Source organism: Limanda limanda, chromosome 12 (genome assembly GCF_963576545.1).
Source record: "Limanda limanda chromosome 12, fLimLim1.1, whole genome shotgun sequence".
In the NCBI taxonomy this organism is placed as follows: Eukaryota; Metazoa; Chordata; class Actinopteri; order Pleuronectiformes; family Pleuronectidae; genus Limanda; species Limanda limanda.
Window position 1 is genome coordinate 17039254 of NC_083647.1, and position 139525 is coordinate 17178778.

The following is a 139525-nucleotide window of genomic DNA, read 5'->3' on the forward strand; positions in this document are numbered from 1 at the left end:
GATCAGTCAAACTGTTCCCTCACTAATCATCACGCAAATCCTGATTTGGTGATAAATCCAAACTTAGATGGTTGTCTACCATTTTCCCCACGGTTAAATTTCTATTACTTTGACCTTTAGCTACAAACATCACCAGTATGTTCATCTGTGCCTTGAGATATAAAAACAAAAGCAGATTCTTCTAACAAGTATAAACTTACACCATGTTCCTCCACTCGCTGAGCAGTGAAATGGCATGTAGAACTGATCCTATATATTTTTGTACATTCAGACTGATTGTGACACGGAACATTGAAAAAGACGACTGAGGTCAACGCAGCGTTCCCCCTGGAAGCCATTCTTTTTTCTAGCCCGACTTTTAAAGTCCCATTCGTAGGAACATAAACCGCAACGGCCCCAAAAAGCTCCGTCCTCTGGATCTGTCCGCCGGCTGCCATGTGGCCTCTTCCTCTGGCTTCATGATGGAGCAGCACCAGACCAGACAGACTGTTCAGAGCTCTCGGTGCTCGTGCCAAGACGTGATGATCATATAGTCCTTCTGTGCTCTCTCTGTTATTGTTTCGACTTCCACTCTTCTCATTTACCACGAGGAATTGCCAGCTCTTCCCCCCACGGTCTCTCTTCCAATTTTCCTTTTACTACATCCAGAGACTCCAAATCTGCCCCTTCCTCTCCTCCTCCTCTGTTCCTCTGCATCTTCTTTGGAATCTCATTTTCCCTGAACAGCAGTGGTATGTGCCATTTGGTTCACGGGGGGGGTTAGGGTACTGTTTTATCGAAGGCCAGCAGCCTGTCGCCGGATAGTGATGGGCAGCTCCCTGGGTAGCTGAAAGGTCAGAGGTCAGGGCTGCCTCTAATCCCGTCTTGGCTCGGGGCGTCTGAAGACAGGAGGGAGGAAGAGGACGCTGCTCGGGGGGGGATCTGCACTTCAGGGAGAATTCAGACGGCCGAGGGGATCGCATGTCCGGCTCGGCCAGAGATCCACGTGGTGGCCGGTCGGTGTGTGTTGTTATTAATGTGTCCGCCAGCGCTCCTGTTCAAAGCCCGACATGTGACCGCGTGTGTGTCGTAAGCTGCACATGTGTTTGTTAGTCTCTTTTTAGATTTATCTCCGTGGCTGACATCACCGGGGGTTAGTGTTACTGTACACGGCAGCTGGGGAACGCAACTTCTCACACCGACGCCTCCCCCCCCCCGATAAATCACTCTTCACCGTGCGGACGCAACAGTTACATCCATCCCAGTCACAACTGAACCGGGCAGCCTCCATCTGTGTCTCTGTAACTTCATTCTTCTACCTCTCTTGTCTTTCTTTCTCCCTCCTCCAACTGGAGAGCACTGGAATCAGGGGGTTGTGGGTGACTTGTTGGGGGGCTTCAAAGAAAGTGCGGCTTTTTAAAAAGGGCAAAGCTGAAACTCTATCCTCTGCTACGCGCGACGCCTTTCCTCCTCAAAAGGCCCGAAAAAACATGAACGCCACTGCAAACCCGTCCGACCGATCTGTCTGTTGAAACCAAGCTGGGCGCCTCTGGAATCCACCCCCCCAGTCGCTGGTGGCGGCTTCCAGCGGCGAGAGCCCGTGTTGACGTGGTGGAATCCGCTCACTGGTCCTCTGGGACTCGAGTGAAGACTTTACAGGTCTCGAGACATGTGAGGCTTTTGCGGCGCTGTAGAGAAGCAGCCGGGTGCTGTGTCAGAGTCCCTCTGTCGTCAGTTTCAAAAACAATTTCGTTGAATCAGAGAATCAGAAGTAGTAGCAGAGTATTTCGGACACGGCTGCGGAGGATGTGGTTGAGAGGAGGTGGTGAGGCAGCGGAGAGGAAGGAGGCCGCTCTCTCCTCGCCGGCTGAAATACCAGAGACAGATTTTACAGAAACCCTCTAAAGCTCCGCTGGTGTTTGTATAAACATCCGTTATTTACAAGTCATTGTTTTTTCCCTTTTCGTAAAGTAGACTAGAATGTACTCAGTGGAGATCGGAGTGGCTCGGCAGAAATGGCTCCCGGGCAGCGGAACAGGCCCGTTTCCCTCACAGGCCTCCATTGTGAAGCCGGGGTCATGGTGGCGTTGGGTGGCGTAGGCTGTAATCTGCACTTAACCAGCACTTAACTTTAAGACCTCAAACGACTAATGCCCCCTTTAGTCCCCCTTTTGTCAAAAAGCTTCCTCCTCTGTGTCCCGGGATTTAAAATCTGTTTTCAGGAGCCGGGCGTACCGGGCAGGTATGTGTGTTTGCACCAGCCAGATTACAAGAGGATTTAAAGAATCATCTCACGGCTTAAAGAAAAAGGAAATTGGCGGTCAATCGATTATGGAATCATACTTGTTGAGCTATGGCCTGCATCTCCGCCTTCTAACGTAGTGCCAAAATCATTCCACAGTATTCCCAGTTTACAGTGAGAGACGGTGCCAGCGTGTTTCTAAAATACTGAAATAAAAGGGGAAATATCCAATTTGAGGGTTTATTTTGTTGTTATTTTCTGCTTATGTATGTTTTAATTTCTTTGTTAAACAAAAGATGTCTTATTTTGGAAGCTATATCGGATAGATTTTATTTAAGGAAAATCTCGTACTTTTGTAAAGTGGGCCTTATTATTGAATTATATTAAGTATTTGTCCATCTTGATTTTAAGAATGGTATTTTCTTTTGTTGTTGTCTTCCTCGTTGTTATTACACTCCTGGAGAGTTCTTCTTCTTTTTCTTCTTCTTCCTGCATTTTGTGTTTTTGTTGTTTTAATGTTTCTCACGACGAGACGCCACAGGATGAGACCATTTAAAAGAAGGGAGGGAGGGGGGAGAGAGAGGGAGAGAAGCCAGGGTTGTGTCATTGCCATTGTAGAGAGAAGCTTTGTGTGTTTTATCAGAGCCGAACAGGTCCGCAGTGCTGAGTGCTTCACCATGTGTGTGTGTTTTTCTTTTTCTTTTTATAATCGGGGGCCCATTCATTGGTCCGGCCTCTTCACTGCTCTGTTCTCCCTCGCTCATAAATTCAGGGTTCGTACATGGTCTGTGCTGTATGTTTGTACGTGCTGCCAAAGAAAGACACACAATGCAGGCCCCACACACAAACACACACATGTAGATATACAAACACACATAAATAATCGAATAGGAGTAATCTAATAGGACAAGACGACGTGTATAACTGGATCTCTCACACACACATGCACAGACAGAGGAACTTGAGGCCTGTACAATCAACAGTTTTTAATGTGTATAAATGTCCGTTCAGGAGAAGGAGGCCGACAGTCCGAGGTGTCAAACACACACGTGGGTCACATATGATTTGTTAATGCTTCTCTCAGCGTGTCGGCGACGCCAGATGGACGGTGTTGTTGTCGGGGAGGCTGTTCTTTTCTTCATCTTTTTTTTTTTGTTCTCCTGTTTTTAGACTTAATACATTGTGCATGTTTTAACCTTACTGTGGCTGGCGCACTCTGCATGTAGGTCTCTCCAAGCTGCCAACTGTACAGCAGACCATATGTATTCCAATAAAAATAAAAAACCAACCTGTTTGTAAAACGCCTCTGTGTCGGAACCTGTGTCGGTGAAGCTGTGTCTTTTTATACATTTTGCCGAACAAGCTCAGCAAGTTTTTTATTTTGAGGTGGGGTGTGTGTGTGTGTGTGTGTGTGTGTGTGTGTGTGTGTGTGTGTGTGTGTGTGTGTGTGTGTGTGTGTGTGTGTGTGTGTGTGTGTGTGTGTGTGTGTGTGTGTGTGTGTGTGTGTGTGTGTGTGTGTGTGTGTGTGTGTGTGTGTGTGTGTGTGTGTGTGTGTGTGTGTGTGTGTGTGATGAAGAGAGAGAAATGGAACAACAGCTGACGGTATGCGAAATAAGCAGGCAGACAAATGAGGCAAATTGTTCAGGTACAAAGAGGAAAACCACAAGCTGCTGTGGAATGCAGAGTCAGCACACGCAGCTTTCCCCTTAAACGGTTTCACCTCGCTGCTCCTCACCTAGTGAGCGACAGAACTTCTGCTCCTGCACAAACCAGTCGGATAAACCTCACGTGAAAATAACCAGACGAGTTCCTTTCTCGTCAGTCAGTTCGTCTCAGGTGAGACGTTTCCTCACGAGTCTGAACGTGTTGAACCGAGCGGAGGGGTTTTGATTTCTAGATGCAGACTAAGGGCAAAAGATTGAAATGCTTAGGTAGTGAGTTAAGGAGTCTTGGTCCTGCATTGCATTCAGGCTATTTTTCCACACTAATTACACTTATCAACTATTTTATAGACAATTCTTTGTAAAAACAATAAAGGCTTTTAGAAAACTATAAATAAATAAAAGGAGAGTTGGATTCCTGATGTAACATTAACCCTGAAATGTTCTACCAATAAGGTTAAAACATTGGTTGGACCAAAATGAAACATTCTACTTAATTAAAAGTAGAAATCAACAGACAAACCTGTTCTCAAGTGAAAGTAGAAGTACCACAATGACTTTTCTACTAGAGTGAAAGTACTTACTGTGCTGTACATGTGGCTTCACACGGGAATAACCCAGACTCGCATTAATAAAGAAAACTGCAGATGATGCTGAAAACACAGGAGGTGTGGTCTAATGCTACCTTTCCACCATGATTGGATAATTGAACCAGTTCCCCTCACATTATTACTTAAAAAATATACATATAAATAATATGAACATGTGACGCAATGCATTGTAAAAAATGTATTGGAGTAGGAAGTAGATATTTACTGAAGGAAAATTGAAAAATACCCAAAGATAAATGTACCGAAGTAATATATACAGAAAGGTGAAAAATATACAGCAATGAAATATATGATACAATTTTTCTTGTTACTTTGTTCATCTCAGTTCAGCCATTTTTATATAGTATAAAGTGATTTGAACCTCATGAAGATGTATGTCATTGGTCAACATGGCTGTGACTCATCAGTCAATCAATCAAACTATTTAACTGTGAAGCACTGTTCAAACAATTCAAATGCAATTTAAGAAATGCATTAAAAATATTTCATTAGTAGACAAGAAAATATAATAAGTCCAGGCTCAAATTTTAGTCAAAAAGAATATAATAAGATAAATATTAATGTTAGAAAATACATTCCAATACTTAAGCCACACAATTATAAAACATAATCAACCAAAAAGCTGGACTTAATAGGCGGGTTTCTAATTTTCCTTCCCAGCTCCTCTCAGATCCTCAGTGACTCGGAGCAGCGTCACTGAATGTTTTGCTTCTGAGGGTCTGAGGAGTGATCTCATGGTCCCATGGTCCCATCGTCCATGAACCACAAGAGAGGACTGGCCTCTTGCTGGAGACGTTCTTTACGGCTTAACATCGTCCCCCTGCTCCTGCTGTGTTTAATCTGCCTTGAGTTCACATGCAGGAAGCTGCTGCCCTGACACACTGGTGCCTGTGTGGACCCTGGCACCCGTGAGCCGCGGTGCTGCTGCTGCCTGACCTGAATATGTGCTGTGAAGTCAACCAGAGAAATGAGTCAGCAGCACTGCAGCAGGAGGATGGAGGAGTGAGAGGGAGGAGGAGGAGGAGGAGGAGGAGGAGGTTTCACTGCCTACGACAGGTGAACACTGAGTGATATGTTGAATGTGTGAGAGCAGCCGGAGGGTTCCTGTGGTCAGAGATACGTGCAGAGGAGGAACCTGCTCAGTGACCTGGTTTTTATTCATTAAGAGAATCGATTCACGTCAAAAGAATGTGTTAACTGTTTGTTTGTGGTCATGATTACACAAAAACAACTGAATGTGCCAGGGAGCTTGGTGGGAGGATGCGTACGTGTCAAAGGAGAACTGAAATATTGCCTCAGATCCGAAACAGGTTTTATTTTCACTTTCTATAATATTGTGAGACAATCTCCCCATTTTCCCAAGGAATAATTCATGGATCTGGCAAATTTACAGAACTGAAATCTCTGTGTGTGTTAAATCTCAGCTCGATTCGCTTGTGGGGCGACTGCTGGGCCTGGGCGGAGGTACGTGCTCCACTGAGTCTAGTTCTAAAGTGATGTATAATTTCTGGATTCACAGTGCATCTGATTAGGATGGATTGTTTACCTAAATACCCATCTCAGCGCGTGGGAGCTGTTTGTACCTGCGGACCTGTGCACATTCCACCCCACACCTCTGAATCCCATGAGATGTGCTGGGGCACGCCGCCGCCTCCTCACTTCAGATCCCTCCCTCTCCCACGGCCTGCGTCTGTGGAGTCATCAGTGGATGTGAGCTGGAGGCTTCTCTGAACGGAAGAAACAACAAAACAACAAAAAGACGAACCTAGATTGATCTGTGTGTCGGTGCGCGCGGCGACCGTCACCGCAACAATATACTGTCCTGTTGACACGTGTTATATGTATAAATGTTGTCTGTGTGTGTTACGTGTCTGTGGTCTGTGTCTGTATACAATCTGTTGTATGATTAGTAGGCTATGCCTTCATGGGACAGTTGTGTGTAAATATGTTGCCGGTTATGTTACCAGCCATATGGAGTTTTAGTGTTTAAGCTGATTAAAGCTATGAAGCTGGCCTTACCTGGGACACCCCTGTGTTTAATGGTATATTGGAATGTTCCAATTGTAAGGGGCGTGGTTAGTCCCATTTAAGCTGGGCTGTTCATTGAGTCGGGGAGGCCGGACATGGGAAAACGTGAGTCTAGGAGAGCTGCTGTTATAGGGACGTAAGTCTGAGAGCTCTCCATTTTAAGTGTTAGCTTAAACACCAATTGTTATTGTAATTATTTCTTTTGGCCACTGTGCCTATTTTATTTTCTTATTTCGAAGTGTTTGTTTGTCGCTCTTTTGTTTTATTTTATATTTACTTTCATAATTCTGATTGTCGGCCTTACTTTGTGGGAAGAATAAATTCCCCTCTTCTACCTGAATCTCCAAGTACTCCTGAGAGTTATTTACACCGAGCTCAGCCGCTCATATACATACCTACCTTTAACAATCTGTCCAAAAATCCAAGAGGATTCTCCCTACCCTGTCTAGTGCCCCTGAGCAAGGCACCTTACTCCCCCAACATCTGCTCCCCGGGCGCCGTACATGGCTGCCCACTGCTCTGTGTGTCCTGCACCAGATGGGTTAAAAGCAGAGGTTAAATTTCCCTCCTTGCATGAGTGTTCCTGTGCATGTCTGTGCATGTGTTTGGGACAAATAAATGTATCTTAATGAAAAACAACCTCCCCAGTAAACAGCTACACACACTGCACTGAGCCGATGGTTTACCAGGGAGGTGAAAATACCCCGAGTACTGCTGCCGTCCAAAACCCCGGCTCAAATTACTGTTGTTACATCAAACATCTCCTCTGGTCACGATAATAATAACCGCAGCTCCGGGGGAAAACAGGGGCCTGTGACGCTGGAGAGTGGATGGAAACAGAGGGGCACGGAGCCCTGGAACACAACCCATAGCTCATGGTTGACCATTTTAATCCCCCCGCCCGGCCCCCCTCCATCATTCATCGGATCCCCCACTATGAAGGAGCCGCTGCCAGGGACCCTCGTTTACCGCCCCCCCCCCCCTCTTACGCAGTACCACAGACACTGGGAGGCAGCCAGACCTGAAATCAAGGAGGGTCAGTGGAGGGTCAGAGCAGCAGCCATGTTGGTTTTGTACACAAGTTTAACTCAAATTACCGTCCTGCGGTTGTGTGCTTGTGCCCAGCTCTGCTGTTTCAGTCTTCATAAGTTTGTTCCAGACTCATGAAGTCCCTGTGACCTTTGTCCTCTGACATGTATTCCACCTTTAAGTCCAAGTGACACCTGGTTAGATTTGAAGAAATTCACCAAAAGGCCAACTTGAGATTTGTCCAAGAGGCTAAAACACATTTTCTGAGGCCACAGAGGACCTTTTAGGATTTTGGCTTCTAGAAAAGTTGCATTAAATAAACCTTATGTACTTGAAAATTCGTCCCCAAACAAACACGCAGATCTCAAGTAGAAATTTCTCTCTTCTTTTAATAACAAAAACAGTTGACAATATAAAAAGTTTGATGACAACCATAATAAATTCTACGGCAAAAAAAGAAAAACAAAAGTAACATTCACAAATAGTCTTTTAAACATAATTCATATTTTAGCTTTCAATACAAACTATTTCTTCTCTACTCTGCAACCTAATTGACAGAAATCAAATGTACGAGCTAGGGTTCATGGCAAAAGACCACCAAGACAAGGCCCCTGGAAATAATGTGTTTTGCTTAGGTTTTCAGAGGATGGACCCAGTGCCACTGAACTGGTCATTTATAACTTGTACAATATCTGGGTTTAAGTTGTAGTAAAATACTTTCCAGACATTCTTTAACGTTCGGACAGGGAACGTTAAAGTACATAAATACTCACTCCAACGTGGGATCACAAATACTCTATGAGGACCGAAAGTAATGCCATGCTTCACTTGTACGACTGAGTTTCAGATGGATTATTACATCAGAGTGTAATAAAAACTGAGATTTATTCACAGCCCAGTCTTTGTAGTGGGACACATCTGTCTCTGTTAGTTACATGTAGGTCAACTGAACGTATATCACCAGTCTGAGGAATTGAAATGGTCCAGTGAAAGAATCTCATTTCCGCGTTATACATACAAGCTGAAAATTTACTGTGAGGAGTGTTGTTATTTCAGTCAGAAGGCAAAGAGGGCAAAGTTGTTTCCTCGACTTTCATGATCTTTCACATCCGACAGTTTATGGGTAAACCTTAATCTTTTTTTTCTTTTTTTTTAACAAACAGTCCCGAGGCGGCAGGATCCATTTCAGACGCTGGGGGTGGGCTGAGCCTGCGGAGGGTTGCTGGCGATGGCCGGAGTGGCCTGTCGGGGGAGCGTGTACATGGCACCGAGGAACTGGTCTGCGATGCGTCCGGCCTCCCGCAGCCCGCTGAGCAGGGCGCCGTGAACCGTGGCCGGGTAATTCCTGATGGTGTGCTCGCCGGCGAAGAACAGGCGGGGGACGGGCTGAGGAGGGGGAAAAGAAAAACCACACTGAGAGGGATGTTGGATTGTCTCAACGTAATAAAAAAGGGGAAAATGGGGGCCTGGAGAGAACCAGAGACGGGAGGGGGTGGGGGGGGTGGGGGGTTGTGGTAACGAGCTGCCAGAAGTCATCAGTCAACACATAAATATGACTTGTTCACATTAATCAGCGTGCCAAGATGAAAAGAGCCAAGAAAACAACTGCAAAAAACTGAAATGCTCTGGTTTGGTTTGGTGGAGTATTGTGGGCGAGCTGGGAAGCCTCCTCTTCCTCATTCTCACACACAAACACTGTCGTTCTCACCCAAACACAAACGTGATGCTCCGACCAGCACCGGCACCGGCTCTCTCTGTTTGTTTACCTGTGAGGCTCCGGGTATGGCCGGCCCCGGCGTGATGGGCTGTGCCATCAGGTCGTAGTCGTTCCCCGAGGAACCTGCCGCCACGTACGAGTAGGAGCCTCGGGCCCAGGGGTCGGCACGCCAACGGGTGACCACAGTCTCCTTCGGCTGCCATGGCAACAAACAAACAACACATACTTGTTAGGGGGTTTCCATGATGGTATCGAGAAGAACCTGTAAACAGCTGGATGGCGACGGGTTTCAAATCTGGCCTTCATGCATATGATTTTATCCAATTTGAAACCATAAGCAAATGATTTATAATGACGCGTGGTTTGGACGCGGCTACACGAGCGAGGGGCTTTCACATGTGCTCGCTGTCAAACTGTGCGGGTGACGGGGGTCTCGCTTCAGGAACGAGGCGGAAACATTCCACTTTAAGTACTGGAAAAACCAGAGGAGAACGCAAACGGCGGAGATTCAGCCCTATGTCTCTGTAAACAACAAACAAAATGAAGCTGCGCTGGATCAGAGCTGCCCGACGTTTGGACAGAAAATAAACAGTTTGGTGGAAGAAGTGAAAGATAAATGGACGATAATGTTCTAGATGGACAAACATGTTCCATATAAGCGAGCCACAGACAGACAGAGAGAGATTTCTAGAGTTTACAGACGGATCTACAGACCTGTGGCACGGCGCTGCTTCCAAAGATTCCCTTGAGAATGGCCAGGCAGCGGCCGACGATGACATCATCACTGATGTTCTCCATGATGCCGGCGGCCTCGCCAGCCATCAGAGCGAGTAGGATCGGGGCTGCCGGGGGGAAATGTAACACGTTTCAGACAGATAAATAAAGTGTACACATGGATAGAAATACTTTTCAAGAGGGTGCTGCACAATTGTGCTTCCATTGAGAATCGCGGATAATCCAAATCAAACAGTGGGATCTGAAATCACCTTTGTACAGGTTCCAGAAGAGGAAGAGTTCGCCCCGACTTGCTGTGGTGGAGCCGACGTGACCGAACAGGTTGACGCTCGGGTCCCAGAACACGCGGTCAAAACACAACACCACCTGAAGGAGGGGGGGGGGCACAAAAAACAGAACCGTCACACAACAATCAAACTGTTTATTTGAGGCAAGAACTCACATACTCACTGCAACACTAGTTTTGCTGTGGGAATGGTAGAGCTCCCCCTGCTGGTAATAAAGTTTGCTAGCAGCTCAGATTGCATAATCATGCGGTGCTGTCTGTGCTGCAGCAGAATTAGGAGATAAACTGCTCTGCTGCAGATGATGCTCGGCCACAGAGGGAGAGAGAGCGACACAGAATGAGCAGTGATCGGATTACCGACACGCTGGCAAAAAGCATCGGCCGCTTGCACGCGACAGCCTCAAACTCTAATTCTTCATCTGAGCGAAGACCGAAGATGGAATCAAGAGGGGGAATCCTTGTCCTCCAAACTGTACGCCATCAACTGTTCACTTTATCAAAGAAGATTTCAACACACAAGTGGAGGGAGGGAACGAGTTGAATACAGAAAGTGCCGATTTGGAAAAGCCCAAAAGAAACGTACACCTGCAAGTAAAGGGACTGAACAGATCGGGAATGCTGAGCTCATTGTGTTTTGGCTGCAGGAGCCTCTCTGGAAGCTGAAGGTCAGGTTGCCAGCGTAAGGACACTGCAGCAGAAACAACAGCAGGAGGAGTCTCTCAGGAAAACACACTGTGACGACCCACTGCAGGATTTACAACCCGATTCACTTCTTTCCGATGCTGACTGGACAGGGGAGCAATGCTCTCCTGTAGTGACTGAGGGTTTATGAGTCAAATCTCCACTGTTAACACTAAACGCACGAACATGTGTGTGTGTTCCAGTAGTTTGCTGAGGAGGGGATGAAGGAGGCGTGTTCGAATAAAGCCTTAAGCATAGGGTTGCAAAGGGGCAGAAAGTTTCCGGTAAATTTCTGGAAACTTTCCGGAAACTTTCCATGGGAAGTTAAGCTCTGGAATTTTGAAAAAAAAAACTAGGCAAATTAAAGGCTGAGCAATAAAAAAATCATTCAAAACTCTATTTTAAAGATGTATGGAATGCAGCACACGCTGCACGTTGAATTTCAACCCTCCACTGTGCATTCTTCCATCACATGCACAGATAATTCCCAGCATCCTTCACTCTACAGCAGGGCTATTGAGGCCTGCTGTAGTGTGCAGGACTAGTCAGGTAAGTTTCGATGATATTACTGGGGAAAATATATTAGCATGCTGATTGAGGATTGTTCATCTGTTCATCTAGCCTATTTCCATTCATTTATCCATCAATTGTAAAATATTTTTACAGAAGATTCAAATTGTTTGGCTAACTATTTATATCTCTGGCATTGCGTCAGTGTGTTTTTACAAACTTTTTTCTCATCTAATTGTAAAGAACAATGCCACGTGCACTATCTCATGTGTGGAGACATTTCACCCCATCCAATGTAGAAGGAAAGGCTGTGTACATTTGCAGATACTGTGCAAAGACCTATGTTTATATTTATGTCTGTATATGACAAGGTAAATACAGTTAGTATAAATTACCCACAACATTTCCAGTTTATTCCCGTTAATTTCCATGGAAAGTTTCCAACTTTGAATATTCCCGGAATTTTGCAACCCTACTTAAGCACCATAGTGGCACTAACCTTGTTGAGGTTGCCGAAGCCCATCCTCTGAATGGCAGATGTTTTCCACTCGGGCAGCGGGGGGACAAACTGCACGGCTGGGGGCTGCTGCTTCAACACCCCGAGGGGCAGGGTGCACAGGACAGCGTCGCACTTGTAGATGAAGGTCTGGGTCGTGGAGCGGGTGTTGACTGCTATCACCTCGCAGCCTGGAGGTCCAACAGATGAACAACATGTCAAACACACACTGCATATTTCGAGTATGAAATCTGTCAAATAAAAACACGCAATCCCAGTTGTGAACACATACCAGATGCTGTGTACCGGACCTGCCGCACTGCTGTGTTCAGTTTGATGTCCAGGCCTTCGGCCAGCGCCACGGGGACACACGAGTAGCCGTTCCTCACCGTCAGGTGGCTGCCGGTGAACTCAAAGTCATCGTCCTGTGGATCAATGAGAAATATATCATTTGATTGAATATTTATTTAAGCCTCGGAAGACACATTGAGGGATAAGACCCTCATTTACAATGGTGCCGAGGGTACAATAAAAAAGTTGATACATTAAAAGTGAATACATTGAATAAATAGGAATGAAATAAATATGCATATATATATATACACAGTAATACAAGGTATAAAACAATTCGTCAATAAAATACTATGGCCAAGTCAACTAGCAGTTACAGTCATTGCAGGAGAAGTCAGCTGTACATGAGACCAGACTCGAGAACTCCGTCAGTGAAACAAATGAGCGCAACTTTAAAGATTTTTGGACCTCAATCCAAATGTAGGGTGCTTTATAACAGAAAGCTGTCTTCCCCAAGTTGGTCTTAACACGAGGCAGATGTAATGAAAGCCAGCTCTGGGAGCGGGTATTGTGGGTATTACAATTCATCCCAGAAGCATTAACTTTCTAATGTCAGGAAGCAGCACAGCAGGAATATCTCATAATCAAACCAGTGAAACGCATCACACACACGAGAACGTTAGAGGATCGAGTGTCTTTGCTTCACACGTCCATTGTCGGGACGGCCCGGTTGGGACATTTCTGACTGGGGACATGTACACACCTGATCCCAGTGCTTGAGAGAGAGGGTGGAGAGGGGTGTAGCGTTGGCAAACTCCAGGTTGGCAAAGTGCCAGTCGAGGATCTGCCGATCCCTGGACGACAGGTAAACATCACTGTGGGAAACAAAGTGGGGGGGGGGGGGGGAGGGGACACGGTGTTGAAGGCTGACATCATCGAAACAGGTTTATTCATGCACGAGTGAGAAGATCTGCTCTCAACTTAATAACACCTTTAAAATAGGAACATGGTGACAGAGTGTGCATGTGCTGCAGCATAATAACAAGTGTGTTTTGTAACCATTTAAAGGTTTTGAAACAAGATGGAATATATTTTCTAAGTAAAGACACAGTGGAATAGCGCCACCCTGGGCAGAAAATGAATTGACAGGCCCTCTGTGTGTCTGGTTATCGGAGTGCCTGCGTTCTTTGTGTTGGTTGCAGTTGAAAGAGATTGAGCTGAAGCCTCCACAGGATGAGTTACCTCGGTGGATTGGCCTCCAGCTCCTGCAGCTTCTCCTCCATCTTCGCCTGCGACTCCACCAACTCATCGTACTCCTACACAGACGAGGCGGAGAGACACGTTCAAGATTTAAAGAAACAATACTGCTTTACTTTTTGGCTCATGGACTCGAAGAGCTGGTTATATCTTTATACATTTAAGTTCTAAATATATGAAGATATAACCAGCTCTTCGAGTCCGTGAGTCACATTTGAACTAGGTGAGAGCGTGCATGGCATACGTGTGCATGTGCACGTGTACAAGGTGCACACCCAGAGGGTTTCAGGTCATGCGGAGAGGACAAGCAGTCCTGACAGAAAGGGCCGACTCCACCTATTCATCAGTTCACCACAACAGAATCAACTGTGACAGCGAAGCAGAGTCTGGTCATACCACCTACCACGCCAGGCACCGAGCTCCACTCAGTCAACTCTATCACATCTGATCTATAATGGCCTGCTACAGCCATTGCATTATTACCCTTAAAACCTTGTTATATGGTGGTAGTCATGCATGTCATGTACACACACACACACACACACTCTTTAATATAATGCTGAAAATGTGTGTGTTTGCCTCCGCAGACACACAGACAGTGAGGCCGCGATTCAAAGCCTTGAAGTGGTTTCTCAGACAGCGGATGAGTTGCAGACGAATCCAGCTCGAGACACCAGCTGTGTTTAAACCAACTTAAAAACCTCCTACTAAAATATACACATCGCAGCAGTGGAGGTGATTTGTCCGCGCCGAAAATAAAACAGCAGCACTCGCCGTAATAATACATCCCACCAAAGCATTAAACCACTTAAACACAGGCCGTCTTGTTTACTTAGATCGCACGGCGTTGGATCTCTGCATAGCGCCCTGACCTCGCAGGCCATTAAACATCCCTTTAACATGCTGCCTTCCTTCCTCAGAGCACTAATACTTGATCTTTGTATTTCTCAAGTGTTTCAGTCCTTCAGATTTTAGTGGTTGACCATTTGATACAACTTATCTTCAACCCAGAAAATCGAATACTGCTTGAAAAGGGTTCAAACCAAAGTAAATGAAAACACAGAGACAGCACGTTATCCACCACACCACACAACGCAGGTGGGAACAGTTAGCTTCTTAAAACTCAACTGCAGTAACAAGATTATTTAAAGTAGTGCCATCTGATTCCTGCCCATTCTAAGACATCTGAAGAAGTCATGAAAGTGTCACGTAGGAATCTGTTCTGGACAACTAACAATCTAGATAACTGCAGCCTGAAACTTTCTGTAAGGAGAACAGTTTAATCGTGACTTTGTTCTACGTCACTCTTCTTTCTGCTTTTCTCTATTTTTTTTAAAACAGCGGTTTAGCTCACTTTGCAGAGGGAGGTGAGGTCCCGGTGTTTGCTCTTCACTAGGAACTCCGCCGTGATGTCTCTGGGTGGTTTGACTTCACTGGCTTCTTTATACTGCTGATGGAGCTCCTTCACCCGTTCCTTAGCCGACACCATCTTGAAGAAGAAGAAAGTGAAACTGGTATAAATAATTCTTTAAGAAACTATTTTTCATTCAAACAAGAGAAGTTTTAAAACACATTGTTTGACCTAGAAAGTTTAAAATGATAATTAATGTCATTGTCTTGACAGCTTGATAAGCAAGTTAAGTAAATTAAAAAGTGGCAAAAGCAGTCTGAAAGTTGTGTACGGCTTCCACTGTCACATAAACAACTTCTCTTAGTCTCACCTTGTTTAGAAGATCCCTGAGATCTTCCTGAGTCTTCACAATCTTCTTCCAGTGTTCGATTTGCTCGTCTTTTACGTGTTTCTCCTGCAGCCTGCAAACAGACACACAAGAAATAGTGTTTATGTCTATTTCTATGCATCTTTTCTTTATGTGAAAGCTTGTGTAGTGTAGTTCCTACTCACTGTATGACCACTTCCAGGGCCTGTCCCAGAGAAACAGGTTTGTTGTTGAGGAAGTTGAAGTCCAGCTGGTGGCTGAGGTAGGAGGTGGCCTCCAGCAGGCGGTTGAACTCTTGCTCGACCATTTCGTCTTTTTCTTTTGGCACCTGGAGACACGAATGGACAACAAGGACACTTGGCTATAAGTCCCACTAAAGACAGCAGCGACTGAATCTTCATAAAGCTAAAAGAAAAACATACATGAATAACTACAACTAAAGGCACATTTTGACAATTTTTAAAAAACGTTTTCATGTTTGGCCTTGATGGCAATTTACTTTACAAAATCAACTTGTAACTCATTACTTAAACTTTAAGTCATTTAAGTCAGTGATTGACTTACTGTATAAAAGCAGCACGAGTAATGCAGTCATTTCCCCAAAGAAACACAATTCTATGTCTTGATGAACATGCAGTAACAGACTCAAAACATGCTTTATGAATATGGACACCATGCTAACAAAGCAAAAGTTCAAACAGTGCCGGATATTGTGCTATTTATGATGGAAAGTTTTGATAGAACTTAACGCAAATCTACCCTCCATCATTTTCAAAAGGAAACTACAACTTCTTATTACAAAGATTAGCATTGGGCTGCTCATGAATGGGAAAGATGAGTTTACATGGAGTCAAATCGAAATGGATGAAGATTTAAAAGGGATTCAAAGTTAGGTAAGGAATGTATTATGTAAATAAACCAATACATACACTTGTGCACCGTTCCCCCTTTAGTAGTTCACCAAAAGATGAACATGGGAGAGGTTGAGAAGACCAGAGGGGAGGGGAGGAGAGAGAGAGAGAGAGAGAGAGAGAATATTAAGTAAACACAACTTTAACCTCATACAGGTTTGCACAAAAGTAAAACATGTACATTTAATCTGCCTTTTCCTGCAGGGGGAGGAAACCAGTTACACATGATGTGGATGTTTCAAGAGTCCCACTGGTTGAGTCTCTACTTCAATGGACCTGCCCTGAGCATGAACCTAAACATCCTCTTACTATTGCTGCCACTTGACAGACAGAGGCGGGGGGTGGGGGTGGGTTTGCTTCCAATTAAATGACATTAGGCTGTATCCGTTTTCTGTTTTGCTCTGATCTGAGAGAACAGGAGCTGGTGTTGCTGACACGCGATGGTGAGCAGTTTAATTCCTCCAGCGCTCATTGTGTTTGAGTGGATCATGGAAAGCCAGATCTCTGCCTCGGGGCCACGACAGACTCGGAGAGCAGCTGCAACCCCAGACACAAGGAAAGTCATGCAAATACATAAACATCTCCTGTTGAAGGAAGTAAACAACACGAGGTCCTTGTTTGATAAATGTAATCGGGATACATGGTGTGTATCTAATGCAGACGTGGCTGCACTTCCCTGATGGATGCTTATTACTATGCTGTTTGGAAGAGATCTTCAAAATGTTGGTGCGACCGAAGCAAGCGCGTATTTCTTCAAGCATCTGCTGACAAGTCACTTGCACAATCCCATGCACGCCTCTGCTGCCATTAGCCTCTTGCCATTTATCAAGCTGTGAAGTTATTTCTTGGCTTCATGAAAAAACCTGGGATTGTTACAAAACAACAACTTCTATAAATATTTAATCATACATAAGGTATCTCCGGATTCTACTTGTTAAATGTGAGAATACCCCAAGGAGCCTGGCTGTGGCAGGAGAATGGAACAGAGGCAACTCGGTTTATTCGTGAAGGTTATTTCATTATACTCACAGCCTGGCCATTGGCTTCATAGAGTGGACACTTCTGCTTGATCTTGGCCAGCTCCATGTTAACCTGCTTGCTGATCACTGCCATGGGGTTCCCTCCTGGACAAGCAAACACACATGATTGAAGGCGACACAGCATATATATGAGCAATACCACCCTCTACAGGAACATTGAAGTAACAGCCAATTTTCTATAAGAAAAGACCATTATCTGGCTGTTGATGCAGTGACCTCTGTGCCTCCAAGAATAAAGTGCAATGTTTTCAATCGAACCCAAAAATGACACGGAATAATCACTTGTATCCTGCACTTAGATTATACTTCTACAGATCAACTAATGTAGTATTCATGTGGAATAAAATGCAACTAACTGGACACTTAACATTTATAAGATACTTTGACTCGAGTGTTCAAATTAAAATAAATAATTGGATTCATACCCAGGCCCGTCACCACCATTGCTCCCAGATCAGCCACATAGTTTCCCTTCCTAAACGTGGCCACTCTGCCTCCAACACGGTCCTGGAGGAAAAAATTAAGTAAATATATAATAACATGGTAAACTTGTGGCAGTTTTAACATTATAAAAAGCCAGGTTAATCTAACTCGGTTGATTAGATAGGAAATTAACTCTTAGAAAACTAACATTTATACCATACTAAACAGAAGGTAGGTGGAGGCAACAATCTCACAACGCTGTACATGTTTCACAAGCCTCAAATGATCTGTGCTAGGAGCTGACTGACAGACATGTGACAAAATATTAAATATAAAGAAAAAAATAACAGACTTACCCTGGCCTCCAATACTGTTACATCCATCCCAAAGCTCTGCAGCTGCCTGGCTGCAGCGAGGCCGGACACACCACCGCCAATTACTATAACCTTCCCGGTCTTCTTAGCTGCAACAACAAGCATAAGGTGCATTCATTAGTTATCCGTACACCACTGACCTTCCCAAGCTCAAGTTCTCCACACATTAGGGGAGGAAATCTGAGATATCAGATTTCCAACCAAAATGGCATTTATTGTATTAACATTTGACAAATGGCTACTGTTATTTTACCAGTGAAATGAATAGAAGGAACTCACTTGGTAAAGGCTTGACCCTCTTGTAAATGCCAAAGTTGACGAGACCGTGCCTTTCCAAGTAACTGTGTATCCTGTGAACCAGCACGGCATCGCCTAAAAAGACACAAGTACATTAAATCTCCACCTACACGTGACAACAATAAGGGAATCAAGTTATAGACAAACCAAAGGGATGATAAGATTAATCTCTCACTGTTGTATGGAGCTTCAAGCTGCTGTGCTGTGGCCTCAAAGGTCAGCTGGATCTTAGGGTTGTCCAGCCACAGTTGGAGCTGAATGAGGTTGACACGAGATTAAGATACATCACAAATATGTTTTAAAATATAATCTTGTCGCGTCTGTGGTCTTTGATCACAATGTATCGTTTTTATATTGGCACTTACTGTGCGGTTGCGGATGTAGAGGAAGACCTTCTGAGTCTGCTGGGGACCACTGATGATGTCCGGGAAGCAGGCGGCCTCCTGGGATGTCATGCGGTCGTGGGGATGGCGACTCTGGAAAGCAGCTCCTTCTACACCTAACAGTAACGCAATTTATGCAATATATCTCTATTATGGGAGTTATAATGGGCTAATTTAAAACCAATTTGACGCAGGGTACATATTCAAAAACTGCTTTATATCACACATTTTAAGCGTCTTTCCACTTTAAAGATATCAACCTGATTTTCCTGCAGTGATGTGTTACCTATGTTTTCAGACTCACCAGAGGGTTCCTCTGGTTCACTCTCATTCTCTTCCTCTACCGGTGGAGGAGGAGGAGGGATCACTTGCTTCCTCTCCTTCTCTGCCTTGGCGTTTCTCTCCTCCTCAGAGTAATATTCGTCTTCCGACAGATTGGCGAGACTTTCGTCCATCTCGCGGTATTCCACCTGCAACGTTCGGCACAATAAAAGCACCATTAAAACCAGCGTTGCGGTAAATGAACCGCTTGGGTTCTCCCGTTTCAATTTAAACTCACCAATACCTTTCTGGAGGAAAGAAATGTCATGTTGGACAGACCATGACAAATATTTACTGTTCCTAACTTGAAGTAAGACACACAGGGATGTGAGAACCTGTGACTTAAGACTGGGTTTTCCACTGATGGATACAATGGGAGTCCTTCACTGTTCATTGCTCTGGAGGGTTTTACTGAGACTAGGTATTGCTCGACTTCTACCAGTGCCAAATTCATTTGAACACGAAGCATCGAAACTCATTAGATAGTTACTTTCGCTCGCTTTCGTCGACTTGTCCTGCGGACTTCAGCCGAGTCCGGATCTGCCCCCCCAGGGCCTGCCTGGTGGGGCAAGGGGGCTCCTCCAGATTCCCCACTAGGGGATGATCTCTCCTTCTTTTTTACATCCATAGCTCCTGCAGCTGAGGTTGAGGTACCAGTCTGGGCATCCGACACTGGAGCCCTTTCACCCCCTGCTGCTGCACCAGCAGAGGATGAAGAGGAGGAGGAAGAGGAGCCAGCATCTGACTTCTTGTTAGACTGCATTATGGAGGTTGGAGTCCTCTCCTGCACAGGTGGGAAAGAGGAATGAGGAGATGAAACCCTTGGTAAATGGAACCCACACAAGCCCAAGTCACAATAACTTGTAAATGAAATGGCTGTAATTTCAAAATAGTGGTAAAAGAATTTTGATAAATAGTATATGAGAATGATGAAGTGTGGGTTGCGTGTGTTGGAAAAAAAATACATAAGGAAAATAATGTATGTGTTGTTTACTTTGGGTCAAGACCACTTAATAACAAGTGTGTATAAAAATGGTTTATAACACATTAAATTCATGACAAATTGTTATTTTACTCACTAACTAGTGCCCAGACTAAAACATTAACAACTATCACGAGCATGAAAACCTCTTGGTCAAACTGCACCGCCCCAGAATTTCCCGTCTGTGTCCCTGGATGGTGAAAATCATATCAACTATGCATGAATGTCGTGGGAGTAATGGAATGAGGACTCTTTGGGACAGTAACCTTTTCTTGTTTCACCCATTTCTCCGTGCACCTGGTAATATCCATTCAAACACTAAGAGATGAAGACACAACCAGAAACACAGTTACTAACAGGAAACAGCCAAGTTGTCCTGTCATTGACTTTGCAGCGAACGAAATTCAACGCAGACACACATTGAGAAACATCCAGTGAATCATTTGATGACACATACTTCACTGGGGCTCATTCATATACTAGCTTCTCAAGTTAGCCGAATGAGAAGCTTGAGAAAAGCCCACAGTGGCGGAATGATTATTCAAGAACTTGTATTTTACTCATACTATCAACATTTCTTTCATTTCCATCTTAACCAGATGTAGTAACGCTAACTAGCTAGTTAACTACAACGCTAGCAGCAACATGCTAAAAGCTACAACCATACGCTTATGCGCTAGCTAGCGGTTTGTTCTTCACAGCCTCTTGCATGTAGCTCGTCACCACACAATCACACGGTGCTTTAACACAACCGTAACGCAAGCTGTGCTGCAAACTCGGATCTGAATCGCTTCTACAAATATCTCCTTCCGAATGCTTCATACGAGACCATGCTACGTTAGCTAGCGTTGCTAACAATAGACTAGCTAGCACCAACTGTGACACAGTAGCAGGTGCGAGCTGGAGAAAGAGAAAGCGCCTGGTTGTAAAGACAAATATCAAATAGATTAGACTCTGTGCTTGTTGTTTAACTTTCCTGCAGCGAGAAAACACATTTTTAGCTAATAAAATATAGAATTGATTAGATATAAATATTAAAAATTACCTCTGGATCCCCGAAGATGTCAACACAAAGACAGCACAGCAGCAGGACCCCGCCTCTCAGTGAGCTCTGTGGTGATTGGTGGATGAGGAAGCGTTACCGAACACCACCCGGCAAGACGATTGGTCCCAGGAAATGTCAATCCAAAGGAAGGAGGGGCCTTCTATCTCATCCTACCGCTGCGATTGGTCCATTTTATTGTGACTCTCCTCGTCTAGTGTTACAGAACGGGTTTCAAAAGCATGTCTACATTGATTTATAATAAAATGTTTAGAAATAAGAGGTTTTTAATTAGTCATTCATTGCTGATCGGGGTTCATTGTCTCGGCCTCATTTTCTCCTTCAGTCGTGGTTTTACGAAGCCAAACTGATCTCAGATCGGTGCTGCAGACGAAGTGACGTCATCCGGGAGAAGAGCAGGCTGGGGGGGGGAGGGGGAGGACGGGGGAGGAAGGGGGAGGGGGGAGCGCAGGTAAAGGTGATCTGCTCCGTCGCGTTTCCTCCTCATCAGGAAACATACCGATGAGTCGGCGACTCCCTTTGTTTTTCTCCACTTTTGATCCAACTGCGCGTAAGTAGCATCTACCGATCTGATTTGGAATGAGGATATTAACGTTTCACTCTTGATTTATTGACCATTCGTGTGAACAGAAGTTTTTAAAAGTGAGGAAGTGAATCTGATCTGTGATCTATGTTTTGCTCTTGGCTGATCTGGGTGTTGCTGGTTTGTTAGGATTCGAAACGCATGTGATGTGAGGCCTTAAATATGATATTTTGATACACATGGTTCTAGCTGTGTTCATCCTTCCGCATTAAATCAAAAATGAGATTAAAGAAGTTTGTAATCTTCAGAGTAAGGACAAATAAAAGCTCATTCGTCTATATTGGGGAGTGTTTCTCGTGTTTGGCATTGCTTTTGTACAAAGATCTTGAAATGAGGTACAATTCATACTATTAACAAGTAAAACTAAGTGACATGATAAACTTTATGACCACAAACAGAAGGAACATGGTGAAAGAAGAGGAGGAGTCACCCAACCGGCCTGACAACACCGCCTTCACGCAGCAGAGGCTTCCGGCATGGCAGCCCATGCTCTCTGCTGGGATCGTCATCCCGGGGTTCGTCGTCATTGGCCTGGTGTTCATCGGCATCGGGGTCGCCCTCTTCGTCACCTCGCGAAGCATCACAGTGTTGGAGGTACGAGTGCTCATGAGGGTCAAACACAAATCAGAGTAAATGGCCCAGATCATAGAGAGGAAGAGGAGAGGACAAACTTTCAATCAATGGCAAATGTGTTTTCAGTGTATTGTTATTGCTGCTTTTAACCCACATAGCAAAACTAGTTTGGGCCAACCTACCGTGTGGGATGATGACACTTGGAATGTCAGCTCCTATTTGCCAGATCTTTGCCACAGCAATTCTACATTTCAACTAAAGCTGGCCCACATTTGTTTTCTGCTATTTGGGCCAAATTCCCTATTTAACACATCCAGATTACACCTCTGCCTCGAGCACGGCGTGTTTGTTTAAAAATGGCCCACATTTGTTTTGGCCTATTTGGGCCACATTTGCTTTTTTAAAAGGCACACACACATTTTGTCAGGGCCACAAGAAGTGTTGCATTGGCCCACCTCCGTATGCTATCTGGGAAGTGATATGTGCTTGTGGTTTAACACAGGCGTGGTGTCTCTAACAGACAATAGGGAAAGGTGTTGTGCTGATCAATAATTAATAATGACCTTTCTTGTTCTTTTCTACACAGATCGACTACACTGGGGTTGATAAAGACTCGCCATGCTTCAAGTGCAGTGACTCAGATGCCAAGGACTGTGTGTGCGAAGTGGACTTCAACATTGACACTCTCTTTGAGGTGGCACCCATTGCCCACAAACAGTATTTTAAATTTCAAGTTGAGCCAGACTCCTGTCTCTGACCCTCGGCTGTGTTTTTGTTTCCTCCTCAGGGCCCCTTGTTCTTGTATTATGGTTTGTCCAACTACTTCCAGAACTACAGAAAGTACAGTGCGTCTAAAGATCTCAACCAGCTGTCCGGAGACGTGGCCTATTTTAAGGTGCGTTAACTGAATTGGGTATTGAATGACACACACACACACACACGCTCTGTTTTTAATTAAGAAGTAAAGCCTAATCCTTATGTGCTCACTTTTGAAAATGATCTGGACCGCCACCTTGGTCAAACATGTGGGTGCAGTTCATGTCTTTATCAGTGGACTTTTTTTTTGAAAAAAACATTCAGAAATTAAAGCTGGAGTAGATGAACTTTTACATCTGACACACAAATAACCGATCTCAGACGATTCACTCAAAGAAATCCTTGTTTTCCATCTCTCTTTAAGGAACCCAGTGATGACTGTTATCCTTATAGTTACAGCCTCAAGAAACCAATTGTCCCATGTGGAGCAATAGCAAACAGCATGTTCAATGGTAAGTGAAAAAACATTTTCAACTTGAATGGCACTCAGTAGAGCGCATTCCTGTGCCAAAGCCAAACATCCTCCTTAGATTCAACCAGGCTGCACGGAATTTACCAAACGTATAGATGTCAGTCCCCAGAATACTGTACTGGATTTGTTTTCATCTCAAAATTACAACAGAAACAAAAATAAACATTTCACAATGTTAAATAAATTGATATAGAAATTCCTGGATCCGCCCCTTGTTCCTGATCAAAGTTTAAAGGGTTCATACGTGCAGTCTCATCAAATGGACCGGGTGAAAACATAACCCTCTTGACGGAGGTAATGACTGCGATCAAACTGCAATAAACTCTATATGATTTTCTTTATTGTTCCTTCGTTGTTTTAAAGACACCTTCAAGTTGTATCAGATTGTCAAAGGGGCACCAAACAAGCCGGTGGCCCTGGATGGAAAGGGGATCGCTTGGTGGACGGACTACAACGTCAAATTCAGAAACCCCTCGGAGAACCCTCTGAAAAACAACTTCAACGGTAGTAACTTCTTCAGATTACTGGAGTTCACTGTCTGTCGAAGCTGTGATGGAGTAATTCAGTGAATGTTTATACGGTGATGGCAGAGCTGAATTGGAGTATTGTGTACAAAAGCAGTAATTTAGCTTTCTATAGTAAATAGTGGGCTCCAGGGCCGTCAAGAGGAAACTTCACACTGTAACTCGCATTGTAATTAGTGTTACATTTAGAAATCATGACAGCTGACTCAAAGTTTGACTTTCAGGCACTATTAAACCCCCCTTTTGGCCCAAGCCTGCTTACGAGCTGGACCCCACAGACTCTGCCAACAACGGCTTCATCAACCAGGACTTCCTGGTGTGGATGAGGGCGGCAGCTCTGCCAAATTTCAGGAAGCTGTATCGACGTATCTCCGAGGGCGAATACGAAAAGGGTCTGCCGGCCGGGAACTACACTCTGAAAATTGCCTACAGTATCCTTACATGTTGCAGGGGCAGTTGTGAGTTGAAGGGCAGTGCTGGGAGGTATGAGCATGTATGTTAGTGTAGTTTGTTTGAATCCTGAGAATTAAGAATATGACTTTTATTTTTCATGGGGACCTAATTGAATCCTTTTTCATTTCACAAATTGTCCAGGCTTAATTAAACCAAAACACATGATTTTCAAAATATTGAGGCTCATTCTGTAACAAAGAATTCATGCATTTTATATTCTACCTATGTAGGATCTTTCAGCAGCTGTGAGTTGTACCCAAAATGTCAGCCCTATAATTTCTATCTATTTTACCTTGAGTGATACTAATTATACGTAAAACCATGTTTTAAAAATGATTAATTGATCATGATCTTGATCAGCAGCTTGGATAAAGAGGGGGGAACAAAATCCACTTTAGTCTTATAGGTTGTGCATGCAAGGGATGATCGAAGAATAATCCACACACATTACTGTCACAGTCTTTGTCTGATTGTTAGACACACTAAAGCCATAAGCTGGGGAGACCATGAAGAAGAACATTTGTTTAAAATAGTGCATAAATCTACACAACAAACTAAATCTTCAGGTGATATTTTAAGATTTAGAGACCTTCGTATCAACCTAAAGAGGTATGGCATTGAAATGGCCTCATGTTCTGTGTCAGATTACAGCAACAGCAGTTTGGGCGAACTTGTTTTACCAGTTGAGGTGTGGTTCTGTTTTTACCTGAGCAGAGTCAACACAATGATGCAAAAGGAACAAAGCAGGCAAATCTTCTGACATAAGTAAATGAGAGACAAATTGTTTTCATGATATTTTCCCTTAGCAAGGCCTATGTAAAGTTCTTAAAGTATTTTATTTGACTTAAAGGAACATAGCACGGTGTCCCCACGTTTAAGGTGTGTAACTCCAACTCATGTATGTTTGTGCAGATCATTACCAATGCATGCTACACAGAAAGTTTTCAGACGTCAGAGTCAAAGTTCGGTAATTGATGTAAGTTAAACATATAATGCGTACTGCAGTATGTGATAATTTTGTGAGGCAGTGGGGGATCATGGGAGATGTTGTCTTCACCACTATTACGTGACAGATGACAGGAAGTGCAGCAATGAATAATCACGATCCATTACGAGTTACCAGTAGAAACAAAAAAATACATATGTTGGAGTTGTGCATATTTTTAATAGGTGCTTAGAAAAACATTCAAAGTTGTTAAAATAGTTGTGTATGATTTGTAGTAATTATGCTAAAATGTGCAAAATCAGTCTGATGGTTCATGTTTTCATGTTTTTAAAGCTCATCAGTGAGCTAACCGTTTTCTGTAATCCTTTGTATTTCCCTTCTTGGTGCATTTCCTTAACATCTTGTCCCTCAGATTATCCTGTTCTGAAATTTGATGGCAGAAAGATGGTGGTGTTCAGCAACGTGTCCTGGATGGGTGGCAAGAACGAGTTCCTGGGTATTGCCTACCTCGTGATTGGCTCATTGTGCGTCGTCATGTCCGTAGTCATGCTCATCGTCTACGCCAAATTCAAGTTCCCCGAGGAGGATTAATCCCCTGGTCATTGACTGTAGCTACATTTATCTTCTCTTCCCAGATTATTTTTTTCCACCCGTTTTTACTCAGTAAGATGATGACAGCACAGTTCAGTGCTCACGTACAGAGGAGTACAGGCTCCACGTATGAACCAAAGCCACCTGTTGCTCTAGAGTGCAGAAGAACCTGCTGTTTATTTTTTTGAGTTAAGACTTAAATTTCTCCATCAACTGCACAATAGGAACTGTCTTTGTGGACGATGCAGGATTATTTCTATATTGTATATATACTTGTCTGTTGGCACATATTTGACAAAAATATATCAAGTTTATTCCATTAAGATTAATGTTCTCTCTTTTATTCACATATAAAGCCTCCATCAATAATCCCAAGAGATGAAGGTCGAAGCAGACTGTCCACTGGCTGATAAATTAAGACAAACTGTTCATATGCTCCTGTGTAAATTATCAAATGAGCATTTTCCAGTTTAAGCAGCTCGGTTTATGCACCTTTTAGTTGATTATTTGACCACAAGGTAGGGGAACAGCAGGGTATTTTCAGGTAGTGACGTGTTGTGTAAAACTTTTGTTTTTCATCATCACAAAATGAGCTGCCTAATATCAAAGCCATAAATCATTTGATAAGCAACTTGACTCTGGAAAAGTAGTTACATTTTACTGTGTGTGTGTGATATGTGTGATGTAACGTGAAGTGACTGCTGTAAAAATTGTGTATATGTTGCTCTGCGGTCTCAGGGAAATGATTACAGGCTGTGCATCTCAGTTTTTAACTTGCGTTTGAATCTGAGATTTTTACTCTTCTTGCTTGTATTTATTAAAAAAACTGAACCAAAACCTTATGTCCCACTCCTTCTCTAATTAGGACACAACTGTGCCATATTAATTTTTTTTTTTTTTTTTGTAAAATCCTCTATGGATAAGTATGGTTTTCCCATTGATGAGTTGTGTTTTGCCCCAACCACTTTAATTTGACTTCAGAAGCTCTAATTCTCCAAACTAAGGATGCATTTCTACATTGGCCTTTCCTTAAAGCTCTATTCCCTGCACCACATAGAGTGTTTACTAATAAATTAATCAAACTGTAATGGATGCTGGCTGTTAAATGCTGGAGCTCAAAGTTTAAGCATTATTGACCTTATAGGTGTGTCTGCTGAGCTGACTCAAATTCAAACACTACTATTCAAGGTGATTCAATAAAAGACATAACAGCAAGAAACTGTATTTATTAAACATATGTTACAAAGTGCCTCACAGAAAAAAGGAGAACCAGTGCTTTTGTTGAGAGCAGCACAGGTAGGAAGTTCTCAGTGGTGCTTTGTCAATGTTATTGTGTTGTTGTCTGCAGGGGCATCAGTGAGTGTGTTACAGAGCAGCCATGCGGTTAGAAACTGGTGTTAAATGTTTTGTTAGTGCTTTGAGAACTATAGTTACATTTTTTCTTCTATGACTCAAATGTTTATTGGCCTTTAATAGTGACAAAAAACACGACTCGTGCTGTGGCTGCAACTAACAATTTTAATTTTAATCTTTATTGATGACTCTTCTGGTTATTTTGATTAATCAAGACACAAAATGGTGAAAACTGGCCAAGGCAAATAACCAGAGCTCAAATAGGGATAGTACAAAAAGAACTGCGAGATTTACAACTGAGGACAAACCGGAGCTTTCAGCAGTGGAGGACTTATGTGAACTGTAGCTTTTATTACCAATTAGTGCAACCTCTTGTATCATCTGCAGTGTTAACTGATTAAAAATGAAGTGTTTTACAGAATTTATCATGTAATAAATATGTACGACTAAATCTGGCTGTAAATACCTGCCTTTTTAACTGTATTCTTTACCATTTGCACCATATGGTGGTTTGTCTCCCTATGTCCTGTTCCCCTGCCTACAAATATGGTCAATAACCAAGTATTTCTTTTCTTTCATAACTTGGTCTATAAATGCATGCAAATATTTAATAAAAAGTACCAACAGAGATTAGAACTGCAAACTCAAGATGCCCAGTGTAGTTTTTGCTGTTTCAGTAACATAAGAAAATTGGAAATTAAGCAGCAAAGATCCAGTGATTTGTTTCATGGGAATGACGAGGTAATCCAACGTCGTGTTGGTGTGGCTTAGGTGTACATTTTAAAACAAAAATAAATATAGAAAAACAGATTAAATTGAAAAAATTTAATTAAATGAATCCTGAGCAGTCAGCTTCTGCGCAGGAGGTTATTAAATTTAAAATATATATATAAATAAAAAAATAACAGAAAATAATGAAATGTTTATTTTCTGAAAATTTTGGTAAGAATTTGAGCATTTTAAAACATTCAGAAAGCCAATTAATTTGCCTGAAAAAAGGGGCCATTTGGTTTGCAAACAGTAGTCACACACAACCCATAAACATCATAACAATACATAAAAAGAGCGTCAAACATCCATTAGTCCTTTGTTAAAATACTAAAATATATTAAAATGTGTATGTGCCATACACCAGGGCTACAGCTGGTTTAAAAGTCCGGTGTGACCACCACGGTCACACCGTGTGACGAAAAATCGATCTTTGAAGTTAGTTTGTTTCTCTATCTTGTTGTGATGACACTCATCTCAATTTTAAGTTGATCTGATGTAAGCCCTGGGATAAGTACCTCAAAGTAAAATGTGGAATATGGCCGAAAATGGCCACTAAATGCAAAATAGCAGGCTTCCAGTTGCGTTTTTCAAATTGCACCTCCAGACTTTTCAGATCATATAACGTAATGCTATAAACAGATTTTAAATTTCAATCAATAATATAAAGAGTAGGATAAACATGTTTACTTTATTACATACTTGCTCCCACACACACAACATAAAACATTCATAATGATATTAAAATATTTTTAATACGATTAATATACAGAATAGAATAAAATCTGCATTTTCAATCTGCTTTTATTGTCGATGCATCTGGATGATTTGGTTGGAAAATATGTTGAAGTTATACAAAATAACTATTTATTTACTAATTATTCATGCATCTCATTCATCATTGATTGTATGAGTCAGCAAAAGTCTATGCTCATATCTGTCAGATTGTGATTATCATTAGCTTATAGCAATTATAATTTCATACCATTGTTTATCCAACGAATCAGTGATATTATATTTAAAGCTTTGTCAATTTGTCACTTGCAAATGATTTTCAGCTGCATCATTGGAGACGACTCCCTCTCGCCCCCTATCGACAGACAGAAGGACATAGAGAGAGAGAGAATGAGATAAATGCATGCTGGGATTTGCAGTTTTCAAGCTGATAACAGCCCATTGAGATACCAATCCATTGAACTACATGTCCCACAGTCCCTTGCGCGGTATAAATCTGCATTGGGCAGGGTTGTGGTTTTGACAGAGCAGCAGTCAGCGTCCACCCGGTCCCTGCAGCCTGCTACCTAGCGTCCGCCCCGGCTCTTTGTTCAGTCTCACCCCGGCCACACCACCTCGTCCGCCGCCTCGGAAACCATGTCTGACGGCGGAGGGACGGAGGAGAACTCCGGCACCATGGAGGTGTCCGCCGTGCAGACGGTGGCCGACACCTCGGTGCTGCAGAAGCATATCCGCAAACTGATCCCGCTGCTCCTGGAAGATGGCGGCGAGGCCCCGGCCTCTCTGGAAAGCGCCCTGGAGGAGAAGACCGCCGTGGAGCAGATGAAGAAGTTCCTGGGAGATCCCCAAGTTCAGACCATCCTGGTGGAGAGGAGCGCCCTCAAAGGTACATTCAATACCATGAACACAACATCCATGTTTTTCAAACCAGCAGTGTTTGCTAGAGACACGTTTGAAGGCTGGCCTGTGTCATCTGACAGCCACAACAACACTGAGCTAGCTCGCTACCTCCATCATTACACTTCACTGTAAAGGGAACTACGCCACAATGGGTGGGGACGGAAAGAACAGTTCAGCATAACCCAGTATACTTCCACTGCAGATGTCATGTGCTCAATGGCAACTGTCTGATCCATTAAAGGTGTAATACTCAGCTTTAGTTAATCAAATGTTCCTTTATGTAAAAGTGCAGTTTTTCTTGTAAAAAGGATGTCAAACAGAAGTTGATATCTGGGTGTGCAGAAGAGAATGAAACAAACATAAGGTTCTATTAAAGACACAAGGAAACCTTTTGTCAGAAGCACCAGTCCTGTTTTATCCTCCTTCTCAGGGTTGTATCATGTGAACCAGCTTGTGTCAATGAACACATTATGTTCACTTTCCCCTCCGGGACAACACATCCCGAGCTGCAGAGCTTCCTGCCCTCACTAATGTGTCATGAGCACTGAACCTTGGTCCCTTGATACTGCACATGACCAGCCAGACGCTGAGGCTGAGCCGGAAGCTTTTGGATTCCCAGCCTCAATAATCACTTTCTTTCCAGCCTGTTCATGTTTTTGCACTGAGAATACTGATGCCGCCATGCAGAGAGTGCGTTGTCTGCAGATTGCTATCTCTCTTCCTACACGCCACAGGCAGGCTTGCAAAAGAAGGGTGGGGACAAAGATGGATGGAGTCAGACCAAACAGGCAGACTGCACCGTCATCCTGCTGTAAAATGGCCCTGGTCTAGTCTACCATGAGTAGCTGAGCAATTTTTGGGTTGAACAAACTGTTATTGCTTTCTAATCCTGACCTCGTCTCTAAAAGGTGATTTAGTACGTTATATAAACCACGTCAGCACGCTGCTTATCTTGATGATGTGGTGGTTATTAAATGTAGAAATACTCAAAATGACATTGTTATAGTTATGATGGTTTTTACTCAATCCTCGATCCTCAATAGCTGGATATTAGACTTCAGCAACTGCAAACACACACTGATCATCACTTCAGATATCTGTGCATTGAATATGATTTATTGAAATGCCTTATTTGTCCAGATAACACATTCATATGTATTTGTTCTTCACACAGAGGATGTTGGAGACGAAGCTGAGGAGGAGAAAGAGTGCATCACTTATAACATCAGCACTGATATACACTATGGGATCAAGTCCAACAGGTAAATTATGCATCTAAATCATGAGTATTGTTTTATGGAGAAAAGGCAGCTTTCACTTTTGTTAATTCTGTGAATGTGTTTTTCTTCCCCGGCAGTTTGGCTTTAATCAAGAGGACTGTAGTCATTGATGCAGACAAGCCGATTTCAACCCAAGTTCGAGTTCTGACCTTGAGTGAGGATTCTCCCTATGAGACTCTTCACTCTTTCATCAGCAATGCCGTTGCGCCCTTCTTCAAGTCTTACATCCGTGAGTCTGGCAAAGCTGACAGGTAATTTCTAAGGATGTGCCATTTTTGATGGTTTCAAAACCAATGAAATGAACTGCATCACAAACTTTGAATCCAGTAGTATAGGTGACACTTTAAAATTCCTCCGAAGCCCCTAAATCTCTGTAATCACCTTGTAGAGATGGCGATAAGATGGCTCCCTCAGTTGAGAAAAAGATTGCAGAGCTGGAGATGGGACTTCTCCACCTGCAGCAGAACATCGAGATCCCTGAGATCAGCCTGCTCATCCACCCCATCATCGCTAACATCGCCAAGCAGTGCTATGAGCATGGAGAGAAGCCTAAGGTCACCGACTTTGGCGACAAAGTGGAGGACCCCACCTTCCTTAACCAGCTGCAATCTGGAGTCAACCGCTGGATCAGGGAGATCCAAAAGGTGAGGGGCTTTCCCGTGGTTCTGTCTCAAATTTAAACAAAAGGTGAATGCAGAAATATTTATGCCTGATGCCGACATCCTTTTATCAGGTGACGAAGCTCGATCGCGACCCTGCTTCGGGCACAGCCTTGCAGGAGATCAGTTTCTGGTTGAACCTGGAACGAGCCCTCAACAGGATCCAAGAGAAGAGAGAGAGCCCGGAGGTTCTGCTCACACTGGACATCCTCAAACATGGCAAACGTTTCCATGCTACTGTCAGCTTTGACACTGACACTGGTGAGTAGCAGCCAATCGATATGTTAACATGTTTTACTCAAATTCCTTTTGCTTACAATTGTTTTTTGCTTGCTCTTCTTCACACAGGTCTGAAACAGGCTGTGGAGACTGTCAACGACTACAATCCTCTGATGAAGGATTTCCCTCTCAACGACCTGCTCTCTGCCTCAGAGCTCGATAAGATCCGCCAGGCGCTGATGGCCATTTTCACTCACCTGAAAAAGATTAGAAACACCAAGTACCCTATCCAGAGAGCCCTGCGTCTTGTAGAGGCCATCTCCAGGGACTTGAGCTCCCAGCTCCTCAAGGTTTTGGGCACCAGGAAGCTCATGCATGTTGCCTACGAGGAGTTTGAAAAGGTGAGTGTGGTTTTTAGAAGTGCACGCTTACTTAATCTCCTAAGAAATGTAATGTATCTTGACTAAATGTCCTTTTTTAAATTCTGTGTGCAGGTGATGGTGGCTTGCTTCGAGGTCTTCCAGACCTGGGAGGATGAGTATGAGAAACTCCAGGTGCTTCTGAGGGACATTGTGAAGAGGAAGAGAGAGGAGAATCTGAAGATGGTGTGGCGTCTGAGCCCAGCCCACAGGAAGCTCCAATCCCGACTGGACCACATGAGACGTTTCCGACGGCAGCACGAGCAGCTGAGGGCCGTCATCGTCCGTGTGCTGAGGCCTCAGGTAAAATCTGGACTATAATCTATACAGTTCACATTTGCCTTACCTTAACAGTTGCCCCACTAACATTAACTTGTTCTCTTTATGTAGAGCCTCACATTGTAGAGATTAAAGTCCGTTTGATGCACTTTTGCCTCCAGGTCTCTGCTCTGCCCCAGCATGCTCCCGGTGAGACAGTTGAACCTCAAGATATGAAGGTAGCTGGAGTTCTTTTCGATGCGGCCGATGCCAACGCTATCGAGGAGGTCAACCTGGCGTATGAGAACGTCAAAGAGGTTGATGGTCTGGATGTCTCTAAGGAAGGCATGGAAGCCTGGGAAGCCGCCATGAAGCGTTACGACGAGCGCATCGACCGCGTGGAGACCCGCATCACCGCCCGCCTGCGTGATCAGCTGGGAACCGCCAAGAACGCCAACGAGATGTTCCGCATCTTCTCCCGCTTCAATGCTCTGTTTGTGCGCCCCCACATCCGCGGCGCCATCCGGGAGTACCAGACGCAGCTCATCCAGCGCGTGAAGGACGACATTGAGTCTCTGCACGACAAGTTCAAAGTGCAGTATCCTCAGAGCCAGGCCTGTAAGATGAGCCACGTCCGCGACCTGCCACCCGTGTCTGGATCCATCATCTGGGCCAAGCAGATTGACCGTCAGCTGACTGCATACATGAAGCGGGTGGAGGATGTCCTGGGAAAAGGCTGGGAGAACCATGTGGAGGGGCTGAAGCTAAAGCAGGATGGAGACAGCTTCAGGGCCAAACTCAACACTCAAGAGATATTTGATGATTGGGCTCGCAAGGTATGGATCTGATCATAGTGAATCTTAAATGCTGCAAATTTATTTTACTCAATATTTGTATTAATTGTAAATGTTTCTATTGTAATTCAGGTACAGCAGCGTAACCTTGGTGTATCTGGCCGCATCTTCACCATTGAGACCACTCGTGCCCGTGGACGCACAGGGAACATGCTCAAGCTTAAAGTCAACTTCCTCCCAGAGATCATCACCTTGTCCAAAGAGGTCCGCAACCTCAAGTGGCTGAGCTTCCGTGTTCCTTTGGCCATCGTCAACAAAGCCCACCAAGCGAACCAGCTGTACCCGTTCGCCATCTCCTTGATCGAGAGCGTTCGCACCTACGAGCGCACGTGTGAGAAGGTGGAGGAGAGGTTTTCTATCTCCCTGCTGGTGGCCGGGCTGAAGAAAGAGGTTCAGGCTCTTGTTACTGAAGGCATCACTCTGGTCTGGGAGTCCTACAAGCTGGATCCTTATGTTCAGAGGCTTGCTGAGACCGTGTTCAACTTCCAGGAAAAGGTCAGTATGGAGACATTAATATTCAGAAGTGTACACTCTGTAGGAATATTGACTTGTCTTTGAGGATTACAACGACAGATGTTAAATCCTCACCAACAAACATATTTGTCTCTGTTGTATGTGATTTCCAGGTTGATGACCTCTTAATGATTGAGGAGAAAATAGACTTGGAGGTTCGCTCTCTGGAGACGTCCATGTTTGACCACAAGACCTTCTCTGACATCCTCAACCGAGTCCAGAAGGCAGTGGATGACCTCAATCTGCACTCCTACTCCAACCTGCCCATCTGGGTCAACAAGCTTGACATTGAGGTTTGTAACACAGATTAGCCAAATTCTAATTGTCACTCATTTAGTTTGATACCAAAATGAAGGGTTGCTGAAATTCTTATCTTCACATGCGTTTGGTTTGAATTTGGCACTAACGTATATTTATTTTGGTTCTGTTTCCATAGATTGAACGCATCCTGGGAGTGCGTCTGCAGGCTGGCCTTAAAGCCTGGACTCAGGTGCTCCGTGGCCAGATAGAGGACAAGGCTGATGTGGACATGGACACCGAGGCGCCACAATTGAGCCACAAACCTGGAGGCGAGCCCAAGATTAAGGTAAGCATTGTAACAGGGGACCTTGTATTGCTTTATGCCTTGTTTTGTTTTAATGTTATACATTCATTTTAAAACCTGAGAAATGTTGCATACATGGGCAGAATTGACCCTCTGATTTTTTTTTTTATCCCCAGAATGTTGTCCATGAGCTAAGGATAACTAACCAGGTCATCTATCTGAATCCCCCGATTGAAGACTGTCGCTACAAGCTTTACCAGGAGATGTTTGCCTGGAAGACGAACATCCTTTCTCTGCCCAGGATCCAGAGCCAGAGATACCAGGTATACACCGTGTGGTCGAGACATGAGTCTCAGCTTGTCCGTGGAATCCTGTAGCTCAAATATGAGTTAGTGAGAGACATAAAGATCTTGTGCTGTTGCTTTTATCTAAACAATTCTGATTTTCCTCTCCAGGTGGGCGTCCACTACGAGTTGTCAGAGGACGAGAAGTTCTACAGAAATGCTCTGACCAGAATGCCAGATGGCCCTGCAGCCTTAGAGGAATCCTACAATGCAGTTGAAGACATTGTCAGTGAGGTGGAGCAGTATGTCAAGGTAAGAGCCTCATTGGCCTTAGATAACAAGAAATAAAATCTTGTCATCTCACTTTTATCTTACTGCTGATTGGACCGCTTGATAACTGCGTGTCCTTTTTTTTTTAACATAGCCCTTTTAACCCTTGACTTGTCTTTGTTGGACCCGTCCAGGTGTGGCTGCAGTACCAGTGCTTGTGGGACATGCAAGCAGAGAACATCTACAACCGTCTGGGTGAAGATCTCACCAAGTGGCAGGCCCTGCTAGTCCAAATCAGGAAAGCCCGCGGAACATTTGACAATGCAGAGACACGGAAAGAGTTTGGACCTGCGGTCATAGACTATGGCAAGGTAATGATGACTCCCTGTTCTAGGTGTTGTATTTGAGAGCTGTTTCTTACTAAATTGACCGTCCCACTGCAATGATGTTTATTTTTAATCCATCATAATCAAATTGAATTTTTACTACATTTTTGTTTGACCCTGAAAACAGGTTCAGTCCAAGGTGAACTTGAAGTATGACTCCTGGCACAAAGAAGTCCTCAGCAAGTTTGGACAGATGCTTGGCCAGAACATGCAGGACTTCCATGCCCAGATCTCCAAGGTAAAGAATAATATTATTTATATTAGAAAATTAAAAGGTTATTCCCTGAACTACAATTTAATCACGCTTTTCTGTTCCGTCACCAAGTCACGTCAAGATCTGGAGCAACACTCTGTGGACACAGCCAGCACTTCAGATGCTGTTAACTTCATCACATATGTCCAGACCTTGAAGCGCAAGATCAAACAGTTTGAGAAAAATGTGGACGTAAGTACTCAAAAACATTCAGTATCCTTTTTCATACAACCCTTTCAATAACGGCATTCTTTAAAGACAATTATAAGATCTAATGAGGTTGTTCCCCCTTTACCTCCAGATGTTCCGCAATGGGCAGCGTTTGCTGGAGAAGCAGAGATTCCAGTTCCCACCATCTTGGCTCTACATCGACAACATTGAAGGGGAATGGGGAGCCTTCAGTGACATCATGAAGCGTAAAGATACCGCTATCCAGCAGCAGGTGGCCAACCTGCAACTGAAGATTGTTCAGGAGGACAAAGCTGTGGAAAACCGCACCACTGACTTGCTCAACGAGTGGGAAAAGACCAAACCAGTTGCTGTAAGAGAAATGGATTCATGTTATTATTATCATACCAAGAGATTCATTCGTTACCGTAAAATGAAGAGACAACATTAGGTGACCTTCATTCATTATGGAGAATTTCATCAAATGGCTTTAATGTGTAATGAATAACATGTTCCATCAGGGTAACCTGCGTCCAGAGGAGGCTATTCAGTCCTTGACCATCTATGAAGGCAACTTTGGCCGTCTGAAGGTTGAAAGGGAGAAGTGCGCCCGTGCCAAAGAGGCCCTGGAGCTCACGGACACTGGCCTGCTCAGTGGCAGTGAAGAGAGGGTCCAGGTAATTCCTGCACACATTCACTTAAAAGTTCAAGTCATAAGTTGAAGATCAATCTATGAATAGACTTCTTCCAAGACAAAATAGATGACCAAATAAATGCTTTTATTTTGACTAATTTCTGTCTTTGCCGGGACTTGTAGGTGGCACTGGAGGAGCTGCATGACCTGAAGGAGGTGTGGTCTGAGCTGGGAAAGGTTTGGGAGCAAATCGACCAGATGAAAGAGCAGCCATGGGTGTCTGTGCAGCCTCGCAAGGTAAAATACACAGTAATCATTCAGATTAGTGAAGCTGTTCGTTAATACGTAACATTTCTTTCATTTAACAGTTCTAATGTTGTTCTTGTGTGTTTGTAGCTTCGTCAGACTCTAGATGGTCTTCTGAACCAGCTGAAGAACTTCCAAGCACGACTGAGACAGTATGCCTCGTACGAGTTCGTCCAGAGGCTGCTCAAAGGATACATGAAGGTCAGGCAGCAAGTTTTTCTTCCCACTGAGCACAAAGTTAGCCAAAAGATAAAAATGAAATTCTGGGTTATTAAAGTCTTTGCGTCTTACTTGCTCTCTCCAGGTCAACATGTTGGTGATCGAGCTGAAATCAGAGGCTCTGAAGGACCGCCACTGGAAACAGCTGACGAAGCGTCTGCACGTGAACTGGGTCCTCTCTGAGCTGACCCTGGGACAGATCTGGGATATAGATCTGCTGAAGAATGAGATGGTGGTGAAGGATGTTCTCCTGGTCGCCCAGGGAGAGATGGCTTTGGAGGAGTTCCTCAAGCAGGTGAAGAGGGGGAGGATCCGCTAGACTAGATGCAGTGTTTTTGTAATGCTTACAGAGGGATTAACATGTTTTTTATCTTCAGTTTCCTTTACAGGAAATTTTAAATGTCTCTCAAAACTCTATAATTGTCTGTGCTTGCTGGTTCTCAGATCCGTGAAGTGTGGAACTCGTACGAGCTCGACCTGGTGAACTATCAGAACAAGTGTCGTCTGATCAGAGGCTGGGATGACCTCTTCAACAAGGTCAAAGAACACATCAACAGCGTGTCTGCCATGAAGTTGTCTCCATACTACAAGGTAAACGGTTACATCTTGTCTTCATTCTTACAACAATTTAATGTACGAATATTACATCTTATAAATGCGTTCTTTCTCCCAGGTGTTTGAGGAAGACGCCCTGAGCTGGGAGGACAAGCTGAATCGTATCATGGCTCTGTTTGATGTTTGGATTGACGTCCAGCGTCGCTGGGTTTACCTGGAAGGCATCTTCACAGGCAGTGCTGACATCAAACATCTGCTGCCAGTAGAAACCCAGAGATTCTCGAGGTAAACAAAGGACCCAAATTTTATGGAAACAGTTTTTTCATTTTTTATTTTTATCTATAACATTTATGTTATCTCTCTCTGTCTTTATCCCACAGTATCAGCACAGAGTTCTTGGCACTGATGAAGAAGGTAACAAAGTCTCCTTTAGTAATGGACGTGCTGAACATACAGGGAGTGCAGAGGTCTCTGGAGCGTTTGGCTGACCTTCTGGGGAAAATCCAGAAAGCCCTTGGAGAATACCTGGAGAGAGAGAGATCCTCATTCCCCAGGTATGAAGATAACACTGAGGCAGAGCGAGCTGAAGGAGGAACTATGCTTTGTTTTTGTAGTGCATCTTCAAAAGGTCAATTAATTGATTTATTAATTTTTGTCTTCATAGGTTCTACTTCGTGGGAGACGAGGACCTGCTCGAGATCATTGGTAACAGCAAGAATGTGCCCAAACTGCAGAAGCACTTCAAAAAGATGTTTGCTGGTGTCTCCAGCATCCTTCTGAACGAGGACAGCACTGTGGTTCTGGGAATCTCCTCCCGCGAGGGTGAAGAGATTGTCTACAAGACGCCGGTCTCCATCACAGATCACCCTAAGATCAACGAGTGGCTGACGCTGGTGGAGAAGGAGATGAGGGTGACGCTGGCGAAGCTGCTTGCTGAGTCAGTCACGGAGGTCACAGCCTTTAACAAGGGCACAGCCATCGACTTGACGCAGTACATCGACTGGATTGATCGCTACCAGGTCGACAGAGAGAGCAATCTTTTGATATTCTAGACACTTAAAAAATGGTTGCAGAATTTCACTTATCTGTGTTCTCTTTCCAAAGGCCCAACTGGTCGTCCTCTCAGCCCAGATTGCCTGGTCTGAGAACACTGAGGCTGCATTGACCACAATCGCTGGTGGTGAGGACCTGACACCTATGCAGGGTGTGCTGTCAAATGTGGAGGCCACCCTCAATGTGTTGGCCGACACCGTGCTGATGGAGCAGCCTCCCATCCGCAGAAGGAAACTGGAACATTTGGTCAGTGAGATTTTTTTTCACAGTATTTTTTTTTAAAGAATGTTTGACTGATGTCAACTTTCTGAAACCCCTCCTCCTCTCCTTAGATCACCGAGCTGGTGCACCAGCGTGATGTGAGCAGGACTCTGATCAAGAACAAGGTCGACAACTCCAAGTCCTTTGAGTGGCTCAGCCAGATGCGCTTCTACTTCGACCCCAAGCAGACGGACGTCCTGCAACAGCTGTCCATTCAGATGGCCAATGCCAAGTTCAACTACGGCTTTGAGTACTTGGGTGTCCAGGACAAGCTTGTCCAGACACCTCTGACAGACCGCTGCTATCTGACCATGACCCAGGCTCTGGAGGCCCGTCTTGGTGGATCACCATTTGGTATGAAATTTAATTGCACACAAGAAATGGAGAATAAACTAATTAGATGGAAAACACTGAACTTCACTGAGTTTTTCTTCTCATCTAGGTCCTGCCGGCACAGGAAAGACTGAGTCTGTGAAAGCTCTTGGACACCAGCTTGGCCGCTTTGTACTGGTCTTCAACTGTGATGAGACATTTGACTTCCAGGTGCACAAGTGTTTCTTTGTGTTTAGTCCACTTTCTAGCTGTGAGACAATACAGATGCATGATTTGGTTCTCATGATGGAAATATAACTTGCGCATCTCTTTTGTTCATCTTCTTTCTTTCAGGCCATGGGTCGTATCTTCGTGGGTCTGTGTCAGGTCGGAGCCTGGGGCTGCTTCGATGAGTTCAATCGTCTGGAGGAGAGAATGCTGTCTGCCGTCTCCCAGCAGGTCCAGTACATCCAGGTGGCCTTGAGGGAGCACAGCAACATAAACAGAGACAGAAGTAAGTGTTTTATGAATGGAACCAGGAATGTTAAGGAGAATGTCCAGATAATGATGATTTAGCAAATTGGCTTACTGCATGGTTAAAAGAAAAAATCCATGGTACAGGGCAACATTTTTAAAGCATGTAATTTAGATGAGATGCATTTAATTATTATAATTCTACACGAGACCTGCAGTGTAAATTACCTATCGTCTGTCCCCTTCTCAGGTGTGCCCGTCACCACAGAGCTCCTGAACAAGCAGGTGAAGGTGAGCCCAGACATGGCCATCTTCATCACTATGAACCCTGGCTACGCTGGCCGTTCCAACCTGCCTGACAATCTGAAGAAGCTGTTCCGCAGCTTGGCCATGACCAAGCCTGACCGCCAACTCATCGCACAAGTCATGCTCTACTCTCAAGGTTTCCGCACTGCTGAGATCCTGGCGAAAAAGATTGTGCCCTTCTTCAAGTATGTACAGAAAAGTTGAAAAAGCTTTGGAAGGATTTTAAGTTTATCCTCTCTGACTTACTCCTTGTCTGTATTTCAGGCTGTGCGACGAGCAGCTGTCATCTCAGAGTCACTACGATTTTGGCCTTCGAGCTCTGAAGAGTGTGCTGATTAGTGCTGGTAATGTGAAGCGTGAGCGCATCCAGAGGATCAAGAGGGAGAAGTTTGAGCGTGGAGAGGTCGTTGACGAAAATGATATCGCTGAGAACCTTCCTGAACAGGAGGTATAATTACATGCATTAATATTAAGTATTATTAAAGTTGTAAGAGCAGTAAAATGAAGTTTTTGTATTGCGTTATCATTGCTTAATCATTACTCCTCTGACATTTTTATAATCTAGCTTGATGAACGTGAATGATTAAATTAGTTTGTGTCCCGTTTACTGTAGATTCTGATCCAGAGTGTGTGTGAGACAATGGTTCCCAAGCTGGTGGCAGAGGACATCCCTCTGCTGTTCAGCCTTCTGTCCGATGTCTTCCCCGGTGTCCAGTACCACAGAGGAGAGATGACTGCACTGAGGGAGGAGCTGAAGAAGGTCTGTGCGGAGATGTACCTCACCTATGGAGATGGTGATGATGTGGGCACCATGTGGGTGGAGAAGGTATGTAGTTGCATATAGTTTTTATGATCACTTGCTGCTTCTGGAAATGGTTTTTGAATCCTCCGTTCTCAGGATCCTGAGTTCTAGGATAAAATTCCACAGTATCCAGGTGACTTAATTTTGTAAAACTTTGTCTCAACATCTTCCAGGTGCTCCAGCTGTATCAGATCACACAGATCAATCACGGCCTGATGATGGTTGGACCTTCAGGGAGTGGAAAGACCATGGCGTGGAGGGTGCTGCTCAAGGCCCTGGAGAGGCTGGAAGGTTGTGAGGGCATGGCCCACATCATCGACCCCAAGGCCATCAGCAAGGATCACCTGTACGGAACCCTGGACCCTAACACTCGTGAATGGACTGATGGCTTGTTCACACACATCCTCAGGAAGTGAGTTAATTTTAGCAATCAGGAGTAAAAGTCAACTTGGCTGATTTTGATAATGCAACGTAGCCCTTTCTTTATGGATATAAGTAATGCAAGATGCTTATTCTTTCAATTCTAGGATCATTGATAACGTTCGTGGTGAACTGCAGAAGCGCCAGTGGATCATCTTTGATGGTGATGTTGACCCTGAGTGGGTTGAAAATCTCAACTCCGTCCTGGATGACAACAAACTGCTTACCCTGCCCAACGGAGAGCGTCTCAGCTTGCCACCAAATGTAACAGCACAGCACTTCAAGCACAATTGGCTCATTTTTTATCCTGTCCCCACTGAGGTTGCTTGTTATTTACCCCGAGTGTCTCCCTTTCTTCACAGGTGCGTGTGATGTTTGAAGTACAGGACCTGAAGTACGCCACCCTGGCCACCGTGTCTCGCTGTGGCATGGTCTGGTTCAGTGAGGACGTCCTCAGCACTGACATGATCTTCAACAACTTCCTGGCTCGCATCCGCAGTATCCCACTGGATGAGGGCGAGGATGAAGCTCAGCGCAAGAGGAAGGGCATAGAGGATGAGGAGGAGACTGCATCACCGATGTTGCAGGTAAAAGGATAAAAGTACAAATAATACACTAGATAATACTCAAACATTTATTCCCTCACTGATTTCCTGCTGTTTCTTTCACACTAGATCCAGCGTGACTCTGCAGCGATCCTTCAGCCCTTCTTCACCTCTACAGGCCTGGTGATCAAGGCCTTGGAGCATGCCTCCAAGATGGAGCACATCATGGACTTCACCCGCCTGCGCTGCTTAGGCTCCCTGTGCTCTATGCTGCACCAGGCCTGCCGTAATGTGGCTCTCTACAACAACAACCACCCTGACTTCCCTATGCCCAGTGAGCAGCTAGAGAGATACATGCAGGTAAGATTCTGTGTTCGCTCAGTGTACGTTAAAGAAGCACAGACATCTTATAATTTGTACCTTACACTGCTTTAAAACTGATTCATTTTGTGATTTCTTTCTACAGAGGTACCTAATCTACGCCGTGCTGTGGTCCTTCTCTGGTGATGGACGGCTGAAGATGAGGGCTGAGCTTGGAGAATATATTCGTCGTATCACCACTATTCCCCTCCCCTCCGCTCCCAATGTTCCCATCATTGACTACGAGGTACAGCCTCTTAGTTTCCCAGTGTTCTCTGTATCTAAAGGTCGAGGAGGCAAGCTAAACATATTTCCTCTTTTCACTCAGGTGTGCATCTCAGGTGAATGGCAGTCCTGGCAAGGCAAGGTGCCCCAGATTGAGGTAGAGACCCACAAGGTGGCATCCCCCGATGTCGTGGTTCCCACTCTGGACACTGTTCGTCACGAGGCTTTGCTTTACACATGGCTGGCAGAGCACAAACCACTGGTGCTGTGTGGACCTCCTGGCTCTGGAAAAACTATGACCCTGTTCAGCGCCCTCAGGGCTTTGCCTGATATGGAGGTAAGGGACATAATCAAAGAATTAATTGGAAATCAGTTAAACTTAAACTACATTTTTTAAATTTCACAATTTCCTCTTACTCTCCATCAGGTTGTGGGTCTGAACTTCTCCAGTGCCACCACTCCAGAGCTGCTGCTTAAGACCTTTGACCACTACTGTGAGTACCGCCGTACCCCCAACGGTGTGGTTCTGGCCCCCGTCCAGCTGGGCAAATGGCTGGTGTTGTTCTGTGATGAGATCAATCTGCCAGACATGGACAAATATGGCACACAGAGAGTCATCTCTTTCCTCAGACAGGTATGATGCATGTTTTCAAATTTTAACTGCAGGATTATTAAATTTGTTTGATTTTGTAATGTATGTGAAAACTCCCTTGTCCTGTTTCTTTGCAGATGGTGGAACATGGAGGTTTCTATCGCACCTCGGACCAGACTTGGGTCAAACTAGAGAGGATCCAGTTTGTTGGTGCCTGTAATCCTCCTACTGATCCTGGCAGAAAGCCTCTTACACACAGGTACATTAATTAGACTTAACAGAGTAGAACATTGCATATCAAAATATTAATTGTATTTTTATTTAAAAACTCCTCTAATACCCCCAAAATAAACTGTATATGAGAAATCATGGTGTGCTGTTTTTAGGTTCCTGCGCCATGTCCCTGTGGTCTATGTGGACTATCCAGGCCCGGCCTCTCTCACCCAGATTTATGGAACCTTCAACCGGGCCATGCTGCGCCTCATTCCCTCCCTACGTACATATGCTGAGCCTCTCACTGCTGCTATGGTTGAGTTCTACACCATGTCTCAGGTAAAGGAGCAACATCATGAAAGCACAATTTACTACATATTTAGACAGAAAACAGTGTACAGACTGAAGAGGAGTACTTTTTAATATAATTTTTTCACAGTTACATTAATTTTGTTTCTTTAACCCCTCAGGAGCGGTTCACTCAGGACACTCAGCCTCACTACATCTACTCTCCCAGAGAGATGACCCGCTGGGTGAGGGGTATCTTTGAGGCCCTGCGCCCACTGGAGACTCTGCCTGTTGAGGGGCTCATCCGCATCTGGGCCCATGAGGCTCTCCGCCTCTTCCAGGACAGGTGAGCATTAGTAACTGACAGGTTACGCTGTATTAGTCACAGCGTTGACAATGAGATGTCATTTATTAACAAACTGAATTGAAGACTGATTTGATACTTGAAATCTTTAGCGACTAAGTGGTTGGTCTTGTAATTTTCCAGGCTGGTTGATGATGAAGAGAGAAGGTGGACAGATGAAAACATTGACATGGTTTCTCTCAAACACTTCCCCAACATCGATAAGGAAAAGGCTCTCACCAGGCCTATCCTCTACAGCAACTGGCTCTCCAAGGTAATTTTGAGATATTTTGACTAAACTTTGATTTTCTGCTTTGGTTATGATACTGACATTGTAAGAAATCTTTAAATTGACACTGAGTATCTTGTATGTGGTTGCAGGACTACATCCCAGTGGAACAGGAGGAGCTGAGGGACTATGTGAAGGCCCGTCTGAAGGTCTTCTATGAAGAGGAGCTGGATGTCCCTCTGGTGCTCTTCAACGAGGTGTTGGACCACGTCCTCAGGATTGACCGGTAAGTAAAAGCCTCTGAGATTTTTTAGTTCAGTGCTTCTTATTGACCTCTACGAATTATTGGTGTATTTGCTTTATGAGCAAGGTTTTAAAGGTGATGTATCTTTCTCTAGAATTTTCCGTCAGCCTCAGGGCCATCTCCTGTTGATCGGTGTGAGTGGAGCAGGAAAGACCACTCTATCTCGCTTCGTAGCCTGGATGAACGGACTCAGTGTCTACCAGATCAAGGTTGGTAAAAATGCATGTAAACCTATGTGAAGTGGAGTCATACAATTGTCTTTATGTATTTATTGACTTCTGTGTGTGTGTGTTCTTCCAGGTACACAGGAAATACAGTGGAGAGGACTTTGATGAGGACCTGCGGACTGTCCTGCGTCGCTCTGGCTGCAAGAATGAGAAGATTGCCTTCATCATGGACGAATCCAATGTGCTGGATTCTGGTTTCCTTGAGAGAATGAACACACTGCTGGCCAATGGAGAGGTAACATGCCGACCTCAGTAGGATGATGTAGAGCACCACTTGATACATCTTTGTGGCCCTCTGTAGTCATTGGGTAGTGGGCACATACTTTTCAGGTTCTTAATATTTTGAATGTCGCCTGTTTTGTAGGTTCCTGGTCTGTTCGAGGGAGATGAGTATGCCACCCTGATGACGCAGTGTAAGGAGGGAGCCCAGAAAGAGGGCCTGATGCTTGACACACACGAAGAGCTTTACAAGTGGTTCACCAGTCAGGTCATCCGAAACCTCCATGTGGTCTTCACCATGAACCCCTCATCAGAGGGCCTGAAGGACAGGGCCGCAACATCTCCTGCCCTATTCAACAGGTAAAGGAACATTATTAATATATGATATCAGAGAAACTAGGGGGATTCTGGAAAATGTGGAGTTTGTGTTAAATTAAAACGCTTATTCCCCTATGCCAGGTGTGTGCTGAACTGGTTTGGAGACTGGTCCACAGGAGCCCTTTATCAGGTGGGTAAGGAGTTCACAAGCAAGATGGATCTGGAGAAACCAAACTACAAGGTGCCGGACTACATGCCCATCGTCTACGACAAACTGCCCCAGGTACCATCTCATCGCGAGGCTATCATCAACGGCTGTGTGTTTGTACACCAGACACTTCACCAGGTAAAGAAATTTGCAGTGATGTAATTGATGCGTTGTAAAGTCTAAGTTTATCTTCTACTAATGAATACTTCATATATGTTCTTAAAACTTGATATCCACTCGTTACAGGCCAACAACCGACTGGCCAAGCGAGGTGGTCATACCATGTCTATCACTCCTCGCCACTACCTGGACTTCATCAACCAGTATGCCAACCTGTTCAATGAGAAACGCAGTGAGTTAGAGGAGCAGCAGATGCACCTTAACGTCGGCCTCCGCAAAATCAAGGAGACTGTCGATCAGGTAAAATAAAGATCTGACTTGGTCTCTTACAATCGAGCAAGGTGTCAATTTACCAGTGCTTGTTCTTGTCCCACTTCCTGATTGTTCTTATAACTCCTCAATAAGGTGGAGGAGCTTCGCCGTGACTTGAGAATCAAGAGCCAGGAGTTGGAGGCAAAGAATGCTGCTGCCAACGACAAACTGAAGAAGATGGTCAAAGACCAGCAGGAGGCTGAGAAGAAAAAGGTAGGCAGGAAGAAATGCATGTTTTTTTGTATTATAACATGTTGTACAGCTACAGATGAGCCCCATTTAGCTTTGTATGGCAAAGACTTAGATATGTTAACTTATACTGTTACTACTGTGATTCCAGGTAATGAGCCAGGAGATCCAGGAATCCGTGTTAAAGCAGCAGGTGGTGATCAAGGACAAACAGCTGAGAGTCCAAGAGGACCTGGAGCAGGTGGAGCCGGCTGTTATCGAGTCTCAGAATGGTACAGTTGCTTTTTTACTTGCGTTTTCTGAGTGTTTAATTGAGATTTGCATTATAGTGCTGTTTAAGATAGAGGATTATTTCCCAAGCTTCTTTATCCAATAGTTATAAATACCTATCGCTTTCTTTTCTTTAGTTTTTCCCGTTTTTATTATATTACAATGCTATTTCAAAGTGATTTTTGTTAACAACTATCTCTGCTTACATCCTCCTTCCATCACTGCCCCTTCCTTTATCATAATTCGTCTTCGCCTGATGTTATTAGCTGTTAAGTCCATTAAGAAGCAGCACCTGGTGGAGGTGCGTTCCATGGCCAATCCCCCCGCAGCCGTGAAGTTGGCCCTGGAGTCCATCTGCTTGCTCTTGGGGGAGAGTACGACAGACTGGAAGCAGATCCGATCCATCATCATGAGGGAGAACTTCATCCCCACCATTGTTAACTTCTCCGCCGATGATATCAGGTGAAATGAGAGAATGCCCTCTGCAATTGTTCACTAAAGAGCACCCTCTCCCTCTTTCTTGTTTCTCCAAACTTCTCCCCCCCTCTTACTCCTCCTCTCTTTCAAACACTTTCCTCCTTCCACCTGACTAGCGGTGAGTTCTATTAAGCGGCAGCACCTAGTAGAAGTGCGGGCTATGACCAATCCCCCAGCTGCAGTCAAACTGGCCCTGGAGTCTATCTGCCTTATGCTGGGCGAGGAGACCAATGACTGGAAAAAAATCAGACAAGTTATTATCAGGGACAATTTCATCAGCGGCATAATCAACTTTTCCTCTGAGGAAATGAGGTACCAGCGTCAACAGTGTCTGTTAAGTCTTTATCTAATGGAAACTCAAATTATATTTAATCAGTACATTAATCAACCAACATCTGTGATTTATTATTTCACTGTAGGTTTCTGGACCAGTCTCAGTGGTTGATTTTGTAGAAATAGATCATGAACTGATGGTAACGTGTGGTTGACTGACTGGAATCAATCCTGGATTGTTGTCAGTGTCCTGATTTTGCATTTCTACCTGGAAAGATGATATAATTTACATCCCAATCCCCAAGCCAAACAAATTAAATTATTGTAGGCCAGTACTATTAATTAATATTAACCTTCTTTTGATTTAACAAAATTTCTCCACCCCTTACATATAATTAAATATAGAGTGTTAATAGTACTGCCATTTTCTGACTTCTTGCACTGTTTCTCCTTTATCCAGTGATTCCATCCGTGACAAGATGAAGAAGAACTATCTTTCCAACCCAGGCTACAACTATGAAGGTGTCAACAGAGCCTCTCTGGCCTGTGGGCCTATGGTGAAATGGGCCATTGCTCAAGTAAGAAGACAAAAATAATGTGAAGATTATGATAAGAGGGTGAAAAGGGTTGTCCTTTTAATGCATGCCATGTTCTTCCACTCCTATAGCTCAATTATGCTGACATGCTGAAGCGTGTGGAGCCTCTGCGCAGCGAACTGCAGAAGCTTGAGGATGATGCCACGGACAACCAGACCAGGGCAGAGGAGGTCGAGCAGATGATCAGAGACCTGGAGTCCAGCATCGCTCGCTACAAGGAGGAGTACGCCGTCCTCATCTCAGAGGCCCAGGCCATTAAGGCCGACCTGGCTGCCGTTGAGGCGAAGGTAACATCAGATAAATGTTTTGCTTCAGGGTTTTTTTCGCTCCGTTTTATTCCACTTCAAACTGAAATATTGATCTTTTCTCTCAGGTGAACCGCAGCACAGCCCTTCTGAAGAGTCTGTCGGCTGAAAGCGAACGCTGGGAGAAGACTAGTGAGACGTTCAAGAACCAGATGTCCACCATCGCTGGAGACTGTTTGCTCTCTTCAGCATTCATTACCTACGCTGGCTACTTTGAACAGCAGATGAGACAGAACCTGTTCACTACTTGGTCTCATCACCTGCAGCAGGCAAACATTCAGGTACTTGGAAGTGCTGAAGACACATGTGTATCTACAAATACCATGCATATTTACGTTAATAGAAACATAATATGTTGATATAAAACATTAGCTTTTTTTTGATTCCTCAGAATGAAGATGTTACAATCATATAAGATAATATGGCAATGTTAGGTTTTTAGCTATAGAATACAGGTTATTATTCATACATGGTATTTTCTTTAGACGTTCTTTTTTCAGTAATGTTTCTAACAACCAGCCACAACCGCACATTTTGCATTTGCTGTAATCTAAAATCCGGACTAAATTTCTCCCACAGTTCCGTACGGATATCGCTAGAACTGAGTACCTGTCCAATGCTGACGAGAGGCTGCGCTGGCAGGCCAACTCCCTCCCGGCTGACGACCTGTGCACGGAGAATGCCATCATGCTCAAGCGCTTCAACAGGTCAGTAACTTTATTGTCTGGAATTGTAATGTCTTCAGTGTTTCTTATTACTAGTAGGCTGATTGTTCTATACCATTGTTCTTTTTAGGTACCCGCTAATCATCGACCCATCTGGCCAAGCCACAGAGTTCATTATGAATGAGTACAAAGATCGCAAGATCACCAGAACCAGTTTCCTGGATGACGCCTTCAGGAAGAACCTGGAGAGCGCCCTGCGTTTTGGAAACCCACTGCTGGTCCAGGTAGGAGCAGTAACTTAAAACTGAATTGCAGTTATTGGGAACTCTTTACTTGATCACTGTCACCTGCCCTTTTATTTTCATGGATTTCGTTATTCACGCTTTTGTTGCCCTGTAGGACGTAGAAAGTTACGACCCTATCCTGAACCCAGTGCTGAACAGAGAGGTGCGCAGAACCGGAGGACGTGTCCTCATCACCCTTGGAGACCAGGACATCGATCTGTCGCCCTCATTTGTCATCTTCCTTTCCACAAGAGACCCAACGGTTTGTAGAATATCAGTCAGCTTTCCTTTGTACATTAGGTAACCTTGTTCAGGGTTTCACCCAGTGCTGTATAGGCCTGGCGGGCCGCCAGGCCTTACTCCCCCCCCCCCCCCCCCCCCCCCCCCCCCCCGCCAGGCTAAGCGTCGCATGGTTTTTTTATTTAAAAAAAAAAAAAAAATCCGTCACTCGCGCACATCAACAACACTTCACTTCCTCATTGAGCCCCGATCACAGACATGGCCCCGATCCCCAAGCAACCATCCTATTGGTCCAAACAGTCACATGTCCCACCCAGACGCCTTCACTGACCCTCGGACAACAGAATGCTCCTTTAACACACTGTTTTACTGAACATACGTCGCCTTCACTGATCCTCAGACATCAGAACGCTCCTTCAACACAGTGTTTTACTGAACATAAGTCAAAACCGAACATAAACATAAACCTAGTCCGTTACACGATTAGGCTGCAGCTATTTGGTTTTATTTATTTAAAAATAGGGTACTTCTTATTTCATACATTTTCCACAAATATGAGGAGGACTCAAATAGCCCTACAAAGTTCTGTGTTTAATTTATTTCAAAGTAGGCCGACACTTGCCTGTGTATTTTGTTTGTTTGTTAATTTGTTGCTTGTTTGTTTGAGTAGCTGGCTGAAAGCAAAGAAGTAGTACGCTTATCTTTTATTGGTAACCAAACTGTTACGGTTCATTGTTTCTGAAATAAGAGGCCTGACTGCTATGTTCACAGCAAACTTGAATTTTTTTTAATATTAAGTAGGGCTGCCACTAACGACTATTTTTCTATCGATTAATCTGACGACTATTTTATCGATTAATCTAAACGATTAATTTTCCTCCCAAAAAATCAAATTGACCATTTCAATTCAGTTAATTTTATTTTGATAACAACAAACTGTATGTCACCATATAATGCAGCACAAAACAAAATGTAAACAAAGGCTCAAATATTAAAGTGCAAAACTGTAGGTTTAAACTAGCAACTCCAACGTGATAAAAATAAATAAAAAAGAGGGCTTATAAGTTAAGTCAGCAGTGCAACTCAAAAAGATATCAAAGTATCTATTTAACCCCTTATCAAAATAAAAAAGTTAGGTGTGCATATTAAACAAAGTGCAACATGTTTAGAGTATAACGCCGGGTTTACACCGGGCGCTGAAGCGACGCGTAAGCGTCGCGTAAGCGCAGCGCCATGCCTTAAATAACAGCTGACTCCCATCCACTCTCATGTTAATCCTCTGTGTCGGTCCCACAGGACGCTGAAGTGCAGCGCTGCGCCAAGGCAGCCTCGCGCAGTGCAGCGATCGTTTCGGCGTCGAGTCTATTTTTTGCGCTTGACGCGAGCGTATCGCTCCAGGAAACACACTGAAAAATGATTTTAAACGATATTGATGACATATTTTATATGATATAAATGATCAAATATGCATCCCATAGTTTGTATTCCCCATCTGTTGTCCTGGAGTTTTAATTTTACCAATTTTACCGATCACATTATTAAATGTCCCCCTCTGCCCCCCCACTACAGCCACACAAGCAGTCATAAAGATAAAAAGAGAGAGGGGGGGGCGGTAGTGTGTGTGTGTGTCTACGTACTCTCCCCATAGGCTTGAGTGGAGAATACGTAATTTACCCTCGACACCCGACATTGAATTGAGCAAACAGCGGAGAAGTTATTGAAGATGGATGACATTAAATTAATAATTGATATGGAGAAGTACAGTGAGCTGTATGATCCTCCGCACATGTTGTATAAAGACTACATTAAAAAGGACAAATGCTGGGACGCCGTTGCAGTTAATGACAAATATCAGCTGTATGTGTGATCACGGAGAGGAATGCAGGATGACCGCCGCGGAGAAAAGCGTGTCTCTTGTGACCAGCCTGGCGCCTGCGCACTAGGGATCTACGCGACGCTTACGCGAGGCTTCAGCATCCTGTGTGTCCAGCCAAGCGCCGGCGCTCTAGGGCGCTGCGCTTACGCGACGCTTACGCGTCGCTTCAGCGCCCGGTGTAAACCCGGCGTAAGACTCAACAACCCCCCCCCCCCCGCGGGTGCCTTCTAGCAGCCCTACCACCAGGCTTAGCAAGTTTTCTGGGGGAAACCCTGTTGTTAGAAAGTCATCCGTAAATTTAGGGCATTTCCTTGTTGTTCATTTTTTTTATATGGTGTTTCTTGTGTATGCAGGTGGAGTTTGCACCAGACTTGTGTTCTCGTGTGACATTTGTCAACTTCACGGTGACACGCAGCAGCCTCCAGAGCCAGTGTCTCAACGAGGTCCTAAAGGCTGAGAGGCCTGATGTGGATGAGAAACGCTCTGACCTCCTCAAACTGCAAGGTGAGACACTAGGGGGGAGAGGCACCAACACATGGATGGGGATGATGATTATAAAGCCTCAGATTGATGATGATAATTCAGACTTGAGTCTCTGTGGTAAAATAATGGAGTGAAATCAGAATACCAATTGCTTGCCAATACCAAATGCTCCTCTCTCCTTTTAGGCGAGTTCCAGCTTCGCCTGCGTCAGCTGGAAAAATCGCTGCTGCAGGCCCTCAATGAGGTCAAGGGCCGTATCCTTGACGACGACACTATCATCACCACACTGGAGAACTTGAAGAAGGAGGCGGCCGAGGTGACGAGAAAGGTGGAGGAGACGGACATCGTCATGGCAGAGGTGGAGGCTGTGTCACAGCAGTACCTGTCTCTGTCGTCAGCCTGCAGCAGCATCTACTTCACCATGGAGTCTCTCAACCAGGTCTGGATACATGTCAACGTGTTTCAGTATCATTCATCTGCAAACACATCCCAATATCAAGTTAACTTTAGTTTAACTGTCTTGTTCCAGATGCACTTCCTGTACCAGTACTCTCTTCACTTTTTCCTGGACACCTACCACACAGTGCTGTATGAGAACTCCAACCTCAAGAACATCACTGACCACTCGCAGAGACTCGCTGTCATCACCAAGGACCTCTTCCAGGTTTGAACCACACGTTTTGAAAACAAGGACCCGCTCTCTTTGTTGATGTGAATACAATGGCCGCTAATTTGTCTTTTTCCTTGAATGTAGGTGGCATTTAACAGGGTAGCCAGAGGTATGCTGCACCACGACCACATTACCTTTGCCATGCTGCTGGGTAGGATTAGCCTGAAGGGTATAACCAGGTAATACACTAATATTACACCACAAGTATTGCAAAACTTATAACAAAATAAAAGCTGTAGTCTTGGTTAACATCCACAAGCACAAATCTGACCCATTTGAAATCCGTCTCTTTCAGTGAGCCGTCATATGACACAGAGTTCCAGCACTACCTGCGCAGTAAAGAGATTGTTCTGACGGGCATGTCACTGCCCAAGGTGAAGGGTCTGACCACTGAGCAGAGTGAGGCCATGGTCCGTCTCAGCCGCCTCCCGGCATTCAAAGACCTGGTGGCCAAAGTTGAGGCTGATGATGTGAGTAGTTGCAGATTCTGATGGTCCATTTACACAAAATCGGAGCTCACTAATAATCTGAGAGAACCTGCTGATCATTATGGCTTTGTGTTGATATTCCAGCAATTCTTCATGTGGATTGAGAGCAACTCTCCAGAGCTTGCAGTTCCCTATCTGTGGGCAGAGGAGAAGCAGTCCAGTGAGTATATACAGTATTATTTTAATGACAAGTAAGAATAAATAACATGCTGTTGTTTGACCCATCTTATCTTCCGTTTCAGCTACCATCGGCCAGGCAGTGCATCAGCTGCTGCTGATTGAGAGCTTCCGTCCCGACCGTATGTTGGCCATGTCCCACATCTTCGTCGCAAAGGTTCTGGGCGACTCCTTCATGAACATCATCGAGCAGCCTCTTGACCTGGGTAACATCGTGGACAGTGAGGTAACGTCAAATATTTCTTTTTGATATTTTTTTGTCCAGAGAACTTTGCTGTCACATGTTGCTGACGTGGTTTTTCTTGTGATCGTAGGTGAAGCCCAGCACCCCAGTGTTGATGTGCTCTGTACCAGGTTATGATGCCAGCGGGTTGGTCAGAGATCTCGCTGCTGAGCAGAACAAACAAATCACTTCCATCTCTATTGGTAAGGAATGAATCGACTCTGAGGTTTGTTGTCAAGCCAAGTCTACGGCACAAGTGACAATATATAATCTTTTGTTTTTCTACTGCACACAGGTTCTGCTGAGGGCTTCAACAAGGCCGACAGGGATATCAACACAGCTGTCAAGTCTGGCAGGTGAGTTATGTTGTTAATGTGTACTTGTAAGGGTGTGCACTGTATTTTGTTGTACTTATGTCATGTCTGTTCTCATCCTCTAGGTGGGTGATGTTGGAGAACGTTCATCTTGCCCCTGGCTGGCTGATGCAGCTGGAGAAGAAGCTCCACTCTATGCAGCCTCACGCCAGCTTCAGGCTTTTCCTGACGATGGAGATCAACCCGAAGGTAAACCACATCACTAGTAAAGTTATTTTAAATATGTTATAATGTTGATGCAGCTCTAGTCCCAAACTCCTTGTTCTTTTACCTTCGTTAAACTCTCATTACTGTGCTTTCCTGCCAGGTCCCTGTCAATCTGCTCCGTGCAGGTCGGATCTTTGTGTTTGAGCCTCCTCCTGGTGTCAAGGCCAACATGCTCCGGACTTTCAGCAGCATCCCTGTGGCTCGCATGTGCAAGGTGAATTGAATTTGTCTCACAATATATTTCAGAAGTCAAATCGTCAATCACCCTCATGCGTTTTCTATATATTTACCACGTGAATAACCTTCCCACCCATGTGTCTTCAGGCTCCCAACGAGCGTGCACGTCTGTACTTCCTGCTGGCTTGGTTCCATGCAGTCATTCAGGAGCGTCTGCGCTATGCACCTCTGGGGTGGTCCAAAAAATACGAGTTCGGAGAGTCTGACCTCCGCTCTGCCTGTGACACCGTTGACACCTGGCTGGACGACACTGCCAAGGTAGCGGAATATTGCACAAATTCTACAAACTGCTTTAAATATGTCGGCATGAAAATGATTTGCTGTCAGTCGAAAGTTACATCAACAATCCATAAATTGATTTATTACTGACTGCCTGAGTCAAATAATCAAATCACTGATCAGTTTTGACTTACTGAATTTAAAACCACTTTCCAAACACACACACACAGGGTCGTCAGAACATCGCCCCAGACAAGATCCCCTGGGCGGCTCTGAAAACCCTGATGGCTCAGTCCATCTACGGCGGCCGCATCGACAACGAGTTCGACCAGCGCCTGCTCATCACCTTCCTCGACCGCATCTTCACCAAGAGGAGCTTCGACAGCGAGTTCAAACTGGCTCTGAAGGTCGACGGACACAACGACATCAAGATGCCCGATGGCATTCGGTCAGTTTCATTTAACCTTTTCCCTGTGGTGTTAGATTGAAAGACTTGTTCCCGCTGAGCTCAGCCAGTAAAGATTCCTTTTCTTGTTGATTTGTTTCAGGCGTGAGGAGTTCATGCACTGGGTCGAGATGCTTCCCGACACTCAAACTCCATCTTGGCTTGGATTGCCTAGCAACGCTGAGAAGGTCCTGCTCACCACTCAGGGTACGATGCTGCGACTGGTCGTCTTCCTCGCCTGTACTGTTGTGTTTTGTCACAGCAAGTGGAACACAGCACAGCGTCACTCTTCTTCCTCAGTCGGATGGACAGATGAACCATTAACAATCTCTCCCTCTCTCTGTTCTAGTGTTTTAACTCTTACTTTGACAGGCTGTCACGCTGCAGTGAAATGGTCGAGATCTCATATTTACATCTGCTTTGGGCAGAGCACTGTTCATGGTGGTAAAGAAAATGTGTAGGGTTATTCTTCCGCTAATCTCTCATCTTCTCATCAGCTAACTTCACTAGTTAGGTTCACAAGTATCTCCTAGTTGTAGTTTTGTGTGTCATGATCCTGCATTTCAGTTTAGCTGTAGCTCAGAGCCATCATGCTTTGGAAGGTGCTCTGCCCAAAGGAAGGGTGTGCGTGTCCTCACCCTCCAGCAGCTGTATTTCACAGCCATCATGTCGCTTTGCTAAGATACCATTCCCATCCCACCACCATGTCAGGATTCAAACCTGCCACAAATCTCCCCATCAAATCCTCCATTCTTGTTTCGTCACCTCCAACACACTTCCCTTGTACCTCCCTCCACACTCCCTCTACCCTCTATCCTCACTCCCATCCCTTAGTCACCCCTCAAAACCTGACTCCCTACATTAGTTACTCACATTTCTTTTACAGGTCCAGTCATGAATGCGGTTATTTATGCATTTGGGATTTATGTGTTTGTTGGAAATGCTGCCTTATTCCTTATGTGTTTAATCCGACCCAGTGTAGTCCTAATTTCTTTGTCTGCCACTATTTCTTTTTCTCGCCTTTTTTAAATGAAGGATCCTTGAGGTAAGCTTCATGTTTCTTTGTACCACAATTAATTTCTTTTCCTCCTACCTCCCACCATGGCCTTGTTTTTCCACCTCCCTCCCCACTCACATGCTCCCTCCGCCGGGCTGCGCAGGCACTGACATGATGGGTAAGATGCTGAAAATGCAGATGTTGGAGGATGAGGATGACCTTGCCTATGACACGGAGAAGAAGGAGCGCTCTGCATCCACGTCCGACACCCAGCCCGCCTGGATGAGGACCCTTCACACCACCGCCTGCAACTGGCTGCAGCTCATGCCGCAAACTGTCAATCCACTCAAACGCACAGTAGAGAACATCAAGGTAATGGCTGAAATAAGGGGAATGATGGTTGGGGAACAGTCTTCTAGAGACACCTAAAAAAACAAAAATTAAGAAGCTGATCATTGAAGGCATCTTATGTTTGATAGATATTTGTGCTTGACTCATGAGGTAATGAGACATTTACTTACTTGGTCTTATGTGTTACTAGTTCCTCTGTATTTGATGAATTATCTTCTTCCTCCACCACCAGGACCCACTGTTCAGGTTCTTTGAGCGTGAGGTGAAGATGGGCTGCAAGATGCTGCAGGAGGTCCGCCAGGATCTGACCGATGTGGTGCAAGTGTGCGAGGGCAAGAAGAAGCAGACCAACGACCTGCGCTTACTCATCAGCGAACTTGTGAAAGGTAAACTTTCACAGTTTCACTCAGCTTTATTTATGTTTTTAAATAGATTTAGCTTGTTTAAAAGGGTTAGGGTTAGTTTATAAGGGCTTTGAGTGAATAACAAATGTGTATATATCTGTTTGTTTGCCTCTGTAGGAATCCTCCCTCGCAGCTGGTGTCGCTACACAGTCCCAACTGCCATGACTGTGATCCAGTGGGTGGCAGACTTCAGTGAGAGGATCAAACAGCTGCAGCACATCTCCCAAGGAGCTGCCAGTGGGGGAGCAAAGGAGCTGAAGGTAGTTTTAGTCACTGTTCATCCACAGGATCACAAAACCTGAGTCTTAAATAGTGCGATAGATTCCTGACAGAGGCACTCACGGTACCGTTGTCTCCCTCTTCTCTTTCCGTCTCCCCTTCACCAGAACATCCACGTGTGCCTCGGCAGCCTGTTTGTACCAGAGGCTTACATCACCGCAACCCGCCAGTACGTGGCCCAGGCAAACAGCTGGTCTCTGGAAGAGCTGTGTCTTGAGGTTAATGTCACCACAGCCCAGGGCACCACCCTGGACGCCTGCAGCTTCGGCATCAAAGGTCAGAAAAACAAAGCTCAAAGTAACATAGAATTTTACACCGTTGTTAAATGAGGTTCCAAATTGTTTCATCAAGATCCAAAATAAGTTTATCTGGCCTATCTCACAATGTTAAAGATAGATAATTGAATGGGTGCTGTCTTGGCCCATGTCCCACCCTCCATTGAAGTTTCCAGGAAATCTGTGTTGTAATATTTTAGGTTACTTAAAAAAGGAAAAATTCCTTTTAAATACTCTTTTAGAATAAGAATCCAGATTGTCACCACAAGATACAAGTTGTATTATGTTGTTTCTAATGCCGAACATGCTCACCGCTTCTCTCAGGTCTGAAACTGCAGGGATCGACCTGTGCCAACAACAAGCTGTCCCTGTCCAACACCATCTCCACTGAGCTGCCTCTCACTCAGCTACGATGGGTCAAGCAATGCAGCACTGAGAAGAGACACATGGTATGAATACAGACACACAACGACACGTCTTTCCATGAAATGTTTATTCTCAAGGCATTTAGAAAATAATTTTGCTGTGGGCATCTAATTTATTTTTCATCCGCCCACCACAGGTGACCCTGCCCGTTTACCTGAACTTCACCAGGTCTGAACTCATCTTCACCGTGGACTTCGACATCGCCACCAAGGAAGATCCCCACAGCTTCTACGAGCGTGGAGTCGCTGTGCTGTGCACCGAGTAAACAACCCAAGTCCTTCCTAGAGACCAGAGAGTCTTGCTTATTTACCCCACACTTAATCACGTACCTATAAACCACCATTAATAAAGTAGTGTGTAGTCAGTATTAAATGTAGTAAGACATTTGTGGAGCAGTAACACATGTACTCATTCTTAATGTTTTTGGAAGGTGTCTCAGAAGGTCGGGGGAATGTTGTCTGATGGTTAATGATGAGGAAAATGAAATGTGGGAAAAGAGAGTTGAAAGAAAAGTGTTTTTATGAAGGAATCTGTATGTTTTTAGATTGAATAAAGCCACAATGGAATGAAGATGAACTGCCTTGATGAATTCAGTGTCGTTTTTATTAGGGATATATTCACTGTGTTCATTCTTTTAATTAACTAGAGTAAAATACAGCTTGAGCCAATTATAAATGTACTTCATTGTGATGGAAACCAGGGATTTAGGTTTTCACATCTCTTCAAAACACTGTTCTCAGGGAAATCCCATTTGTTTTATTTACATATTCTGTAAACCTCAGTATATACCCATTGACCTCATGCAAGTTCCTGTTCTACACTGTCTTTGTACAGATAATTTGATCAATGAGTATTATTCCAATATTTATGGAAACATTCTGGAGGCTCCACTGTTACAGCTTGACTTCATTTTCAATGTTTTACTGCCACCTGCTGGTCAGGATGAACTTTGCAAGCAGAAGTCCAAACACTCGATTGACACGGTAACAGGATTTAAAAGTTAAGACCTTGTCTACAACAGACACACTCTTGTATGTCCTTAAAAACTGAATAGGACTTAAGTTGAGCTTTTTATCAATAATGTTTTCCAAAATTAATTTGCGGTAGTACAGTAGGCTGTATATATTTATAGGACTCCAGTCTGCAAGAGAACTGACATGAACAATTTATTTTCCAGAAAGAAACCAAACACACACAGGCGTCCAAAATGACAGAAATGCTGTTAGAACAATGTCTGAAATTGATGAATGTGGTGTGTCCTCATTAAGTCAAGCTTCTCTCAGAGTGAACTTGTCAGAAGGGGCTGGCTAAAGTAAGCTCTTGAGCGCTTCTTCAAAACTACTTCTCACTCTGACACAGCCTTGTTTCTTACTGCTGGACTCATTCATTTCATTCACATAAAGACACCCAATTGTCCTGACCTGTATGTGTTTGAAGTGTGGGAGGAAAAACTAGGGCACCCGGAAGAAACCCACTGAGACACTGGAGAATAATTCGATATTGTTTCTTTCTATATTTAGGGCATTTGTAGAAGGTAAAGCATATTATTTTGAGAACATTGGATTTTAAGGAGCATCTCTGACAATTCGGGGGAGCTGTTTCTGTTTTAATCAGGAGGGGCTCATACTGAATGTTTCCTCATTGAAGGAGTGTGTCTTGGATGTCGGGTTTGTCATTAGGATTCCTCCAAACAAAACAAAAAGTGTTCAAACTGACTTGTCACCAGCGAGTGTGCAAAATTACTCAAGGTAGACAAATCCCAATGCATTTTAGATTAACTATGTACAATATGGCATTAAATCTCATTTTAAAGCTTTTAATATCACAGAAGAACTTCATTCTGTCAGTCCATCATCAGATGGGTCTAACATGGTTCGGATGCAGAGTCCCCGGCCTCTTCCTCCCCCGTGTGGACGACACACTGCCTCTTCCTCTGCCCCATTTCCACCACTTCAGCTCCAGGGAGGCCGAGCTTTCTCTTGTAAAGGGACCTGAGGTCACACGGGCTGGGAGATCTCTCCGAGGAGCTGTCCAGCATCCAGGACGGGCGCCTTCCCACTGGGGTGAGGGCTCCTGGCGTGTGGGGCGTTGAGGATCTCGAAGCGACCAGGCCTGAATCATGAAGTTGCAACTCGATGTCCATGGTTTGGGCGCATGCTGGGGAATCGTTTGTCATCTTTGCTGCAAGATCTCCACAGACTTCCCTGTCGCTGTGGTGGGGCAGAGTGTCGAGCTCATAGACCCACAGCTCGGACTCACTCCCACATTTCATCTGGACGTCCACAGGAAGCTGCAGCTGCTGCACTGTCGCAGGATCTCTCGTCCCATCTTTCATCACGTCTCTGAGGGCAACGGAAGCAGGGTGGTGGAGAATAAATCTCCTGCTGCGGCCCAGGAACCGACGCCCACCTCCTCCTCCTCCTTGCTGCCGTGTTCGCCTGGAGACACCAACATCGAAGTGTGACTCATCAGAATCCTCAGAGCTGCCGTCGTACGGGTCCAAAAACTACAAGTATAAGCACAAAGACGATCACATGAACACATAGGAGAGCAGCAGGATTTTTGATATATGAAAGGAGTGTAATAATATTAATACTAGCTGTTGTTGTCATTTTAACAACCTATCTCACAAGTGTTCCTGGTCTCTCTCTACCCTTCCCTCCACTTCTCCATCTCCCCCATTTCTTTCCTAACCCCAGCCGGTCGAGGCAGATGGACGCCTCACACCGAGTCCAGTTCTGGTGTCTTCCTGTTAATAATGTAGTTTTCTTCTCTCCACAGACACAAAGGTCTTACTCCTTGTGTTGGGTTTGTCTACGAGGTCTGAACCACCTTACTGTGATAAGAACCTTGAGATAATGTATGTACGGGATTTGGCGCCGTGCAAATAAGAGTGGATTGATTTACCAAAGAAGAGCAGCCATGTCTTGGTTTCAGGGGCTTCAGTGTCCGACGCAGTGTCTCACTCTCCGGGGCGCTGCTCACACATCCCTGTTCAAGGAGGACGTCAGAGACCTTTGGTTTGTTTGTGAGCAAGATGGCACAAAAACAACAGAACGGATATTCATGAAACTTGGTGGAACGATGTGGGTCAGGAAAGGTGGCCATTCAATTTTGGTGTGGTTCCAGGGATGTTTGAAACTATCACTGCTTCACCAGGCCTGGACAGGGACCTGATATCTGTGATTGTGTGAGATTTGGTGCAGCTTGATTGAGTTTAAGGAGACTGTTGTGCTCATTTTGAAATTAGAAAAGCTGGACCTGAGGTAACAGATATACAGGATCAGTCTCTGTGGAGGGAAATCAAATATGATGGAGACGTACAATGTAAAATGTCATCTCTGGAACTGGGCTTAACCTCTTTTTAAGCCATTTAAAATAAACATCACTACTTCTCCTCTTGTGCTCGACTGAACAAAAATTAGGAGCATACCATTGTGCTGGTGTCCGACCACCTGGGACTGATTTCGGAGTCGGTGTCTGTGCTGGACTCCACTTTGCACAAGTCCTGGGAGGAAACACAGGTCACTACAGTGCACATGCATGTGGGTGGAATGATTCAGATCGGTCTGTGACATGATTCTCTGACATGAGCTGAACTTATCACACCATGTATTTGAAAGCGAGTTGCTCCATGTTGTTTGGTGTGTGTCTATCAGCGGGTTCTGCAATAATAAGCACATTCAAACGCAGCAAATGCACAAACTGCAAGTGCATGATTGGCTGAAGAAGGTGTTAAATCAAAGCATATTGATGCAGTCGCAAAATCCCAATCAGATAAATATCTCAGAGCTCATGTTTCAGCATTTAACATTAATTTGGGGACATTTTAAACTAAATGAAACCCTGATACCCACCTGAAAGTGAGAGTCTCCTTCTTCTCCTGCCAGGTGCCTGATGTGAGACCATGTGATTCCACAGGTGGGAGCGCAAGCTGAAAAAATCTCGTTTAAACATTTCAACAAAATAAAACGTCCGGTGTTTGCTTTTTCAAAATAAAATATATTTATTTATATTATTATTATTTATGGTCTATATTATTGCATATATGTTTGGGGAATTATATACAATATAGAGCACAGGTTACAAATAATGTGTAATATGTATAGGAAGCTGGATTTTGTATAAAAATAATTATGAATGAATGTTTTATGGAGAAGTTTGTACTTCTCTCTCCTTTTCCGAATTTGTATATTAAATCATTTAGCGTTTCCTTTGTTTTCCTGATAAGTTTGTAAATAATATTTTTTTCTGTTTATTTTTTTTTCACTTGTTTGTATACTTTTTTACAGTGAAATATGTCAACCATTATCACCAAAATAACCACAAATAAGTGAATTTATCCGGTTTGTATTGTTTATATATTAACTATTAGTAACTTGTGGTTAAACGTGTAATCCTACATAGTTCTAGGTTGAAGTTGGGACTGTTCCTTACAACCTCCACCTCCCCGGTGAACCGTAGCGTGAGGCACCGGGAGAGGAGCACCGGCCTCCCGGTTCCTCGCTCCCCCCTCCGCCCTGTGCGTAAGATCCGGCCTGGGTGGTGTGTGTGTGGGGGGGGAGAGGGGAGAGGGATGAATGTTAATTTCAAAGATGGCGGCGGAGGGAGGAGGGAAGGAGATGAACGAGATCAAAACTCAGTTCACCACTCGGGAAGGCGTCCACAAGCTCCTCACGCACTCCGAGTACAGCCGGCCGAACCGGGTGCCCTTCAACTCGCAGGGCTCCAACCCGGTCAAGGTCTCCTTCGTCAACGTCAACGACCAGTCGGGCAACGGCGACCGGATCTGCTTCAATGTGGGCCGGGAGCTCTACTTCTACATCTACAAGGGCGTCCGGAAGGTAGCGTGTAGTGTCCGCGGGGGGTCCGGGGGTACACGCCGGGGACCACCGGGTGCTGGCCGGGGGGTCCGGGGCTCAGGCGGCCGCGTCAAGCAACTCTGGCCGGGGCTTGACTTTCAAATTAGCTTGTTAGCTCGAAGCTAGCTAGGGTGTCGGCTAACCAGCGCTATTGGCTAACGCTAGCGAGCCAGCGGCTACAACCGAGGCCAGCGGCTAAAGTCCGGCTGGGTCGCAGGGCTCCTCTCGGTGGAGTTGTCATTTTGATTGGTTTGAAGCTGTCGGGGCTGTGAGAGCTGTGGTGTTGATGGTGGTGGGAACACTGGGTGCACTGGTGTACACTGACACCTGTCGACGCCCTCTGGCTGACAGGTGTGGACACATCACGGTTCATGGAGCCCGGGACACTCGTTCGGCTAACAGGCTACATGCTAACGTCAACCCGGTTCATTTAACCACAGTGAGCTCTTTAAACACGTCTGATACAACCCGAGCTAACTTCATGTGCTGACTGGGGAAGTGCAACAAGGTGCAACTCCATTTCCCCCCGGTGTCATCCCTTCTCTGAGCTGGTTGTTGTGTCACCAGCTCGTCATGGAAGTCCGCGAACTCATGACAGGCTGATGGCTTCCTAGATAAACAGACTAGAGGGGGATCACATGACTACTTGTTATGATGAGTTGCCCCCAGCGTCCAGGTGCCATGTTTTGGAGAATCCTGGTCATAAACCGGCTCCTGTCACAAACTGGTTTCCAGCCAAGAGCCCACATGACAGTCTGACTGGAAGCAGCTGACACACAGACATGTGGCTGTCATGTGTGAGATCACATCAACAGACGGGTTCAAATCCAGAAGTAACACAAACCAGAGCGTGGAAATAATAGCAACAATGGAAGGTTATAAGTTTTATTCCCAATACATCCTCCTATTGATTCCTGGGGTGGAACGGCTGTTTCTTTTCTCTGACGTGTTTTGCTGGAGGTGACTGCAGGTTTAAAGCTTACTTTTTTTTTGTAAGACTGACTCATACAGCTCGTGATGATGCTGCTCTTTCTCTTTAGTGCATGTCTGCAACTTTCCTTCATTCAAAATGAGTCATCACTGGCTTGTTATTCATGACTTTAGGAGATAATGTCAACGCCGTCCTTGCTCTCTCCAGGAGTAAGAGCAGTTTTATTTAAAGCTTCTGTACTTGCTTTGACATTTTGTGTCTCCGAGGTGAGACATAAACAACTCGGTGTCCCCTCTACCAGCAGAGGAGGAACCACTGAATCATCATCTTCCACTTAAAGAACTTTACATTCCACCAGCAGTGTGAGCTGTATCTCATTGACAGATGGAACTACTGTTATTCTGGTTCTCTGAGGTTTAGGTTCAGGTTGTTCTCGTTCACAGCTGTAAAATATTATTACCCTCACATTAAAAACTAATTGTACACGGTAAGATATGATGGCTGGCACGTAACAATCAACAGAGAAAAACTATAAACCTCCGTACTTCCTGATATTGGCTGACCTTCAAGTTATTTGTCACACGTTGGTTACAAGACATTTGAATTAGGAAGGTCTTCTTACAAATCAGGTAAACAACGATGGCTCAGCTGCTGTGTATTCACTTTCATTGACATGTGACAGGTTGGACCTCAGCAGCTTTCCTCGTACAACAAAGTGCATATACTTGTTTTGGGGGTTTCAAAGATCGCGACACTCACCACCCCGTGTGTGTTTTCACGTCTTCTCTTATCAGGCCGCTGACCTGAGCAAGCCCATCGACAAGCGCATCTACAAGGGGACGCAGCCCACCTGCCATGACTTCAACCACCTCACGGCCACGGCAGAGAGCGTGTCCCTGCTGGTGGGCTTCTCAGCGGGACAGGTCCAGCTCATCGACCCCATCAAGAAGGAGACGAGCAAGCTCTTCAACGAGGAGGTGGGTCTCTGAGGCACAGGCGGTGGATTAGAAGAGTTTTAAGTACAGTGTTTACCACAAGGAGCTGGTGTTTGTCAATGGAGGAAAAGATCTTTGGAGTATTCCTCCTGAACTCAAAGATCAATTCTACTTAATCTTGTTAAAAAGTCTTCCTTGTTCTTATGTTGAATTTAAAGAATGTGAATGGAAAAAAGTTCAATGCTTTCAAAGAATTTTCTAACCTTTTCTTGCACTTAAAGCTTCTTTTGTTTTACCTGACTGGTGCTTTAAAAACCAAATATTACTAAGTGTTGTAAAACTTGTAAGACTTGTAAGACTTGTAAGACTTCTATGTGAAATTGTAAATATTTCCTCATGATATTTTACTGACATTGTCTTTCCCTCTCCCTCCGTTCTCTCCCTCCCTTTCTGCCTCTAAAACCTCAACCTTCCCTCCCTCCTGCCAGAGACTAATAGACAAGTCCAGAGTAACATGTGTGAAATGGGTGCCGGGCTCCGAGAGCCTGTTCCTCGTCTCCCACTCCAGTGGAAATATGTACCTGTACAACGTGGAGCATACCTGTGGCACCACAGCGCCGCACTACCAGCTGCTCAAGCAGGGGGAGAACTACTCTGTGCACACGTGTAAGAGTAAATCCACGCGGAACCCTCTCCTCAAATGGACAGTGGGCGAGGGAGCTCTGCACGAGTTTGCCTTCTCTCCGGACGGGAAGTTCCTGGCCTGCGTGAGCCAGGACGGCTTCCTACGGGTCTTCAACTTTGACGCTGTTGAGCTTCACGGCACCATGAAGAGCTACTTCGGTGGCTTGCTGTGCGTGTGCTGGAGCCCGGACGGAAAGTACATCGTCGCGGGTGGAGAGGACGACCTGGTGACCGTGTGGTCGTTCTTGGACTGCCGAGTCATCGCCCGAGGGCACGGGCACAAGTCGTGGGTGAGCGTGGTGGCGTTTGATCATTACACCACCAGCGTGGAGGAGAGCGACCCGATGGAGTTCAGCGGCAGCGATGAGGACTTCCAGGATCAGATGATCCACTTCGGACGGGACCGGGCCAACAGCACGCAGTCTCGTCTCTCCAAGCGCAACTCCACGGACAGCCGGCCTGTTAGCGTGACGTACCGGTTTGGCTCCGTGGGCCAGGACACTCAGATGTGCCTATGGGACCTCACTGAGGATATCCTCTTCCCGCATCTTCCGCTCTCACGGACACGGACACACACTAACGTGATGAATGCCACCAGCCCTCCTCCTGCGGGCGCTACAATAATCACTAACACCTCTAGTAACGCTACTAATGGAAACAGCAGTGGTGCCAATACTCCCGGCATTAACTCTCTCTCCACCGCATTACCGCGCTCCAACAGCCTACCCCACCCCAACAGCCTACCCCACCCAGTTGCCACCACCACCACCACCACCACAACGACAACGACGACGGCAAACAATACCAACAAGGCCGGCAGCGGCGGTGGAATCGGCAGCGCAATTTTGGACAGTGCCATCGCCACGGGCGTGAGCAAGTTCGCCACGCTGTCCCTCCACGATAGGAAGGAGCGGCACCCGGAGAAGGACCACAAGCGCAACCACAGCATGGGTCACATCAGCAGCAAGAGCAGCGACAAGCTCAACCTGCTGACCAAAACCAAAACGGACCCCGCTAAGACTCTGGGCACGCTGCTGTGCCCGCGCATGGAGGACGTGCCCCTCCTCGAGCCCCTCATCTGTAAAAAGATAGCACACGAGAGACTGACTGTACTCATATTTTTAGAGGACTGTTTAGTGACTGCTTGTCAGGAGGGATTTATTTGCACATGGGCGAGGCCAGGCAAAGTGGTAAGTTCTTTTTAACGTAGGAAATGTGGGGGAATTAGAAGTGGTGGTGTTGTTTGTGAATCTTTAGCCGTCCTAAAAACCAATTGAGGGGCTGTAACTGAAAGTGAAGACGTGTTCTCAAAGCTTAAAGCAAACATTTGGAAGAGCATTTTTTAGCTGTTATTGTCAGAATGTGAGTCTCTGCAGGCAGGCGAGTAACATATCAGACTTTAGTGTTCAGCTGCTTCCCAGTTAAAGGCCTGTTATTTCTAACTGAGATATAACCAACGCTATGACAAATTTCGAGTCTGGCTATTTAATACATTCTGATAAGAAAGTCTTCCTGTGTAGACCTGTGAGGGGAAATATGTTAATCCATATGAGGCGTGTGTCATTGGTTCATCATAATCATTCCACAATGCATAGCAGCATAGCAGAGGAGTCATCTGCCTACACTCTCATGTTTTCAGCTTTTCTGCAAATTGCTACCTTGCCCTAAGCATCTCTGCAGTCTCTCACATGCTTACACCTTCATATGTATAAGTTCCTGAATTCTTTACCCCTCTAGACTGTTTTTTTTTGTGTATGTTTTTAAGAGCTTTTGACAGAACGAGACGCACATTAGTCAACGTTTTGAACACAACCAGCAGTGTGAAGGCTAGTTAGTCCAGTTAGGGGTTCACTTTTAACCAGGCGGACATTGACAGACACTAGGAGCATTCAGTAAATGTCTCTGAAGTGAAATTCAGAACAACATCAGGATATTGTGATGATTTTACGTTTTGCCAAATAATAACCTGTAAGACTATTGTCTATGGATCAGGATCACACTTACTAGCGGGATTTATGGACTAAAGTATTGTTTTTAATGTCTTATTGGAAAGAAAATGGAGCAAATACGATGCCATATTACCTCACACTCAGTTTGGAGAAGAATGGAACGTTCAGCCACAACTTTGAAACTGGTTTTCGAGCAACAACCCTCTGCAGCCTCACAGTGATCATTGCTGTTGGGCTACATGTCTGAGCAATGAAGTGGTTTTTCGTGTTGAGAGAAAGAAAAAAATCAAAGCCTATCAATGTGATGACCAGAGCTCTGACTGTGTAGTCCCACCGAAATACAACTGAACGGTGGATATATCCATTGTTCTGAACCAGAAGATCTGCCGGTTTAACAAAAACAACAAACTCTGTTTAGAATTCTTCATATATTAAAAGTTTCATCAGAATTTTGCAGATAAACAATCAGGAATGTGATTTAAAACTTTATTTTATGGTTATTTTCCATTGTTTTTTGGCTTCGCTCTGTCAAAAATACTCAGATAAACCACAACGTGAAAACCAGTTTTAATGCTGTTGCTGACCGTCGGATACGAACCACTAAACACAAACCAAAGGTGAAGAGGCAGTGGTTGAGGTCAGTCTTTGGAGAAAAGTGTGATGAGTATTAAACAATCAGAAAGAGATTCCAACAAACATTATTTAATATTGTTAAGGATTCGGTGCTAAAGAGGAGAGAAGCGATAGAACTGTAATAAGTGAATCAAGTCTGTGTGCCCTTGAAAGTCTCCTCAAAGGTCAGAGTAGGTAGTTAATAAACAAGGCGATGGTCCGATCCCGAGTACAAGAGAAGTGCCTTGATGGAGCAAACCTCTCAGAAGCAGCGTTAGTCTCCCAGCGTCCACTCTGCGTCCACTTTGCTGTGCACAGCCTTTGAATCAAGCGCAGGGGACTGTGATGGGGAAAGAGGAGGCTAGAGGCTGACTTTCTTTCTCAAAGAGCTATTTGTTGCTTGGTTCTTTTCTTTTCTTTCTTTTTTTATTCTTTTGCTGCAGTATGTGAACTTTCCCAATGCAAATCTCCTTGTTTTCCTTTTTCCAGGGTTTATTGTCATCCCAAAACCAAGCCAGCTCTCCCAGTGGAACAGTAGTATAGCCACAATATTTCTGCTGCTAAAGAACCCTGCAACCCAGAGTCTGATGCTGCTCTCCACCCTGCAAGCATTGCAAGTTTTCCTTTTCTTTTATACCCCTCCTACCTCCCGATTTTTTTGTTTATAGCTTTTCTGTTGTTTTTTTTCCGTTTATCACTCACTTGAGGATTGAAGGAAGAAAAAAAGTGGTGCATTTGTGGACTATGTACTTTTTTTTCTGGAGTTTTAACGCATTTTAGATTCTTTTAAAAAAAATGTATTTCTTTCACGTCAGATCTCATCGGACTGTTGTCCCCTCTGGAATTCAGGCTTGGCTTTTGCTAGATGCGAACCAGACAAACTGTGGCTTGAGAGTAAAGGGATAGTTCATTTCATTTTCATTATCGGTGTTTAACCTTGTGACGTGGCCCAGTCGTGGCTCAGGGGAGGTCACGGACTCCTGTGGACTTGGAATGAACTATCCTTTTATGACCAAGTGCGTGAGCATCTGAAAATTTTGCATCCATCCACATTCACCCTCCACTTCTGTCTGCTCTCGAGTAGAATCCCCCTTCGATGACTTTGCACTGATTTTGTTAGTTATTCCGTTGTTTGTTTTTATAACTACTCTAATGGAACAAAAAAAGAGAGAGGGTTGAGGACTGCCCTGTTACACTCGGCTTTAACATCCTCAATCATGAAATCTGAATCTATCAAGCTTGATGCTGCAATCATAGTCTTTTTAAAGAAAAAAAATTGTTTGCACTTAAATTAGTTTATTAGAAGAGAAAATGGCTTTACATTTTTGGGTGTGCTCAGAACTCACTGATGGCTAATACAGTAGGTGATGAAAATGATTTAAAAAAAACTATTAAAACCTTTATCTATTTAGCCTTTATTTTAATATTATTTCAGATTCAAATCTGCTCTGTATCATAATGTGTATATTGTAATAAATTGATCTGATGGGGGCCTAAGCAAACTACCATTACGGCAGTGGAAGTTTTGTCATTGATAGTTATATTTCTAAAGCCTAAAGTATACATTATTAATAATATTAAAATAATCTTGAATACACTGTTTACTGTTCTTTTTTTTTTCACCCACATTTACTGTGTTGACACCACAAAACTGTAATGCCTCTGGCGTGAAAGCGGCTTACGAGGTCATGAAAAGTGTTGCACTCAAATGAGCTGTCAAGTGTGGAAGAGTCAGGAAGTCTCAGAGAAAATGGTTGAATCTCAGAAGACTCAGTGCCTCAGTCACAAAATAAGAAAACACGGAACTCGATATCCTCCAACATGTCTCAGAAGGATTTTAACAGCAGCCACATGAGCGATTATCAGATACTGACGAGAATTTCACATTTGACACAAAGACATTCTGACTTAGAAATCATTTTACATTTCCCTCTTTATTAAACATTAAAAAATAATCACAGTTTTCATCAATTTCAGCATGTGTGTGTCCGGAGTAGGTACAGACACATCAGAGATCAAATTATTAAGAATTTCAGTTTAATAACAACAACATTCAAAACGATACTAGATTCCTTCTTTTTTTTTTTACTGTGATAATCCATCACAATAAAGTGCAGATTTTGTCACGGTTCATCATTTATGAGCTCACAGCTCTAAAGGGAACTATGACTTTTTAAAGCCACGTTGTTTAAAGTGTGGGGGTATGAGGGTATTAGTGAAGCTACATTCTGAACATAGCAATACAAAATAACCTGCAATATTAGAATATACAAATACATTTGTCATGTACATAACTGGTCTAAAAAGTAATGTTCTCGTTATTCACTTCCAATTGTGTCTTTTTTGTGGTTTCCATTGTTTGTTTAATTTATACCCGGGTGAAAAAATGTGCCTTTTAATTACTTCTAATAGTGTAGAATAATTGTGAAACACTTACTGTGAATGTTTTTGCTGTTTGCTTTTGCACAGGAAGACTTCTGCCCCTCAAATCAGTTCCTCTGGAGGAAATGATTTACTGTTACTGCAAGGAGACTATTCCAATATAAATGACCTCATATTTTCCCGACGACACTTTTTCAACCCTGCCCTTGGACTTCCTCATGTTTCATTTCCTGACAACTTTGAATCACAGCTCATTGATTAAAGCCGCTGTTTGTAATTTTATTTTTGTGATGCTTCCTTCACACAGCGAAAGGGGATAAATACTTGGCTGTTTTTTTAGACTTGAATCAGATTGTAGAGAAAACACATTTCAGTGATTGGCTGATTACAGCCATAATATGCATATCTAATAGTTAGTGTTTAAAATATAACAACTTGAACAAATCCAAAAGGTGCGACAGCTATTTAAAGTTGCTATTATTATTTTTTTTTTACAATAAGTTGATCATGTTCCTTGTCAAAATGTTGCACCATTTAAAGGTTCAGTGTGTAGAATTTAGTGACATCTAGTGGTGTAGTTGCGTGTTGCAGCTGAATACCCCTCACCTCACCCTCCCTTCCAAACATAAAAGGGAGCCTTCGGTTGTCGTGAAAACTCAAAAACTCAGGTGTTTAGTTTGTCCAGTTTGGGCCACTGTAAAAAACATGGCGGCCTCCGTAGAAAGACCCCTCTCCCAATGTAAATATTTAGTATTTAAATCTAAAGGTCCCATTCTAGGGTAGAGAAAAGAACAATTCGTACAATTTGGATGAAACACACTAGTGAAAACATCACTAGGATTATTTTATATTCAATTTCTGCCAATAAATCCCTTTGACCTAAATCTTACACACTGGACCTTTAGGTTTCCTTTTACTTATTCCCAAATATCTTATTGCTTAGCTGGTGTAAGAGTTCTAGATTGAAGTGTCCACAGCTGTAAACATGTATGACCTGACGGGGTCGAGTGAAACTAAACAAACTCATCCTCAGTCCAACATAATAGTCTAGTACTGTGTGTGTAGAGATCACACTTCACAGCTCGGTGTCGTGGGCGTTATTGGTAAGTTGACGGACTCGTTCTTCGTTGCATATCTTTCTCAAACATCTTTGCGCTGCTTTACACATCTCAACATCCGGCCCGTCCAAACACTGTTCTCCGTTTCCTCAGTACAGTAAGAGGCTCAGAGGTTAAATCTGAAGCTGACGTGTTTTGGGCTCAGTAGCCTCTGTGTTTCCTGTCCAGAGGTGGCACGCAGTAGGTCTTCAGAGCTGCGTGGTGTGACTCATCCCGGGGCTGCAGAGAGAGGAAACGCAGGCTCAATGCCAAATCAAGGCCGTTTGTTGAAAACATAACAAAGCACTTGTTTGTCTTTATTAACTATGCATCCCTCCTTTTTTTTCCTTTATACAACATCGTGATTTATCTTCTGATATGTCAAACAAACCTGTCAGCTGTGTTTACATTTCCTCTTGGATGATGTGAATGATTCATAAATGAAGAAAAGCCTGATGTCTGCGTTTACCTTGGTCAACAGTGACTGGCACTTCTTGGAAGTGAGGGCTGGCAGTGTTCCTCGGTGAGTGGCGGTGAACGCAGGCATGGTGGACGTGGAGAAGGGGATCTGTGGCCGCGGTGCCACCATGTTGATCTTGGGCAGCGCTGTGCAGTAATGAGTGATGTTGCGTTTGATGACGGGCTCTGCTACATGCTTCATGTTGTGCTGTGGGGGAGAGAGAGAGAAGTGGATGGAATAAGCCGAATTCTCATTTATTTGGACTCATGGTTCTTGTACGTTTTACTTAAGATGTGTTTGGCGAGTAGAGTTTGGACTTACACTCGTTAAAGGTGTTTGCCGTGCGTGTCTTGCCCTCAGCTGTTTGCCAAGTTTGCTCGGGCGACAGATGTGGTCCATGGAGCTGTGGGACCCACCACTCTCTTCTCCATCTATCGCCCCAGAAACGCTGAGGAAAGAGTCGCCATTCTTCTCAGCCACTCTGAGAGAAAACAAAACCCATAGTGTATTAAACAACTTGAATATAAATTATTTAAAATTGAAGTTAGTGTTTCCTATCTGTGTGGACACTACAAACGATCACTGATAATATAAAATGGTTTTCTTCCTATATTTAAGATGGTTACCGGGCTTCTCTGAAGTATGTGTGCCGCAGGGCTGTTTCTGCAGAGATGCGTTCATTGGGGTCGTAGGCGAGCATCTGATAGAGCAGCGACAGAGCCGGGGCTGGGCAGTTAGGGATCAATCGGGAGATGCCTGTGCCTTTTTTCGGCGGGAAGTTGAAGTGCATCGCTTTAGACCTGCCAGACAAGAAGAGACCATGAGAATTCTTCTTCTTTAACCTGATTCTACACATGTTGCTGCAGTCACAAGACAAACTCTTCAAACAACATTTCCCCAAGGAGGAAAAACCTACTTCTTGAACTTTTGGAGGAGAGCTTGGTCGGGCGTTCCCAGCACGTCGTGGATCTTGGTAACTTGGTCCAACTCATTTGCTCCAGGGAAGAGTGGATTCAAGCTGAAAACACAGGTGTACAGTACATTAACCTGAGAGCCACATAGTGTTTGTTTGACATTTGTCTACGTCTGTGGTTGTGGTGGTGGACAAGATTAAAAAGACAGTAAAGTGAACGTAGGGATCTTAACAAACTTTTAAATGACTGTTTTAATTGTATAAATCCTACTTCATGATCTCGAAGAAGACACAGCCGACGCTCCAGATGTCCATCTTCAGGCTGTAGTATCCGTCGGTGAGGAGGCACTCTGGAGCTCGGTACCAGCGCGTGGAGATGTACTCTGTATGCGGAGGCTTGGAGTACACGCTCCGACAGGAGCCAAAGTCCCCGAGCTTCAGGACGTTTTGCTGCAAGTTGAACAAGAGTTTTCAAAACTGTGGGAAAATTCACACAGTTGGATATTTGTAAAGCAAATTCATGATAATGTTGGTTCTTACTTTGATGAGAATGTTTTCTGGCTTCACGTCTCTGTGAAAGATCCCACAGCTGTAACAAAGACAAGGGGAAAGAAAGTAAAGTTATTGGATGCAGACATTGGTTTTATAATTAATTATTACCTCCGACAAAGAGATTGTTTACAACCCTGTCTAATGTTTGTTTTGCTTGTTAGCATTATTACACAAAAAACACTGAACAAATTTCCCCAATAACCCAATAAAAAAAGGGAATAATTCATGGATCTTGATGATTACGGGGCCTTAGCGGAGGTATGCGCTCTACTGAGTCTACTAGTTAAATAAGTTATATATTTTTATTTACCTGTGCATATGTTCAAGTGATTTGCACAACTGGTACATGTAATTCTTTATTGTGTGGTCCGGCAGTGGAGTATGTCTCCCTGCAAAGAATTAAGAATCAACATCAGCCAATAATTCTTCTCAAATTATCACATCTTCAAGATCTAATTGACCTTTATAATAAAACAAGACTTACCCAGTATGAACTCATAGATGTTCATCTCCATCAGCTCACAAATCAAATGCACTGTCCCACTTTCTTTGTCACTGAAACATTGAATCAGAGTAAAGAAACCACACTAGCTTGAGGCAGCACAGTCAATTAAAAACACTGCAACACTCACAAAATCAGTTCATGTAGCTGGATGATATTTGCATGAGGGCTCAGTCTCTTCATGGCCTGGACCTCCCGCAGGTTGTTGGCCTGTTCCAGACTTAATAACAGAGAACAGACCAGATTTACACATCATGTCATGACACAGTTTATAATAATATCTGCTTTCTGTATTGAGGATTTTGTGTGATTAGTTTGAGGGAAGTGATCTAAAGCTGTTGAACAATGCAGCAGCTTCATTTGACAGCAGCATTATGTCACCACAGTGTGTGGACACATGTCAAGTTCTGACATCCATTGTTACCTCATCACTCCAAGGTCAAAGGCAGAGTCGTCTGACATCTAATAGGCTCTTTAGCCAAAGCTGGTGTGAAGCCGCAGACTCAAGTTTCAAGGGTCCATAGGAAAACTGCTCTGCTGATTGTTTGTGTACAGGACAGAAGAGTGTGGCGGAATATTTACCTGTTAATCGTCTGCTTCATGGTTTTACATGCGTAGAACTTCCCATCTTTCAGGCTCTGGGTTTTCAGCACCTCTGAAAAAGTGCCCTCCCCAATTTTCTTGACCGTTTTGTAGCCTGCAGAACGAAAACAAAGACAAGGATTCATCAAATGGAACATTTAGCACAAACACATCTATGTAATATTGCTATTGAAGATAAGTAGAAATGTTATAATTTCAAATCTGGGTAATCTAGAGGGAAATCCTCTGCTGCGTGTATAACACAAAACTTAATCCGCCAGTGGATATAAAAGACCATGATCATTTTTACAGATAATTGAGATTTTCTGACATTGATTGTGTTTAATAATTTTCTCAATTAATTGTTTACACTACAAAATATAGAAATAACTCAATCTGATGTATTAAAATGTTTAGTTTTTCAGTTTTTAGTTCAAAAACTAAACCCAATTCACCCCACAATTATAGACGAGAAAAGAAAAAGCAGAACATAATTTGTAAAGACTTGAGCTGATCTGCTCATCTTTACATTTATACAAAACGCATTGAGAAAATATATTTCACAGGAAGTTTTAGGGCTGCCAGGAACCAATGACGAAAAAAATACAAGTAAATTAATCGAATTTGTGTAAAAATATTAGGAACTATAATCACTTTCCTGTTATATAAAGAAAAAAGAAAAGCAGCAAATGGTCTTACTTCATAGGCTGGAATCAGAAAATGTTTGACTTTGTGTTTACTTGATGTTTACAAGTATCTTTCTGTCGATGGACTCATTGTTTAACTCATACATCTTTACAGCTCTATAATCGATCAATCCATTGTGTATTGCCTAAATGATTCATTGACGAGTATAGAATTTGTGTAAATTCAACCAATGTTAAATCACATTTATAAACCGATGTTTGGGTCAAACTGATCAAACCGTCCAAAAATCATTATGGTCACCATTTTCAACAACATCAAGCAATAAACTACGTCAGAAAAAGGCCTAAATGAAGAAGACGATGGATAGAAAACATAATCATGAAAGATACTAAGGTTAAAAAACACTTATTATCCGCTCTGGGACACAACGAGGCTCGTTTGAAGCTCAAACCAGCGAACAAAGCGAATGGACCCTGGTGGGAGACACACCAGCGACCCCCTGTCCAAAGTCCCGTCCCCCGCTCCGACACCAAACCCTCCACTTACGCCGCATTCCTCGGACTCTCAGCGGCCGCATGTGCACAGACGACCCGCAGCATCTGGATGATGCTCACGAATCTTCGGCTGGGGAAACCAAAGTGTTATCCGAAGCTTCCGGGAGAGAGAGATGTCAGTGAACCGCCTGCTACCTCCTGCTAGCTTAGCCTCGCTAGCCTGCCCTGTTAGCTGACCGTCGCCTTGGCAACGGAGCACGCCTTCGCCCCCGCGCTCTGACCTGAGCAGGAAACTGGAAACTCACACGTGTCTCTCTTTTTTTTAAAAAACGACAAACACACACAAGAATCACACCAGACGACAACAATGCAGCTGGATACGCCCTGAAAACATGTCAGTCCGGCAGGTTTAATCACCAAAAGGCCCAGATGTTTGACGCGTTTTGATTCGACTCGTCCTGATGTTGTTGTTGTTTTTTTTGTTGTTGCTGTTGTTTACCTCTCTTCCAGATGTGGATGATGTGCTCCGGGTTGTTGATCTTCATCTCCGCCCGATGCCCCCTATGCTTGCAGTCCCAGTGCGCTGCTGGTTTGGAACCATTGCGGAGGCTGGCCCTGTGTTTCACGCCGATCAGCCAGCTGGAGTAGCGCATCATGAGTGCTCGATGGCGGCTGGAGGAAGGACCATGAGCGGGTCGACGTGTTGTGGATGAAGTCACAGCCGCTGGTCCTCTGCTTCTCACTGCACACCACACACACACTTTATCCCCCCTGTGTTGTGTTGTGTGGGGATCTGCGCCTTTCTGCTCCACTTCGGCTTCCGTAGGGCTTGTCATTACCGCGCATGCGCACTCCCCACCTGCATGTTTCCCCTCTTCTCTGCTGATGTTGCTGCACTAGAAATGTGATCGTTTACATTCAGGGTTTCCGTTTCTTTCTTTTTTTATTTAGTATTCGTAGCCTCTCCCGGAAGTCGCCATGAAGACCAGGTTCACCACCCAGGACATCAGAGCGGTTATCGCAGAGATCAACGCCAAGTAGGTGTTTTGTTTTCCTGCAGCTAGGTGTGCTAACTTCACTGTAGCCTCCTCTGGCTGTGCTAATGCTACCGTTGACGTGTTGGCTTTGATCCATGTGTTGATCCATTCATTCCTTCCCTGTGTCCTCTTGCTCCGCAGCTACATGGGCATGAGAGTAAACAACGTGTACGACATCGACAACAAGACGTATCTCATCCGGTTGCAGAAGTGAGCACTGTATGAAAAGTTGTCTCCAGAAGTTCCCCCATATTGGCCTTTGATAGGGAATGAACACGTCTTACTCTACTTCTACTACTGATAACACTCAAACCTCCAAAACATAAGTGCTGCATTCAAATTGTAAATATAGATAGGGAAATATTGTATGCAGAAATATTAAAAGTTAAGTAACACTGTAAAATTAGTTTTAATGTTTGTTTAATAATGATAGATACAATACATTTTTAATTGCACGTCTGATTTTGATTAGTCAGAGTGCACACATATATAAACATATACACACACAAACACTCATATCCACTCAGATGTACAGACTAGAATGAAAGAGACGTCCTCAAGTAAAGTGCAATCTCGTCTAATTGCTCTTGAATAAATAAACGTAGATGTATTCCAGTACCTCAGTCAGTGTTTAACTGTTTGTGATGTTGTTTGTTCAGACCTGACAGCAAAGCTATTATTCTCATTGAATCCGGGACTCGGATTCACTCGACAGACTTCGAATGGCCCAAGAACATGATGCCTTCAGGCTTCGCAATGAAAGTAAGAACTTTGATCTTTGAACTTAGACTAAAGAGGTTTTGTTTATTGATTATTGAGGAGTAAATGTTGTTGTTTAAAGTGTCATTATAAAGAAATATTAACTAATACCCTTTAATACCCTTCTATTGAATAATCTTCCAACATTGTTGTCATTGAACAACAGACAGGGAGATTGATATGTTCATTTCATCATATATTACATGTCAGTGTGAAGACTACTGGTTATTTGTAATTGCTAAAAATGTAAACTCACTTATTTATTGGTTGGTTATTGTGATGAAGTTAAAGCAACTCTCTCTTTCCCTGTAGTGTCGAAAGCACCTGAGGTCACGTCGGCTGACCGAGGTCAAGCAGCTCGGCATCGACAGGATCGTGGACCTCCAGTTTGGTTCAGATGAAGCCGCCTACCACCTGATTGTTGAGCTATATGACAGGGTTAGAATATTCCCCTGCAGCTTTTTTTCCCTTTTCAGATGCTATCGCTTTGTGCACAAGTTGAATGTAGACCTGTCTGTTTCCGTTTTCAGGGCAACGTCATACTTGCAGACCATGAGTACACCATCCTGAACCTGCTGCGCTTTCGCACTGCGGAGGTAGAAGATGTCAAGATTGCTGTGAGAGAGCGGTACCCTGTGGAGAACGCCAGGCCCCCTGAGCCCCTCATCAGTCTGGAGCGGTAAGCTCATCTCTACACCTGCCTGGTGAGTTCAGTGAACGTTGATCGTTACTGTTTCAGTGATATAATGTGTTTTTTTGTTGTTGTATAGACTCACTGAACTTCTCAGCAATGCAACAAATGGGGACCAAGTGAAAAGGGTCCTGAATCCTCACCTCCGTAAGTAACCAGGCAGCAAATAGTCTGTGTCACCTGAATCTGTTTATTTATTTGTTTGTTAGTTAGCTAGCAGGAATACGCAGGAACCACTAAACAGATTTTCACCAAGGGAGGGATGGGAACTGGGAAGAAACCATTACAATTTGGGGTGTAGGTGAATTAAGAGATTTATCCAGGATCATTGCAACATAGTACATTGATTTAATACTATTACCAATACCAGATATAGTTAAGAGTAAATATATATTACATTGTCAATTTGGTTTTCAGACATCTTCTTTTTTGATTTATATTACCACTCTAAGAAGTAGATAATCATGTGTAGTATTGTTTAGACTCTGTGATGGAATGGGCTCTACTGAGTGACATCCTACACTGAACTGTGGTGTGTCTCTTTTCTAATCCCCTCCCCAGCTTACGGAGCCACTCTGATAGAACACAGCTTGATAGAAGTGGGACTGTCCGGCTCCGTCAAAGTTGACAGCCAAGTTGACGCTGCCCAAGGTAAAGTGGAGAAGCTGGAGACACAAGTTTGCTGTCATGTGGTTTGGTGATAGTTTATAGTTTGAGATTTTCTTTGATAATTGCTGTAATGTTGTGTTTTTCTGTTTTCTGCTTTTCAGTTGCACCGAAAATCCTGGAGGCCATGCAGGTTGCAGAAACCTACATGGAAAAAACGGCGAACTTCAGCGGCAAAGTAAATAATCTTTATTTAGAGGTGACAGTGCGTTTGAGATCCAGTTATCCAATGTGGTACATTCACAAGTTGCTATTTGTTTAATTCTAGGGTTACATCATTCAAAAGAGTGACAAGAAACCAAGCCTGACTCCTGGCAAACCCCCCGAAGAACTGCTCACGTATGTCCTGTTTGTGTAATGCAAGATTCATAAAATAGATGAATATTATACATGCTTTTTTACTTGGTTATTTATAATATGGTTTATTAACATATGATGATGTTGTTTGCTCACAGATATGATGAATTCCATCCATTCCTCTTCGCCCAGCATGCAAAGAGCCCTTACCTGGAGTTTGACACGTTTGACAAGGTGAAAAGCTGCATCACTGCTCATTCGCTTTATCTCCTACAGCAAAGTTTTCTCAATTTCAATATAGATTAAGACTTTTTTTGCAAGAATGTGATATCAATCCGGTGTGATCCTCTCATTCAGGCAGTGGACGAGTTCTTCTCTAAGATGGAGAGCCAGAAGATCGACATGAAGGCCTTACACCAGGAGAAACAGGCTATGAAGAAGTTGGAAAATGTGAAGCGAGACCACGAGCAGAGGCTGGAGGCTTTGCACGAAGTTCAGGTCAGCAACATGCAGCTTTGACCTTTTCCAGCCATAAATCAATTTTGCACATAATGGAGCCTGCTCATTCTCATGTCTGCATGTAAAGAATTAGCAGAAAACTTAAAGCGATCTTATCCGATGTGTTGCAGGAGGTGGACAGAGTAAAAGGTGAACTGGTGGAGATGAACCTGGCCGTGGTGGAGAGGGCGCTGCAGGTGGTGCGCAGTGCTTTGGCCAATCAGGTGGACTGGACTGAGATCGGCACTATCGTCAAGGAAGCGCAGGATGCTGGAGACCCCGTGGCGTCGGCCATTAAGGAGCTGAAGCTGCAGACCAACCACATCACCATGCTTTTGAAGTGAGACCATCGCTTGTACAGAAACATTCGGCCCACCATTGCACCATTTGGCTCATGTCTATCTTTCCCCCTTTAGGAATCCATATATTTCTGAGGAAGACCCGGAAGAGGAAGTAAAGAAAGATGTGGTGGAGGAGAAAGGGAAGAGGAACAAGAACAAAGACAAAGGACAGAGCAAGAAGCTGCAGAAGAACAAGCCCATGTTGGTGGACGTGGACCTCGGCCTGTCGGCGTACGCCAATGCCAAACGGTAAATGGAAATGTTGAACTCTAACATAGAATTAGACATTATATGAGGAGAGCTGCCGTTGTTGTTCTTACATTTGATGGATTGCGTTTACGTGCTTTTCTCAGGTACTACGACTACAAACGCACTGCTGAAAAGAAAGAACAGAAAACCATGGAAGCAGTTGGCAAGGTGACAGAGCTGTGACATCTATTTATTTATTTGCGTCTCAGAACATATTTTACACTCTTTGTAACCGTAATTCTAAAGATGATCTATTAACACAAGACAGAAGTTGGGATGATTTGCACTTTGATGAAGAATGTGCTGTTGAAATCGTTCCAGGCCATGAAATCTGCAGAGAAGAAAACGCAGCAAACCCTGAAGGAGGTCCAGACGGTGACCACCATCCAGAAGGCCAGGAAAATCTACTGGTGAGTCACCCGTCGCCACGCGTTAGCCACATATCCAGACTTTTTTTTGATTCGGTGTGTGTGTGTGGTCTAAGTACCGGTGCCGTTTCCCCCTTGTGGCAGGTTTGAGAAGTTCCTCTGGTTCATCAGCTCGGAGAACTACCTCATCATCGCAGGAAGGGACCAGCAGCAGAACGAGATCATCGTCAAACGCTACCTCCGGGCCGGTAATGGAGAAACTCCCACACACAACCTCTTACACTAAAAAAGATGAATATATTTTTAACTGAGCTGGTTCATCATGTGTGTCTTTACCTTCTCAGGTGATGTCTACATTCACGCTGACCTCCACGGAGCCACTAGCTGCATCATCAAGAACACTACAGGTACATCCGCACGTGTGGTTTTCTCTTTTCCTTTCTCTCCACTGTTTAACTTCACTTGTCCTGTTTTGTGATATTGGTTGATTTGACTTTTTAAATAATTTATTATCTGCACATCTCCTTCCTCCCTCTCCAGGTGTTCCCATCCCTCCTCGCACCCTGACTGAGGCCGGCACCATGTCCGTGTGCTACAGCGCTGCCTGGGACGCCAAGATCATCACCAGCGCCTGGTGGGTCCATAGTCATCAGGTTAGTCATCAACGTTAGGCTCTTAAACGGAGAACTTTCTCATCTTTTTACTGTTTTTTTGTATGTTACTGAATACAAATTTTCGAGTTCATGGGATTAATCTGCGTCCGTGTTTTCTCATCCCTTTGGATTTTTCTCTTTTTTTCTATTTCTGTTTCATTTCTCAGACATCAGTCTTTGTTATTTGATAAAACATTGGGAATTATGTTTTTACATGATGTGATCAACACTATTATTTTAAGTATAATTCATTTTACATATCTTGATCTTTGGTGGTGCACTTTGACATTTCTAGACGTTATATACAGGGTTTCTGCAGGGTCTTTAGAAGTCTAAAAAAGTCCAAAATTAAATAAAAATGTTTAACCCAATAAGTCTTAAATATGCTCATATATTAAGTCTTAAATGTGTTTAGGTAGGTCTTGATTATGTTAAAGTTAATTTAACACCACTGCCACTGCTTTAAATTTTTTTTTTTTTCAAGAGAAATGTTTTGCAGCATGTATAGTTTGTAATATCTGTGTAATAAAAGTACAAACACGCCCAAAGTGGAACTGATAACTGATTTATCTCTGCACACTTGGCTTCGGGAAAGACTTTGGATACTGTCTCTGCCGGTAGTCGTGAGATAACATGGCGTTAGAAGGTTTATTTTCTACTTGGCTGCCTCACCTAATCTTCAGTTATTCAGAGGTGTCGACTGATATTCCATCATATCTGTCGCACATGACATAGGTCTTCAATTGTATTCTTTAGGGTTTTAAAAAGGTCTTTAATAAAATTACTGATTAATGGTACTTGTTGCCAAGAACTCAGCAGGTTTAACTTCAGTGTGTTGTCAAACACAAGGAAATAAAAATAAACTACAAGCACAAAATAATTGAAATGTGACATCATTCTTTTTTTAATTAGGAGAGATACGTCAAATATGAATATATGTATCTATAATTCAGGTGTCTAAGACGGCTCCAACTGGAGAATACCTGACCACTGGAAGTTTCATGATCAGAGGTATCTAACACTATCATTTAAAGCATATGATTTTTATATGCCATCAGTACAATAAATAAGAAGTGTAACTGTTATGAGAATTTAACATTTGTTATGTTTCTCTCCAGGGAAGAAAAACTTCCTGCCTCCTTCGTACTTGATCATGGGCTTTGGATTCCTCTTCAAGGTAAAAAACCTTCCAGAGCTGTAACATTTAAACTCTTTGTCAGCCTCTAACTAATGTTTAATTCTTGCAGGTGGATGAACAGAGCGTGTTTCGGCACAAAGGGGAAAGAAAGGTGAAAACTGTAGAAGAAGATATGGATGAAGTCAGGTCCAGAACTGCGGAGCTGTTGGAGGAGGGAGAGGAGCTGATAGGTGGGAGGACACAAAGTGACAGGCGTTTGTAACCATGATGTTCAAAGGTGTTGAAACTGAATTTCTGTTGCCTTTTGCAGGGGACGACAGCAGCAACGAAGATCAGGGCGAGGAAAGAGCCGAAGGAGACGGAGAGAACAAGAAGGTGAAAAAGGAGGAGGGAGACGAAGAGGAAGAGGAGGAAGGCAGGGAAAAGGAGACAGAGGACGGAGAATTCAGCTTTCCGGATACGACCATCTCCCTCACTCACTTACAGCCCAGCAGGTAACATTACCAATGTTTAGAGTGAAAACTCCTTTCTCCACTTTCTACTTAATCATTCTGTAGCTGCCGCTTGATTGAATCAAATCCCTCCTTATTTCTAGAAATGTTCAAAACCCAGGCTTCAAAAAGGAAGCAACCACTCAGGTAAATCGTCTTTGTCATTTTAAACAATTCCATCCGAGTCAGATACATTTTTAACACGGTTTTTACTCACGTTCAGTCATTCATTTCTATTCAGTCTGATGTGGACTCACAGCTGAAGAAACACACGGCTGCCAAGCAGAGGAGGTGAGTGGATGGATAAATCAGACCATCTCAACATAAAGATGTGAAATCACTCACATGTGTATTGATTTAAACTGACCAATTAGGTATGAGACGTGCTGATGGATTGAAAAAGGATGCAGAGTGTTGATAAAGTAACGGAATTAACTAATTAATTTAATATGAATGTATTTTAGTGGAAGTATGTTCTTCTTTCCTTCAAAGTTTCTTGAGTATTTGAGTACAAGGGTAAGGTTTAATGAATACCTATAGAGACATTAATTAAATGAGTTTTGGAGATGATTCCCAATATCTCTACTACAACCTCTCTAGCTTTGCTCTGCTTCACTTTATTAGAGTAAGATTTTTCACAGATGATTTTCATACGTTGCTGGAGGTCTTGAGTACATTTTGATGATTTCACAGAGGACATTCATCCTAAATTAGTCAATTATTTTGCATCCTATCTTCATTTAATCTGACCCATTAAAATCTGTACTGACACTAACAACCTCTGCAAAGATTATAAAGATACCAAGATTATTCATATAGACCCTGTGAGATCAGAGGGATACACTATTCATTTTAGGGATGTCATTTTCGAACAGGGTTCCGGGAAATGGATGAATATGTCGATGATGTTTTAGATTTTAAAAAAAGCATTAGTTGCGTTATCTGATTTCTGACTCCGCCCATAGAGAAGAGAAGAAGAAACCGAAACAGGAGGGTTGTGACGCCGAGGAAAAGGCCGACATTTCAACTGGTGGATCCGCAGCCGACCAGGGGCCCAAAGGTGCGGTCGGCCCCTCAGTCGGCCCCGCAGGAGGCCTCTCACAGCAGCCGCTGAAGAGAGGTCAGAAGGTGAGAAAGAGAGAAGTCTGGAAGTCTTTGTTGAGCTAACGGTGAAATTTGGCTTGAAATCATTACATGTTTAAGAAATATATAATCATGAGTTTACAAATTTAGGAGAAAATACCACTCTAGCCAAAACAAAACCTACACAGAATTCAGTAAAAAATGTTCCACGATCAGCAACGGAAAGAGAACTGTGGATCACAAACATCAATGTGTATATGATGCTTCAACAATATCTGAATTATTCTGTAAAACAGTATTTTGATGAGGATGTTGTGTTATTTATTCATTGACGGCAACTAATGTGACACGTCTTCATTTTTATAATTTGATGGATGAATCTTGAACCTCAATTGATGCTTCTTTTTTTGCTGTTCGTGTGTGTGTGTGTGTTTCTCCTTTAGAACAAACTGAAGAAGATAAAAGAAAAGTACAAGGATCAGGATGAAGAGGACAGGGAGCTGATGATGCAGCTGCTCGGGGTGCGGATGAAAAACACATAGTTGTTCCTGCACCTGCTGTACACTGACATTGCCATGACAACATCTGCTGTATTTCAGTTTCACAATGAATAACATTGTCTCTCCTGTAGTCCGCCGGTTCCACCAAGGAGGAGAAGGATAAGGGGAAGAAAGGAAAGAAGGGGAAAGGTAAAGATGAACCCATCAGGAAACCGCCGCCTCAGAAACAACCTCAGAAACCTCGTAACACGGAAATGGCAGCAAGCAAAGCTGAGCACGTGGAAGGAGAGGAGGGCGGGGAAGGAGGTCCTGCTGAACAGGAAGACAAGGTAACTGACCACTGCCTGCTGACAGAATCTGATGGTTACAGTTACCTGCCGAGAGAAACCTTTTTAAAATGTGCCTCCGTCCCAGTTTGGCTTTCGTACAGAATGGGATGTGGAAATGCATTCAAATTGTTGCTGGTCTTTGCACTTGCTGAGTTGGACTTGTCCCAATTCATCTGCCATGTTGTGCTGTTTTTGCATTTGAATGTATTTTACATATCTATGCTGTCCTTTCTTTCAGGAGGACGAGGCAGACCAGGACAACCCTGGCGCTGAGGTTGGTTCTTAAAGTAAAACTGTAACTGTAGATAAATGGATTCTTTCAAGGAGAGACATGTTCTTTCTCCAAAAATCCTCGGTTTCTTTCAAATCCTTTAATTCTGTGTTGCGCAGGAAGCAGAGAACCTGCTCACCTCTCTGTCCGGGCAGCCCCATCCAGAGGACGTGCTGCTGTTTGCTGTGCCCGTCTGTGCTCCCTACACGGCCCTCTCCAACTACAAGTATGTGCTTTTAAACCTTTGAGCAGGTAACAGTGTGACGTGCGCACGGAATAATGAGTCATTTGTTTTCCACAGACACAAGGTTAAACTAACACCAGGTTCTCAGAAGAAAGGAAAAGGTAACAATGAATGATCTTTTCTCCTCTACTTTTAGAGTGAACTAGTGCTTTTCGATATAACAGCGGTGGTGTTTTGTTCCTACCAGCTGCACGTACGGCTGTTCTGAGCTTCATGAAAGCCAAAGAGGCCTCAACCAGAGAAAAGGACCTGTTCCGCAGCGTCAAGGTAAAAGTGGTGACTGTGTTTTAGTGATCTGGTTAAAATTAACTCCAGATTCTTATCTAATTAAATTATTTGTAAGGTTGAACTCATGAATCGTTAAATCAGGTTGATTTTAAAGCAATTACAAAGAAAATCATCGTACTTGATAATCAAATAATTTATTTATTTAGAAAGTATATACATCCAGTATCTGGATTAGCTTTTGTTTTAAATTATAGCTTATAGATTTTGATTGTTGATCAGACATAATAAGCTTGAGCTGTGTTTGAGGGATTCTCCAGCATTTTATAGATGCATTGCAGCACACTGGTCGTCATCCATTGGGTCTTTTTATTTTTTTCTGCATTGCCTTGCTTGATTTCCTTTTTTGTGTATCATTATTCATCATACAGTAGCTTTATCTTTCTCACAGTTCAAACTCTTCTTATCATTCTGTGCTGCAGGACTCTGACCTCTTCAGGAACATGCCTGGGAAAGTTAAAGTGTCTGCTCCAAACCTGTTGGCTGCTAAGAAGAAATAAGAGACGGGTGAACAGACGTGATGGACTTAAAGTATTTCATCGACACAGAACTTCACACTTTGACTCATTTCAGTTCAACTCCGCCAAAGTCATCGTCGTGAGGTTCTACTGGTTAAAATCTGCGGTGACCTTGTTTCAATATGGATAATTTTATTTTTTAAATTGATTTGTATTGTTGCCTATCATGTTTGAAATGAAAGCCTGTAAATTAACAAAGATGAGTAACAGAAACCAACCTTTTGTATGTGTTTATTTCTTTGAATACAAAGTTAACACTCTTCATTGAATCCTACAATTAAAAAAACACACAAAGGGAACATTGTGCAAAGTGGGCGAATACACAGCCCGACTCACAAGAGGCATTTCAGTGCATCGTGGCCAAACATCCACTGTACTTTCAGTATATTAAGTTATTGATTTTAATAAGATTCAACACTACAGGAGCCACTTGATTGAAAGGCTTTTAAAAGCCATTTTCAGACCACAGAACCACACACTTCCTCACAATTATATAAATAACTGTATATACAAATACAAACTTAGTTAACACCCAGAATAGATGAGCTCGTGTAGCACATAGCAGTAGTTTTAGGTCTGTAAGAACTCCATACTGTGACAGACATTAGTTATAGGAACCATTTCAGAAACTGACTCAAAGCAACTGTTTTAGGCCTTTGCACCACAGAAAGTAGTGTTTAGACAATGGAGACGTTTGAAGTTGGCGTTAGAGAAAGACCAATGGAAGTCACTGTTGTAAAATCTTACTGGCTTTGTTGTGTTGATCTTCTAAAGAATCAGATTCTCGGGTAAACCGCAACATGCACACTGACCTTCAGGAGAAAATGACGTTTCTAAAACAAAGCTGAAGTTCTGCCTCCTTCACAAACTCTATTTTTCTTCACTCCGTCAGAACAATGTATTTTCCTCTGTCTTCCAGTGGTCTCTCTGAAATTGTTAATACATGATTGGTTCATCTGTCCGTATTATGAGATAAACCGGTATCTACTACTAGGAAACTTCACTGGTTTATCAGCTGGCCAATACTACAGGCTGATAGGAGCCTTTTAGACACATCGGTATGTGTGTGTGTTTGTTATATGAAAACTTTAGTTTAACTAAATGCACAAGTATTTATTTATAGTTATTTATAATAACGTTTATGGTCAAACAAGCTATGGTGAAATAGCTTTGTGATACGGTTTGGATAATGTCATCTAAGATTTTTGCCCAAATATTGGAATTTTTTCTCTCCCACATATCAGTATCTCCATCATCCCCCAGAAATCTTATGACTTATGACTTTTTTAAGATTTAACACCTCTGTTTAAGCCTGTTAATTGTAGTGCTTGGCTACAATAGAATTACCTTTGTAACATTTACTCATCCACTACAGTAGTAGAGACGTTTATGTAATAATATGGACAGAATATTATGCCAATATTTAGCCTTTTGTTGAAGTGATGAAAATGTTGATGTCCAAAGAGAACAGAACAGTTCATGCTGCACTGACGGGCGGAACCTCACAAGCTCTGCTCCTCCACTGACAGTTCTACTGGCTTCATGACAGTTACAGGGTAAGAAACAGAAGAAGCTTCGACCTTAGTGTGCAAGTCCACAGCTGCTCACTATTGCTTTAGGATTTAGTTTCATGTACGCAAGTGTCCAAACACACGTTAAACTAATGTTCAGGTAGGACCACCTGCTCTGAGAGAAACAATCATCTCTTCCATACATACATACACTTCCTCTTGTACTGCTCAGGGTTCGATTGTAAGCTTCCTCTTGGTCTAAGAGCCCAGTGTGTTGACGCGTGCCATTCTCTGTTTGAGGCTGTGCAGGATGGGTTTGGGGAGACAGTCCCAGTAACTGGATAATCGCTCCCTGTGCTGCAGAATGGCCTCCATACAGAACCTGCACAGTGGGGAGAGATGTGCATGTGAGCATGAAACAATGAGAAGATTCACGTTAAGTTTCAGATATTTAAAAAATGTATGTCGTAGAGTGTTGTTTTTTTATTTCTGTATAAACTCACCCAACTAGCGATTTGGGTTGAACATTGAAAACCAGTAGCTCGTTGCTGTGAGCCTGTCAAGTGGAAATCATGAAATTAGTAGGACAAACTGTTAATGAACTGAGTTATTTGAAGAGAAAAAAGCTTACAGCTCTGTGATGAGACAACAGGTTGTTGGCACAACCTCCAAACACAAACACCTCCCCATCAGGACCAGAGCAAGCCGTGTGCCACAGCCTGAAACAAACACAATATACCTTCAGTACATTCTCACAAACACACAACCACATGATCCCAGTTCAGAGGAGCTACTCACCTGGGACTCTGTGCATGGCCGTGTTTGAAAGGCTTCCACTCGTTCTTGCTCACAGAGTAAAGCCAGGCGTCACCTGGAAATCAAGATATGAGCAGCTCAGTGAGATCATGGCATTGTTTTCAGGTGATTATTATGATCTCCCTACTGAAAGTCAAGAGTCAAATTTTACTCAGTGTCTCTCTCTCTGTGGTGAAGCCTCCGAATAGGAAGATGTGGTCCGATGACACAGGGGTGAAGGAGTGCCAGGACCGGCCCACGGGACACTGCTGGGCAATGTTCCTGCAGGACGGAAGGGGAAGTCAGTCGGGAATATTTGAACAAGAACGGGACAATGGAGAGAATTCTGGAAGGTAGAGGAACCATATTCATACTGGGGAGTGGAACAAATCTATTACTTTTGTCGCACAATGAGTTATAACAGTCAATATCAGGCCCAATTATTAGTATTAGGGCTCAGCATGAGAATAAAAGGACAACGCTCACATTTCATGCCACTCCCACGTGTCCAGATTAATGTAGTGCAGGTCGTTTAGTCGGAAGTTCTGTTGAACAGAGAAAATGAGTTATGATTGGATGACGTGGCAAAAAATATCCATATGTTGCGTTTGGCAAACCTGTAAACATGTGACTCCTGAACAATAAAATGTTTATGATTATTTACCTTGAATCGTCCCCCGAACACATAACCTCTGTTACCAACTGTGGCACAGGCATGAGCTGCTCTGGGTGATGGAGCGTTCCCCTACATCGGGTCACACAGGAGAGGAATCATGTCATTGCTCTGGTAAATATTGAAAGGAGGTCACATTGTTCAGAAATAATAAAAAAAATAAGCTGAAGTATGTTTGTTTACCGTGGTTATGGGCTGACTCCATGTCAATGTCTCCAGGTCCAAGATATGAATGTGATTGTTCCAACCTCGCCCGGGGCTGTCCCACTGCAGCAAACATTAAATTATATTTTACTTTAATCTAACAGTGTTTCAGAATATGCACAACTTAGACAATGAAACAAGTTTTTTTCATTGTTCAGCGGGAAAAGTATCTTCAGTCTCTACAAACCACGAGAGAAGACGATTCATCGTATTCAAACGTCCCTCGATGAGGTCCCTGCACAACGTAGCCATAGCCCCCAAAGAATATGAGCCTGTGAAAGCAATGAACAAACAAGTGTAAAATATCACTAAGAGATTGAGTCTCATTTATTTTTTGTGTATTAACTACTCAAACTATAGAAAAACAAAATCACGTGACTGAAACTTAATTCCAGACGGTCACAAGAACACGTTTTGAAGCATGTGAGGAATTTCACCTAGTTCTGAAACTCTGTAGCAAAAAGACAGAGATAACAATGTGGTGCATCCTGCTGATCTACTTTTACAGGAGAATGGCAAATTGTTGTTTCTTTAGATATAAAACATTTTAAATACAATTTTGTGTCTAAGGTTTCCTTTCTCACCAATGTTATTATTAGCCATGTATTTGAAATAAAAAATAAAAAAGGATCTTGAAGCTTCCTGCTGGGGATCTGTGAGCTCATGTTCATCAATGAAGAGGAACTTTCCAAGATTCATCCCTCAGTATCATTGATACCCGGTACTTGAATATTACAATTTGAATAAAGCTGTTTATCACCATGTTTCACTTCAGAACCCTGAGAAAAAAAGAAAGAAATGCAGTCATCCTTCACCTGTTTTTCTGAACCCAGCAGCCTAACTTGTCCTTGGACGACGGAGGGGAGCCTTTAAGATCTGTCATTTCCTCCCACACAAGGCTGGGAGCTCTCAGGGGCAGGCGGTAGATCTGAGAAGAAACAGCAGGCCGACATTCTTCAAGCTCTGATGAACAGGCATCACGCAAATCATTTGAAAACAACAGAAGATTTTGGCAAACACACAAACTGTTGTACCCTGTTTGTGTTTCCCCTGGCATGATGACCTCCGAATAGGTAGAGGACTCCATCGACACACACCCCGCAGCTGCCCGACATGGATGTGTGTAGGTTCCCTCCGGCTACATGCTTTGTCCTGTGAACATATGATGTGTTGTTGAAATCTGACGACTTTATGCAAAGCTACTTTAGGCATAATATATGCAATTTATATGCAAATACTCACCATACACCTGACTCCATGTTGTATGTCCAGATTTCACTTCTCGGCAGATACAAGTCAAAGAATCCGTGGTTTTGGGCATTCTACAGGGGGGATTGATTCAAATGATTAATAACCTTATTGGTTTAGCATATTTGAAAATAGTTTTACAAAGTGTGTGTATGGGTCACAGTCTGCCAGTCTCATCTCCTCAGGCTAGTGTAGGGTCAACACATCTGTTATGTTGTTTGGGACCCAAAGCTTTAAGAGTGAAAATCTTAAAAACAATTCTAAACAGAGCAGGGAGCAAATGGACACAAGCAAGGATTGAGTGATGTGATGTGATGTGATGTGATATATTAAAAACTAGTATGAAGCTGAGCTGCAGTGTTCTGACCCAGTCGGGAGGGAGAGAGTGAAGAAAGTAATTAACACTGTAATTACGTCACGCAACTCAATTGCTTAGATATATAATATACCTACTGACGTGTACTGTCATTACTGACAATACCTCTGTCATTACTATGTCATTGCTGCTCCTTTCATCTCTTCTTCTTTTGTATAAATACTTTGAGCAGTGACACACCTCTCTTTTCTCATGAAGGTTGTAAATACTGTTATTTTGTTGATGTATTCTATTACACACAACATCTAATGCACTTCTGTCCATCCTGGGAGATGAGGTTTCTACGTTTTCTACGTTTTTCCCTGCTTTTTGTTTTTGGTAGTACTTCCTCACTTTAGAGAAGGGGTTAGGACAGAGGATGTTGCACCTTGTTTAGCCCTGTGAGGCAAATTGTGATCTGTTAATAGGACCTACAGAAATAAAGTTTGATTTGATGGAGTTGAGATTAGGACAGCTCTTACCTTGTAACCCCCCCACACGTACATGACATTCCTGTCAACAACTGCTATGTGACCGCTGCGCTCAGCCGGTGTGTCCAGCTCAAACGACTCAGACGCCTCGATGTCTAAGGGCTGCTCGTCCACCACCTCCTCCACCTCCTCCTCTTCTTCTTCTTCCTCCTCCTCCTCCTCTTCCTCATCCATGTCGTCGTTGACCATCCAAGCAAACAGCCTGTCGTCTTCATCCCTGTCTGAGTCGTTGTCGTCCTCCCTGGCTGGCAAATCCCCAACGTCTTCCTCCATCTCAGCCATGTCACTGTCTCCTGTCTCCTCCTGTCCAGAGAGGGAATGGGAGAAAAATCATGTTGGTTCGTGCTGATGGGATTTATTTATTAGCAGATTAGTTTTAGCAACAACCAAAAATAGGCTAACAAAACAACCCACGTTCAAAACACCGGAAGTGACGGTGCCAGCTAAGACAGCAGGACACATCACCATCACATTATTTGTTTATATCTCTGTAATGTGCAGTTTTTCATGGAGTTAAAACTCAAACTCTTCAGTCCACTTCACTTTCCCTTTCAGTGAATTCAGGCCCAGGCAACGTTAGCTTAGCTCTCCTAGCACGATTACTGCTGACCTAGTTTGCTAACTTAAACTATTTAGGTCAGTAAACCACCGTTAGCCGTTAGCTTAGCATCTGCATCAAAAAGGGAGACGAACAAAATACGTAACTGCACAAATACATCTGGTTATAAAGCCTTGAAGTACTCAGCTGCTCCCCCAAGCTAACAGATGTCAATGTGCCCATTAGCTGCAAAGCCCTTTGTAAACTTCAAAACAAGCCAGCGACTCGGAGGAAGACGAGTCAAATGTCCCTCGACACGTCGGGGACTCGGATCACAAACATGGACGAGAAGCCACGAGGGACATATGATCCTACCTGTCGTTATTTCCACTCGTCAGATGTTTGTTTGCTCTGAATTTCAAAAGTAGTTCGCCATTGGTGTGAGGTCATCACAAGAATCCTGGGGGCACGACCGGAAACTGGAGGCTTGTCACATCCGCCATCTTGATAAGGTCAACATTAAAGCGGTACAGGCCATTTCCGGTCTGGTGGTTGTAAACAATAAAACATATAAATATTTATAAATACAACGTAAACATCTCTCGCATGAATAAATAATATTTATACGAACACATGTGTTTGTGCCACAAAAGTTTAAAAATAAATGTCTTCTTCTGTTAAACTATTTTCATTATCAAGATGGGAAAGAGAAATACCCCATTACTGGCAAATATGAATAGTTATTGTTAATAATTCTTATTTCCAAAACTTAATTCTGAGTGTTATTTCCTTCCCCAAAAAAATCCAGTCTATCTCGAGCAAATTGTACAGTGCTGTCAAACCTTCATGGCCAATAATGGTCATACTGTAAATATCTTTCGTTCATATTGCACATCTTTTTCCAGTCTTCATATTTCTATAAGGTTTCCTTTTTCTATATTTATGCTCAGCTCAAACATACCATAGCAAATTCCTAATATGTGTACACCTTCTGACAAAATGCATTTTTAAACCGGAGCTGGTCGTTGTGCAAACACAAAGGTATCAAGAGTAAAATGTTTATTATTCATAACAGAACACATACATACAGATATATACAATAAAAAAAAATCAATGGGTTTATTACGAGTCCATTTAAACACAGAGTATCATACAAGACAATGTACAAAGACGAATGAAAACAGCAGCATTTGTAGATCCATGGTTTTCTTTAGAGCCCTTGGAGTTTGCTGTAACAGATTAGTGTGCACATTAGTGAATGTTGAAAGCACAGTTATCTGTAGTGAATCCTGTAATATTGAAAATGTAAGGAGAACGCATCGTACCTGTCCTCAACGGTTTTGTTGGATGGGTAGTACACCTTAAATGTGAAGCCACTTTTTGGGAATGAGCCCTGTCAAAATCACAAATTGTTTACAAAACATGTAAGTGAGGCGAATCGGCTAAAAGAACAAAAATATATAAATTAGACAACTATCACTTGTAAAAAACACATTCTGTCAGACTCGTTTCGAAGATAAGATAAACTCATTTAAGCGACATCTGTTTCATACCGGGTTAATGCAGAGGCAGTCTGTGTTAGTGATGCTGAAGGGGTCGTATTTGTCTGCGAAGACGATGACGTCGGGGACCGGGTAGACACGCAGGGAATAGTCATACGCCCAGAAAACAGGACTGACATACAGAGGCAGCGGAGTCAGGTGACCCTGAGAGAGGATGGTCTTAACAAACTGGGGAAAGGGGCAAAAGAAAAACAAGAATTTACATGTTATGTTAAGAAATCTTTGCAGCAACAACTCATTTCTGATAACACATAGAGATAATTACTGACTTTTGAACACTGTGTATGAAGAGAAATTACTCTTTCAACAACATAACTTGTACCTCTCTGCCTGTGTATGTACAAGACAGAAATTTCACTCCAGTAAGAACAGGTTTGTTTGGCTGTAGAGAAGCTGAAACTCACATGGTTTGGAATGTCAAGGTTGCTGTTGGGCAACCTCACGCAGTTCCTGCACATCTTATTGACCAGGTCTTCTCTGATAATGACGATTTCTTGGCTGCAGTACTGGATCCTGACAGGAGAAACACACCATGACAGTGTAGGTCAGTCACTGGGTTTTCTGTCACAATTCTTGCAACACTTCTCATAACACCTTACATATGTCACTTGTAAAATAATGTATCGTCTTCAACAATTAAAACCCTGATCAGACAATTTGTCCACATGTGGTAAAAGTCACATATTGGTTTTCACCTGCATGGGTTAGTCGTGAACACAGAAAACGGAACCCTCTCTCTGAACTCCTCTGTGATGTGGTCTGCCAGGGGAGGCCTGTGGGAAACATAATCAGTTTATCCTCATTGATCCAAAAACAATGATCACATCTCACATAATCATGTCAAATTCCAGATGTGTAGTTTGTGTTTACCTGGGCAGAATGGTGCCTGGACCAGGGTCTTCAGGACCAGGAACAAACACAAAGCGACTTCTGCAGGTTTAGGATGAACAGACTTCAGTCAAACGTATGGAAACTACAATAATTTAACAATAGAACAGAGTTTGAATCAGATCTTACTTGCTGTGAATGCTGGGGTATGAACATATGGCGTCAGCTAGGGCTTTCAGTGACTCTACAAAGAGAAAGATGATGAAATTCTGAAATGCAGTAATTTATCCCTTATTTACACACAGAGATCTTAATAAGTAGAATAGGTTATGAGTGGTGAGTTTCACCTTTGAGTGATTTGATCTGTGATTTCCCATATGGAGCAGAAGAAAAGTTCCCACACAAAATAAAACAGGTAGGAGGCATCGCTGCATAGCCTGAAAAATAAAGTGCAAAATGAATGTGACTGCTTTCTCGTGGATAACTCCTTTAAAGTTTATGACCATGGTGCAAGAGCAGACCTGAGAACATGAGGTTGAGCTTTTCCATCACTTCCACACTGTCCAGCCACACGTCAGAAGCAATGACCATCATGGCATCCTCGTTCTCCTCCTCGAGCTGCTTCAGCTTGGCAGAAGCCTTCACCGACGTGGTGGACGGGCCCCCGAAGAAGTTAATGTTGCCGTAGTACGCTCTGGACATGAAGCAAGGATCATGCCTCAATGCAGGATTTAAACTTAAGATACTGAAAAACCCAACTAAATAATCAACTTAAACCTGAAATTGTACTTTCTTGATTCTTGTTGTTCTGGGTTTGTACCCTTATGGTTGAATGCACTTAATGTAAGTCGCTTTGGATAAAAGCGTCAGCTAAATGAAATACAAATAATTTATTCAATGAAATCATCATCCTGTTACTAAAGCCAGTCTCCATTCTCAGCTATTGTAAGATATTTAAAACAGGAACAAAATTACTTCAGTGACAACAAACCAAACAACAGAAAACAGAGAAAGTCAAATGACTTCACAGCCTCTGACTCACTCCCTTATCTAACATGAGGCTGGATCAATAACCACCGACAGCTCCCTACTTCCACTTGCAATGAGTTTGCCTCCACACTTCTGTTTGAACCCACTGACCTTGTGGCTGACGATGGCTCTGTTGGCGGAAACCCAAAACCATTGACGTGGAAAACCGAGTCCTCGTACCAACCTACAGCGGAAAAGGCAAAACTACTGATAAGATACGTCACATGACATTTTATTGTTTTTCTTTTCCCCCCCTTTATTAACTAGGAGTAGTTTTCTTACCCTCTGCCAGCACAAAGCAGGATTCTGTGTACAGGCCATTATGAAACTGGTGAGAACGTCGTTAAGGAATTCATCCTTTTTTAAAAGCCACAAGTTATAAGAGAATACAAATCACTCTTTGTTGACAGGCTAACACATACAGGTTAAAGGATATTGCTTTGGACATTTCCAGCTGCACAGTTCCACTTGGGTCCTCCAGGTAGAATTTACCCTAAAAAATATTTAAGAAACAAATACTTTTTGTAAATCGGACAGACGGGAACATTTAGATTTTATCAAGGAGCTAGAAAAAGTCAAAGATGTTCTTCTCTGCGTGATCTTGAACAGAAATGTATAAACTTCTCTAACTCACCTCTTTCAGCTGTGTGATCATTCCGAGTACAATCACCTCTCCGAGTTTAGCTGTGCTACCAAGCAACGCTTCGATTGTCTTCAGCTAAAAGACAAATCACAGCAAAACCATCTGTAAGGGAAATCATTTTCGTTCCAAAGGGATGGTGATGATTAAAATGATGATTATCTGATACCTGAAATTTGTTTTGTCCCTCGTCAACAGCAGCTCCGATCGCAGGTGGGGTGAACAGCTCGTGCCGATGTGTACGCTACAAAAAAAAGATGTCTTAGTAAATACAACGTACAACTGCACAGATTGTAAACAGCAGCGAGAGCGGCCCATCATTACTGACCTGTTGTAAGATTGTGTAGCGCTCCCTGAACAGTTCAGCTTTGTCTTTGGCCAAACCACATAGACTTGGGGTCTGATGTCTGGTCATACTGATACTGAATGGACATATTAAATAAAAAACAGACGATATAAAAGCTTTTAAAACTTTGCTTACGAGCGTCCACATAGCACAAGGTCTGCAGTACAAGTGAATGTATATATCATGAGCAGCATGGAGAAATATTTTAGTTTCATTTTGGTGCCAAAGACAGAAGGAGCTGTCCCTTTACTCACGGTACAAATTTCTTCCGCTCCAAACTGTAAATGTATCTGGGCACATGGAAGGCGCTGATGATGTTGAAGACGTTATCTCTGGAAGACAAGGAAACACTTCATGTGCCACGTGTTTGTGCATGTTTTCAGATTCATTTTTAAAAGTCTAGCGGATATGAGTGCATACTACTTCTATTTTGTAACTTGCATCAGGATTAAATGATTACAAATATATAAATTAAATAATATACCACATGAAACATGAATTGGTTGTTGCCCCACTTACATGCTTTCATCACAAGACTGAGTGCAGTCCTGCACGGCAATTTCCACCACAGGCAGCTCTATCATACTAGAGGACACTGTTGGGAAACACACACTGTCGTCACAACATGGACACTGCGGTTAACATGAACACATATTGTGCATTAAACACACTGCGATCTGTAGAGGCCGACTGTGTTACTTTACTGTACATACATGGCTGCTTCTCCACTGCGTCCAGGACTCTTTCAATGATATCATCCAGCTCAGCAGGATCGACGGACTCCAGCGCCTCCACAAAGTATTTGCTGGCGTCACTGGGGCAAGAAAACAAGGAAATATTGTTGTAATTTCTTTTACTAATACTATAAAACTACAAACTATATCAACACTTCAAGAAAATGTGTGTGTGCGTGTTAACCTCTGTGCTTAACTTAACTTGTAAACAACAATAGTCATGCGTTGAAAAAGGTTTACAGGAGATGCAGTTGTAGTTAAAGTGCTGAAACGTTAAATTGATGAGGACACAACACTGCTTATAAGACAGTTATAGAATATTTATCATTCTGCTGTGGGCCATTCTGCAGATTTACATTCTGATGTTCATATATTTATCTGTATTTACTCGCATTCAGCACCGGGACACTGTTAGTTTTCTTTTAAGAAAATAAGGGAATCAGCATCTTACACCATTGAAAGGAGCTGACGTTGAAGTGAAAATACTAAAACCAGCTGAAGTGAAGGTTGAGGTGAAATTGATTATGGGATGAAACGAGTGTAAATATGAACACAGAGCTCTTCAGTTCACAGGTAACGTGTTAAGTTCTCGTCTTCATAACACAAGATGATTAAAAGCTGTCACTGTTATTGTTTATTTCCTGTTTCCACTCATACACAACAAAGCAGAAAGCATCGATCCACGTTCTCCCAGCTGACAGATGAACAGTGAGCTCAACGCGTGGAGCAGCAGTAACTTAAACTTTCAAACTTTCACAACAATGTTCAAAACATAACAACAATACATACGGCCGCAGCATGAGTCCCCGCATCTTGAAGCCAGCGGACACTTTAGTCTTTATCTTGCGAGCAACATCCATTTTCGTTTCTTGTCTCTCTGTCCGACTCAAGCTTTGGCGCTAAATGGCTACTTCCGCATGTATTTCATCACTTCCGCTGAAGACTCGCGGAAAAACAGCGAAAATAAAAAAAACAGTTATTATTTTTGTTTGCAATGATTACTGTAATAATAATAGCATAAATGATAATAATAATAATAATAATAATAATCGTCCAATTTACATACATAATACACAGCACTTTTAAATTAAAAAAAATGAAATATAATGTGGTTAAATTATAAAAGATGTACTGTATTTCTATAAAATCAGGTAATAGCTCACATAAATCCAGAATGATAAGAACACGATTTGTAGTAATCGTTTTATCAAACAATAATATTAAATATAATTGATAAATGAATGAATCACCATAATAAATAATCAAATGTAGTAATTGGAATATCATTAAGTGTAAGAGTTTCTACCAGTAAAGTATACAAATTAATAAAGAATATGATAAACAGATGTTTTGTCACTTGTGTTTCTTAGATGAGTTATTTGTCAACCTTTAGCTTTTGGACCTTTACATTTTCCACTGCTGTATGCACTGAATTTAATGAGAAGTTGTAAGGAACATGATACCTTGTCTGCAGTAGCTTAATGGTCAGGGGTCCTTGAAGGTACAACAGGTTTTTATTGACCCTAGGTCATCAGACAGGTCCATCCAGTCCTGCACTTCCTGTTTGCTCTTGTGTGTTTCTTGTTGTTGTCAGTTGTAGACTCCTGTTTAGCCAATGCTCTCTTGAGTTGGAACAATAAGCTTCATACATGTAATATCATACATTTTAACCAGTGTTTTACACTATTGCTTATCTGACACAGAAGTAACTGATAAGTATATATTCATGAAGTGTATTTCTTTTTGTTTATTGAATTTATTTATATTTTAGGACAAATCTTGACACACAGTCTACATCTATAAATACAACATAAAATGTATGAACTGAATTAAATATATAATATATAATTTACACTGTTACACCATTAGGTTCTACCCCCTCGTGTCTGTGAAGTCCATGATAAATTAGAAACACCTTTCAAATAATGAAGTACAGTACAACACTATCTTTAACTATGACCTTAATAATAAACATGTAATTTAATTTACACAATTAAACCTGGTCTATAAAGACAATGTAATGTTAGGGCAGGATTAGTTTGCATCTATCATGTTTGATTGTACTGGGCTACCTAATACAGTGGTCACTGAGTATAATGACATGATAATGAGCAATATTTTAAAAGGACACATTCCATTTTGTCTGAAGAGCAAGATCCCAAAATAAAAAGGTCACTTCCTCAACCCTTTTGAGTTCAGCCATAACCCTGGTCTGATTTGAAAATAAATAAAAGAGGTACCAAAGCAAGAAGAAACCCATGTATAAGGTGACTATTTTTAAATAAGGGAAATAGGGTCTGTAGTTTGACCATTTGTGTGAACACCACGTGATCTGAACCAACCAGCTGTTCCAGTCATGTACAGATCTGAACATGTTTGGACCACTTCCCACTGACAGGTGGTGTGCTAGAAAAATGTAAACATATTTGTAAACAAACAGATTTGTCATGGTTGTATAATATATTTGATCTAAATCTATTCCTCGATTTCCCTTATCATATTGAATTTAGCTTATGTCTTATGGTGTTATTAAATACACCATTCAGTGTGCTGGTGGTAATGGGTTTGTCTTATTTTGAAACACCTACAACCGGAAGTGTATTCTAGGGTCTTTTAGCAGCTTCAAGTCAGGAGGAGCGACGTCCTCCTGCCGTTTTTACGTCAAATGGACAATTTAGTTTTGGATTTCACAACAGAAGAAGAAGCTTGGAGCGGGTGAGCATCGTCCTGCAGACTGTGAGTGTGTGTTCACTTTGTTGCACTTGATTCTCTGTGCAAAGATGTTTCTGTGTTCGAACCTGCAAAACATGCAACAGCAACACAACCCCCCACCCCCACCCCCACCCCCCCACACACACACCAACAACAACAACATGCACGTTAGATTTCCACATGTGACACGATTAGTTTCGTCTGTTTCATCTCAGCCTCGAGGACACTTCTCCATCTTTTCTTTTTCTTCTTTTAACAACAGTCATGGATCCAGAGTTCGAGACCCACCGCTCGGAGCTGGTGGCCCGAGAGAGGAGCGGACACACGGCGGTGGTGGAGGACAACCTGCTGTACGTGTGGGGGGGCTACGTGGTGAGAGAAACCGACAGATACCCAAGCACACAGACAAACAGATGAACAGTCAGATAAACAAACACACAGATAAACAAACACAGAGACAAACAAACAGTCAGGTAAACAAACACACAAACAAACACCAAAGAACCTGTGTGTGCTCAAGGATATTTTCTGATCAGTGTGAACAAAAAACGAACTTACACACCCCTAACCCTAAACCTCAAGTTGTGTAATAAACTAGTCACAAAGCAAAGTGCTATTACACTGATCACAAAGGACATATCATACATTGGCCACACTGCCAAACATTTAATACATACTATTTAGCCGGGGGGGCGGCTGTGGCTGAGAGGTTGAGTGGTTCGATCCTCAGTCTTCCCCATCTGCATGCCGAAGTGTCCTTGGGCAATACAATGGTTATACACTGTATATATAAGTCTAAATTCTATTCATATATTTATATCTTTTGTATATTCCTTTCACTTAAGTATTGCATTTTACTTATTACTTACTAATGCCTGTTTTGACTCTTGCTGCTGTAATATTGCAAATTTCCTCATTGTGGGACTTATAACGCATTTTCTTATCTTAGTCCCCTAAATATTCCAGATGTTTCCATCAAAATCTGTAAATTATTCCCTATTTCCTTCAAACTAATTTCCATTCAATCTCAGACTGTTAAAGAAAGTTATACTAGTTCCACCCCTTTATCCAGATCCACACATAATCCAATGGGTTCTCTCCTGGCCTATGTCCAATCCGTCTTTCCACCAGTTGACGCGGAAATACGTTGAGTAGTTTTTACATGTATGTTTCCCAAGTATGGATTTAACTGAAACTGTGAGGAAAAGTTTGTATTGCACGTTTTGAATTTAGCGTAGTTATTTCATTTCATACCATATACTTACAGTAATAACATTGCAATGGAAGTCTTGAGACACATGATGCTGCTGTAAGTCAATGTAATAGACATTTTCTTTCTCTACAGTCAATTGCTAATGATGAAGTTTTCCTACCCAGCGATGAAATCTGGGTGTATGATTTACAACAAGGTGTCTGGTAAGAAAAAGAATCAGCATCAGAGCGTTGTGCTGTCACCTCTATTGTTAGAAACTGTGTGATGACACGTGTGAATTTGAGTCGTCGTGTATCTTATACATTTTTTGTCTTGTTTTTTGAAGGAGAGTGTTTCACATGACAGGGGACGTGCCTCCCTCCATGTCTGGGAGCTGCGGCTGCTCCCTGAATGGAACCATGTACATATTTGGAGGGTGTGACGACAACAGACAGACCAATGAGGTGAGGCCGGTAACTGGTGCTCCGCCCACCTCAAGACGATATAAATAAATGAATATTGCAAGCTTTTTTTACACTAAGGTATGTGTCTTTAGCTTTTTCTCTCAATTTGTTGTCAACATTTTAAAGCATATTTAAAGTTGAGACTCCATCCAATTTATTCCTCATTGCAAAAACAGAAACAGATGTATATAAACACTTCAGTCTCCCAGAGGTCATGGCTTTGTAAAAGGTTGACCTGAGGAAGTGACCAGTGTTTGCCTCCCGACAGCTCTACTGTGTCAACCTGACAGATGGTAAATTCAGGTGGAGGAAGATGGCACACAAGACCGGCTCTGCACCGTCACCTCGAGACAAATTCTCCTGCTGGGTTTATAAAGGACGGTAAGCAGAGCAAGGACGTCAACTTTAATAGATTGGTGATTCCAGTGCTGTTGGAAAATAGCACTGTACAGTTCATCAACTAATGCTTAAACACAATAATTGGTAACGTGTCAATAGATTGGATACAGTTTTAAACATGTAAGTTTTGGGGAGCTCAGTAGAACTTCAGGTCTTTACTTTTTCAATATTTTGTTCCCCATATTTTTTCTGTTTTCAAATAATTTACTTTACATGTATTTTGTTTAAGTTGTGTATTTTTATTTATGTATCTGTTATGTTTATTCCAGTTAAATTCTGATTATCTTTATTTCATCATAATCCAGGTTAATCTACTTTGGAGGATATGGTCACAAACTCCTGACTGATGTCGACAGCAGGAACAGAAGCTTCATTGTAGATGAAGCAGCTTGGGTAACTTTTGTGTTTTATTGGCCTCGATAAGAAAATGTTAGAAATCAAATTGTTCTCCCGTGTATCTGGTAGCTCTCTCTTTGTTGTTGTTGTCAGGTGGAGGATGTTTTCTGGGGATGGAACAATGAGGTTCATATATTTGACCCCAGGCAAGAGGGTTGGAGTGAACCAAAAACCCATGTAAGTCAGTCTCGTGCTTGTATGCAATGATTTAGTTTAGCCACATTTATGAACCACACAGAGGAGTAAGCAGTATTTTATATAAAAATGATGAAATACGCTAAAAGATTTCTAATGACAGCTTGTGTGTGGCAGGGCCGTGCTCCCGCCCCCAGGGCTGCCCATGCCTGCGCCACCGCTGGTCACAGAGGATACGTGTGTGGAGGCAGAGTCATGGTGAGATCTCTTCATGCTGCTGACTTCTTCTCTCATATCTGCATTCAGTCATTGATACACACAAAAACATTAAAGTCTGCATTTTGTAACTGTACTTTGTTTAAAACACAGGAAACCAGAACAACTGACATTCACTGTCTGGACTTTGAAACATGGACCTGGTCAGAAATGTGAGTGTGTAGTGTAACTCAGGATTCAAATCATGAGACAATTGCATCCTGTATTGGCATATTTATAATTATTTATTTTCTCGAACTAATTCGTTTTTAAATGTATGGTGTGTTTTATGTTTTGCTTTGATATTATTATGTAAAACATGTTTTCCAGACATCCGGTGTCCTCGGCTCCGGTGGGCCGGTCGTGGCACACACTCACAGCGGTATCAGACAGCACCTTGTTCCTGTTCGGGGGTCTCAGTTTAGACTGCAAACCAATGAGTAAGAAAATGCACCTGTTTGTTTTTTATTATTTATTTGCTCTCTTCCTTTGTTAAAAAACTCACTTTCCCCCATCAGGTGACGGGTGGCTGCTTGACGTTGAAACCAAAACATGGAGAGAAGTCGAACATCCCTATAAGGACAAGCCAAGGTAGCAACACATCAGTACTTTGTTGTCACGGTGCATTTATAAATGTGCTGTCTGGTTTATTTATCACTTGTTGACGGATGGTAAGATTGTATTTTTGTAAGAATATGAGCAGATTTTAAGTTTGTGTCTTTTGCGTTTTCTCCGACTCGAGGTTGTGGCACACAGCCTGTCCAGGGAAAGACTCTGACGTCATTGTGTTCGGTGGAAGTTGTGACTACATCCTCCTTGTTGACACTGTAAGTATCACTTAGAGAAAAACAACACAACCTTAAAAAAAACAAATGGGAAATAAATTCGATATTTTTCACACTTTTGGAAAAAACATCCAGAGAAATTAAGTTGCTTATTTCTCAACAAAAAAGCCACGGCCTTTCTGACTTCACATGGCTACAGGCACGAAACTATGTTAAGAGACAATTAAACGTTTTGATGCACATTTTATGCAGGTTGTATTCTTCACCCTTCAAATCAACAATATGCTCAAAAACCCTGTAAATTAAAAAAAAAAAAAGTATCTCCTTTAACAAACTGTGTTCACTATTCATTGTCTGAAATCAAAAGTTACTATGTTATATTTTGCTTTAGGGTCACTGCAATGATGCACTCGTTTTCCAGATGCAGCCGTATCCTCTATTCAGGTAATTTCTTTACTGTGTTTTTCCTTTCATGAAAAAGACAGTTTTATTTTGAATGATGTTACAGTTTAACCTGTTCTTCTCCTGCTCTGGCAAAAAGCTAAAAATAGCTGGCTCTGTATTTATAGCTCATAAATGATCCAATGATGTAATAATGACGTCTGTTTTTTTTAATCTTTTGACAGGATTTGTGAAGACTTCATTGCAAAAAACGTGAGGAGCCATGAGATGCTCAGAAGCCAGTTTCCGCTCCTGCCTCCTAAGCTCCTGGCAGCAGTGAAGAAGAGGATGTCGTTCTACAGGACTTCAAAGAAGCAAAAACCGACCTGAACGACCAACATTCACCTAAATGCCAACAACAATGCAATATCAGTACAATTTTTATTTATGTATTGTTCTCTCGTCAGTGAGAATATCTATCTCACACTGCAGGGTAGTAGTTTTAAATATTTGATAGTGTTATATATATATTATTGTTTATTGTGTTCATGTGATGACTGTGAGGATCAAATAACACAGTGGGAAGTTTTGTTTTGTCTAAGTTCATTTTGGCATACACACACAAACACACACACACACACACACAGACACAGTTTCTCTCCATCACGATCACATGATCTTGTACATTTTTAATTGCAACATAAACCCAAAAATTACAAAATCCTCCTGTTTGAAATATACTTTTCCTTGAACAGTGACAAGTTTTGTTGATGATGCATGTCAGCTACTCGGTTCCACCACTAGGTGGCAGCAGGCCCTTGTGCTTGAATGTGTCAAACTGGGTCTGACCCAAAGTCTCAGTATTGCCACACATTCCTTCTTCTTCAGGGTGGAGAAAAAAGCAGGAACTGTGGTCAGGAAGGAAACCTTAAATCAACAATGTCGGCTCATACCTCTGCACGGTTGCTGCCACTCATGAGAACATATAGCCTTATAATGTGCTGCTGGTGGAAAATGTTATCTTTGCATAAATAACGCCCTTAAGAATGGGCCTAAATGTGCAGAAGTGCAGTTTCTGAGATTAGAGAAATGTCTGTGTTCCCTCCTTTACCTATTAACAGACAAGTTAAAGTAAGGTTAAGTATTACGGTGCATGCTCTGTGGGAGGTCGGCAGGACTGAGAGGCTGAAACCTCACCACTGCAGACAACAAACCAAGCAGGCCTCTGTCAGTCAACAGTGTCTGAGAAGAAAAACCTCCTGGCATCTGCTCAGGCTGCTGCTGTTTTAACTCTGGAATGACACTGTCTCTTGTTGTTAAGTAAGACTTGTGTAAATCCAAAGGTGTGTCGGGTCCGGCCTTGTGCATTTAAATTTACCCAGGAAACCCTGCATGAAAACAGTGAAGTGTAGCCTTCCCTGTGTCGTAGGGAGTTTGTCTGATTCAACCCTGGTTCCCTCTCTCAAACTGTTGTATCCCATATACAGACATAATCCCAGTGACAGTAGCTCCTCAGCTGGGGGGGTCAACTAAACTCTCGCTCAATAGTGTCCATCAGCTCCTCTTCAGATCCATCGTACGGGATGACTGGCATGGTGAGAGAGGAGCTGTGGCAGCTGCCAAAAGTCCTGGGGAGAGTTTGCAAGCATGTCAACAGGATGCCGAATCTAATTGACATATTTGTTATCTTTCAAACCAGATATGGCCTCATTTATTGAGTAAAATCACATTCAAACAATCAAATGAAGATTCCCCACTGGATATGTTAAGAAAGGCATCGTGGAGAAAAGGCCTGTGGTATGAAATAGATGGTTTTGCGGTCAAGGCTTTATAAATGTCATATTTCACAGTTGTGCTTCCAGTTTTCACACTTAGCTCCAACAAAGCAACACTCTTGTTTGTGTCTGTCCTGTTTGCAGACGTCTGACTAATCTGATCTGCACTGACAACAAAGACTTGGTATTTGGATCCCTCTGAGTTAAACTCGATCTGGGCCCTGCATGCTCGGATTTTACTACACCACTGGGCTCAAATCATTTTAATTATTGATCAGAGTTTTCTATACTTACAATTGTTTTTCTGATGTGGGCACAGAGTCCAGCTGAGACCCTCTTGTCAAAAAGCCCCGTGAGGAGGAAGAGGAGGAGGAAGAGGACTGACATAAACCAGAGACAGAAAGAAAACAACCTGATCATTTATCCAGGGACGTTGTTAATTTAAAATACAAACTGGGAATAAAATCTTACAAATTGTGCGTATTCCAATAATAAACACAATACAATACTAGAAAAATAAAAGTCCTTACAATGTGCTGACCGGTGTGTGTTTTTAAGTGTGTGAAAGCCTCCTTGCTCCTCTTGTTTACATCCTCAGATCCTCCGCGGGGGACACGTGGCTCCTCGGCTCGTCCCGTCACCTCGTCCTCCGCGTCCTCCCGGCCGAGGTGGCACAGTCCGTACGTTTTGGATTTCACAACAGTCTTCTTGGGAGGTTGTTTCTTCTCCGTGGTCCTCTCTCGTTCCTCATAGTCAGCGAGGACCGTGTCCAGCTCTGCATCGATGTCCTCGTCCTCCCCGGACAGGTCGGAGTCGGGCCCCTGGCTGTGGCAGTCCGGTTGCGCACGGTTGCGCGCGTTGCGTAAAACCGCGTTGATCTTCAGGGGCTCGAACATGCGGCTGTCCTGTTTGGGGTACGGGACCCCGCCGGTGGTTGTTTTGGTCCCGTTCACCTCGCTGACACACGCAGGAGCGACTTTCTTCCCTCGGCTCGGACCGCTGCCCATGTTCAGTGTGTCTGGCTGCTCCCAAAAGCTAAAGTGCCATTTCCAAATCCCCCTTCAGGCTCAGCGAGAAGCTGCCAGGGTTGAATATTAACCAACAAGAACTTGATCCTTGGCTGTGGTTAAGGTCAGTTCTCAATTAGTGAGACAGATCTTTGGCTAGAACTCAGCTCTAAAGGCCAATTTCCCTAAACTCCTCTTCCCCTCATCTGCAGAACTGAGCTCTGATGACATTATTCCAATGCTCTGAGTGGCTGTAAACTTTGGAGTAACTCAACATCAGGATGAGAAGCAGTGAATCACTTACATAACACCGGTTTGGCTCAGGACCTCAGGGAGAAAACTCCGCCTTCACATAGTGGGAAACACTCACCCTTTATGATTCCATTATTTATGCTGAACAAAAGTCACTTTCTCTGTGGAAGCCGGACTGTTGAGTCTCATGTGAGTTTTAATGATTTCTGTTTGAAGAAAAGAAATCTGATACTAGATCCGGAGTCCTTCCCTGGCCTGACAAAGAGGTTACATAAGGATTGAGACGGTATGAGAATGAAAAGGCTAATAGGGGCAGTTAGTTTGATTCATCAGCCACAATCACCAGCCTTTCGCCCGTCTGTGCACAGCTAACGCGTTTTACTGTGCCAAGAGAGGTCAAGAGTGAGTGAGTTCCTGTCCGCCCGCCGGGGCCCGAGAGGCCCCCAGCTCACCAGCCCCTCCAGTGACTGATTAAGACTGAAGCACTGAGTCACAAGACGGAGGAGGCATTCCTTTCCACCAGCCCGGGCTTCCCAGAGATTCCTCAATAAGCTTTTGTCTGGTCCATTTGTGCACGTACAAAAGACGAAGCGGGGGCATCTCCCTGCCCGAGCTGTCCCAACAAGAAACCCCAGAGTCCAACCCGAGCAGAGAGCTTGTTTGCCATCGTTCATTAAGAAGGTCCTTCTCCCCTCTTTCCCTCGCTTGTGAGTGCAAACATTTGTGTGTGTGCGGCAGACAGCTGTGCAACCTGTTCTCTCTGGAGTGTGACCAAGTCAAAGACACCTGCTGGTTGAGCAACCGGCAAGTTTCTAACTGTAGAGGGAAGGGGGGGGGGGATCAGCCTGCAGGATCCAGATGTCCCATCAAGAACATTCCTGCTTCACTGGCTGAGTTTTAGAGAACATTTGTGGATGTTAGGTTGTCATCAAAGAACATTTGTGGATGTTAGGTTGTCATCAAAGAGGAAAAGTTCAAGGCTTCCTCTCCTTGACGTGCTGAGGCTGAACATGTTCATGTGAAACTATAGAAGCTGTTTTGCAGTAACTCTCATTTGCAGTTACATGTGTGTCTCCCGGATCGTATCCATTTCAGTATCAGAACCTCCAGTCTCTCTTTAATTCACTTCAAGGATGGAATCATCTTGGAAAACAGCCTCCTGTTTGTGCAATAACTGGATAATTGTATCCTGCAGTTTCCCCCCTCTCCGTAAGTGCCAGAAATCTCGTACATAAAAGTTCAAGCACACGAGCAAGCTTGTTTTCTCTCTCTCCTCCCCCCCGCTTCTCCCGCAGCCTTGTTTGTGTTGTTTTCTCGGCCCCCATTTCTGTCACGCTCAGCCTTCGCCAGTGTATCATTAAAAAGATCTGGCGGCCACATCTGGAGAAGAACTCAACAGCTTCCAGACGAGGGGGAGGAGGATCTGCTGCACGACGAAGGCCACAGCCCAGCTCTCTGCATATCTGTGGTTTCTCTGAGTTTCTCCCCACTGCAAGAATATTCCTCCAGCCTGGGCCGAGGCTTGAAAGACTCAGTGAAAGCTCTGTATGACCGTCGGGTTTTGTGTTTTGAATCATATCTTCAACTATTTGAATCATATTGTTTTCTGTACAGTGATTAGTGTGCTGTGGATACTTTTATTTCCTCCTAACAGCAGGAGAGCATGAGTCAGATTAATTATCATGACTCAACTGCTCCGCTTAAAAGGCAACAAATCAAACTTTAGTGGCCGCTTTGGAGCCAAAAAGCGTTTCTCCTGTACGTCCGGTGGAACCAAATCTCTGGAGAGTATTTAACAAGACAGCTGCCCACTGATAGGCATTCCAGTAAAACTGTCTGGGCCTCTTAGTCTGTCAGGTACACAAACATGCAGCGCGACAGGGTCAAGAGGGAAAAGACACACACACACACACACACCGTTTGACTTCTATCTTAGTGAGGACACTCATAGATATAATACATTGCCTAGCCCCTAATTCAAACCCTAACCCTAAAACTAAGTCTTAACCATCGATGCTTAAAATAGTCCTTACAAAGATATAAGTACAGGAACACACACACACACACACACACACACACACACACACACACACACACACACACACACACACACACACACAAACACACACACACACACACACACACACACACACACACACACACACACACACACACACACATTTTGACGGACCAATATATAAATAACATAAGACTAGGTAAAATGTAAAGTCTTGGTTAACTTTAACAAGAAATATGTATTTTTCTTTATTGTCTTTTTTACTATTGAAACCAACTTTTGTTCTAGTGGATACTGGTTGTATTTAAACAACTGTTGAACCTTAAAACTTTTTAAACTAATGATAACTAATTGAATCTCTTTATAAAACCACAAGGCTTAATTTAAAGGTGTGTGTGAGTGCGAGAGAGAGAGAGAGAGAGAGAGAGAGAGAGAGAGAGAGAGAGAGAGAGAGAGAGTGTGTGTGTGTGTGTTTGTGTGTGTGTGTGGCTTGGAGGATATACTGTAGTTCCGTTCTCTTTTACAAACTTACCAGCCACAAAAACAACATTTCATTTACACACTGAACAGTAAAACACAAACATCTACACAGAGAAGATCCATCGAGACCTGAGCGACTGAACAGATGAGCCGAGCGGAGACAGAGGGATATTGTAACTCTGACAAAGTGACATGAGGTTGTCAGGGCAACATTCAGTACAGCCAAGAGGAGTTCACCCATAGAAGGAGAACCGGGGGCAGCCCTATTTATCTTTGAGCTATCCCTCTTAATCTGCTAGATTACCAAATGTAAATTAAGGCCTTTGCCGTTGTGTTGACGTTGAAACTACGTCACAGAGACGAACTTGTGACCTCGCATCACAAATCTTTGGTTCCCTGTCATCACACAGACAATGACATAGGCTACTTTCTCTCATTGACACATACAGTTTGTTGAAGCAGATATAAGGTTCTGACCCGCCTCATGATTCGCAGCATGTGTTGAAGGGAGTGGTAATGTCACCAGGAGATGGCGCCAGTGTTCAATACAAGGAAATTACACTGAATTTTCCCTATTGATTTCAGCCTATAGAGACTGAAGCATTCTCTTACAGGACATCAGGGACACTCTTCAACAATGACTTTAGTTTGTATGATGAATATATGAGGACAGCTCTACTAAGCCAATTTTAATCAAAATGCTTCTAAGAGGTTTTGTTTATGCTAAAATATTTAGTGTTTTTATACTGTTGCTATTTTTTTTAATAATTTTTATTTCTCATTGCAATATATAAACAACAATGCACAGTATGTTGAACAATTTGTAAAACATCTTGACTTAGGTAAAACCAATTCAAAATTGAAATTAAAAACCAATGACCTGAGAGGAACCTTAACAACTGTAACTGCTGGCAGCCGATGAGGACTGGCAATCAATAAACTGAAGTATATGCAAAAATAGATAAATAGATCCAGTGATTACTCTCTTCTTGCTCAATGTTTGGTCTCTACCTTCTAATGAAGGAAATGTATGGTTCTTTAGCTGCTAAAAGCTCCACTATATTCACCAGGAACTTGCCAACAGTGTCTGTCGGCCAATTGGTGGTAAAATAAGGTGTAAAATATATATTTCTAGACATATCTTGTGACTGAAAACAACTGTCCTCACTTTCTAGGGGCTATAACCATTACATTGACCACAAATACAACCTTGTGATCGACGGTGAAGCAGAAGAACAGTCCCAGGCCTTTGATTGGATTTCCATCCACTTCCCCACACTTTCACTTGCTTGCGTATTTGCTGTAACAACGTGTAGTGGAAGCTCTACTCAACCAAGGTTGTGGTCACTACTGCAGTGACCCATTTTTCTGTCAAAAGGCCATGTAATCAACAGAAAACAATCACTGCCTCTCTCCGGCACTCAGGGCGCTCAATACCAGCATCTGCTCACTTCCTAATTACCTACTAGGTAAGAGGCTTCATTTGGAGAGAAACTCACAGCAATCAATCCTTCCATTATACTTGGCTTGTTTGTCAGCATCCTAATGAGTCAGATTGGAAGTGTCAGGTCTGCTCCACTGATTAACTTTTCCTCTACTTGCATTTTATTTGTGTAGTCCATTATTTATGCTTTTTCCTCTATTTTTATCTGAACTTGTAACCTGGCAGTATATCAGGCTTCACTCCTCAGGCTCATTCACCGGTGTTTTCCCCACAGGCCATGTGCTAACCTGCTTCTGCCCTCACAGCACTCTGTTTTAAATGCTTCTCCTTTGTTTTGGGGCCTTTTATTCTGCAGGAGTTCCATATACCTCGTTTGGCAGACAGTGTGTCATGTGGATTAAAGCAAGTTCCTGTGAAGCATTGCCCCGGTCAAGCCCTGGCTCCGGCGCTGACGTGGAAGCAATATGCAATGATAAAGCGGTAGCGCACCCTGCCTATAGAAATCCCTTGTGTTGCTGCTGTGAGTGACTTTGTGCGTTTGCAAAAGTGTGTTGGAAACAATTTAAAAACCTTAAAAAACATAAAATACTGGATAAGAATCGTTCAAGATAAGTTGAATGTATTTACAAACAAGTTTGGCTTGTTTGAAGGTTTGACTATGCGAGTGGTATTACCTTAAAGGCGGAAATGTTGGTCTTTCTGACCACTGCTTTAGTCCAGACGGAAATATGACAAAACCACCTGGGTAACATTGCCATGAAGTTTTGTACAGACATTCATGTTCTCCAGAGGATCAGCCCCACTGACTTTGGTGATCCCCTGACTATTCCTATAGCAACACCAGCAAATTGTCTCAGAAATATCTCCACAGCTACTCTGTGAATTGCAACCTGGAATGTCCCTGAGAAATTACTTGATCCCTTCATTTTTCCTCTAGCGCCATCACCAGGCCAACACTTATCATCATTTGTCTAATCTGCAAAACAAATAACATTCCAACGGTTTCAGCTAAAATCTGTGATTACTGCAAATTTCACAAATGTTGCCATGCACGCTAACACACAAAACTTGAGTAACATTACACCAGCTAAACATTGTCATTATGAGCATGCTGCACTCTAGATTACATTACATTTCAGATGTATCTTCACATCCAAACAAACCAATTATTAAATTCAAACAATCATAATTATCTTGATCATAAATTAAATGGTTCAAATTTAACTAAATAAATAAATAGAGCTGCTAAGATCATGTCCCTGCAACGACACAACCAGCTGCTGAACAGAACCTCAGACGGTTTTAGTCGGTGATTTTCTGTCTTTTCTCTTTTACTCTCTGTCAGAGCAACACGTAGAAAACTTGAACGGATTCCTCCCCTTGGTATATCTGTTTCAAAACATTTCTGAGGTAGAGGAAAAGTACAGGAGGTCAAGAAGAAAAGATCTGCACCGGTTTGTTGTCTGCGGTACTGACCACAGGTGACGTTGAATGGACAGCTGCACTAAAATCCTCACTATTTAATTGATAAAGTCTTGTTGGGTTAGCAGCTACGGCAAGTTCTTTAAAATTGTTGTGGATTCGGGAACCTTCTGCAGCAGCTTTTCAAATGTTGTATTCCAAAAAATCGATTTCTTCAAAACTGATTTGTGAAAAGAAAACATCCATAGGTGACGGAACCAAAAGGTGACGTCCATGTTGGTTTCTGTTGCCAGACAACTGAGCATGTGACGGGTTGCAGAAAGATCCCTTTTCACAGTGTATTGCTTCCCACAACAACAAGAGTGGATGCCCCACATGACGTACAGTAACACAGCTCAGTGTTTATAAGCTCCAACATGTCCTGAAGTGAGCCTGCCAGATACGGGGAAAAAGTGCCATGCGGTTGCTCCCCCCTTTCTCTTCCCTCCTTGTTATGTAATGGCACTGTTGATGGCTGGCATCATTATGGGTCCTGTCTGTGCCGGTCTAAAAATACTGTTTAGGACTCCAACAGTATGTGGCATTTATGAAGCTGAAGAGAACAGGAGAGGGGTTTGGATCACAAGCTGTTCCTGTGACAGAAAATGTGTGTGTGTGACAGAAAGGGCGGGCGAGGAGGAAAGATTCAAACTTGAGCAAAGAGAGCGGGAGGGAATTATGTGTGTGTGTGTGTGTGTGTGTGTGTGTGTGTGTGTGTGTGCGCGTGTGTGTGTGTGTGGTAAGACTGAGAAAGTAGTGGCAGAGGTGTGGAGGAGGTGAAGGTGTCTGCAGCTCACATTTTAACATGTCTTCCCGCGGCGGCCGCCTACAAAGAAACTTTTACTCATCTGCTGGATAATTCCTTAAACTGCCAACTGAAAGCATATATTAAATTAATTTCATCTTGTAGAGAAAATTCAGCAAATTAAAGTCACAGGTCAATGTGAGGACAATGCCAGTTGAATTTATACTTTAGTTTTAAACATATTTTCCTCAGTCAGCCTCTGCATGAAGCATAGTTTAATGCCAGCATTTTTTTTGCCAAAAGAAATTGAGTGTATTTGTTTTTTGTTTTTCCTCTTCTCAGTGGTCTGAAGTTGGAAAACGGTGTCACATACTTCAGTGCACCAATCAGAATTCAGCATCATTTCCAACCTGTCAGTTGTGTGCTTGTTTGTTTATGCAGGAAGTCCCCTGTCATTTACATAATGAATAAACCGCACCGAAACAGAATATCTGATTAACACAGGGGCTGTGTATATATATATATATTAATATATATATATATATATATACTTTTCAAAAAGATACAAGAAAACCACAGCAATGATGAGTTTGTTGAATATAAGTAAATATAATAAAATCAAATATAAACTGCTATTATTAGCTAATAACAGTACAAAACACAGCAATTCTTCCCAAAACAAGGTCTTGACCTTCTATACAAATACAAATTGAATTAAAAGCAACCCCATCCTAAAAGCACATTGTTTGATAACTAATTATTTTATGAAATTAAATTAGGATATGATGTGAAAAATGACCCTGGAGTTAACCCCAACCTCCAGCTGGTTTTTCTAAAGCAATCATTTGATGAACCTTTGAACCTGTACATTGATTTGTATTCTCCTTATACTCCAGGGAAATGGCTTGACCCTGCGATACAACTGATTAATAACTGATGGGAATACTGTACATCGTGCAACTGAATCATAACACCAACAGAGCAATTGTGCATCATGTAGCAGCATCTGTGAGAACTGAGGAAACTGAGAGTGACGTTCTGGAGCTCGCACACACTCGGGACCCGGGGGAGGGAATCTACTCAATTATGTTTAGAGCAACATTATTGACTAAACGTTTCTCCTAATTAACATGCTGTTAAAGTCAACGCTACCACCATATTGTTATTTGCAGCATCCACAAGCCCCCCCTCCCCTCACTACATTCCCAACATGCACTTGACAAGCTGCCTCACACACCCTCCTGTCAATAGAAATGCATTTTACAGATGTTTGTCATTAAGTTTGTCTGCAGGACATAAAACTTGTTTTAGACAATGAGCTCTTAATTGACTCAGAGGACATTAGTGCAGTTAATAGTGAAGGACATAGGAGCATGTGTAATATTGCCATTAAACTTTCTCATTTAATATATTGGACCAGACCACAGACTGTATATAAATATGTTCATTAGGCATGTGCCCGTCAATATCTTAAATTATTTATTTTTTTATTATAAATTTGATGAGCAAAGTGTCAAGTAAATACTCTAAAATGAAAATACAATGTTCCTCTCTCAAAGAATGAGAAGTATGAAGCTTAATCATGAAATGTTCCACTTCCATTCCAACTACAGAAAACGGATTCATTAAATGTTCTTTCTCCTACTTAGGGATTACAATTCAAAGTATATTAAATATAGGAATTGATAGATTTGGAGATTTGTACTGATGTGTAAACCGGAGAAACATTAAATTATTCATAATTATTCATAGTATGATAACTCAAAATAAAGAATAATGGCCTGTTGTGTTGTTGTGATATTGCCTCTGAGACCCCCTCGGTTGTCTCGTCTTGATAACAGCTCTGCCGCGGCCTGATGCAGCGACGCCACACGGAACACGGAACCCTGACGGCTGTAGTGAGCCACTGAAGCAGAAGGAGCGGCTCTGTGTGGAATAGAGTTACCCATTCTTGACAAATTACACCTGGTAAGCAAGTCTGAAACACGTTACCTCAGTGTTTGTAAGATTTATGAGCTCGACTGCATCCACATCTAATTCACTCGGATCTGGCAGACACGGCAGAAAGTCCGTGATGAGGACGGGGTGGGGGGGAGAAGAAAAAAAAAAAAGAGATTTTCTCAACAGTTTTTTGTGAAGACGTATGCACTTCCCCCGTCATTCAAAAGAGGTTGTAAAAGTTAACAACCTCTGCATATAATAGGAATGCGGTAAACATACTCTGACATATGGCAGGTTATGCTGATCAAAGCCTGACAATGGGGTTTAGATGGGGGCCAAGCAGAGGGGAGCGAGATTTCCAGCGTTTCTTCCCGGTATGATATTTTCTTGTCTAAGAAATCTGGATGCTGTGTGTACTTGGAAAGAAATTTGATGACGTGTGTTTATGAAAGGGTTTTTATTTAATGTCAGCACAAGAGGCCCTCGATCGGCAGCCGCTCTAAACGCTCCGCCGTTCGTGGCCTTTCTCTCTTTTCACCTTCCTCGGATTGGGGAGAAAGCGCGTGAAGCCAACTCGGACTCCAAACAGGCTTGTGAGGCATTGCCCATATGAAATGATTTGGTTCTCCGGCTGTCTGGCGCAGAGCTTGTATGCTGCTGTTGTGCTGCTTGTGTTATCAGAGCTCAGTGGACTGGGCTGAATAATTCAATGCTCCCAGAAGCAGCGCTCTCTCTCTCTCTCTCTCTCTCTCTCTCTCTCTCTCTCTCTCTCTCGCTCTCTCTCCCGCTCTCTCTCTTTGCACCGACCTAGTTTACATCAGGAGTTTACAGGTTGGCCAGGGGGCTGGAGAATTGCCGTCGTGTAGCCCTGGCTATCAAACAGAAAAAGAAAAAAACTTGGTCCAGGCTTTGACAGCATTGGAAAGTTGGGGATGTATTATTAGATGTTGAATTCTGTCATGTCCGTGTCACACAGTTTCTAGTCTGTCCTCAGAGCAATAGACAACAGTCGCAGCGGCACAAGCCAAACAGGTCGTAGGACTTAACTTTAAGCTGCATCCAGAGGCACAGAGTTAGTCCAACCACCTGCCAGGCTGACAGAGGAGAAATGTTACGCCTATTAAACAGACCTCCAACCCTCCAAAACCTCAGCTCAGTGACAAGCCTGATGGTGCTCACAGCGCTGCGTTGACCTGCCAAGATAGTTGAGCTCAAATGAGCTTAAAACACAGCATGAAACGCTGGCTGTTGATACTCATCTGTGAGTGGGTGTCTGTTTGCCACAAGCTTTGGAACGGAGGCTTGTTTGAGAGTTGACAGTACAGATCTGTCAAGTCTTGGAACACAGAGGTTTTGGAATTGTAAATGTACGGATGACATCTTTCCCTCTGAGCATTGACCAAAGACTTTATATAAAGATGGACGACAATTCCTTCCGCCATCCAGGAAAATAAGCCAAATCATCCTGGATACAAATGCTGCCATCTTGCCTATATGTTGTCGGGGGAGTCGAGTCAGTCTCAGTCTCAACCATGATGCATTTTTCAATAAATGATTGAAACAAAACTTACTGTAAACTAACTAAAATTAGAAAAAACTTATTTTAGAGAATGTTATTGGATGCGGATTCTTCATGGCTCAACCTATCCCAGGATTCATTGTACTTCAGTGATGAAACCTTTTTTTAAAGAAGTAATGGCACCGGCCAACGGTTGAGAATCACGCTTCAACTAAACCGAACAGCAACTGGTACATACGTGAAAAACACTTTGGGCATTAAACTTCCTCGGTGTGTCCAACTTAAGCTCTGTTGCTAGGCAACAGCAATAAGACGAGCTGGAGAAGCCTCTGTGGACTAGACCATCTCATTTGGTCTACACGGCCAACGAAGACCGCCTCCTTTCTCGAATTCTCCGAAGGATGCAGCCCCTGAATCGAGACACTACTCATGTCTCATATATTAGCATAGAGGAGCCGGGATTTATGACCTATACTGCAGTCAGCCACCAGATGGCGTTTGAAATGCTTTGACTTCACTTTTGGCTTCAGTCACGTTGTCCGTCTCACATTCCACTAAACTAAGGGGGGAACAACATACGCCAAGCACCATAGTAAAGAGTTAATGGAATTTCCCCTTGAGAAAAAGAGATGAGAAATCCAACAAAGAAAAATTGAATTGGATAGCCCCGGGTTCACGGGAGCCAAGGTTAAGGAAATGCAACAAAGCAGTGTAGTGATTTCATAGAAAATCAATACTGTGCTCCTCATTAATGTCCTCATGCTGCTGTGTGGACGACAGGTCCGATTTTTCAACATGCGGGGAACACTGAGGGAAACAGAGATCAAACAGAGTGCAGTGTGTGTCGGTGCAAAGCTCGAAGCGGACACTTGACGACAAAAAAACCTTCTCGCTATTAATACACTGATGACACAAATTTTTTTGCCACGAAAGCGTAGATGACAGATGCCGAGATTGTTTATCACGTCTCCCAGTCAAAAAGCTTGTTTCCCCGAAAAGTCTCCACAGTGAAAAAATAGGGCTGAACTCATTTTTCAGGGATAATTTAGGCAAATCTCATTACTCTCACATCCCACATGTTCACAGCACAGTCCCCTCTTCCTCCCGACCTCTGGCTGACCCCCCCATTAGCTGCAGCTATCACAGCCTGACATGGATATCATCTGCTTGGGGTCAATATTCAAATGGCACCTCCGATGTGGTGGCTTTTCCTTCCAAGTCTCTCTCCAATGCATTCTGGGTAAAAAAGTAAGAATTATATCCAAATTTCCTTGAAAAAACTTTGAACTTAAACACTTGCAAGAGATTTTCTTGGAATACTGATGAGGAGCCAGGAATGACTAATAGGGAGGCTTGGTTTAATTAAAAAGCTCTCGTGTCAGAGTTGAAAGATATTCGATTTTTGGAATAGTGTCAGTTATGAGTCATAATAATCTACATGTTTGCTCAGGGACATTTCTTATTTTGACCTCTGTTGAGGAGTCTTGTTGGTTGGTTTGTTTGTGTTCGTCACCAGGATTGCACACAAACTACTGAAGGGATTTCCATATCCATATCCTGCAATATTCTTTTTTCACTCCTTTAACATTGAAAGAAAGGATGCTATTCATAATTCCTCCACCTGCTTATAATTCTGTATAAATGACTGTTCTCACAACAGAGACACGGTTTCCACAAAAACTTGTTGGAGGGATGGAACATGAGCCGAAAAAGTACTCATTAAATGTTGGTGCAGATCTAGGCAAGGGGAAAGATCCTGAGAGTATTATTTATTTTTTTACATTGTGAGATAGGGCATGTTTTGACATTTTTGCATATTTACCAGGGGAACCATTCATGGATCTTGCTGAAAAGAAAAATCGGACATATTTAGGGGACTGATTTCTATGATCAGATGAGATTTTGTGCAGCTTGATTGATTTTAATGAGACTGCTCTACCATTATTATTTTATGGCATTGGTTTATGATCAATCCCTAAGCCCTGCCCCCATTCTCCAATGTGTTTCCAATGTAGCGATACCTGAAGATTTCAGCCTTTCAAATGCAAACACATGTTGATGTTGAAATGTTGCCTATTACTATCAGATTTGATCCTGTGTTGGTAGCCAACCATTTAAACTAACGTTAACTAAATCTGCTGCTTAATCGCTAGCTAACTTTTAGATGTTTCACCCTGGCTTCTTTTTATCAGGAGAAAGGGACTCGTTTATGCACTGGAGAGCTCTATGATAATCCTGGCAATTCTCCCAGGCCAAAACGTCAGCTTCCCCTACTTGCTGATTATTGAAGCACTGTTCCTCCTCCTCTAGTCGTTTCCCACGGCAGACATTGTGCTGTGCCAAAGTACAGGTGTAATTGGTAACACTAAAAAGACTTACTGAGTCCTAGTTATTGTGCTGGCTCACTGGGACACTGGGACACTTGATGGAACTGAGCCATCGTTAACAAATCTGTTCTCTTGTAGTGAAAGTAAAATATCTGCTGTGAACAAAGTTTATTACAACGAGGAGCTATTCAGTCCTACACTGGTATCCAATATGATAAAGCTGATATTTCATTCTGACACAACCCTGCTCGGCTGCTCTGCTTACATACTTTAAAGACAAATTAGACTATTGTTGACATTATTTAAGCTCCACCCTCTCATTCTCATTTTCATCCAAACACAACCTGAAACACTGGCATAGAGCCAATAACCCATAAGCTGCCAAAGTTAAAAAATGCTTGACTTGATTGAAATCCATTTCAATCAAAACTCTTGTATTTTTTTGGTTTGAAAAGGTTAGGGGGAAAAAAAGAAACACCGCCTCCAAACTCTATAGAGAAGATTTTTCTAAGCCGTCCTCACAACACTGTAACATGCAACAAGAAAAAATTGTTTGTCATTTGTTATTTTTGCTTTTAGCTTGTAGCTGATTTAGAACAACGCAAACAAAATCCCTGCTGCTAACAAACGCAGCAGAAGGTCACGCTACCCCCTTGTGCCAACATCCCAAAACAAAAGACTACACATTACCTCTATGAGTGCTCCCAACAATATGTCACAGTAAATTAAATTCCACCCTCTCTACACGAGCTGGAGCTGCTGCTCGATCCCCTCAGACACTGACCTCTCTTTACCGGTCAGCCCAGTCGGGCAGGAGAGTGAAGCGAACGAGCCCCGGCGACGAAAGGCCATCCCTGCTTAGCTCGCCATCCACGAGATAAGGTCTTTGATGATTGCTGGCTGAAATTAAAGCCAAACAGTCAATGAGTTTGAGCCGGGGTTTTTTTTGCACGTGGACAGAAATTGTGACGTTGTGGCAAGACAAGGAAAGGCAGAGACGCAGGTACTGTTTACTGTCGTTTATTCAGTAGTGAGGAAGAACTGACACATGTTCCCCATACGAGAAGTATATATAGCTACAGCCTCTAACATTACCCATCAACCCACTGGGTGAGAGGACACACCCATGAGTGCACGCCACACAGCGCCCCCCCGAACACCCAGAGGGAAAAAAAAATAAAATGGGACAAAAGTCAGTACCTCTCAGGGGGTTTAACGAGGCGACCATAACGGCTATGCCGATCCCCGTCCGCAAACGCAGGGGTGGAACAAGGCACAGGATCAGGAGGCACAACTGGAGAAAACAACACAGGGGTCTTAGAAGGGGGGCGACCACGACGGGGAACCCGGGCCGGTAGCACCTCTTCGCCGGCCAACAGATGAGCTGGCTTAAGTCTGTCTAACGAAACACGCTCCCTGCGCCCGCCCATGTCCAGAATGAAACTTTTAGAACCCGCCTCTAACACTCTAAACGGGCCATCATACGGGGGCTGGAGGGGAAACCGGTGAGCATCGTGACGCACGAAAACAAACCGAGCAGTCGCGAGATCCGTTGGCACGAAAGCGGCCTGTGACGCAGGACGCGCAACAGGAACCGGAAAGGGGGCCGAGCTCTGAGGCAGAAACTCCCCTGGGACGCGGAGCGGCTGACCGAGTACCAACTCTGCAGGCGAGGCATCCAGGTCAGCCTTAGGAGCCGAGCGCAACCCGAGCATCACCCACGGCAACCGATCCAACCAGTTTGCATCTGAGAGCGCAGCCCGCAATGATGCCTTAAGCGACCGGTGAAAACGTTCACACAAACCGTTAGCCTGGGGGTGGTAGTGGTGATATCAGACGGTGCACCAAAACGTGAGACCCAAGCTGAAAGAAAAGCGCGTGCCACGTCCGCAGATGTCGTGGAAGACAGAGGAACCGCCTCTGGCCACCTAGTGGTCCGATCTACCATGGTAAGGAGATGTGTAAAACCCTGAGAAGGGGGAAGAGGCCCCACAAGGTCGATATGCACATGATCAAAACGCCTGGCTGGAATCAAAAATGGCTCGAGGGGCGCCCTAGTGTGCTGGTGAACTTTCGCGCGCTGACACGCCACACATGTGGCCGCCCACTCCTTGACCTCTTTGCGAAGGCCAGACCACACAAACTTCGAAGACACCAACTTCACTGACGCCCGGACACCCGGATGAGAAAGAGAGTGCACCATATCAAAGACCCGACGGCGCCAAGCAACCGGCACCACCGGGCGGGGGCGGCCCGTGGAGACGTCGCAAAGGAGGGCAGGCCCACCATTTTGCACCACTGCCTCCTCCAGCTCCAGACCGGTACTCGCAGCTCTCAGTGCAACGATACCCGGGTCCCCAGGTTGATCAGCAGCCAGTGCGGAAAAATCAACCCCAAGATGCACAGGGCACACCAGCACCCGCGACAGGCAGTCTGCAACCGGGTTCGCTTTACCCGCCACATGTTGGATGGCCGTTGTGAATTCGGAGATCGCCGCTAGATGGCGCTGCTGGCGAGCAGACCATGGCTCTGTCACCTTCGCCATAGCAAACGTCAACGGTTTGTGGTCAACATAGGCTGTGAAAGGGAGGCCTTCCAGCAGGAAACGGAAATGATGCGTAGCCAGGTACAACGCTAACAGTTCCTGGTCAAACACACTGTATTTTCGCTCACTGTCTCGCAAACCGCGGCTAAAAAATGCAAGGGGCTGCCACGCACCCGCAACACGCTGTTCAACAACTGCACCAACAGCCACATCCGAAGCATCAGTCGTGAGGGCGATGGGCGCCCGAGACGCGGGGTGCGCCAGAAGCGCCGCGTTAGCCAGGGCAGCCTTAGCCCCCTCAAAAGCCTGGATCACACAGGGGTCCAGTCAACCTGGTCCTTGGCTTTCTTAAGCTTCAAAGCACCATACAACGGTTGCAGGAGTTGGGCCGCACTAGGCAAGAAACGATTGTAAAAGTTTACCATGCCCAAAAACACCTGTAGCGACCTGACCGAGACCGGACGGGGAAAATCCGCAACTGCATGCACCTTCGAGGGCAAAGGAACCGCACCCCGCGACGAAATGCGATGGCCCAAAAAGTCTATGACAGACAGCCCAAACTGGCACTTGGCTGTGTTGACAATGAGACCATGCCCATCAAGGCGCTGGAAAACCTGCCTAAGGTGCGACAAATGCTCATCAGCCGACGGGCTGGCCACCAAGATGTCGTCCAAATAGACGAAAACAAACGCGAGGTCACGTAGCACCGAGTCCATCAAGCGCTGAAACGTCTGCGCTGTGCCTTTAAGGCCGAACGGCATTCGCAGGAACTCGAAAAGCCCAAACGGTGTAATGACAGCAGTCTTGGGCACGTCCTCTGCCCGCACAGGCACCTGATGATAACCTCGCACCAAATCGATTTTAGAAAAAATTGTCATGCCCGCCAGACGAATCGAAAAATCCTGAACATGCGGAATGGGGAAACGGTCATGGGCCGTAATGTTATTTAAACGGCGGAAGTCGCCGCACGGCCGCCAAGAACCGTCCGCCTTGGGCACCATGTGGAGCGGCGAAGCCCACGGGCTGTTGGACCGCCTAACGATCCCCAAACGCTCCATGGTAGCAAACTCCTCCTTCGCGGTGGCTAACTTGTGTTAACGGCCCGGGTCCCCCTGACTGACACGGAAAAGACGCAAAAGACACAGCATCAATGAGCCTGCGATTAGTTACATCCACTAACAACCCATTAGTGCACAGAAAATCTGCCCAATAATAGGAACCGTAATGGAGGCTACAACAAATTCACACAGAAATTTGCGTCCATTGAAACACACAGTCACAGACTTGGTACCAAACGTCTCTATAGCCGAACCGTTAGCCGCTGTCAGACGCGGACCACTGCCACGGGCCGAGAGGTCCGTAGCTGCAGGAGGGAGAAGGCTCTTCTGCGAGCCGGAGTCCACCAGGAACTGATTACCTGATATGGAGTCATGAACGAACAGCAGCTCCTCTTGATCACCAGCGCCCACGGCTGCTACCGAGCGCCGGCTCTTCCGTTTCCCGGTGCCTCGAACGCGCACGGAGGAACGCAGCGGCGCGCCTTGCTGCCGAAGCGCTGATGGAAGAAACACAGCTGGCCGCGCTGTGTGCGGGTGGAAACTGCAGCCGTCAATGCCGGAACCTCGTTCTCCAACGTCGACTGCGAGGACTCCACGGCCACACTCTGCACGGAGACGTTACTCGAAGTCAGCAGGATCCGGTCCGCCTGCTCAGCCAATCCACGGAAGTCGCCGGCCGCCAAGCAAGAAGAGTTGGCGAGGGCTGCGCGCACCTGCAGCGGGAGCTGGCGCAGAAAGATGTGCGGGAACAGGAAACCCTCATCCTCGGAGCCCAGCAACGACAGCATCTCGTCCATTAGGTCCACTGCCAAACCATCGCCCAAACCGGGAAGCGACAGTAGCTTGTCCGCTCTCTCCGCGGCTGACAAGCTGTAGCGCCGGAGGAGAAGGTGCTTGAGGGCGGCGTATTTTCCGCGCAGCGGCGGGGCTCGCAGGAACTGCATCACGCGCCGGGTGGATTGCTGGTCCAAAGCCGCGACCACCAAAAAATACCTGGAGTCGTCTGCCGTTACTCCTGGCAGATGGAAGAGAGCCTCGATGTGCTGAAACCACGGCGCGGGGTCGTTCTGTCAAAACTCCGGCAGTTTAACGTGCCCCGCGGAGCTGGTCGATCGCGGAAGCTGCGGCGCCATGGTCGTTGTGGAGACACGGTCCACGGGCGCCAGGGAAGAAAATACGTCTTCCCCCGATGAGGAAGCGACACAATCCTCCTCTACCTCGAACATGTCCAAAAAACGGGGTCACCAATGTGGCAAGACAAGGAAAGGCAGAGACGCAGGTACTGTTTACTGTCGTTTATTCAGTAGTGAGGAAGAACTGACACATGTTCCCCATACGAGAAGTATATATAGCTACAGCCTCTAACATTACCCATCAACCCACTGGGTGAGAGGACACACCCATGAGTGCACGCCACAACGTCTTACATTAGATGGACTTTTCCCGAATTACTCTTAGACTGTGATTACCTGTCGTTTTTCTTGTTTTTGTTGACACAACGTGTAATAACCAGTAGAAATTTGCTCTATAAAAGCTTCATGGCAGTTTATTTATTTGAACGTCTGTCCATTGCAAGATATTCCTGAACAGACGAAGTTGATTTTATCGTCTTGACACAATTAAATGACGATACTTGTTTGTTTACGAGACCAAATGAATACATTGACTCTGGCAAACGGCCTTTTTTAGAATCCTGTTAATCCCCTTAATGCTATATGATTACAAAGAGCATGAAGACACCAGCCACATTCAAATTAGTCCTCATATTAGCAGCGAGCAAATTAGATCTTGATAAGTGCCGCTAATTACGTCTGCGGTGAGGTGTGGGCGATGCTTTGGTTTTCACAAGTGTTGTTTCACATTAGCGTGCGTCGGCGCCGTGAGAGGGGCAGTGGCATTTATTAGTTGATGGAATAGCCCACCTGGGATAAGAGCAGCCGTGACATTTCAGCAGTGGAGCAGGGCAATTACCCCGAGTGTCAGCGGCAACCGAGCAAACCGGCCTTTCCTTGTAGTTCAACTCATCGAGGCTTTGATTTGTACCCAGATTTCTTTTCTTCCTGGTTGGACATTTAAAGATGAAAAAATATATCAAATGTGGTGTCTTAAATTTTGAAGATTATACGAGTGTTGAGGCATGGAGTACTCATGTGAATATTAGCTATACCAGGAAGAACAGCATATAAGTTATTTTGCCTGTGCTATTGTTCACCATTGTAATTGTGGGCTGGCATTACTGGAGGAATAAACTTTGTAAAGTTGTCAGAGTTCATCTCCATTTCAAACTGATTAAGTTATTTCTTTCTTTACATTTTTATCTATACAAAATATATAACATAGGTATATTCATTTTTAGACATTTTAAAGGAACGATTGTTACATAATATATCTTTAAAATAATAATAATATTTCATGTAGGGTTTTAAAGCTTGAAGACACTAAATTGATTAAAACAGAACAGAGAAAACAAAAGACCAACCCTCCCGGAAATATAAAAACTGTGTTTGGGATATATTGATTTTATGTTTGGGCTTGTGTTTAGCATATTTTCATTTTGTATATTGTTCAAGGTCGACACGGCCCCAGAGAATCAGATGATTCCCAGTGGGCCGATGGAACATCAATAAATCTCTCTTTGTAAAGTTGTAAAGTCAGTCTCTTTCATGAAGAGAAGCCTCACTCAACAAACACAACCACGTTTCGACTCTCACTGACCCGATCCAACCACATGATGGATCTGGTGTAAAATACAGAACATTTCCAAATAATGTTTTTTAAGGGCAAACTACAACAAATGATCTCAACTCGAATAATTTGGTCTCATACTGTAAATTTTTCCTCTTCAGACAAATGAAAAAGGTTCCGCCTGCTTCTGGAAACGTACTTATCCATCTTTAAAACAGAAACTTTGCTGTAGCGTCTCCTTACTTAACCTCACTTTAGAGTATATGCCTCTGGGCGGGTGAATACATTAACAAACTTGAAGAGTGTGAACCAGGCTTAAATTGATTATCTCTTAAGGAGGAAGCTGTGAACTATTGATCTTGTAAGCTGTGATAGCATGAAGGTTAAAAACCATCTCACACTATAAATCAAGGGATGATGGATGATTTCCTGCATCTACACTAGTTCATGTTCATGGGAAACACTTTTTAAATCAGGTTTACCGACTGGAGCGTCCGACCTGGATAATTCTTTAAAGTCTGTGATGCTTTGGCACCGGATCAAAACGAACGACCTCGGCTTTGTCCCGACCTTTAACTTCCATGATGTCACAAATTAAAACCTCCTCTGATCACTTCACTGTGTTTCAATTACCCCCACATCATAACGGCACTCTTCCCAGAATGCCACTGCCTGAAGGTCACGTCAGCCTTTTAGCATTGCACGCCGTCTAGGACTTTTTTGTGGGTGACCTTTCGGTTGTCTGTCGCTTCGCAGGATAACACCAATCGCCATTCAGGGATTTGATTGCATGCAAGGCTACATGATGAGGGGCCGGACATGTTTCTGTACAGTATATTAGTCATGCAGGCTGTGTCTTCATTGTGGAGTGTGTCATCTTGTGTGTTGTGTTGACAGAGAGAGAGAGAGAATGGCAGACTGAGAGACGGAATGAGGTGGTGGTACTTTAAGAAAAGAAAAAATAACGGATAGGAATAAGGCAAGAGACTCGTCTTGCCTGGCTTTTTACCTTGAGTGATTCCTTCCTGACAGAGGCCTCTCATTAATCTTTCACATCTTGCCTGTAGTTATCATTACTAAGAAAAAAGTCAGGCTCTCTTCCCTTATTTTGACAGAGGCTCTTACTTTCATCTCCACAACAAGAACATGGGGGGAGATTCTGGTTGTCTTCCGTCTTCCCACCCACCTCGGAGATTCCTCTGTGTTCAGTCAGCCATCCACTGAGAAACACGTCTGGGGAATAAGTAGCTGAGAAAAAATTTACGTCTTGAGTGAGATTATTCAGCTCATATTTAAAACCCAAAACATAAAATTCTGTTGGTTAACTATTGTGTTGTATAGACTGTGAATGGACGACATGATTGCTCCCCTAATTTACACCAGAATAGGTCATAAATCCTGCCTCCTCCATGTAAGCAGATGGGACAGGGTCCAAACAAAATGGTCAAAGTACAATCTCAGTGATTGTCTCTGTGATTCTAGGTAGTTCTTATCACACAGATGTATGTTCAAATCTTCATTTCCCCTGTAGGCTTGGTTTTAATTCAATGTAATAAAAATGGAGCGAAACTTAATGAGACTAAATTGTGATTCAACATCTACCGTGGCCCCTGGATGGTGGAAGGAGGTGGAAACACATCGTCCATCTTTGTATACAGTCTATGTTTGACACACATTGGCAGGAATTCGTTTTGTGCTTATAGATAAAAAGAAAAGACTTGTAAAGTTGAATAAGAGATTGATGTACTTAATAAAACGGTGTTCTGTTAGTTAGCAAGCATCAAACGATGGTTTAACATTTTGATTTATACAACAAAATAATTGTAAATCTGTGCTATACACTGTTAAAAACAAAACATGCCAATGCCTCCACAATGTGATTCATTCACTGAACTTCCATTCAGAGCACAGTCCCGAGCGATGTTTGTATATTAAGCACGTTCGACCGGCTGATCATTCACGGTGCACTCGGGGCATTTCAGAGTGGTAGCCAAATGTCAGCGAGCTATCCCATAACAATAATGGAGCTTGAAGTCTGAAGACAAGTGGGCACGGAGGGAGGCGAGCTAATGAATGTAGCTGCCTCGTCTTGATTAGTTTGGATGACAAATGTTTTGATAGACACGGCTCTCGGTGGCTTCAATCTACATAACATAATTTCCTTTCTTTCTGAGTTTAAGCCAGAGGCAACATAAAACAGGAATGTAAATACTCTATTTTTTAAGGTAAATATGAAATATTTAGTCCTTCAGATTTTATTATAGTATTGCTTTTTACAGGCTTTTTTATGACATAAACAAAACAAGTGGAGCCAAAAAAGACAAGAGTAAAAGGACAAAAATAGAAGTCTCAGTGTGATACATAAAACAAAATGAAGTCACTGACTCACCCAGCATTAGTGGATAAATGTCCACGAGCTCGAGTCAGGATGTGTGAGCCAAAAACAAGCCGATAAAACATTAGTTTTGCTGCTAATGCTGAACGCTGCATGTGGCACCGTGGGACAGGAAAGACTAAATGATGTCGTTTGAAGGGCTGGCGCACTTTTGCAACACGGTCCACTGGCTGAGTTTACATGTAAATAGAATTTATACCTTTGCCACTTTGTCACTGGGAGACTCAAAGCCGCCGGCGTTTCCTGTTCGCTGGCGTCAGCCTAATGACTGGGAATAGTGTCTGTCAGGAATTTAGGACAGGAAGTGTGGGATGGCACAAATATCAACATAAAGAATGCTGAAAGAGATTTAATAGGATTTTCAGCTCTTTAGGTGGTGAAAACTGTCGTCTATAGAAGAAAATGCAGATGTACTGAAGGTATTCTGATAACAATTTAGCACCGTTTTACAGGCGAAGGTACAGCCTTAGATATGCTAATCCACTCATTTAAATTTACATACAAATTCAACGACTTACACATGTGCAGCATTAACATATGGCAACATTTACATTTAAATATAAACACACCAATTTCTCTGCTTCTATAGCTGCAGACAGTAGTCATGTTTAGTTTAAATAGTGTGTATATTAGTAAGTTATTACACATGCTTTTCTATGGGCAGACATCGGGTTCTATGCAGACTTTTCCTGCCAGTGCTCTGGTAAAATGTCCAAGTGAGCCCATGTGAGACAACAACAAGAAGAGAAAATTCACACAGTGTGGCCGTGTTGATGATGTTTCTAACACCCGACGAACACAAGAATTGTAGATTATCACTCAGTTAAAGTGTTTACCTCACACTCCCCTTAAATTAAATCAAGCACACATTTATAGAAATCAGGCTCAAAAATATGCCAGATTTTGAAATGATTCACATGAAAATCTGTGAAAATATCAAAGACACAATGTTATCTCACATTAAATTGGTGCCAAACGTTTTTTTTTGCTCCACATCTACTAAATTCATTGTAATCAGTCAAGTAGATTTTGTATAATCTTGCTTACAAATAAACAACCCAACCAAAAGTCACACAGACATGGGTGAAAGCATCACTTCTTTGGCGGAGTTAAAAAACAAAAAAGAATACAAATATCTCAGGATGATGAAGAAGTGCCATGAAGAAGACACAGATGATTATCTCAACTTGGAAAGAAAAGAGATTCAAGAGCTTTTGTCGATGACCTCTAAACAAAAAAACTTGATTTACGCAGTGCAATTTAAACGTCATGTCCGGCTTCCTGCATGATTTAGCCAGACGAAACAAATGTTCTTGAGAGTTTCCTGTTGTTGTGAATGTATCTGACCTGGAAAAATCTCCTGCTGCATTCTTCACACATACGAAGTAACCTGTCCAAACCTAATTTTCGGGACATTTTCCAGCTTTCCGTTCTGGTTTCCGCCTCCACAGTGAGCTCTAGTTAAACACCATCAGAAGAGTAACTCTTTACACTGCTAATGAGTGTTTCTGTCTCTCCTCTGGCTGCAGGCTGTGGTCAGCTCAGATCCAGCTGAGGTCCTCAATGTGTCCACCCTGACGACCAGATGAGATCCCAGTGATTCCGTGTTTTTTTTCCCCTTCCGGCTCAACTGGCCCTGACCTGGATCATCTGGGTCCTTCACTAGCCTGCTGTGAGCCAAGAGAAGAACACAGCAACCACACAATATAACAAACAAACAGAAAATATTTGTAAGACAAATAGAACCACTATTAGTGGTTTGAATGAGAAACAGCTGGTTACCTTGCCAGAATAACTGCATCGACTGCTGTTGCGCCACTGAGCTTTAAAAGAGTCCAGCTCTAAACAACGTTGCATTAATAAATATAATCAGGGCTCTTCACAGTAATGTTTTGCCAAGGTTTGCTCCTGGAGTCGGAGAAGATCATTAAATATTAAACCACCACAGCCTGCCACGGGGCGAAGCTCTGTTCTTGCAGTAACAAGACGCCTGTTTGCTTGTCCTCGTCTTTCAGTTGAGAGCTTAATTTCGATGTTATTATATTTGCTCGTACAGTTCTGGAATGGGCGGGACACTCTAATTGAAAAAGTGTAACAGTCTTTGTGCTGTGAATGAACACTTTTAGGAGGGAGGACGTGCCCAGAGATGTAATGTGTACTGTGATGGTCACTGCTTTGTTGTATTTCTGTTCTTTCCATCAGTGATGAAAATGAACTGGTTACATTTAATCTGCTACTTTATATTTCAAATTCTCGTCATTCCAGAGCAAAATATAGTCTCCGGGTCGAGGTGGTGGAGCCAATGAGGAAGTGTCTGAAATATGTATTTTCTTGCCAGATGAACAGAGGAGGACTCCACAGGTTGCAAAATAAAGTTCTAAGGGAAGATTACACTTCTTCAGCATCAGTAAACATTTTAACAAGGAGTTTATGGTCTAATTCTAAAGTTTCAAGTCTTCTTCAATACAAGGTGACCTTTAATTTTTTAATCTCGATCCCTTTCAATGGTCGCAGGTTCAGGTGGGTGGATCCTTAAGCTCTTAGTCAGGCTCCACCCCCTTGCTCAGCGAAATACGATCACTACTGGTTTTAAATTAACATGGTGCTGGACTAAAATGCCAAACTTAAGCCATTTGTTTATTGGTTTGTTTATATGGATCTTAATGTAAAAAATTCAGAGATGATTAAGGGACTGATATTTATGAGTGTGTAAATGTTGGTACAGATCCATATAAATCTGGATGTAGTGAATTTAATCGGATTTCAAACCACGACTATTGGGGCATGGCTGATGTATGTGCTCTAAGTGCCGTTCTAACTCTGTTAGTTTTAAACAAATGTGCTTATAGGAAAACATGGTGTCATTATTGCTGATGGATTCTCCACATTTTTTTCTTAATTTCTTTAACATGTGAGGCAAATATCAACTGGTCCGAAGAGCAGGTGCCAAAACATCCAATTAAAACCTCAAAAATAAAAAGACTAAACCTGTAATGATTGTAAATAGCTGCAGGGGCTGCAGCAGAGTGAACTCCTTTTGGGAGGGTCAGCTGTTGTGTTGCCCATCAACAGTCCTGGATTCCAATGAAAATACATTTCTACATCAAAGAGGATTTCACATTTCACTTAAATGGATTCGCCTACAGGGACGGGCAGGCGATGCTAAATTGCACTTTCCTTATTTCAAGTGTAGCATTAATTAGACATAGGGAATAATGAGTGAATGTATAAAACATTTCCTCTGCGCCAGTGGGATACTGACCGAAGGAAGAAAATAATGTGAAGAGTGGAGCACAGAGAACAGTAAACTGACGATGAGGAGAAATGGTTGCGATGCATGTAGAGCCTTCTTCATGTTAGTGCTTTACATGGCAACAGTGGGAAGGTGGTCTCACACTTTGAGCCCCCAGTGTGTCTTGTACTTTTGGGAATTAGCCGTTTTAAGGACAAGTGATCCATCTATCTATCTATCTATCTATCTATCTATCTATCTATCTATCTATCTATCTATCTATCTATCTATCTATCTATCTATCTATCTATCTATCTATCTATCTATCTATCTATCTATCTATCTATCTATCTATCTATCTATCTATCTATCTATCTATCTATCTATCTATCTATCTATCTATCTATCTATCTCTCTCTCTCTCTCTATCTATCTATCTATCTATCTATCTATCTATCTATCTATCTATCTATCTATCTATCTATCTATCTATCTATCTGTCTATCTGTCTATCTGTCTATCTGTCTATCTGTCTATCTATCTATCTATCTATCTATCTATCTATCTATCTATCTATCTATCTATCTATCTATCTATCTATCTATCTATCTATCTATCTATCTATCTATCTATCTATCTATCTATCTATCTATCTATCTATCTATCTATCTATCTATCTATCTATCTATCTATCTATTGTTAGTGTAAACCTCCACGACCATCCAAGACACATCAGACACACAATTACACATTCTAGTCTTTAACCAAAGCTCTAAAATTATGAATCATTTGGCCGAAATCCGGTGGCATAGGGTCGATCAGGAGGTTTTCTGACTCTTTGTACTAGACCAAACAAGGAAGGTTTGAATACCCCTTAGTCTTGTTCAAGATGGAAAGTGAGAAGTAGGAAAACTCACAAGAAATGTATGAAAATCCATATTTGGCTGTGTAGAGGCCACAATGAATCTCAAGTGTGTAGACGAGTCGCTCCGTCTGAATTCCTCATATTACGGCTCCTCAAAAGCAGCAGTGCTGTTGTCTGAGTGTAGAGTTACAGCTTTGCCCTGTGAGATCCGTAAAGACCTTTTAACTAAATGTGTTTGTATCTTGAATGTCTCTGTACCATCCTCTATTAGTATCATGTCACTAAGTGCCCTTGACATCAGTCAGGCAGTGTGGTGCCTGTTGGTGGTCTGGTTTGTGCTTTTACACTCCGCACCCCAGCCAAAACATAAGTGTGTACAGTGAAGGACTGATGAAGGACACACAGGGTCTTCCATAAACGTCTGATATTCACATCAATCAGCCTTTGTTGACAATCTGAAAATATCCTCTCTTCCTCGAATTTGTCATTTATTATACAGTTACAGTGGCCTGCATACTTTAACAACACAAATTCTCATACAGTAGACTATAATACCCTATAGTATGTTGTACTGATATTGTACTTATATTGGAAAGACAGTATAAAATATTGTCATGTCTTATGTTATGACTGCCAATGATTCTTTATACTCTTACATTTGCTGCTCTGTGAACACTGTGAGTGGGCGGCTGAATCACACAGGGATTATATGTTATACTGGATATTCAGGTTCATTAAACTATTCAATCATATTTTTATGTCATTCAATTTCACAACTTCAAAATGAAAAGAACCCTCCCAAGGTTTTCCCCAGCAGTAGGGAGGGCTGCTCTCTCCTCCCCAGGTGGTTTATTGGTAATGTTCCAATAAAAAATATCAGTATCAGATTATTTTTGGGTCGTAAATATTTGTGATTTCATGGTCCACAATTGTTTTAAATTTAAATTACTTTCTAAATTGTTATAATAAAAAAACGAACATTACAATACATTTAAATTATGAAATGAAGTTTAATCAGTAGGTTTTTACTGTGTAAATATAACATTCAAAAGTACAGTAAATACTTCAATATACATAGAAAAGAGAAAATAGAAAACAAGCACGAATGAATTAATTTTAACTTGTTAATCTTAATTGAGCAAACTAAATTCATTTGTGTGTTACCAAATTGAAGTTATTTAAAAAAAAGTTGATTTAATTCTTTTTGTTTTTCAGTGTATAAATACTGACATGTTTTTAAATAAAAATAAAAAAAATATGAGAGCATAAAGCGCATTTTAATCCCTCTTAGATATACTGGTTTATTGGACTGTAACATTTGATACATGCCTTTACCGGCCGCTGTGGTCGAGGTAGAGAGGTAAAGCGGGTCGTCCACTAACCAGAAGGTCGTGGTTCGATCCTGAGCACCTTTAGACTGCTTTCTGATGTGAAGGTACTAAACCCAAATTGCCCCTGACTGCTGTGCCCACAGTGCGTGTTAGAGAAATTGCTGCGTTGAGAAGCGCTGTATGAATATGTGTGTGAATGAATGCAGCTTGTACTCTCAAGCAATTTAAGTGGTCGATATGCATAATCGATGCCTACCAAAATTCACTTAACCTTTTCCCGCAGATTCACAAAAAGCAGAAGAGGAGGAAGTTCTCGTCTGTCAACTTTTATGATTTGCATTCGACTCCTGAGCGTCCCCCCCGGCTCCAGCCCGGCTTGGAGCTTGGACAAAACCGACGAGAAGTGCTGTGGCATCCAAATGCAGGAAACCTTGCTTGTTGGACCAAGAAAGACGTCCTGCACTTGGGTCAGCAATCCTTCTCCCCCCTAAAAAGTGCAGCCGGAGCCTCTCTAGAAAGATTAATGACCATTGATCTCCGGCACAAGCCACCGGGGCAGCAGACTACTGTTTTCCTCCATTTTCCCATGAGCAGTACAATCCTCATTACACACTCTCTGAGTCTTTAGGTTGCCCCTCTGCCCAGCCCCCAAAAAACAAGCCCAAGGACGATTGCAGTTTATTTTGCCTTGTGTTGTTTTGTTCAGCGAAGCGTGGTGACGCGGATGATGTTTGCTTATTGGTGCATTTTAGTATAGTTTGCTTTATTAGGAACTTTATAACGTTCAAATTTTATGCGTACAACATATTTTTTTAAGTAAACCATATAAAAATGCAAGGTAGGAAGGAGCTGATGCCCGTGATTTAGAGAAACTGCAGTTTAAAGTAAATTTAAAAAAAAGAGACCTCCTAAAGAAATGTGGCAGGAGATTCTCCCCTCAGACGCTTACACAGCAGCACAGAGATCAGGCGAGGGGAGTTTCAGCAGGCAGGGTTAGAAAGTTAAATACTAATTGAAACTAGTCACGTGTTTGAGATTTCATCAACACACCCTCTCGCTTGCGATGAATCCTGCAGAGGATTTTTGGTTGTCTTCTCAAATCGGATCCTTTGGACATTCTGCAGACTTTTTTCCAGGGTCCTGGCCAGAGAAAAGTTTGTCAAAGTCCGGACACATCAAGCCTCTGGAGAACGTTTGGAGATTAATGCATGTCTAAAAGCAGCCGGAGTAGTCTAGACCACACTTTGCTGCAGACCCCCTCATTTGCAGATGAAACAGGACGCCTGTATAATCACCTGTGTCTGACGAACTTCTTTCCCCCGTTTCTGCTTCTTTTTGCGTGACCTCCCCAATCAGATGAGCATTTCAAAAGCACGAGGGGCAGAGGGTCACTGCCAATATGAAGGCGAAGCAGCACATTACCATTCTGCAGGAATCCTCCTCCTGTAAATCAGCTCCCGCTCTCTCTGATTCTGCGGGTAACTATCTGACTTTTGCTCCAAATACCATCTTTGATGTTGGGAGAAGGTTTGAAGTGAGAGTGATTAAAATGTAACAGCAGTGGGCTTTGTATGCGCTGGTGGCAGGTTTTTCTCTGCAGGAATAATTTGACTTTTTCCTTAAAAAAAAAATTAGTTTGATGTTAACCGACTGCTTTCCTTTGAAATCAATATCTGACTGACAAACAGCTGAAAATGGGTTGATACTTGCGAATAAATTGTGGTATTGCAATTCGGTTTTTGATTATATCTCACACTGAGAAGCAAATTTCAGAGCTCTGATGATATCCCGCCCAGCAGGCAATCTGCAAAATGATCCTGATAGAGGTTGTTAGTCTTGTCGTAGTCTTTCCTACTTTCTTATTGCACTATCCCTCTTTATAGTGGCTGCCAGAAATGAAAAAAGCCAAGGATGGATGGAAGGTATATGCTGTTTATGTCAGCTAAATGGCTTAATGAGCACCTACACCAGAAAATACCTGTCTGCTCCAGCTTGCTAAATACTGTGTCTCTGTTTGAGCTTTGAGATTTCGTTCCAGACGAGACGACAACACTGTTGACTTCATCTCTTCAGAGTCATGGGTTTATCAGTGAGGTACTTTGAACATTTTATATGAAAACACTCGACTTTATCACAATTAAGTCAAACCAAATGGAGGCTTCATGTCTGGCATGACGCTTATACAGTTTTCTGATGTCATGTTCTTTGTTAGCACAGCCACCAAAGAGACATTTCCTTACGAAACTTGTCATATAATTTATTATAAATAACTCAAAGCCCAAAGGAGTTTCTTGACCTTTTGACCCCTCGGATTGGCCTGAATCCCTAAATTGAGAACCACAGGACCAAACAACTGAACAGTATATAAAGTAGTTCCACTGTGACCACTAAAATGGTACATACACAAAATAATAAGTAATCATTAACAAACAGAACGTCAAAGTGTAATAATATTATGTCCAAATTATCGCAATTTAAAGTAAAAGATCTAAGACACGGTCTACACTCCACATCCTTACTTTCTTCTGCATCGGTACTGAGCATTTGCATTAACAGTAAATCACAAGGTGTGTAATTATTAAATATGGCCTAAGAGAATCTGCTGCTAAATTTATGGTTTTGTGTCTGGTCCAGTGCTCAGATTGTTTTTTAAAATAAAGTTTCAGCCAAAGAATACAAATTTGAAGATGGTTGTTGTTTTTCAATTACAAACCAGTATCACCCGCTGCTTGACTCAATTTGAAACAACATGACTTAAATCTTAGTATGATAAGAGAAACTTTCAGACCTTTAGTTTTAAAGGCTTTGATTCTTGCTGTGTATTCCCTACAGATAATTACCAGGTTTAGAAGAATCGTTAAATGTAATCAACTAGTTCTCAGTCTGTCACAGTGATGACTTAGTGCCAAACTCAACATCGCATATTGGATATGCTCCTAGCATAAAAAGTCAGTACAGTCTGCTGTTGTATGAGCTTGAGTATGTATAAAGGTTTGAGAGGTAGATTGGGGAGCAGCTTGTCGAACAGAGCTGTCTGACTGTTCCACTGACCCAGCGCCTGCCTTGTCCCTGGGAATTCAACTACAGCTGACCTTCCATTTCCTCTGTTGGTGCAAGAGCAGGCCAAGAGAAAGTAAGAGCAGCACGATGTACTTTGCCTAAACCCGGCTGGAGATATATACTATTCCACATACAGGCAGGTGAAAAAGGAAAGAAAGGGAATAAATGAGTGGATAAACATAACAAATGCAGATGTTTCCATAAAGATGTGACAGGTGCTCAGCTGCAGGTGTTTCAAATGAAGAGTGACTGAAGTGACCTCTGCATTAGATCCATGGAAAAGACGCTTGAGGGCCGTGCTGCTCTACATCCAGAGAGGCAGAGGAGCAACACTTCCTCGGGTGAGTGAGAATGTCAATGCAGGACGTAATCAGACTGTGTCAGCAGGAAGAGTCCGGTGACCATCGCATAGAGAGGGATATTCCATTAGGGTTGCGGTGCATGAATTCCCCCATTACAGAGATGAATGCACAGTTGAGAGTTCAGTGGTGCAAAACACATAGTCGACAGATGTGGAAAAAAAAGGTTATATGGTCACGTGTCCTATGTTCCTGACCTGTGTGGCGTACACCGAGACACCAGCGCAGGTCTGATTGCTCTCCAGTGAGGATCTGGTGGCTCTGTTCTCTGAACTGTAAATCAATAGAAAGTTGTTCTGAGCGATCACCTTTATCCTGGGATGAAACACTTCTCTCCTGGAGGGATTGGTCTCTTCCAAGATGATAAGGCCCCTGTCCTGTCCTTTCACAGGGCGTGATGGGTCACTGAATGGTTTGATGAGTATGAATGTTTATATGAACCATGTGTTGTGGCCTTTACAGTCACTGGATCAACCCGACTGAACAACGATATGGGAAATTCTGGACCAATGTATCACTCTGTTAGGATTTGTATTTAATTAAACTCAATAGCAGGATACAGAGGAGGAGACACAAATCACTTGAAAACAATTAATTAAATAACAACCAGAATACCTGCAGGTTATTGTTCTATTAAGCGAGGTTCAAGTAGTGTTCAGCCAAAGCGAGAGAACCACAAGTTAACACCAAGTTGTAGCAGAGCTGTGTTGCTCGAGTTGGTCCTTCTATACTGAGTCAGGTGAGTGAGTCGATTGATGAATGGGAAACAGGTTAGTTGAGGAATAGGTTGGAGGAGAATGAACCACAGGCCAAGAAACCAGGAAATCGACTGTCTTGTTTTGATTTGGACTTCGCCTCCGAAGGATGTAGCCCGTGAGTTTGGACTTATTAAATATTTCCATGGTTCCTGTTTTTTTAAGTACATTTTTTCCCCCCTGTCCACCTGAACACAACAAACAAACTGCTCAGGATAACCTGCTTACTTCTTGTAAGGAAGGAAGTACTCAAAAAGCAGACTAAAGCTCTGTCTCTATCCAAGGGCTGCATCCATCAGAGAACTCGGTCTATGAAAGTGAATGCCAAACAGAAATGAGACGGTCTGGTCTAAGCAGGATTTCCTTTTTGCATCAACAGCAGCTTGCACTGCCCTTGAATAGTGACTTTAAGTGGCTTCTCTTACTGCAGCTCAGCAACCTGCTTACTAGCTTTGCCACAGACGCCTGTTGGCTCAGAAATGGAAGGACGCAGGTTTTGGCCTCGTTTGAAGGAACTTTTGAAATGGGACAGCCAACTTGCACAGCTGTGATGCAATTGGTCTTGAAATAACAGCCTCTGGAGGATTCCCAGCATATACAGCTCTCTCTCTCTCCACCACCACCACCATCAACATGCAAAATGAGATATGAATTCATGTCTCAGCCCTCCAGTACAGTGCAGTACATCAGAGACTTGTAGAATCAATGCCAAGGAGTTGTTGTAGTGGCACCTGGCATCCCAAAGCTTTACTTATACACTTTATGCAGGTTTACCCCATCATTTGTCACCTGTCCGTACCTGGTGCCCTGTGTCTTTTTATTTTGTCCGACTGCTGATGACAAACAGAAGAAAACATTCTGCATGTCGCGGAATTAACAATGTTGTTGTTATCCGCGACATGCAGAATGTTGCTCATAAATTGACCTACAGTGCTGACATCAGTGATCTGGAACAGGCAATAGCGTGTGGATAAGTTGCCCATAAAGTCAGAGTGAGGAAACATGCTGTCACAGCAGCACGATCATTAGGACACCAAGCAACAAAATGCTCCGATGGACACTAATCATTCAAGATCAAATGCGTTTCAATTAACCAATAACATCTGCTCACGCAGCCATTCTGGTGATTCGCCATATGTTTTGGAATCTCAAAGTGGCGATGATGAGAGATGGATGTTTGACTAGCTGTTGCCAAACTAACAAAAAAAAAAATCTAAATCCATAAACCCTGATGATGTCTCACTCACAGGCTTGAACATATGTGAGTGGATCTGTGAAAGTGACTTTTAAAGGCCAATACTTAACTAGGAACTAGTATGAAATTGCATCATTAACATGATTAAACTTACGGTTTAACATGAGTGGATAGTTTGAATCAACTAGCTTTCAAGATAAGATAAGATATGATAAGAAGAGATAAGATATGATAAGATAAGATCTTTATCGATCACAAGGAAGTAGAAATGCAAGGGTGAAATGTAATAAGAATAAAAATATGAATAAGAACCAAAATACCATATACGATAAAAGTAGAAATAATATTCTAGATATAAGAGATATAAGACTATATATAAAGGCTGTGTAATTGTGCAGTTGTCCAAATTCACTTTAATAACAACTCACTATTTCCTTTATTATATTGATATCTGGTGTTTAATGAGGGGTTCACCTTGTGCACAGAGGCTCAAACTCACAGGTAAACAAACAAACAGTGAATCCAATCTGTCCTTTAGATTTCAACCCAGGCAGCTCCCCTATAATAACCCAGGAATCAGATCCACTCATTTAAATAATTGCATTTGTTCCTGTTTTTGTCCCAAGTTAATTAACAAACATTTTAGCTCAGAGAGAAAAAAGCGACGTGCTCTTATTAAGTGGGGTAAACAGGGGGCTGTCAGCACATCTTTACAAGTCTTATGTGTAATACAAATACGCCTGCACCGCTTGTAGGCGCCGTGGCAAAGAGAGGGTTTCCATCCATAGCTGAACAATTTTCTGCTCCTCTGGGAATCCTTTGCATCAATTCAATTTATTTCAGTAAATGGACCAATTCATCAGGGAAATTTGGTATGTCATTTGTGTTTTTCATCAAGCGATACCTTCCCCCGCTCTTTTCACCAACAACCAAATGGATTAAACATTTACGCAGACATCTTGGTGCTACAGTACATCAGTGTGAGAGGTTGTTGTGCGCTGACAGCACAATGCAGACGGGTGAGCACCTGCCTGTTTGGAGGCATTGTAATAATTACTACTTTCAGGTGTTTACTGCTCACTTACCGAGGGCTAATATAGATTGGTGTGTTATAGGCGAGGAAACTCACTCTCTGACATTGTGTAATAAATTGGTTTGACTTTAATTGGGTTTGCGTTTAATTGAATAAGTGAAGAGGTGAGTGAACCAGGTGAAGGATCCTGGCGTCTCCGCGGCGAGGTTTAAAATCCAGGCAGCGCACGTCAGCCTGCGTGAGGATATAATAAGGTTGCTGGAAATGAAGTTACATAAAATTCCAACAGAAAGCAGCTGAAGTAATAATAAGGTCTTTCCTTGAACAGGCAGTGAGCGGCTGGCACTGCGTATCCTTCCAGATGTCTGTGTGTGATACACTCCTCCCTGCCGGCCCACTCTGACAAGCCCATGTCTGCCCTGTGACATTTCCACAGACTTCACATTTCATCAGGACGGTAATTAATCATTGCCGAAACAATGTGGTGGCCTGTAACAACGGGGCTGCCACGGCGCCGGGGAGGAGAGCGAGTGCTACCATGGGCCTCCTTGGCACACACACACGAGGGGTGCGACAGGCAAAAGCGTTGCCATGGCGACGCTTCATGGCAGCATCAAGGACCGTCATCCCACTGTGGCATCTGTTGGCATCACGGCTTGCAACTCTAACCTACGAAGAATGTGGCAGAGGAAGAAATGCTCCATCTGCAGGTTTTGCTTGATTGTGCTTTTTCTTGATTAAACTCAGAAGAGATTTTCTTTCTTTAAAAGCTCAGTGGAATTGTTTCTCAGCTTTTTGTCAGGATCCAGATAATTTAAGGCGTGACTGAATTTATTTGATGATTAAAAACATATGTAATGCTGGATTGCAGTCATTCCATATATGAACTAGAAGGGTGCATACCTCCGCTAAGGCTGATTGGCCACTTTATCATCATATTACAGATACAAACATGTTCACACAAATATTCAGCAAACTGCTCTCATTAAACTGCAGGCAAAATATCCATTCTCTGATATAAAAGGAATATTTGTTACCGCACAGTAACTGAATGAACATCACATCGAAAGCATCCAGTGTCTCACTCCTGTGATGTGTCAGTACCACAATTAAAAGTACTTTGATACAAGTAAAAGTCTTGTACCTGGAGTGTATTTATGATTATTAACTGTGGTAAAAGAAGTTTTTAATCATAGGTCAAGATTAGAGGAGTCTGAAC

General features: G+C 43.2%; 10 protein-coding genes across 15 annotated transcripts; 5 read left to right on the top strand and 5 right to left on the bottom strand.

The window, feature by feature from the left end:
• Positions 1-7921: 7921 nt before the first annotated feature.
• Positions 7922-21077, bottom strand: kdm1a (lysine (K)-specific demethylase 1a). Of its 2 annotated transcripts, XM_061082523.1 has the most exons (22): positions 21018-21077; positions 20239-20290; positions 19481-19774; positions 18974-19139; positions 18652-18785; positions 18462-18540; positions 18269-18361; positions 17972-18078; positions 17618-17699; positions 17182-17276; positions 16171-16188; positions 15427-15569; positions 15245-15335; positions 14878-15012; positions 13509-13582; positions 13030-13141; positions 12268-12400; positions 11979-12166; positions 10254-10368; positions 9982-10109; positions 9317-9463; positions 7922-8936 (listed from the first exon to the last, which is right to left on the bottom strand). In XM_061082523.1, the coding sequence occupies exons 2-22, from the start codon at positions 20281-20283 to the stop codon at positions 8736-8738; spliced, it is 2580 nt and encodes an 859-aa protein (XP_060938506.1). In that variant the 5' UTR covers positions 20284-20290; positions 21018-21077; the 3' UTR covers positions 7922-8735. The 2 variants fall into 2 exon arrangements, with proteins under 2 accessions (XP_060938506.1, XP_060938507.1); XM_061082524.1 differs by lacking the exon at positions 20239-20290 and having other exon boundaries at positions 21018-21048.
• A 446-nt stretch (positions 21078-21523) lies between these two features.
• On the top strand, positions 21524-26741 carry tmem30b (transmembrane protein 30B). The gene is made up of 8 exons (XM_061083195.1): positions 21524-21585; positions 22017-22212; positions 22778-22885; positions 22979-23086; positions 23372-23459; positions 23843-23983; positions 24228-24434; positions 25815-26741. Exons 2-8 carry the CDS (start codon positions 22024-22026, stop codon positions 25991-25993), a joined length of 1020 nt encoding a protein of 339 aa, XP_060939178.1. The 5' UTR covers positions 21524-21585; positions 22017-22023; the 3' UTR covers positions 25994-26741.
• A 2646-nt stretch (positions 26742-29387) lies between these two features.
• On the top strand, positions 29388-57707 carry dync1h1 (dynein, cytoplasmic 1, heavy chain 1). Of its 2 annotated transcripts, none has more exons than XM_061082877.1 (78): positions 29388-29735; positions 30924-31011; positions 31107-31280; positions 31418-31673; positions 31763-31949; positions 32037-32308; positions 32402-32629; positions 32767-33420; positions 33511-33933; positions 34065-34244; positions 34388-34537; positions 34672-34818; positions 34951-35091; positions 35244-35420; positions 35563-35673; positions 35761-35880; positions 35990-36229; positions 36378-36533; positions 36674-36787; positions 36887-36997; positions 37101-37310; positions 37460-37606; positions 37689-37855; positions 37951-38124; positions 38235-38589; positions 38675-38869; positions 38956-39238; positions 39327-39427; positions 39551-39710; positions 39921-40161; positions 40241-40424; positions 40590-40802; positions 40952-41190; positions 41306-41462; positions 41561-41785; positions 41873-42103; positions 42210-42350; positions 42432-42665; positions 42756-42962; positions 43058-43179; positions 43307-43472; positions 43604-43767; positions 43909-44038; positions 44146-44279; positions 44392-44506; positions 44598-44759; positions 44889-45103; positions 45203-45407; positions 45516-45689; positions 45795-45914; positions 46042-46162; positions 46427-46622; positions 47371-47488; positions 47578-47793; positions 47880-48092; positions 48391-48518; positions 48607-48760; positions 48876-49022; positions 51230-51380; positions 51545-51798; positions 51889-52023; positions 52114-52208; positions 52325-52499; positions 52602-52677; positions 52760-52920; positions 53009-53120; positions 53213-53273; positions 53357-53480; positions 53599-53712; positions 53823-53993; positions 54185-54402; positions 54503-54606; positions 55560-55768; positions 55980-56133; positions 56269-56411; positions 56538-56706; positions 57030-57154; positions 57268-57707. In XM_061082877.1, exons 1-78 carry the CDS (start codon positions 29486-29488, stop codon positions 57394-57396), a joined length of 13923 nt encoding a protein of 4640 aa, XP_060938860.1. In that variant the 5' UTR covers positions 29388-29485; the 3' UTR covers positions 57397-57707. The 2 variants fall into 2 exon arrangements, with proteins under 2 accessions (XP_060938860.1, XP_060938861.1); XM_061082878.1 differs by lacking the exon at positions 46427-46622 and adding an exon at positions 46754-46949.
• Positions 57708-61711: 4004 nt separating this feature from the next.
• Positions 61712-68701, top strand: wdr20a (WD repeat domain 20a). Its single transcript, XM_061083119.1, has 4 exons — positions 61712-61975; positions 63719-63901; positions 64348-65733; positions 67594-68701. The coding sequence occupies exons 1-4, from the start codon at positions 61712-61714 to the stop codon at positions 67645-67647; spliced, it is 1887 nt and encodes a 628-aa protein (XP_060939102.1). The 3' UTR covers positions 67648-68701.
• Positions 68702-69019: 318 nt separating this feature from the next.
• LOC133015108 (MAPK/MAK/MRK overlapping kinase-like) lies at positions 69020-75534 on the bottom strand. Of its 2 annotated transcripts, none has more exons than XM_061082240.1 (12): positions 75234-75534; positions 73593-73707; positions 73141-73230; positions 72993-73063; positions 72819-72897; positions 72497-72545; positions 72228-72406; positions 71960-72061; positions 71670-71843; positions 71365-71524; positions 71053-71250; positions 69020-70823 (listed from the first exon to the last, which is right to left on the bottom strand). In XM_061082240.1, the coding sequence occupies exons 1-12, from the start codon at positions 75388-75390 to the stop codon at positions 70746-70748; spliced, it is 1452 nt and encodes a 483-aa protein (XP_060938223.1). In that variant the 5' UTR covers positions 75391-75534; the 3' UTR covers positions 69020-70745. The 2 variants fall into 2 exon arrangements, with proteins under 2 accessions (XP_060938223.1, XP_060938224.1); XM_061082241.1 differs by lacking the exon at positions 75234-75534 and adding an exon at positions 74787-74934.
• Positions 75535-75601: 67 nt separating this feature from the next.
• LOC133015107 (ribosome quality control complex subunit NEMF-like) lies at positions 75602-85365 on the top strand. Of its 2 annotated transcripts, none has more exons than XM_061082238.1 (32): positions 75602-75771; positions 75913-75981; positions 76431-76533; positions 76843-76968; positions 77061-77209; positions 77301-77368; positions 77783-77872; positions 77992-78065; positions 78156-78226; positions 78343-78418; positions 78542-78682; positions 78814-79022; positions 79099-79272; positions 79377-79440; positions 79594-79682; positions 79785-79888; positions 79985-80047; positions 80181-80293; positions 81247-81304; positions 81412-81470; positions 81541-81661; positions 81742-81925; positions 82027-82069; positions 82146-82213; positions 82888-83050; positions 83449-83526; positions 83637-83834; positions 84073-84108; positions 84225-84331; positions 84407-84450; positions 84537-84616; positions 85057-85365. In XM_061082238.1, the coding sequence occupies exons 1-32, from the start codon at positions 75713-75715 to the stop codon at positions 85132-85134; spliced, it is 3159 nt and encodes a 1052-aa protein (XP_060938221.1). In that variant the 5' UTR covers positions 75602-75712; the 3' UTR covers positions 85135-85365. The 2 variants fall into 2 exon arrangements, with proteins under 2 accessions (XP_060938221.1, XP_060938222.1); XM_061082239.1 differs by having other exon boundaries at positions 82164-82213.
• A 2-nt stretch (positions 85366-85367) lies between these two features.
• klhdc2 (kelch domain containing 2) lies at positions 85368-91413 on the bottom strand. The gene is made up of 14 exons (XM_061082242.1): positions 91343-91413; positions 90421-90732; positions 89578-89657; positions 89370-89487; positions 89151-89263; positions 88523-88607; positions 88315-88398; positions 88123-88203; positions 87945-88003; positions 87631-87740; positions 87462-87534; positions 87295-87382; positions 87167-87219; positions 85368-87045 (listed from the first exon to the last, which is right to left on the bottom strand). Exons 2-14 carry the CDS (start codon positions 90709-90711, stop codon positions 86922-86924), a joined length of 1359 nt encoding a protein of 452 aa, XP_060938225.1. The 5' UTR covers positions 90712-90732; positions 91343-91413; the 3' UTR covers positions 85368-86921.
• Positions 91414-92088: 675 nt separating this feature from the next.
• On the bottom strand, positions 92089-96966 carry pole2 (polymerase (DNA directed), epsilon 2). The gene is made up of 19 exons (XM_061083205.1): positions 96896-96966; positions 96086-96186; positions 95892-95967; positions 95627-95704; positions 95355-95448; positions 95196-95270; positions 95021-95104; positions 94823-94879; positions 94669-94717; positions 94498-94570; positions 93879-94051; positions 93705-93794; positions 93547-93601; positions 93400-93459; positions 93225-93302; positions 92934-93042; positions 92521-92697; positions 92293-92360; positions 92089-92196 (listed from the first exon to the last, which is right to left on the bottom strand). The coding sequence occupies exons 1-19, from the start codon at positions 96964-96966 to the stop codon at positions 92178-92180; spliced, it is 1587 nt and encodes a 528-aa protein (XP_060939188.1). The 3' UTR covers positions 92089-92177.
• A 1757-nt stretch (positions 96967-98723) lies between these two features.
• LOC133015465 (kelch domain-containing protein 1) lies at positions 98724-103549 on the top strand. Of its 2 annotated transcripts, none has more exons than XM_061082670.1 (14): positions 98724-98842; positions 99081-99190; positions 100164-100234; positions 100357-100474; positions 100743-100855; positions 101179-101266; positions 101363-101446; positions 101582-101662; positions 101774-101832; positions 101990-102099; positions 102178-102250; positions 102402-102486; positions 102836-102888; positions 103071-103549. In XM_061082670.1, exons 2-14 carry the CDS (start codon positions 99083-99085, stop codon positions 103213-103215), a joined length of 1188 nt encoding a protein of 395 aa, XP_060938653.1. In that variant the 5' UTR covers positions 98724-98842; positions 99081-99082; the 3' UTR covers positions 103216-103549. The 2 variants fall into 2 exon arrangements, with proteins under 2 accessions (XP_060938653.1, XP_060938654.1); XM_061082671.1 differs by having other exon boundaries at positions 98724-98821.
• Positions 103550-104350: 801 nt separating this feature from the next.
• LOC133014935 (uncharacterized) lies at positions 104351-105607 on the bottom strand. The gene is made up of 3 exons (XM_061082149.1): positions 105160-105607; positions 104895-104985; positions 104351-104453 (listed from the first exon to the last, which is right to left on the bottom strand). Exons 1-3 carry the CDS (start codon positions 105605-105607, stop codon positions 104351-104353), a joined length of 642 nt encoding a protein of 213 aa, XP_060938132.1.
• Positions 105608-139525: the final 33918 nt, after the last annotated feature.

Coding starts and splice junctions, on each gene's coding strand:
- kdm1a (XM_061082523.1), bottom strand. CDS start 20,283: ATGGATATTACCAGGTGCACGGAGAAATGGGTGAAACAAGAAAAG. Junction 19,775..20,238: donor AATGGGTGAAACAAGAAAAG/GTTACTGTCCCA, acceptor CCACCTGTGCAG/GAGAGGACTCCAACCTCCAT. Junction 13,142..13,508: donor CTGGAGGCCAATCCACCGAG/GTAACTCATCCT, acceptor TGTTTCCCACAG/TGATGTTTACCTGTCGTCCA.
- tmem30b (XM_061083195.1), top strand. CDS start 22,024: ATGGTGAAAGAAGAGGAGGAGTCACCCAACCGGCCTGACAACACCGCC. Junction 23,087..23,371: donor GAGACGTGGCCTATTTTAAG/GTGCGTTAACTG, acceptor TCTCTCTTTAAG/GAACCCAGTGATGACTGTTA. Junction 24,435..25,814: donor CACTCTGAAAATTGCCTACA/GTATCCTTACAT, acceptor CTTGTCCCTCAG/ATTATCCTGTTCTGAAATTT.
- dync1h1 (XM_061082877.1), top strand. CDS start 29,486: ATGTCTGACGGCGGAGGGACGGAGGAGAACTCCGGCACCATGGAGGTG. Junction 39,711..39,920: donor CAACATAAACAGAGACAGAA/GTAAGTGTTTTA, acceptor TCCCCTTCTCAG/GTGTGCCCGTCACCACAGAG. Junction 40,162..40,240: donor AAGATTGTGCCCTTCTTCAA/GTATGTACAGAA, acceptor TCTGTATTTCAG/GCTGTGCGACGAGCAGCTGT.
- wdr20a (XM_061083119.1), top strand. CDS start 61,712: ATGTTAATTTCAAAGATGGCGGCGGAGGGAGGAGGGAAGGAGATGAAC. Junction 63,902..64,347: donor GCAAGCTCTTCAACGAGGAG/GTGGGTCTCTGA, acceptor CCCTCCTGCCAG/AGACTAATAGACAAGTCCAG. Junction 65,734..67,593: donor GGGCGAGGCCAGGCAAAGTG/GTAAGTTCTTTT, acceptor TCCTTTTTCCAG/GGTTTATTGTCATCCCAAAA.
- LOC133015108 (XM_061082240.1), bottom strand. CDS start 75,390: ATGATGCGCTACTCCAGCTGGCTGATCGGCGTGAAACACAGGGCCAGC. Junction 73,708..75,233: donor CATCCACATCTGGAAGAGAG/GTAAACAACAGC, acceptor TTCGTTCTGCAG/GCTACAAAACGGTCAAGAAA. Junction 72,898..72,992: donor CATCTATGAGTTCATACTGG/GTAAGTCTTGTT, acceptor AATTCTTTGCAG/GGAGACATACTCCACTGCCG.
- LOC133015107 (XM_061082238.1), top strand. CDS start 75,713: ATGAAGACCAGGTTCACCACCCAGGACATCAGAGCGGTTATCGCAGAG. Junction 79,683..79,784: donor AAGGCCAGGAAAATCTACTG/GTGAGTCACCCG, acceptor CCCTTGTGGCAG/GTTTGAGAAGTTCCTCTGGT. Junction 80,294..81,246: donor GGTGGGTCCATAGTCATCAG/GTTAGTCATCAA, acceptor TCTATAATTCAG/GTGTCTAAGACGGCTCCAAC.
- klhdc2 (XM_061082242.1), bottom strand. CDS start 90,711: ATGGCTGAGATGGAGGAAGACGTTGGGGATTTGCCAGCCAGGGAGGAC. Junction 89,488..89,577: donor AACATGGAGTCAGGTGTATG/GTGAGTATTTGC, acceptor ATATGTTCACAG/GACAAAGCATGTAGCCGGAG. Junction 88,204..88,314: donor GGAGTCAGCCCATAACCACG/GTAAACAAACAT, acceptor GACCCGATGTAG/GGGAACGCTCCATCACCCAG.
- pole2 (XM_061083205.1), bottom strand. CDS start 96,966: ATGGATGTTGCTCGCAAGATAAAGACTAAAGTGTCCGCTGGCTTCAAG. Junction 93,795..93,878: donor GCTCAACCTCATGTTCTCAG/GTCTGCTCTTGC, acceptor TTTATTTTTCAG/GCTATGCAGCGATGCCTCCT. Junction 92,361..92,520: donor ACTGCCTCTGCATTAACCCG/GTATGAAACAGA, acceptor TGATTTTGACAG/GGCTCATTCCCAAAAAGTGG.
- LOC133015465 (XM_061082670.1), top strand. CDS start 99,083: ATGGATCCAGAGTTCGAGACCCACCGCTCGGAGCTGGTGGCCCGAGAG. Junction 101,267..101,362: donor TTGTAGATGAAGCAGCTTGG/GTAACTTTTGTG, acceptor TGTTGTTGTCAG/GTGGAGGATGTTTTCTGGGG. Junction 101,447..101,581: donor GGAGTGAACCAAAAACCCAT/GTAAGTCAGTCT, acceptor TGTGTGTGGCAG/GGCCGTGCTCCCGCCCCCAG.
- LOC133014935 (XM_061082149.1), bottom strand. CDS start 105,607: ATGGGCAGCGGTCCGAGCCGAGGGAAGAAAGTCGCTCCTGCGTGTGTC. Junction 104,986..105,159: donor GAGCAAGGAGGCTTTCACAC/ACTTAAAAACAC, acceptor TCTCTGGTTTAT/GTCAGTCCTCTTCCTCCTCC. Junction 104,454..104,894: donor CCCACATCAGAAAAACAATT/GTAAGTATAGAA, acceptor AACTCTCCCCAG/GACTTTTGGCAGCTGCCACA.